This window comes from Schistocerca gregaria, chromosome X (assembly GCF_023897955.1).
Source record: "Schistocerca gregaria isolate iqSchGreg1 chromosome X, iqSchGreg1.2, whole genome shotgun sequence".
NCBI classification, from domain to species: domain Eukaryota; kingdom Metazoa; phylum Arthropoda; class Insecta; order Orthoptera; family Acrididae; genus Schistocerca; species Schistocerca gregaria.
The window spans coordinates 652,887,008-653,031,186 of record NC_064931.1 but is presented as its reverse complement, the minus strand read 5'-3'; the positions used below and the strand labels follow the sequence as shown (position 1 = coordinate 653,031,186).

Sequence of the window (144,179 nt, the reverse complement as noted above, 5' to 3'; positions counted from 1 at the left end):
CAGGGGAGTGTCGTAGGACTGTTGCTATTCGCAATAAACATAAATGACCTTGTGGATGACATCAGAAGTTCACTGTGGCTTTTTGTCGATGATGCTGTGCAATATCGAGAGATTGTAACAATGGAAAATTGTACTGAAATGCAGTAGGATCTGCAGCGAATTGACGCATGGTGCAGGGAATGGCAATTGAATCTCAATGTAGACAAGTGTAATGTGCTGCGAATACACAGAAAGAAAGATATCTTATCATTTAGCTACAATATAGCAGGCCAGCAACTGGAAGCAGTTAATTCCATAAATTATCTGGGGGTAGGCATTAGGAGTGATTTAAAATTGAATGATCATATAAAGTTGATCGTCGGTAAAGCAGATGCCAGACTGAGATTCATTGGAAGAATCCTAAGGAAATGCAATCCGAAAACAAAACAGCTTGAATACTGGTCAGCAGTGTGGGATCTGTACCAGATAGGGTTGATAGAAGAGGTAGAGAAGATCCAACAGAGAGCAACGCGCTTCATTACAGGATCATTTAGTATTCGCAAAAGCGTTATGGAGATGATAGGTAAACTTCAGTGGAAGACTCTGCCTGAGAGACGCTTAGTAGCTTGGTACAGGCTTTTGTTGAAGTTTTCAGAACATACTTTCACTGAGGAGTCAAGCAGTATATTGCTCCCTTCTACATATATCTCGCGAAGAGACCATGAGGTATAATCAGAGAGATTAGAGCCTACACAGAGGCATACTGACAATCCTTCTTTCCACAAACAATATGAGACTGGAATACAAGGGAGAACCGATAGAAGTACTCAAGGTACCATCCGCCACACACTGTCAGGTGGCTTGCAAGAGTATGGATGTAGATGTAGATGTAGAACTCCCAGTTGTGTGATTACCTGACATGTAATAAAATTATTACTGTGGTACAATTTGGCTTTAGGAAGGGCAAATCCACAGTCCATGCCATTGAATCTTTCCTAAGCAACCGTAAACAAATTGTTTGTATTGGTAAACAGAGAGCACAGCTAGCTGAAGTTAAGTGCGGTGTGCCACAAGGCTCAGTATTAAGACCTCTGCTATTTAGCCTAATGACAAACGATCTATCATCTTACATAAATATTCACTCCATTCTCTATGCAGATGATACCACTTTTTTCAATATCAGATCAGACATGGATATTCTCCAAACTGTGGCAAATGACACAATATCACAAGCATCAGTCTGGTTTTGAGCTAATGGGTTCCTGCTTAATGAGAGTAAAACTCAAAAGATTGTATTTAGTTTAAGAGATCTGCCAGTAGCAGACTTCATGGATAGTGTTAAGCTCTTAGGTATTGCTATAGATAGTAAATTGTAGTAAATTGACTTGGGAACTACATATTAAATACATTAGTGCAAGGCTGCCTACAGTGGTGTATTAGTTACGGAATTTAAAAAACCATGTACCTGCAGCCTATGTAAGGTCGGCCTACTTTGCTTTTTTTCAAAGCATTATATCTTATGGGCTTTTAATATAGGGCAATAGCTCACACCTTCAGGAAATTTTGGTACTTCAGAAGAAAGCAATTCGAATTATCACAAACAGTGATAAACTGGCCCACTGCAAACCACCCTTTATCAACTTAAAAATATAAACTGTTATAAACTTGTATATTTACACTATCCTACTGCATATAAAGAGCAACTTATCAGAATACCAGTGTAGAAGAGATGTACACTCTCACGGAATCAGAAATAGTAGGCATCTTGACATACCTTACTACAGATTATCCAAGTCACTGAACAGCTACAAAGTGGTTGGTATGAAGATGCTTAACAAACTGCCACTAAAATGGTTAGAAGCTACTTTTGATTTATTTAAAGACAAATTGTTCAGTTGGTTAGCTGCAAATCCTTGCTGCTCAATTCAGGAATTTTATGACTATAAAATATCATAGTGGTTTGGAAATTACAGCATAATTTCTTTAATTGAGTAATTTATGATGCAATATTTTCATATTATTTTATTTTAAATATTGTATTTTATGGAAAACCAATAGTTCTGATCTTCATGTATATATGCTGTATAACTTGTATATATGTAACTTGACTTTGTCAATTGCTGTAATAGCTAAACGACAATAAAATTTCATTCTACATGTACATTTACACTCCACAAGCCACCCAACAGTGTGTCACAGAGGGCACTTTATGTGCCACTGTCATTACCTCCCTTTCCTGTTCCAGTCACGTATGATTCGCGAGAAGAATGACTGCCAGAAAGTCTCTGTGCGCACTCGAATCTCTCTAATTTTACATTCGTGATCTCCTCGGGAGGTATAAGTAGGGAGAAGCAATATATTCGATACCTCATCCAGAAACGCACCCTATCGAAACTTGGACAGCAAGCTACACCGCTATGCAGAGCACCTCTCTTGCAGAGTCTACCACTTGAGTTTGCTAAACATCTCCGTAATGCTGTCACACTTACCAAATAACCCTGTGACGAAACGCGCTGCTCTTCTTTGGATCTTCTCTATCTCCTCCGTCAATTTGACCTGGTACGGATCCCACACTGATGAGCAATACTCAAGTATAGGTCGAACAAGTGTTTTGTAAGCAACCTCCTTTGTTGATGGACTACATTTTCTAAGGACTCTCCCAATGAATCTCAACCTTGTGCCCGCCTTACCAACAATTAATTTTATATGATCATTCCACTTCAAATCGTTCCACATGCATACTCCCAGATATTTTACAGAAGTAACTGCTACCAGTGTTTGTTCCGCTATCATATAATAATACAATAAAGGATCCTTCTTTCTATGTATTCGCAATATATTACATTTGTCATGTCAAGGGTCAGTTGCCACTCCCTGCTCCAAGTGCCTATCCACTGCAGATCTTCCTGCACTTTGCTGCAATTTTCTAATGCTGCAACTTCTCTGTATACTACAGCATCTTCTGCAAAAAGCCGCATGGAACTTCTGACACTATCTACTAGGTCATTTATATATATTGTGAAAAGCAATGCTCCCATAACATTCCCTTGTGTCACATCAGAGGTTACTTTAACGTCTGTAGACGTCTCTCCATTGATAACAACATGCTGTGTTCTGTTTGCTAAAAACTCTTCAATCCAGCCACACACCTGGTCTGATATTCCATAGGCTCTTACTTTGTTTATCAGGCAAAAGTGCAGAACTGTCAAGTCAAGGAAAATGGCATATACCTGGGAACCTATATCTAATATTTTCTGGGTCTCATGAACAAATAAAGCGAGTTGGGTTTCACACAATCACTGTTTCCGGAATCCATGTTGATTCCTACATAGTACATTCTGGGTTTCCAGAAACAACAACTTACGCGAGCAGAAAACATGTTCTAAAATTCTACAACAGATCGACATCAGAGATAAGGGTCTATAGTTTTGCACATCTGCTCGATGACCCTTCTTGAAGATTGGGACTACCTGTGCTCTTTTCCAATCATTTGGAACCTTCTGTTCCTCTAGAGACTTGTGGTACACGGCTGTTAGAAGGGGGCCAAGTTATTTCGCGTACTCTGTGTAGAATCAAATTGGTATCCCATCAGGTCCAGTGGACTTTCTTCTGTTGAGTGATTTCAGTTACTTTTGTATTCCTTGGACACTTATTTCGATGTCAGCCATTTCTTCATTTGTGCGAGGATTTAGAGAAGGAATTGCAGTGTGGTCCTCCTCTGTGAAACAGGTTCGGAAAAGGTGTTTAGTATTTCAGCTTTATGCGTCTCATCCTCTGTTTCAATGCCATCATCATCCCGAAGTGTCTGGATTTGCTGTTTCGAGCCACTTACTGATTTAACGTAAGACCAGAACTTCCTAGGATTTTCTGTCAAATCGGTACACAGAATTTTACGTTCAAATTCACTGAACGCTTCACACATAGCCCTCCTTACGCTAACTTTCACATCGTTTAGTTTCTGTTTGTCTGAGAGGTTTTGGCTGCATTTAAACTTGCAGTGAAGCTCTCTTTGCTTTTGCAGTAGTTTCCTAATTTTGTTGTTGAACCACGGTGGGTTTTTCCCGTCCCTCACAGTTTTACTCAGCACGTACCTGTCTAAAACGCATTTTACGATTGCCTTGAACTTTTTCCATAAACACTCAACATTGTTAGTGTCGGAACATAAATTTTTGTTTCAATCTGTTAGGTAGTCTGAAATCTGCCTTCTATTACTCTTGCTAAACAGATAAACCTTCCTCCCTTTTTTTATATTCCTATTTACCTCCATATTCAGGGATGCTGCAACGGCCTTATGGTCACTGATTCCCTGTTCTGTGCTCACAGAGTCAAAAAGTTCAGGTCTGTTTGTTATCAATAGGTCCAAGATGTTATCTCCATGAGTTGGTTCTCTGTTTAATTGCTTGAGGTAATTTTCAGATAGTGCACGCAGTATAGTGTCATATGTCCCTACCACCCATCCTAAACATCAATTCAATTCAATTCAATTCAATTCACTACTGAACTATTCAACTGCCAGTAATTTGCTGCTTGCAAAAGAACCATGAGGCCAAGATAAGAGAAATTAGTGCTTGTACAGAGGGATATGGAGGGTTATTTTTCTGTTGGTCAATTTGAGAGTGGAACAGGAAAGGAAACGACTAGTAGTAGTAGTACAAGATGCCCTCCACCATACTCGCTGTGGTGGCTTGTGAAGTATGTATGTAAATGTAGATACTCATTTGGTACCATGCTCACATGTGCACTAAGCCTGTGTACGAAAAGCAAAACTCATTACCTGTGAATGTATATAAAATGAAATGAGGCAAGTTAATTTGACTATGTGTTTTCATATCACTGTGTCTACTATTCAATGTCGTCTCAATAGTTTATTCTTACTATTATTAAGATTTATTTTTTAGGGTGCAAACTGAACTTCACCAGTTGCTCAAGGAGTTTGCAAACTACAAAATCATTCCCAGAACTGATGGTAGACCTCTGTTCTGGAACTTAATGAAGGGTCTAAACCAATGGTTCATACAGCCTCCTGTGATATTTTTTGCTAATAACTAAATCTCTGCTATTGGCTTGAGAACTGTAGGCCTGCATCAATAGATATAATTTGAGGAACAGTAAGTGGCTATTTGATTAGCAGAGTGTGTTTGGCTTTTTTATAGCTTGGTAGTGTGCCTCCACAGACTTGATGGTGAATTACATACAGTATTTTGAGAGGGTAGTGTATCAGTCACATTGATCAAAGAGACTGTTCATCCTCTCATATCAGAAAGATTTGGGCACCATAATCTAACTGCAGGAGAATCAGTGGTCAGTTCTCAGACTTTGTCTCATTTACAAATGATAATTAAAAGTAGATTGGAAACAGAACCGAACGGCAGCAATATTTTACATGATGAATGGGATATGCAACATGGACTGAAATCATGTGAACTAATGTATTGTAGATTAGAAAGTTACTTACTAGCAAATAGTTATTGTAAGCAAAGCCATATGGTGGCAGTATGGAAGTTTTTCTTATTAAAGACATAGCAGTTTAAAAAATGTCTTTCTTGAACACCGTGGCAAAGAAGGATCAATCAAAATGACAGGCTTTGTGGTCCACAGTAATGATCTGAAGTTACAGAAGTATAAAGTGACTGGGGTATATTGGCCACCAGAGGCTCATGTAGTGTTGTTTATGGATTGACTTAGTTGTATGGTTGGCCAGATTACTACATTAGGTGAGCTTAATGTAGGTGCAAATTCAAATTGTACAGTAAACTTGAAACTCAGTGATAAAGTAAACTTTAGGTAATCTTTTAAATGTAGTAAGTTCTGACACTAGAGTCACAGACACATTCTACACTTGAATAGATTATTTTATAATCAAAAAAGATGTTGTAGATAAGGTAAATTGCAGTAGCTTTAGGTTTTCATTATTCTGACCAATTCTGCATTTCTGTCAGGTAATAGAGTATGTAAATTCAGATGTGCCAAAAGTACCAAAAATTGTTTTGCAGGAATAAACTCAGAATACCTTAAACATTAACACTCTTAAATACAAACTAGCAAATGAGATAAAGGATTCTGTGTATCAGGTGAAAGGAAGTGATGACAAATGGAATGAGTTGAGTCATTACGAATATTGCTGTCCAATAAGAGAAATCAAGAAGGTAGTTAAACATAGCTGAAACAGAAGTAATCTTAGACTAAATTTCCCACCAAATCTGGTCAGACTCAGGCAAATTATACAAGATCTAAATCTGCTTTATGAAGCTACTATTCTGCTGGTTTTTAAGGAAAAATACAATTGGACAAATAAAAGTTTAAAAACTGAAATTGAAGTAGGTTAAGAGCAACAGAACAATCTAACAGCATAAGTTAAGCACCTTGGGAGCTGACTGACAAGTACTGTAAAGATCCCAAAAAGATGAATACAGAACCATTTAGCATAAGACATGACAATAACACTGTAAAATCCCAAATATTACATATAATATTTTTAATAACTATTTCATTTCTGTTGAAAAATCAACACACATTTTCAGTGCACAGACCGAGACCCCATGTCACTTCACTCAGTGTACCAAATTCGAATTTGTGGAAGTGAATGAGCAGGAAGTATGCAAGGCAATATGAATGCTAAAGAAAAAATGTTGACATGGACAGAATGGCATATACAGTGCTATTACTAAGGTGTGCTTAAAAGGAATCTATAAACCTCTAACTTAGATGATTAATTTCAGCATTAGAGAAAATATGTATTCAGCAGTTTTAAAAATGACAGCAGTGAAACCAGTATACAAAAAGAGATGTAAGGAAGATGTCTTAACTATAAACCAATATCACTAAATCCCACCTTTAGTGTTTCTGAAAAACTGAATGACTTGTTCAAGAGAAAGGGCTTCACAAATTGAGCATTGGTCCAGCTCTGGCTCTTATGCAAAACATATTCGGCTTGGAATTTTTTCATAAAGTTTTTGGATGTCCTCCTGAGTGATATCATGCCACATTCTGTCTAATTAGAGTGTTAGATCAGCAAAATGCCCATGATGCTCCAAAAGACCCCAGTTGAGGAACAATCTGACAACCTTTCTGGCCAAGGAAGCATTTGTAAAACTTGAAGAAAAGCAGTAGCAACTCTTTATGTGTGTGGGCACTCATTATTTTGCTGAAATGTAAGCCCAGGATTGCTTTCCATGAAGGGTAACAAAACGAGGTGTAGAATATCACCAACATACCACTGTGCTGTAAGGGTGCAGCAGATGACAACCACAGAGGTCCTGCTATGAAATGAAATGGTACCCCATATCATTACTCCTGGTTGTCGGACATTATGGTGGGTGAAAGTCAGGTCAGTATCACATTACCATCTCTTGCATCTCCATACACTTCTTTGCTGGTCAGTGGGGCTCAGTTTGAAGTGGTTCTCATATATGAATATAATTCTAATCCAGCCAATGAGATTACAGGCCAAAGATGTGTCTTGAGATGCCCTGGAGAGAGGTGGGAAACCAACATGACTGTCACCCACCATACAGCCCTACAAACAGGAGTGATGGTCAGTGGTGTCATTTCCTTCATAGTAGCACCTGGTTGTCATCCATAGCACCCTTACAGCACAGTAGATCAGTGATATTCTACATCTCATTTTGTTGCCCTTCATGAAAAGCCATGCTGGTCTTACATTTCAGCAAGAAAATGTCCGCCCACATACAGTGAGAGTTTCTACTTCTTGTCTCCTTATTTGCCAAATCCTACCTAGGACAGCAAGGTGCCAGATCTCTCCCAGTTAAGAATGCTTTGAGCATTGTGAGAAGGACCCTCCAATCACCTCTGGATTTTCATGATCTAATGTGTCAATGTCAGAATTTGGCGTGGTATTCCTCAGCAACTCTATCAACCAATGCAAAGACTAATAACTGCTTGCATAAAGGCCAGAGGTGGACCAACACATTACTGACTTAATCAACTGGTGAAGCTGTCTCTTCTGAACGAATCATCTAGTCTCTTCTGAAACTGAAACTGTAATCATTTTTTTTGTTTTGTACATGTACATCACATCTACCAATTTCTGCCCCATTTGCGTAAGTCCTTTATAATGTGTTGTGTTTTTATTTTTATTTTCCTTTTATTGCCTTAGAGTGTGTATTAAAAACTCATTAACCCCCATATAATAAGCTATTGAGGTGACACATCAGTCTTATTCTATGAGAGAGAATGCAAGGAGCTAGAGTCTTTTACTACTAGGATACAACATTAGTAATGACATACTTCAATAATCAGTTTCTCATGGTGAATGTCACCATATCTCAGTTACTTGCATTCAAAATGGGCAGTTCTCGCCAAAACAATGCAAAAAATGTGTACGTAACATCTCAGTAACAGAAAATTGGAATTGTAAATTTCTTTGTGTGTATATTGATGAAAATTTGCAATTGACAAGTCACATTAATTTTGTATATGGAAAATTCAGTAGTGGTTTATATCTCCTCAGCCAGCTTGCAAAGACAGCTACTAGCTAAACATTGAAAATAGAATATTTTGAAACAAACTACCCTTCTCAATTATGGGATTGGAATATGGGCTGTGAAGCTGACGTAGAAGAGTACTGCTGTTACAGAAAGGAGTGATAAGACTTATACATGGGATGAGCCATAGAGATTCATGTCATGAAATATCTATCGATATATATCTGTCTATATTCGAATTAGTTACATTTGTTATGAATCAATAAACAGAAGTTATTAAGTGCAGTGATGCACATGATCACAAAACCATCGCAAACTTTAACTACACTCCTGGAAATTGAAATAAGAACACCGTGAATTCATTGTCCCAAGAAGGGGAAACTTTATTGACACATTCCTGGGGTCAGATACATCACATGATCACACTGACAGAACCACAGGCACATAGACACAGGCAACAGAGCATGCACAATGTCGGCACTAGTACAGTGTATATCCACCTTTCGCAGCAATGCAAGCTGCTATTCTCCAATGGAGACGATCGTAGAGATGCTGGATGTAGTCCTGTGGAACGGCTTGCCATGCCATTTCCACCTGGTGCCTCATTTGGAACAGCGTTCGTGCTGGACGTGCAGACCGCATGAGACGACGCTTCATCCAGTCCCAAACATGCTCAATGGAGGACAGATCCGGAGATCTTGCTGGCCAGGGTAGTTGACTTACACCTTGTAGACCACGTTGGGTGGCACGGGATACATGCGGACGTGCATTGTCCTGTTGGAACAGCAAGTTCCCTTGCCGGTCTAGGAATGGTAGAACGATGGGTCCGATGACGGTTTGGATGTACCGTGCACTATTCAGTGTCCCCTCGATGATCATTAGAGGTTTACAGCCAGTGTAGGAGATCGCTCCCCACACCATGATGCCGGGTGTTGGCCCTGTGTGCCATTATTATTTCTATTATTTGCCCCATTCCCTTCACATTATCTTGTTTCATATGTGCATTGTTTGTGCACTTTACATGTTCCACATCATAATGGCTACCATACCATGCAATTGATCAATGGAACATGCAACCAACTAACTAACTAATAAACAGCTTGTCACTAGTCAGAGAACCAGCTGTCATACCAAAGAGACTCCACACGATACACTGCTGCTGGAAACCAGAGAGGTATTTTCCCCCATGGCAGTGGTGTTGTTAGTCACGTGCCTACAGGGCACCTGGCCCTGTAGTGGAGAAAATGGGATGAATTGAGAGGCACCAGGTTTTGTTGTGGTGGAGTGCTGCTTGTGACTATCCGTGATGATGTGCATTGTGGCTGGTTGCCCGGTAAGGGACAAGTGATGCATTTCAGGTTGTGACATATGCTGTGGAGAAATTGGCTGTAACTGGTGGATGAAACTAAGGTGCTAATATTGAAAGTGTTGCTGTAAATGGTGAGGTTGTCCAAAGGAAGATGTATCAGTGTCACTGGCATTGGGAACCAAGACTGTGGGATGTGGGGTCAGGATGGCTCTGGTCCATCAGCAGTCTGATCTGAAGAGGGGTGGAAATAATATAATCCTTGGTGCTGTGATGTGCAGGATCTCATTGACAGAGAGGGGTGACATGACTTTGGCTGATTCAGTCATGAGCAGCAATTGCACTATGCAAGAAAACTGGCACACTATAGATCCGTTGTCCAACTGAGTGTCATTGTGACAGGCATGACAAGGTGGTCATTTATTTATTTATTTATTTATTTAGCGTATGGCTCATAACATCACAGTAAAAATTACAGAAACAACACAATTAAAAATAAAATCACATATGTATAAACAGAGCAATAAATAACAGTTTTTATGTAAGGACACCGCCAATTGTAAATTTACACTCACAGAAGAACAATCACAAGCAGACGTCCAGCTTAGATAATAAATAGTCGATTGCCTCTTGGGTTGCCATTAGGAAATCCTGTGGGTCACCCTCGTATGCCCTTAGTGGGCATTCCTGCATGATGTGTTTGACCGTCTGTCTCTCAGCGCCACAGTCGCAAGCGGCCGAAGGAATTTTACCCCATCTGTGTAAGGAGTCGGCGCATCTCCCACAGTTGGTTCTGATGCGATTAAGAGTTGACCAAACTTTGCGAGGGCAATCAAATCCTTTTGGTTTACTAAAGATGCATGGCATACTGTGACAGTTTACTGCTGTTCTGCTCTCCCATTCCTCTTTCCATTGGTCATTTATTTTAAATTTGGTGTGGTGCAGAGTCTGTGCAGTCTGTAGTGGAGGATGCCTAGACCGGAGTCAGTTTCCTTGGATGTCGTGAGTATCTTCATGGATTTGTAATTGAGGGTTGGTCATGATTTTTTGAAATTCTCTAACCAGAGCGTGTTCACGGCGCCGGTTAGGAGGGGCTATGTTACTGATAACGGGCAGCCACACTGTAGGAGTTGGCCTAATTGTGCCTGATATAAAACGCATTGTTGCATTAAGTTGGCTATCTGATGGAGCTGTCTTGTGGGAGGAAAGTGTGAATGCCAGTGTTGAGTTAGGAAATGCCAAGTACATTTGGCAGTGAAGGTGGGATGTCAAGCATTACTTAGATACCGTCGGTGTCTGATAGTGTCCATATAGACTTTACTCCATTAATGGGGACTTTGAGGCATTAACTGTTAACAATAATGCCAAATCTGCTTGAGCCACATTGAGCCACTCTATATGGACCAGTAAAGGGGGTTGGAGAGTGGGCGTGATGGTCTCATTATGGAGCATGACATGGGAACACATAACTAATACCTCGTGAATGAACATGGAAGACTTGGAATGCGGTGTGGGAGGGAGAATGTTCAGGTGAGTTGTATTCTGGCACACAAGTGCAACTAGTGTTGGGAGGTTGGAGTCATTGGGGAGGGAGGGGGGGATTTGAGTGCCAAAATTGGTAGTGAGGGATAAAGGTTCATGACAGAGGAGTGTGCAAAGTAGATGTAAAGGTCCTCTTTGTAGGCGGTGCATACTTCCAGCAACACCCATGGAAGGGCTACAGTCCACGATTCATCAGGGCACATCAAAACGACCTTGAGGGCCCAGTGCAAGTATTCAACCAGCCTATTGCTTTGCTGTGATGTGATATCCATGGATACCACATAAGTTATACAGTTCTGTGAATAAGGTGGACTCGAATTGATATCCCTCATCACTTTTAATAGAAACTTGGCATCCAAAATGAGAGATCCAGATACTGACAAACTCTTTGGCAATTGTTTCTGAGTGATGTCTCTGAGGCATGTGGCTTCCACCCATTGTGTAACTCTGTCTATGATGAAGAGGATATATTGGAACCGTTCTGACTCTAAGAGGGGCCCAATGAGATCTCAGTGGACATGCTGGAAAAGACCATGTGTAATCTCAAATTTTTCTAGTGCAGGATGGGCATGGCAGTTGATTCTACTGATTTTTCAAGGCTGCACAGGTGAGAGCCCAGGTCTTTCAATCTTTTTTTATGGAGGCCAGATGAACCATTCTGTTATGAGTTTGACCGCTGGCTGAATCCTGGGGTATGAAAAATTGTGCAGGTGGTCAAACAAAGTTTTCCAGAAAGGGCCAGGTATAACTGGGTGGATTTTGTGCTGAAAAATGTCACACAGCACACATTTACTGGAGCCCAGAAAGCAATGGTGTTCAAAGCATAGTCCACTGTTCAGGTTAGGGTTGATGGTCTGCTGCTCATAGGATCCTGCATTGGCATGTTGGTCACAGTCTATTCATGATGTGGTCATGGATATTATAGACAGGTAGTCAATGATGACATTTTCCTCACCATTAAAGCTTCTGACATCTATAGTAAATTGGGCAATACAGTCCAGGTGGCGGAAGCACCTAGGGGGCAGAATTAGGTTTTTGATGGCATCTGTGGGGTACTTTGATCTTTGTACACTGAGAGGGATCAGCTTTCAACACTGCTCTGAAAGTAGTGTAAGGCTTTGTACACTGCTAGGAGTTCACAGTCAAAGGCAGATCATTTACACTGGGAATTAGAAAGTTACTGTGAGAAAAAGCACAGAGGTTGCATAACACGACCAAGCTCCTTTTGTAGAAAGGCCCCAACAGCATTTTCACTTGCACATATGATGACTGAAAGGTGGGCTTTATGAGAGGGGCGTGGTAGAGTAGTAGCTTTGGACAAAGTTATCCTTGAGGCTAACAAATGCTTGTTGCATATATGGATTCCACCCAAGCTACAACTTGTCAGTTTTATTGTTGTTTAACAGTATCTTGGTTAGAGGGAAGTGGAGTCAAAAGTTTTACCATTCCTAAAAGATGGAGTAATTTGTGACAGTCCATTGGTGGCAGTAGCTGTCATCTTAGATCCACTTTTTCAGGAGTGGGGCAGATATCATTGGTGTCAATGAGGTGGCTGATGAAGGTTACCTCACTTTGTCGCAACTGACACTTGGCACCATTAAAGATAACTCCATTCTGTGCTAGTGTGTTGAAAACTAGTTTGAGGTGGTGCTCGTGCTCTTTTGGTATGGCAGAGAAAGTGATACCATGCATAACAGAATTACTGTTTGAACAGAATGCCATCAATAAAATACTATCAAGTTTGCACTGCATTTTTCAGTCCATATGGCATGAACAGAAATTCAAATAGGCTGAATGACATAATGACAGTGGTCTTTTGAATGTCTGTTCACTCATAGGAATTTGTAAGAATGCTACCTTACAGTTTATCACACTGAAAATTGATGTGCTAATGAATGTACATTCCCAAAGTCAGGAACCAGGAAGCTGTCAGTTATGGTGCATGAGTTTAAAGCTATGTAATTACTACACAAATGTCAATTACCATCTTTCTTTATGATGAGTATAATGGTGATGCCTGTGCACTATAAGAAGGATTGATGATCCCTGCTTTTAATCATTCATCTATGGCAGCTTTTGCTGCATGTAGTTTACACGGAAGTAGGTGGCATGCTTGGTGTCAAACAGGCAGATTTGGAGTGGAGTGGTGACAATTCAGTGTCCAGCTCCATTACAGATAGCACTGTATGCAAGAAGCATAGGGATATGCCAGGATGGTGTGCTGGTTATGCCATCAGTTTCATGCACAGAATCTGATAGTGGAACTTCACTAACCTTATGTATAAAATCCAGTAAGCTTCTGGAGTTGGTCTGCAAGATGCACCATTGCTCTGTCAGGAGAGAGAGCAGCATCAATGCCTCATAGGTTGAGCTTGACATAGGTGAGGTTGTGTGACATCAGTGTAAATTGGCAGGATCACACCATGCATCATGCAGTGCAGTGGTGGCTGTAGCAATATTCTGGCAAAGGTCTTTTTTGCCATACAATGGAGCATAGGAGAGGTGTATGTTAGAATACTGAGTCTAGAGTGATTGACTCTCACTGATAATGGTGACGCAGTGGGTGAGGTGTTCATGAGGATTGATGGAGAGAGGGATACCAGAGATTGGCACAGAACCTGCGCTAGATGATGGGAGTGTGTTGCTGATAAAACTGATGATGGGTCAACTGCTGTCTTGCCAAAGTAAAACACAATGAGCCAGGTCTGGTAGTAGCCAGCAGTGTTGTAAGAAGTCTGCACCAAGGATGGGTTCTGCAGTACTGGCAGTGAGGATAGTCCATGATAGAAGGTTGTCAGAAACCAAATTGGCATCAATGATGATTCAGCCACACACAGTGATTGTAGTGTCATTTGCTACCTGAAGTTGAATTTTTGATATGACAGCAAGAGGGGGCATGCCTTCTGGGTAACTGAACTGATTCCATAATGAGATTTTCACTCTGCAGTGGAGTGTGCGCTAGTATGAAACTTCCTGGCAAGTTAAAAGTGTGTGCCGGACCAATACTCGAACTTGGATCTTTGCCTTTCACGGGCAAGTGCTCTACCAACTGAGCTACCCGAGCACAACTCATGCCCCGTCCTCACAGCTTTACTTCTGCCAGTACCTTGTCTCCTACCTTCCAAACTAAACAGAAGCTCTCCTGCGAACCTTGCAGAACAAGCACTCCCAAAAGAAAGTATATTGTGGAGACATTGCTTAGCCACAGCCTAGGGGATGTTCCCAGAATGAGATTTTCACTCTGCAGCAGAGTGTGCGCTGATATGAAACTTCCTGGCAGATTAAAACTGTGTGCCAGACTGAGGCTCAAACTCGGGACCTTTGACTTTCGCCTTAACAGAAGCTCATTCTGGAAACATCCCCAAGGCTGTGGTTAAGCCATGTCTCCGCAATATCCTTTCTTTCAGGAGTGCTAGTTCTGCAAGGTTCATAGGACAGCTTCTGTTAAGTTTGGAAGGTAGGAGACAAGGTACTGGCAGAAGTAAAGCTGTGAGGACGGGGCATGCTTGGTTAGCTCAGTTGGTAGAGCACTTGCCCGTGAAAGGCAAGGGTCCCGAGTTCGAATCTCGGTCCAGCACACAGTTGAAGGTGTGTACACTGTCCGCAAACCATAATTTCATAGCAATGGGTTCCTGTTCATGTAAAATAGTCATGAATTGCACCTGTGACAGCAGTTTCTTGACCAAGAAAGTCCACAGAGTCTCGACAGGCATTTAGATTCACATCCACCAGCATTCAGAAGTGGCACCATAGCTGTGAAGGAGTGCTGTTACTAATGGCTTCCTCATAAATAACCTGTTTTGTTCCAACTTCCTCATGTTATACTTGTCCACTGCAGGTAGTGTGAAAAATAAGTCACTAATCAAGACTGCCTGTTCACTGAGGTGTTTGAGGAGGATAATGAAGTTAGCATGGTCATCTGTTATTCAATATGCAGCCATGATACAGTCATTGATGGTGAACCATATGGTGGGTTGATGGTCATTGAACAACAGAAGCTCAAATGTTGAATGAAAAATAAACGAGTAGTCATAAGGTTTTAGGCACAGTGTAAGCTGGAATGTGAGTGGAGACAGTGTATCAAAATGTGGTGTGGTTGACACAGCAGGAGCTTTGTTAGCTAAAAGTTCACTTAGCTGTATCATCTGTTACTACATGAGCAGTGAAATTCTAGACATGTGCAATGCAGTAGGCAGGGCCCACACAGGTGAAAAAAAAAAAATAGATTGGGACATTGCACAGTCTGTTGTGCAAAAACACTGGAAAAGTCATGGGTACAGTAGGAGTACCATGCACACTCGACAAAATGTCTGTCTGACAACACTGTACAGGTAGGAGTGCAGACACATGCAGCATAGTAGGCACAACATGCTCAAGTAGGGAAAACCGATTGGAACATTGCACATTCTGGGGCTCAGAAAATGCCAAAAACATGAAGGGTGTGGTAGATACACCAAGAAACTTGATGAAGTTTTTGTCCAATGTCATTTGTCAGGTAGAAGGTAAACATTGTTCACTGTTAGTAGATAGCACTGTTGCATCACTCCTTGATTTTTGGCACAGTCTGATGAGATGGACTTGGTTGCATGGTGTAGTAGCATGGCACGTAACACAGAGTAGCAAGAAATTCAATGTCTCACAAGTCCGAGAATGACTGCATTGTTACTGTGTAATTACTGGCTTGGTTGTATGATGACAAAATGCCTACTGTGATTACACTGTTAGTAGTGTTCCTATATTGTCAGAACAACAAATCAGCAATGCCCTAAAAATGATCTAAGTGACAATTTGTGAGCTGCTAATATGAAAATAAAATATACCAACTTCAAGCTCTCACTGATTTGCATGATTAGTAGAACTTGCAGCACTATGCCATTTAAACTTCAGGCAACTGCAGTGGTATTTGCCTGGTGTGTGAGTAAATTAGTATAGCAGCAGATGCACACAACCTACAATGCAGAGCATCATACTCAATGCACTTGGCTAAAACATGGCAGAATGTATCCACAGGTAACAGCAGCTTATGACAACTTGTGAACAACAGGAGGCCATTATGTAGGGGAGAATCAAACTGTCTCTGTCCAGGTGGTGGCAGCCAACAAGTTGGGCTAGAATTCTGGTTTGCAGAATAGTTGCTCCGCATTTTTGGTGCAGTCAGGGTTTGCAGTACAGTGATTTGTAGCAGTTTACGAATGCATGCTTTTGAGGCGATATCTGTTAATAAAACTTTCTCGGGTTCCAAGCCATGTCAAGTGGTTTACTGCCCATGAGATCTCCTCTGCCATTGTCAAGTGGATAACTGTCGTGTGGTTGTCATTGCTGTGCTTATATAGCCACGCCATCAATCGTGACGTCATTGGTGTTGGTCCCGCATCATATGTGGTAACGTTTTGGTCGCATGACCACCGGACCCACTTCAATTCCCTCAACACTGGATCCCACACTGTACTCAGCTGCAATCCACTGTCTCTATTGAAGGTGTTGTCAGAAATTCTAATTTCTATGGCCTCGTTTATCACGCTATCCCAGAAGCCATTAGTTCATTTAATAAAAGATGACTTATCGATTGCAATTTGGTGTGTGTTTTCCAGAGCATGTTCTGCTACAGAAGACTTTTCATGATAGCACAGATGTTAATACCTTTTGTGTTATATGCGGCGCTGTTCAATAGTGTGAACAGTCTGGCCGACACAAAACTGACCAAATCCACACATTCTGGCCTTCTGAGACCTACATCATCTTTTACAGATTTCATTAGTTGCCAGATCTTTGCAGAGGCCTGAAGATTGTGTCTATTTTATGCCTCTTCAGGAGCTGTCTAATCTTCCCTGTTGTTGAACCACAAAACGGTAAGAATGCAACCTGCCTGGTGTCTTCTTCAGAGGTCTTCTTCCTTTGAGGCTTGGATGACACTGCTTATGAGATCTGTTTGTTGTTGTAACCACTTTCCTTAAAAACTTTGGATAAGTGGCTCAATTCTCTCAGCAAGTTTTCAGCATCTGAGTCAGTTTCAGGTCAGTGCACTAAGGTCCTCGGAATTGACTGTTTCTGTGCTGGGTGATGGAAGCTAGTGGCGTGCAGATACTGATCCATGTGGATGGGCTTGCTGTAAACACTATGACCTAGAGACCCATTGGATTTATGACAGACAAGCACATCCAACAATGGCAGGGAACCCTCCTTCTTTAATTCCATTGTGAAGTTGATCTGGTAATGGATGCTGTTGAGGTGCTCCAGGAACTCTTCTAACTTTTCTTGTCCATGTGGCCAAATGACAAAGATATCATTGACGTAGTGATATGGTTCAAATGGCTCTGAGAACTATGGGACTTAACTTCTGAGGTCATCAGTCCCCTAGAACTTAGAACTACTTAAACCTAACTAACCTAAGGACATCGCACACATCCATGCCTGAGGCAGGATTTGAACCTGCAACCGTAGTGGTCGTGTGGTTCCAGACTGTAGCGCCTAGAACCGCTCTGGCCACCCCGGCCGGTGGCATAGTGATAAAAACAGCTCGGCTTTGCAGGAGACATGTCCAAGGCAATGTCTTCGAAATGCTCCATAAAGAGTTTGGCTACTACTGGAGCTAATGGACTTCACATCACCACACCATCAGTTTGGTTAAAATATTCTCCATCATGTAAGAAATATGATGATGTCAGAGTGTGTTTAAATAAATCCATGATGGTGTTGTCAAAGAGCTGGGACAGCGAGTCAATAGACTCTGTGATGGGGACACATGTGAATAAAGAAAGCACATTGAAGCTAACCATAATATCCCCTTCAGCAAGTCGCAGACCTTTAATCTGATTGATGAAGTCCACCCTATTCTTTATATGGTGTCCAACGTGTGTAGAGAGGAGGCTGGCCAGATGTTTAGCAAGTTTATAGGTAAACGATCTGATGGTACTCACTATCAGCCTCAACTGTGTATCCTTCTTATGTACCTTCGGCGGGGAGGAGGTTTTTGATAGTATTCTCTTCCAGCAATGATTGTTTGAGAAGCTCTGAAGTGTTCCTCACTATTCTGGATGTTGGGTCCAGATGTATTTTTTGGTATGTGTCTTTCTCCAACATACCTCTGATTTTTGCATCATAGTGGGCTCGTTCCATAAAGACGGCAGCATTGCCCTTGTCAGCTGGTATGACGACGGTGAGAGGATCATTCTGGAGAGCACTGAGGCCATTGCATTCAACTCCAGTCATGTTTGAAGCTGGTGGTTTGGATTTTAAAAGGATATGGCTCATTCCTCTTTGAATTTCCTCAGCCAGATCACTTGGAACCTTACAAACAGCTTGTTCAATACCACTCAATATATCAGCGAAGGGGATGCTTTGTGGCACAGGAAGAAAGTTAAGTCCCTTCTTAAGTACTGAGATGGCACCTGCATTGATGTGTCTTGCTGTCATGTTGTTCACAGTACGTTCTGTAACTTTATGTTCTGCTCCATTTTGTTGCAGCGAAAGCCTACTGAATTTCCCTTTCTGCTTCTCTGTTGCTCTCTGTCTCTATGATGTTTGCTGTGCAACTGTTGCTGCGTGGATCTGGTCCCAATCCAAAGATAAAAGTGACCTTGTCAGTTGCAGGTGAATGGCTAAAATCTCATGACCGTTTGCATGTAGCTGTTTTCTGGTGAAATGTATCCTCTCCCACAGCAGGGAGAAGGTAGCACGGCAAAAAATTCTTCTGGCTGCCGTGGTGTCGATGTGATGGTTAACAATGGCAAAATGTGGAACTGTCTTCTCATCATGACAGTGTAGTATGAAGGCGAGCGAGCTTAGTAAATTAGCCTTCTTCACACACAGCTTTCCCAGGCATTTGATGCTGCACCATGTCTCCTCCCCATAAAGGTACATTATGCATGAATGCATGCTTTCAAGGCGATATCCATTAACAAAACATTCTCAGGTTTCAAGTTGTGTCAAGTGGTTTACTGCCCATGAGCTTTTGGCAGAGATCTCCTCTGCCAATGTCAAGTGGATGACTGTCTTGTGGTTATCAGTGACATGCTTATATAGCCACACTGTCACTCCTTACGTTGCTTGTGATGTCACTGGTGCTCAGTCCCATTCTTGGACGTGCTTGTCCATCCTAAACACAATGGGTCTCTTGGTCATAACATTTACTGCAAGCCCATCCACACAGATTGGTATCTGCACGCCACCAGCTTCCATCACCCAGCACAGAAACAGTCAGGTCTGAGGACCTTAGTACATCGAGCTGAAACCGTCACAGAAGCTGAAAACTTGCTGCGAGAATTGAGCCACTTATGCAAAGTTTTTAAGTTTTATGTCAACCAGACTGTTTGCACTATTGAACAGCGCTGCATAGAACATGAAAGGTGTTACCACCTGCGCTATCCCGAAAAGTCAGCTGTAGCAGAACATGCTCTGGAAAACAGACGCCAAATTGCATTCGATGGGATGTCTATTATTAAATGGACTAATGGCTTCTGTGATAGCATGATAAGCGAGGCCATAGAGATTAGAATTTCTGACAACACCTTCAATAGAGATGGTGGATTGCAGCAGTGTAGAGTGTGGGATCGGGTGTTGAGGGAGTTGAAGCAGGCCCGGCAGTCGCGCGGCCAAAACATTACCATATATGGTGCGAGACCGAGCACCAGTGACATCATGAGCGACAGCAAGGCTATATAAGTATGGCAATGACAACCACACGACAGTTATGCACTTGACAATGGCAGAGGAGATTGCTGCCCAAAGCTTGTGGGCAGTAAACCACTTGACGTGGCTTGAAGCCCAAGAATGTTTTATTAATTTGTAGCAGTGATTTGAATACAAGTGTGATAGTGTCCATCTTCTTGCTGGGAGTTAGCTACAACTGAAAATCAAAACATTTTTTTCATGTTCAATGTGAGGACAAAGACGACACTAGCACTTCCATTAATAAGTTGTAGAAGCTTTGTTTGTAATTGAATGATGATTTGCAGTAGCACAAGGAAAATGTTTTGCCTGAAAGAATTGTGAATGCTTGAATTTTATGCATGTTAAGCAAACAACATAAAAATTTGAAAGACCTGTAGGACACAATTTTGTCCAGAAATCAAAGTGTGAATTTTTTAATTGAAAAATGGTGCTTGATAGAATTGTGTGATCAAAATATAGTCAAATCATTCATGTTTGCTGTACACAGTGGTTTTAACAAGAAAATTCAGTGAAATAAAAGTGATGATAGTGAAAGTTGAAAAATAATATTGAATGTGCCAAATGGAAATTTCCTTGTCATAAATGTCAGTAAATAGGTCATTGGGCAGCAGAGTGTCCAATGTAAAAGACAGGTAATAGCATTTTCATCAACCAGTCTGAAAATAATATTGAATTTTTGTCATTTTTTTGGTGCCTGAGTCAATAACTGTGATGAAGTTGACTACTGATACTGAGACACTGGCACAACAAATCATGTCACTGCAAGTAAAAAGTATTTTGTATCATTTACAAAATTCACTGTTTCTAAAAATTAAAATGCAGTTTAATAATACCAGAAAAAATGCTGACTTGAGAGATGTGCTTTATGTTCTTGAAGAAAGTGTTTACTTGTTCTCTCTAAAATCAGCTGCCCAAAAATTTTTTGCATGAAGCTTGATAACAAATGTGTCAAAAATGAAGACAGTGGTTCACGAAGCAATGATGTCTGGTCATGTCAGTCGCGATCTCTATTTTCTTGGCATATGCATTGTTAAACCAGCTCACCCAGTTCAAGAGCAGATATTGTCAGATATGTTGCAAGTTTATCATTACAGATTCAGTTATAAACACAAATAAAATGTGAAAAGCATCTTGAATGAAGCTAAGACAAACAGCCATGTTATCGAATTGTTTGAGTGTGAAAAGGAAAAGAGTTCAGCAACAAGAAAGTTTAAGAATTGCTGGCAAACAGAGGCAAAGACCATTGCCTTAGATCACAATACACACCACAGTCAAACAGTGTTGCAAAAAGAGAAAATTGTGCTATTGTGGAATGTGTGCATTCAATGTTGAACTCCAGTAAATTGTCAAAATAACTGTGGACAGAGTCATGTTACATAGCTTTTGAATAATGATGGGAAGTCCTCTACTGAAAACAAACTTCTTATTAACTGTGGTATGGATGAGTGGATGACTAATAGGCAACCTGGATCATCTGAGAATGTTTGGAACAGAATGTTATGTGCACTTGAACAAGAATTTTTGTACAAAGTTTGACAACAAGGCTGTACATTGACATATGGTTTGGTATGTGATGACAGAGATGACTTTAGGGTCTTGATGCCATGTCAGAGGAAGATTGTACTAAGTCACAAAGTAAGGTTAAGGCTGAAGTTTTATGCAGTCTTTGCACCAGTGTTACTGAATTTGAAGTTGCTCATTCAACAAGGGCAACCTGATCAAACTTCTGATGAGGGAAAAGAAACAGAAAATGTCAGCCATGCCAAGAGGACAAAAGGTACAAGTAAAGAGGAAGAAGAGTTGGATACATCAAGTTCCTAAGGAAGCCCATTATTAAGTGAGAAACAAAGAAGCAAAGATGAAAGCAAGAAACCAGTATAGATGACTAGTGGAGATTATGTTTACATTGGTAGAACTCCTATCACTAGGCACAAGGATCCAAGCTCTGATAGTGGAGCTTTGCAGTGTTGCAATAAAAATCAATAGCTGTAGGCTATTAATGAAGAATTGAAGTCCCTGAATATTAATTGAGTATTAGTTGAGCATCAAAGTGGTACACAGATTTTGCAGAATTGATAGGTCCTAGGTATGAAAATTTCAGAAAATGCAAATATTCTCTTCAACAGCTGACTTTTGGCCAAAAAGACATGTACAAAGGCAGGGAACTGACTATGAAGAAAAATTACTCCTATTGCATGTTATGGAAATATTCAAATCCTGTTATCCTGTTGTCATTGGCTGCAATAGAGAAAATAATATTCAACTAGTTTGACATCAAACAGATTTTTTAAATGCAATACATGTAATACATGTAAAAACTTGAAAGTTTTGAAGGTAATAGTGGATGTGTATATTTAATGAAGAAAAGTCTGTATGGTATAAAACAAGCACTGAATTGTTGGAACAAACATTTCACATACTTCATGAGAAAGCTTGATTTAAAAACAATGATGCTGATCTATGTCTCTTCTACTGTCAGAGCAAGAAGAATTGCTTATGTGTCACAACCTATCATGATAATGGTTTAGTCGTGGCAGCAGCAGAGTAGCTATTGAAGAGTTCTTAGAAATGTTGAAGCTGGAGTTTCATGCAACTGGAAGGTCTCTCAACAATATTTTGGGTATGAAGATACAGTAAAATGAAGATGGGTCAATAGCAGTGAGCCAAGAAGACTACACAAAGGGAATTCTGGAAAAATTTGGAGTTATTGAGTGTAATGGAATTTCTAACTAATTTCACATGAAGAAAGTAACATCAAAGAGAAGGCCACAGCCAAACTTCCTTATCATGAGGAGGTGAGTTGTCTGATGGATTTGACTTCAGTCTCACATCTGGACATTGGTTTCACTGTGCACTAATCAGCTAGTGCCATGGAAGATATGACATTTCACTGGAATCAAGTGAAATGAGTTTTTTGATACTTGAAGAATACAATGAATTATAGAATTATCTACAAGAACAAAGAAAGTTTAAAGGTCTACTGTTATGCTGATTATTCTGGTGACAAGGAAACAATCCATTCAATTATAGGTGTCATCACAGCTCTCAGTAATGGAGCTGTATCATGGACCAGTCAATTACAAAACACAATGGCAACATCTACAAGGAAGCAAAAATAATATGAGCAAGTGAAGGAGCAAAAGGGCTGGTCTGGCTAAAACGTTTCCTGTATAAATTGCCAGGAACTCCCAAAAAAAGTGACACCACCTACATTGAAAATGCAAGTACACAGTGATATTGTCTAAAAATCCAACATCCAACATATAATTAAAAACTGAAGCACATAAAAGGGTGTTTCACATACATCAGGAGAAGATTCTTAAATAGAGGCCTTGCATTGGCATCTATTGACAGGATAAACAGTTAAGCTCATCTACTAATCAAGTCATTGGAAAGGGCCTGACCCAAGATCCTGCATGAAAGAATTGGAGTGCAGAAGATTAAATCCATGTGAAGTTCAGTACTTGCTTTTATATTTTTCTTTGGGGAAGTGTTAACACTGAAAAGAAAAATCTATAATCAATTGCCATATCTGCATATTATGACTTTTCATATATTTGTTATGCAAGTCCAGTGGAAGCTTTTGACTAGTCAAACAGAAGATGTTTGGTACTATGAGTGTTGTGAGTATCTCATGAACCATGCTTAATGAATCTTTTGTAGCTTCTTTGATGTAAATCTTAACAGCTGCTAACCTTAACTTTCTGACACCTGTCAAAAGCTGCAAACATATTTCCCACTCTCCTTTCAGAATTATAAAAACATATATTTTCCTAAATCTTCTGAATACATTTTAATACCTCACAATGAACAAAAATTTCGTGTGGCATAAATTCCCATAACTATGGTCCAGGCACTTAACCAGGGTTCATACGCGCAGTTTTGAATTGTATTATTACATAGACTTGTACAGTTGTTGTCTGCTTTCCTTTTGTGCTACACTTGAAAGCCCAACAAGTGCTGCAGTCCATTAAACTGCAAAACTACTATATCAGCATACTTGGAAAGCATCAGATGGGTGTTAAACTTTCTACAGGAGTGGACCTAATTTGGATTTTGTTGTTAACATTTGTTAAACAAATGAAGAAATTTAAATTAAGTTGTAAACTATTCTTATTTCTGGTTATTTAGCAATAATCTGTCACAGATACTTTTAATAAATTTGCATTATATGATATTTCATAATAAATTTAATCTTGGTCCATAATTTCCATCTACAAGGTGTTCATATCCTATTATTTAACATTAATAAAAAGGTATTTGAATACCTAAAATTAAAATAGCTCTTTTTAACACAAACTGCAGGTGGCACTGCAATTAAATAGTGAACAATAAACATAAAAAGAAAATATGAGAGACCCCATATCGACCCAGATACAATGGTATTATGTTTAAGGTAAAATTGTGAAAAAATAGCTTAATCAGAGGGAAGCATCCAAAATTATAGATTTTGTTGTGGTCAAATATGAGAATGAAGTCTGTCTGGGTAGATGCATCAGACTCTGCAAAACTGGAGCATAAATGAGATGCATGGCAAGAAGTGAGGGACTGTGGATTTGGCTTACTGAAAAGGATCTTCTCAAATATAATGAATCTGATGTAATCTGCAATATTCAACCCCCAGTTTAAAGTGTCCAGCAAAGCAGAATTGTGGTCTGAAAAAAGAACTTGAAGTCATATGGAGCATATAAATAATTGTGTCAGCTATTTTCTAATATATTGTTATTTAAATTTCAAACATTGCAAAATAAATTTGTAAAATAATGTTTGTCTTTCATTTCCTATTCAAATAAATGGACATAAGTACTACAACTGTAAGCAACTGTAATACATGTAATGTGGACCATAATTAGGAACACTGGCACCCAACTATGGTCCACTTTTTGATAACTAAATCTGCTTTGATACTACTTGAAGAAATTTAAATGTCATATATACATGCACTGCAGACAAAATGAAAAAAAAAAAATAATAATTATGGAAATTGGACCACAGTTATGAGAAATTACAGTATATATTTAATTAAAATATCTGTAAACTACTCAGATCACTACTCAGATATTCATTATTTAATTGTGAAGTAACTGATGCTGAAATGAAGCCCATCTAGTAAATCTACTATGAAATAAATTGCGCTCTGAATGATTTGTAATCTGAGTAAACTATAACTTTATGACCCTGTGAATAATTATTGAATCTATGGCAAGCTCAGTGTATTGACATAAATAGTTTTGCTGTGACTGTGTAGATTTGCAATCTGCTACTAGCAAATGCAATAGCTATATCTGTGTTAAACATTAGCATCTATCAACTTTTCCTGGAGCAAATGGGTTTCCATGCCCGTACCAGTGCTGTCTGTCACTAAAAAAAATTGAACAGATGAATAAGGGCTCTATAAAATCTTATTTTGATAAACTTGTTTCTTGATTTCATTAAGTGAAACTTGACAAATTTCATCCCATACCAGTACCATAATAGTGTTTTACTTTAACAAATTAATTAAACTTGGAGCATTTAATGTATGAGCACAAATAACTTTTCTATAAAATCCTGAATCCAGGTGTGAGGCAAAATCCCATTTTCAATTAGGCTGTGACCCAGAACTTTATGCTTTTTCTCAGAAAAATTACATTTTTCAAGTAGTAAAAACACCCCCATTTCCCTCAGTTTCTCACAAACTTCACTTACCAGGCCAGAATGTACCCCCTAGTTTCTCCCTGTGATCAAGGAATCGACATAAACAGTTAATCTAGGAGTCAGATTATGCCCAGAAAATAGGTCTAAAGAATGACTGAGTTCAGCAAGAGATGCATCAATCCCAAATTCTACCACACAGTAATGGTCACATTCACCCTCATACAAAACTGCAGTATATTTTCTGGAAAAAATGTTCAAGAGGAATATGATGAAACATGGAAGTAAGATCTAAACTAGCCATAAATTTAACAGGTTCAAATTCATGTAACAGTATATCAATGCTCTTGAGAATGACCATTTTCCCTATGCAAAAATTTATTAAGATAGCTGGTATCAACTATAAGTGTCACACCCCTGTCTTTCTTAGAGAGAGGACAATAGGGTTGTTGCACTCACTATTTCTTCATTTTATTCTCAGCTTTCCATTTTCTGCAGTTCTGGCTACACTGCCATTCTTTTCGATACAAGAGCCCCACATGGTCTTATAAGAAAAATCATTGAGGCTTCAGGTCTAACATTTTGCATACAAAGTTTCTAACGCTCCCTGGATTTTCTATCAACTGCATCATATTCCCAAAGGAGTTGTCTCAGTTTAATTTTCTGCCCTGAGTTTAAACTATTTGCCTCTTCTCTCTCATCCTCAATTATATGATTTTATTGTTCATCAAATTATTCATCAATAATATGATTTTAAATCATCCAGATAGCCTATTTTATTTGTACAAGTCACCCCCTGCCAATCTGGTTTTCACTGTTTGTACAATTTTGAATAATCACTTTTTTAACTATTAATTCCTTTCTACACTAATCAAAGACTTATCAATACTGTTCATTCCCAAGATTATATCTTCACTTATGCCTTGCATGACTAAACATTCGCTTGAAAATTTCATGTTCTCAATATTAACTACAACAGTACCGGTGATTTCATTATTTTGATATATCTCGCAGTGCTACCTCTTATTTTTATCACTACTACTGTCATTTCAACAAATTGTTCACTAATTCTATTCTTTAATTTTTCAGATATTCCTGAAAGAGAACTACTGGTATCAACATAGCAGTTACCTTCTCAACCATCCATCTTAACATAAATATGAGGACTTCCTAGCTCTTCATACTCTTTCCCTGCAACATCTACACATAAAAGACCATTTTCAATTTCTTTAAAACCAATAAGTTAAGCATTTTCACCTCAAAACTTCCCTCTTCCATTGTAAGATACGAACAATGACAAAAGGTTCCTAACACTTTCACTAACCACTGCAACAGACTGATCATCACATACAAACACTTTTCCATTTTTCGTATGTATCTTTTAAATTTTTTCACCATACTGGATATATATTTCACTAATTTCCTGTTGTCTCACACAGAATTTATTAGTATTATTATAATTACACCAAATTTTTCTCAAAAACGTTTAACCTTTCCATTAAACCCATATCATTAACAAACTTAATATTACATTCTCTACTCTATGGCTCACAAATTATTTATTAACATCATCAGGCAAAAACTGATCTTCAATGTACTTTTCTATCAGTGATTTGTCTCTTCTCACAAACACCACTACTGCACTTCAACCCGTTATTCTCTAAGACTACATATATCATGCCATTTGTCTCCTCATTGTAATCAGTTTTATCTGTACTGGTAACAACACTATTCCTGCCAAAATTAAAATCAGTATGATCTCCATTACTTGCTGACACGATTGCTTCCTTCCCTGTCTCCTTGGTACATGATTACCAGAGCCACCTACCCCAACATCAATATCAACTGAATTACATTCTCCTTCCACTTCTTCATTATTCATTAATTTATTACCGCCAAATTCATCATAAATATTACTTAATATTGTCCCTTGCCACAGAATTTTACTTTTATTTATTTCATCTTCGAGCACTTTGCATGCTATTGATGTTAATAGTTTGTACAAACTGAGTGATACATAATGATAAACATAATAATAATAATAATAATAATAATAATAAAGGAAACAATTAAGGTAGTGGTTGCTTCTGGCAGCAGTGCAGTGAACAGGTTTACTCTTAAGGTGTGTACAGCTACTGTAAGTCATGCTTACAGGGTAGTCAATTTTTATTTATTTTATTTTATTGTTTTGTTTTGTAATATGTGTTTTGACAGTGAAATGAGTACCTCAGTTTGTAGCTTTCTTGGTTTTTCTTTCGTGTGGACTAGGCAACTAAGTATAAATAATGATTGGACTGTCACTACACCCAGTTCTTTGAAAAGTGGCCTACAAGATCCATTAGCGTCCAAAACACCAGTGGCACATCTGATAGCTTTTCTTTGCCACATAAAAACTCTTTTTGCCCCAGTGAAACTGCCCAAAGTGGTACACATTATATTATGAGGCTCTGAAAAATGCAGAATAAAACTGAGCATCTTTTTTTTCACTCACATATACTCTAAGTTTATATAACAGATACTGATAACTTAGTGCATGTAGAATCTGTTGTGAGCTTCCAATTTAATTTGGGATCCAAGTGTACAACCAGACGTTAAATAGACATACAATCATTATTGGTATTTCATAAATCGAATATTACATTTTTGGTTTTATTCCGGTTTACAGTTAATTCATTGTCTTTAAACCAGATAATAGAAATTCTTATGAAAGTGTTATCATCAACCCACAGAACAGATTTACATGGCATGATACTAAGTATGTCCTAATACAGATTATAAACCATAAGGGTCCCTGTATGGCATCTTGAGGCGCCCTTTTCAAAACATCTAAAAATCCAGAGCACATAAGATTAATGTGTAGCTTCTGTTTCCTATTAGCAAGATACAATTGTATAAGAGTGAGTTCTATGTATATATTGAAGCTGTAGCATCTCAGTTTATCTATTAGAATCTGAGAGTCACAGAGCTAAATGCCATCAGAATTTTTATTATCCCATAACATACAAAGTCAAATCACAGATCTGATGTAATGGGGACTTGTCAACATTACATTTACATTACAATTACAATTCGTATATACAGTATTACAAAAACAATATATCAACACTCCAGTTTACATGTATTACAAAGTAATATATAACAATAGCATTTACATAGTGAACATACACTCCTGGAAATAGAAATAAGAACACCGTGAATTCATTGTCCCAGGAAGGGGAAACTTTATTGACACATTCCTGGGGTCAGATACATCACATGATCACACTGGCAGAACCACAGGCACATAGACACAGGCAACAGAGCATGCACAATGTCGGCACTAGTACAGTGTATATCCACCTTTCGCAGCAATGCAGGCTGCTATTCTCCCATGGAGACGATCGTAGAGATGCTGGATGTAGTCCAGTGGAACGGCTTGCCATGCCATTTCCACCTGGCGCCTCAGTTGGACCAGCGTTCGTGCTGGACGTGCAGACCGCGTGAGACGATGCTTCATCCAGTCCCAAACATGCTCAATAGGGGACAGATCCAGAGATCTTGCTGGCCAGGGTGGTTGACTTACACCTTCTAGAGCATGTTGGGTGGCACGGGATACATGCGGACGTGCATTGTCCTGTTGGAACAGCAAGTTCCCTTGCCGGTCTAGGAATGGTAGAACGATGGGTTCGATGACGGTTTGGATGTACCGTGCACTATTCAGTGTCCCCTCGACGATCACCAGAGGTGTACGGCCAGTGTAGGAGATCGCTCCCCACACCATGATGCCGGGTGTTGGCCCTGTGTGCCCTGGTCGTATGCAGTCCTGATTGTGGCGCTCACCTGCACGGCGCCAAACACACATACGACCATCATTGGCACCATGGCAGGAGCGACTCTCATCGCTGAAGACGACACGTCTCCATTCATCCCTCCATTCACGCCTGTTGCGACACCACTGGAGACGGGCTGCACGATGTTGGGGCGTGAGCGGAAGACGGCCTAACGGTGTGCGGAACCGTAGCCCAGCTTCATGGAGACGGTTGCGAATGGTCCTTGCTGATACCCCAGGAGCAACAGTGTCCCTAATTTGCTGGGAAGTGGCGGTGCGGTCCCCTACGGCACTGCGTAGGATCCTACGGTCTTGGCGTGCATCCGTGCGTCGCTGCGGTCTGGTCCCAGGTCGACGGGCACGTGCACCTTCCGCCGACCACTGGCGACAACATCGATGTACTGTGGAGACCTCACGCCCCACGTGTTGAGCAATTCGGCGGTACGTCCACCCGGCCTCCCGCATGCCCACTATACGCCCTCGCTCAAAGTCCGTCAACTGCACATACGGTTCACGTCCACGCTGTCGCGGCATGCTACCAGTGTTAAAGACTGCGATGGAGCTCCGTATGCCACAGCAAACTGGCTGACACTGACGGTGGCGGTGCACAAATGCTGCGCAGCTAGCGCCATTCGACGGCCAACACCGCGGTTCCTGGTGTGTCCGCTGTGCCGTGCGTGTGATCATTGCTTGTACAGCCCTCTCGCAGTGTCCGGAGCAAGTATGGTGGGTCTGACACACCGGTTTCAATGTGTTCTTTTTTCCATTTCCAGGAGTGTATATTTACAATCATTTATTTGATACAAAACTGCTAACCTTAATTTACGGGTGACGTTTCCTTGCTCAGTCTTCCACATCATCATTCATAAATTCTTATACTGAGTAATACCATTTCTACACTAATAACATGTGAAGCTTTGATTTCAGTTGCCCTAGCTCCATGCCTTGTTCAGGTCAATCAGTAGCATATAAATCGACAATTTTGCTTTAAAGGCACAGAGTATTATCAAAACAACATTTTCAACAGCTTTCAGCATAGATGAATTTTCCCTGAAGCCATACCCAGTTTTTGTCAATTTTTCATTGCAGGTGAAATGCCTGTAAATTTGTTATACTTGCAATGTTCTACTATTTTCAAAAGTATTGGTTCAAGAGAAATAGAACAGTAGTTATCAATAAATGACTTGCCTCCTTTTTTATAGAGAGGGACAACTTCTGGTATCATTCAGCAGGCTGGATAAGAACAGCTCATGTAAGTCCAGTTTATTAGTATACAGAGTGGTTGACATCTAATTCGTCATTGAGTGTCGAGTCTGCAGTGTCTCTAAGGAGCATGAGCACACAGTTGTCCAAAGTGACAATCAACATGTCGTCAAAGTGGTTAGGTGGTACATTGCAGCGCAAGTTGAAAGTTGTGGAGCAAGTCTCTCCAGTAGATGAAACATCGTCAAAACCTGCACATGGGGTTGGGAAACCCGCGAACTGCAGTGACGAATCATCAGAAGGAGAAGACCTTACCATGGGATGAGCTAACTCATTATTGTGCTTGACAATGGAAAATTCGTCCAGATGGTCCAACTGTGACAGCAGAGGGGAGACACAGCCCATGAAAGCAGGCTTGAGCCCGTGTAGCATAACGGTCTGTGGGCGATCTTTAACCGTAATGCTGAACGTCGTCTTGCCCCTCCGGAGTACTTTAAAGGGGCCGAAGTATGGGGGTTGCAGGGGTTGTCTAACAGAATCATCCCTGAGCATAACGTGGGAGCATGTGTGAAGTACGGTTGGCCCGTAAGTGTCCGATGGGGAATGACTGACCGGCGGGTGTAGCTGTGTGTGTCTAAAGTGGGTGTGCATTCTACTAATAAAGTCTGGGGAGGTGGGAAAATCCTTGGGTGCTTGAGGCAGAACAAGTTCCCCAGGTAGAACCGGTTTCTCGCTGAAAACGAATTCGGAGATGGTCTGCTGTAAGTCAGGTTTAAAGGTTGAACGGAGACCGAGTAACACCCAAGCAAGCACCTCAGACGAGAGGCAGTCATGGCATCTGAGTGCTGTTTTAAGGGTGCGGTGCCATTGTTCCACTAAACCATTGCTTTGCAGGTGGTAGGCTGTTGTACAAATTGTTTTAACAATGCAAAGGTTATGTAGAATCGTGAAAAGTGCAGACTCGAACTGTCGTCCCTGGTCAGTGGTAATGGTGGATGGGCAACCGAACCTAGCGATCCATGATGAGGCGAATCCCTTGGCCATGGTTTCAGCAGTGATGTTGGGTAAAGGAACAGCTTCCACCCAATGAGACATACGGTCGATTGTGGAGAGGATATATTTGTGGCCCTCTGATGGTAGCTGAGGGTTGATAAGGTCGATATGTACATGATGAAAACGTCCCTGTGGAATGTTGAACTTGCCAAGGGGGTGAGAGATGTGGCGTCCAACTTTGTTGCAATGGCAGGAAATGCAGCTGCGTGTCCAGGTTTGACAGTCCTGCTTAACATTTTTCCAAACAAAACGCTCAGTGATGAGGCACGTGGTGGCGTGGACACCAGGGTGGGTGAGGTTAAGCAAGACGTCGAAGGCTTGTTGGCTCAATGTGGGAGGGAGTAACGACCGCAGAGTGCTGGTAGAAGAGTCGCACTACACTTCATCCAAAACGCCAGGGAACTTGGCTTTGGTAAACACAAGCGATGTCTGAGAATCTGTGAGGAGAGCTTGAGATTCTGTCAGGGGCCTGGAGAGCGACGAGTTAGGATAAATCGATGATGTGTGAGACAGTATTGACTCACGAAAGAAATCGGTGGGGATGTTTTCCGTGCCTTTGGTGTAGCGTACATCAATAGTAAATTGACAGACCAGGTTGAAGTGGCGGAAACGCTGAAGGGGTGGGTCCTCAGGAGGGTTGCAGAAGGTGTCCGTCAGTGGTCTGTGGTCAGTAAGGATGAAGAAAGAACGGCCCTCTATGTCAGGGCGAAAGTATTTGACGGCTTCATCGACCACCAGAAGTTCTCTATCAAAAGCGGAATATTTCTTCTGTGCTGTAAACAGTTTTTTAGAGAAGAAATGAAGGGGTGAAACTATGTCACCTTTTTCGTTGCTGTAATACTGCCCCGGCCGCGATGTCGCTGGGATCTGTAGTGATGAACAGCTCAGCAGAAAGATCAGGGTGGGCAAGTATGATGGTGTGAGCTAGCGCTGTTTTTAGAGCCCTGAAAGCCTCTAGCATAGGTTCAGTCCAACGGACTGGCTTATGCCCAAAGTCTGTTTGCCGGACAGCGAGTCCATCAGCGGGGCCTACACGGTGACGGAAGAAGGTAGATGTTGGCGGTAGTAATTTATAATACCCAGGAAACGTTGGAGTTCTTTGTACGTAGCCCAGGGTGGCAATGACATGATAGACTGCACGCGGGGTTTGGGAGGCTGTATTCCGTCTGCGGAGATGATGTAACCCAAAAATGTCACAGAATTCTGGCGCAATTGGAATTTATCTTTGTTGACCTTGACACCATTGGCGTTCAAGGTCTGGAGGACCTGGGATAAATGATCTTCATGGTCCTCAGTCGACTGGCTGAAAATGTGGATGTCATCCAGGTATGCAAAGCAGAACTCGAATTCTTGTAAGATTGAATCAATGAATCGTTGCCACAGCTGTGCTGCATTCTTTAAGCCAAATGGCATGAAGTTGTATTGGAACAAACCGAGTGGCATAATGATAGCAGTCTTTAGAATGTCTTCCGGCACTACGGGAATCTGGTGATAGGCATGTTAACAGTGAATCACACTGAAGATTGTGGCACCCAATAACGTATGGGTGAAATTGTTTATGTTCGGCAGTGGGCAATTGTCTATGATGGTATGAGCGTTTAAGCATCTGTAATCACCACACATTTGAAAAGTACCGTCCTGTTTGGTGACGAGGTGAATCGTTGAAGACCAATTGCTGTCCGATGGCTGTAGAATGCCTGCCTCTAGAAGTTCATTAATTTGCTGCCGGGCTGCACACAACTTAATGGGGCTGAGGTGTCTAACCTTGTGCCTAATAGGAGGGCCAGCAGTGGTAATTATCTTGTGTGTTATTCCGTCATTGATGGAAGAGACTGAGAACTGCACACGAGGCTGAGTAACGTCCTGGTGTGAAGTTTTGGGCCAAGTGGGGTACGATCACGTGTAACCGTTACTGCGAGTGGGAAATGGCAGCATGAAAGTCACATGCTTATTTCATGAATGCAGCGTGCGCTTGTTTAGAGAGGTTGGCTGCGCCTGCAGCACGGAGCAGATCGGCGTGTGCAGCAACTGTCTTTGTTAGTTTTGCCTTGGGTAATGTTTACCCACATGTGGAGCAGCTGCCTGCGTGATGGGCGTGTTCACATTGCACACGTGACTGTCATTAGAAGCACTGTAGAAACACATGGCACTGCACGTAGCGGGCGTGTGACGGGCACAGAGGTCACTGAACGCGAATTGCAACCATATCGGCAGCATATTGGCGAGGCATTCATCTTCATGGACAACAATCCGTGCCCCCATTGCACATCTTGTGAATGACTTCCTCCAGGATAACGGCATCGCTCGACTAGAATGGCCAGTATGTTCTCCAGATATGAACCCTATCAAACAGGCCTGGGATAGATTGAAAAGGGCTGTTTATGGACGACGTGACCCACCAACCACTCTGAGGGATCTATGCCTAATTGTCATTGGGGAGTGGGAAAATCCTGACCAACAGTGCCTTGAAGAACTTGTGGATAGTATGCCATGACGAATACACATTCTTGCATCAATGCAAGAAGACATGCTACTCGATATTACAGGTACCAGTGTGTACAGCAATCTGGACCACCACCTCTCAAGGTCTCTCTGTATGGTGGTACAAGGTGCAGTGTGTGGTTTTCATGAGCAATAAAAAGGGTGGAAATGATGTTTATGTTGATCTCTATTCCAATTTTCTGTACTGGTTCCAGAACTCTCGGAACCGAGATGATGCAAAACTTTTTTTGATGTGTCTACTATCAATGCCAATGCCACTAAAGCAGAGTTACTAAACATGGTTTTCTGAAATTCCTTCACCAAATAAGATGAATTAAATATTCCAGATTTTGAATTAAGATCAGCTGCCAACATGAGTAACTTAGAAGTAGGTATCCTCAGAGTGGTGAATCAGCATAAATCAATTGATAAAAGCAAGTCTTCCAGTCCAGATTGCATACCAGTTAGGTTCCTTTCAGAATATGCTAATTCAATAGCGTCATACTTAACTTTCATATGCAACTGCTATCTCGACGAAAGAGCCGCACCCAAGTGCTGGAATGTTGCACAGGTCACAGCAATATTCAAGAAAAACCACAGGAGTTATCCACTAAATTACAGGCCCAAATCACTAACATCGATATATTGCAGTATTTTGGAGCATATATTATGTTTGAACTTTACCTCGAAGATAATGGTCTATTGACACACAGTCAACACGGATTTAGAAAACATCATTCTTGTTAAACACAGCTGACTATTTACTCTCACGAAGTATTCTGTGCTATTGAGAAGGGATTTCAAATTGATTCCATGATTCTAGATTTCCAAAAGGTTTTTGAAACTGTACCTCACAAGCAGCTTTCAATCAGTTTGCGTGCTTATAGAATATTGTCTCAGTTATGCGACTGGATTTGTGATTTCCTGTCAGTGAGGTCACAGTTTGTAAAAATTTACTGAAAATCATAAACAAAACCTTAAAAGCACTGGATAATAAGGAAATCAGTACTGGTATCTTTTTAGATTTATCCAAAGCCTTTGACGTAATTGACCATACCATACTCCTTAAGAAGTTAGCAAATAAAGGTATAAGAGGAACTGCAAACAAATGGTTAGAATCTTGTCTGTCAAACAGACTTCAACAAGTTGAAATTAATTTTGAAAAAACGAATAAAACCACTCATCAATCTACTGTCCACTCCTCTGACACAATGCCTATTAGATATGGTGTGCCACAAGGCTCAATCCTGGGACTGATACTGTTTCTGCTATACATTGATGATATAAGCACAAAGCTTGCTACAGGACATACCACACTATTTGCCAATGACACGAGTATACTAATAACAGGTACTGATACAGAGGACACCAAACCAAAAAATTTAACTGTTTATGTCGTCACTCAGCAAATGGTTCAATGAGAACAAACTGATTATAAATATACAGAAAACAACATACATCAACTTCAGACTCTCATCCCAAAAACAAGAAATGCCTGATGTGCTTCTGAATAACCAAGAGCTTATGTGTGTGGACTCTGTCAAGTTTCTTGGCATATGGCTTGAAGAAAATCTTAAGTGGGAGACTCACACAAATTATATCTCAAAAAAGCTATCAACTGTGTGTTACATTTTAAGGATACTCAAAAAATCAGTCACAAAATCTGTTCTCATACAGGTATATTATGCTTACTTTCATTCTACATTACAGTATAGAATCATATTTGGGGGGAACTCACCTGGAGGTAGATATATTTTCAAAATGCAAAAAAAAAAAAAGGCAATATGCATATGTAATCTAAGACATAACAAATCATGCACACAACATTTCAAAACAAATGGCATTATGACACTGCCCTCTGCTTAAATTTATAATATTGTCTCATTTGTCAAGTCATACCTGTTAAACAATGACTGCACACTAAAATTCAATGGAGATATTCATAACTATGCAACAAAGCAGGAATCTGACCTACATATGATTCAGTCTAGAACTACCTGCTACCAAAAAAGTGTTTTAAATGTTGGGATACAAATGTATAATAATTTACCAAATGAAATCAAAGCAACAAAGAACCCAAGAGCCTTCACACATAAGTTAAAAAAAATATCTCCTAGACCATTGCTTTTATGCAGTTGGTTGTTTTTTTGAAAGGGGTTAAAATTGTAAACAATTTTATGACAAATGTTCAATTCGGTCTGAAAATTATATACTGTGCATGTCTATGAAATATACTGGATTATTATATACTGTACATGTCTATGAAATACACTGGACTACTCTACTATTACATTTGTAGTGGCTGTTTGTATTTTACCATACAACATTTGTATTTACTGTTTTGTTCAACATAGCTAACTTCCTCATTACAAAATAATGTAAAATTAATTTATTAAAAATTGCTTGCAAATATGTCCTCTTGACCTGTCCAATATCATATGTACGACCTTACAATTCTATGATTTGTATTAACTGTTTTGTTTAAGATAGATAATTTCCTTGCAACAAAATAATGTAAAAATCAATTTGTAAAAATTACTTGTAATTAGCTCTCTTGACCTGTTCAATATCACATGTAGAGCTGTACAATACTATGATTGCCTGGATCAATAAAAATACAATACAATACAATACAATACAATACAAATGATTTCTAACGTTCCCAAAGTTAGTGTTATAGGCCATATTAGGTTATTTGCAAATGATGCTGTAGTTTATCGTCTAGTAACGTCATCAGAAAATCAAAACAAATTGCAAAACAATTTAGAAAAGATATTGGATGGTGTGAAAGTTGGCAATTGACCTTAAATAATGAAAAGTGTGAGGCTACCCACATAACTGCTAAAATGAATCTGTTAAATTCTGGTTACATGATAAATTAGTCAAACCTAAAGGACGTAAATTCAACTAAGTACTTATGAATTACAATTACGAACAACTTCATTTGGAAAGAACACATAGAAATTATCATGGGTAGGCGAACCAAAATCTGCGTTTTTTTGGCAGAACAATTAGAAGATGCAATAGATCTAATAGAGAGACTGCCTACACTACGCTTGTCTGTCCTCTTTTGGAGTACTGCTGCATGGTGTGAGATCCTTGCCAGATACGATTAATGGAGTACACCGGGAAAGTTCAAAGAAGAACGGCACATTTTGTATTACCGAGGATTGGGGGAGAGAGTATCATGGACATGATTTGGGGTGAACATCATTAAAACATACACGTTTTTCGTTGCGGTGGAATCTTCTCGCGAAATTTCTATCATCAACTTTCTCCTCCGAATGCAAAAATATTTTGTTGACGCTGTCATACATAGGAAGAAACCATCATCATAATAAAATAAGGGTAATTAGAGCTTGCACGAAAAGATACAGGAGTTCGTTTTTTTCCACACGCTGTTTGAGAGACGAATAATAGAGCATTACTGTGAAGGTGGTTTGATGAACCCTTTGTCAGGCAATAAAGTGTGATTTGCAGAGTATCCTTGTAGATGCAGTTCTACGTGGAAGCAGACAGGAGCATCTTTTTCTCTCTGTAGTTGATGCTGTGTCCCGTGACAAGATAGTGTTCAGCCACAGCAGACTTTTCTGGCTGATAAAATCTGGTGTGACATCTATGTTCAACGCATCTATCCTAAAGAGAGTGACACGGCTGGCCAATGTATGACTTACCACACTGGCGCGGAATGTTATGCATCCCTGGTCTCCTTAGACCTAGGTTGTCTTTCACAGAACCCACGATATTTTGCACTCACACTGGTGGGCAGAAAACACATTTTAGTTGAAGTTTCTGAAACAGCCTGCCAATCTTAAACGACATGCCACCAGCATAAGGTAGAAAAACTATCCCTGTGGAGATCTCCATTTCTTCTGGCTGTTCTTGACATTTAGTGGGTGCAGTTTGAAATGGATTATGTATCTGTTTATCAGAGTATCCGTTTTGTACATGCACAGACTGAAGATGGCTAAACTCTACTGATAAGCTCCCTGCATCTGAGATAACTCTAGGCCTATGAGTGAGAGTTCATAATACACCACTGCACTTAGATGGGTGATGGCAGCTCGTAGATATAGGTAAGTGTGAGGTGGTTTACTAAAGACACTGTGACCCAAGGTACTATCTTGTTTTCTGCGGACCAAAACATCTAAGAACGGGAGGTCTCCATTTTTCTCCTCTTCCATGAGCAAAGCAAATGCTTGGATGGAGGGAGTTATGGTGTTCACGAAATGCAGGAAGCATTGCTGCTCCCTGTGGCCAAGTTACGAAAGTATCGTCCACATATCTCCAGAAACATTTAGATTTCAATATCGTTGACTGAACTGCTTTTTCCTCAATGTCTTCCATGTTCCTAAAAGTTGAAATGAATCCACCAGAGGTACTCATGTGAACAAAGGGACCACATTGAAACTCATTAACATGTCAAGTGGTTTGAGACACAAAGTTTTCAGTAGTTGCATAAGATCTTCTGAGTTTCGAATTTGATGTTCACATTTACCTTCCAAAGGGCTCAGAAGAAAAGCCATATGTTTACCTAGGTAATATGTTGGGTCTTCTATATTTCTCATATTGGTATGAGGCTGAACTCCTTCCTTATGGATCTTAGGCAGCCCATAAAGTCATGCTGGAACTGGCGTTTGCACCCTTAACCTCTTCTTAATATGTTCAGGAAACTGGCTGGATTTGAGGAGTGTGGATGTCTTCCATTGCACTGCATCAGTTGGATCCTTCTGGAGACAATGATATGCTCAGTCCTGCAGTAAATCCATAATCTCGCCTAAGTAAGATATTGTAAGCAAAAGAACAGTAGTGTTTATTTTGTCATCAGGTAAACTCAGTATTTCTGTGTCCTCTTTTAAGGACCGGAGAGCTTGCCTTTCTTCAGTGCTGATATTCTGCTTGGGTGCAGGAATACTGGTTGTGGCCCTGCAAGCATTTCCCCTTGTTTCTTCAGCTGTCTCACTGGGATGTTTCAAGACACCTTGCTCAATGGCACTGATAAAATTCTCGATAGGCAAGGTCTTTGGAGTGGGCGCAAAATTTAGTCCCTTTTCCAACACCACTATTGCAGTTTCACTCAGTTGTTTATATGTGAAATTAAACACAGTACGTTTACATGGTTTATGTTATTGCGATGATTGTAGTGTAAGGCAATGGAACCTGGAAGTTTGAGCCACGGCCAGTCAGGAAGCAACCACATAGCACTGTCCACCCACTCCCAGCAATCCACTGATAGACACAACGAGATATTCAGATATAGTGAAAGCAAGCTCCTGGAGACTCAAATTCTCACCTAATATTCTTGCTATCACCAATACCATGCTGGCTAGTTGTTTGATCCTCTCAGCAGCCACAGTCTATATAATGAGTGAACTTGGTGAATGTTGGGATGGCTTGCTGGTCCTGACATCTCAATAAAAATGCGAGAGAGCACATCAGTGTGTTGCTTTTGTTGCAGAGTTTGTCAAACTCATGTATTCTGTTGACCTTCTTCTCCCCATAGAGGTACCGAGTGCTGTTTGAAACTTTCCCGACATAATAGCTGTTTTGCTGGTTCATGGGTATCACGTCAGTTCATACTGTGGAAGCTGCACAATATTTCAACGAAACAGCTGTTCGTCATCTTCAGGTGCCTACTGACATTTTACTGCAGTGGCTCGCCAATAAATATACTGACTTGCAAGAAAAATGCACGCACCAAGGGATGGGGCTATAATGTCATTTTAGATGAATCATAGAGCATGGCGACATCAGGTGCCCCCTGCCGGAGAAAGAACACCTACAAGAAATGGAGAACTCCAGGAGGATGGTTTTCCTACCCTTTATTGGTGGCGTATCCTTTAAGGTCGGCAGGCTGTTCAAGAAACATCAAATAAAATGTGTCTTTTTCCCTCCTGCACGAGTGTAACCTATGCTGCCTTCCGTTGAGGACAATCGAGGTCTAAGGAGACGAGGGATATATAAAATCTTGTGCCAGTGAGGAAAAAAATGTCAGATGTGTTGCACTGTTAAAGATAGATGCATTGAACATAGACGTCACACAAGATTGGATCAGCCGGAAAAGTCTTCTGTGGCTGAACACTGTCTTAACACGGGACACACAATGAGCTACAGAGAGCCTTTTGCCTGCTTCCATGCACTGGGACTCCATCATTAAAGGAGCAGTCGAAATTTATACAAGTAACGACCTGATTAATACAAATACGGGATTTCAAATCAGCAACGCATGAGAACTAGCAATGGCGGTACTAAAGCATTGTTGGCCACAGACAAACGAATCTGAATCAACACGGATGGAGAATTGGACTCTGCACACTTAAACCGGGTACTGAGACTGCGTGTGCGTGTGCTGTGTCATGATTTATGGCCATGCTTTTCTTGCATCGCACATGCATTACCATGCTCTATGATTCATCTACAATGACCGTTACAGCTCCACCCCTTGGCATGTGCGCTTTTATAGCGAGTCAGCGTATTTATTGGCGAGCTGCTGCAGCAACATGTCAGTAAGCTCCTGAAGATGATGAGCAGCTGCCTCATTGAAATAGTATGCAGCTTCCACAAAATTACCTGTCACGATGCCCATAAACCAATGAAGCAGGTATTACATTGGGAAAGTCTCAAACAGTACATATAATCATCTTCCCAAGAAAAAAAGTGCAAAGAGAGTTATTCAGAACTTCTTCCTCTTGATTTTATAAAATTTCTTGCACACTCAACAAATGTGGTATATTTGTAGCAAAATTATGGTAAAACTTTTAAACATAATGAGTACACGAATGAAATTTCATCAACGCAATCATATTGGCTCATCCATTCACGACAACAGCTGTTACATTCACTAATGTTTCTTTCGAAATAATTCTGGAAATTGGCAACAGGAGGCAACAGCAGTCAATGAGGAGGTCGAGAGACATTTGTATGTTGTTCCCACTCGAAATGAGTCCAGTTTACTAGCAATAGGTGGATCAAGCATCAAGAAAACCATGTTCCAACTTATACTCTGGCACGGTATTTTTAACACAAATTTGCGACCTGAGATATGATCAAGCTTAGTCGCCCAAGTGTCATTACTCACCTTTTCTGCCTTCTGGGTGGAGTCCTTCAAACCTAGTAACCACTTCAAACTAGCATGATCTGACACTACCTCGAACTTTCTACCACACAGGTACACCAAGCTAAGCATCTCTCTGTCTCTCCATTATAGGATTATGCTTTTCCACTTCATTCAACTGCCTCAATACAAAAGCAATAGGATATTCTTGACCATGGACCTCTTCGCTTAAAACATACCCAAGAGCATGAATCAACACATCACATGATAATATGAACTCTTTCTGGAAGGTTGTAAGTACAAACACTGGACTTGATGTTAACAACTTTTTCAACTCGAAAAACACTTCTTGGCATTCCTCTGACCACATAAACTTATTATCTTGCTTCAACAACTGTGTAAGTGGTCATGCTGTATCTGCAAATCTCCTCAAAAACTTGCTATAAATGATTTGTGAGTTTCCAGAAAGATTTAACCCCTTGGCTGTTCCCAGTAACAGAAAATCTTGCACTGTTTGTATTAATCTAGGATCAGTCCTCACGCCATCCTTACTAATGATATGGCCGAAATAGTTGACTTCTTCCAGTGAAAAGTGACATTTTTCTGTCACTAGTGCCAAATGAGCTGCTCCTAACTTCTTGAGCACTTCCCTCAATCATAGCCTATGCTCCTGTGTATCCCTTGAAAAGACAATTATGTTACTGAGATATGACATTGATGTGGTTTTAATCCTTTCAGCATCCCATCCAATAACAACTGGAATAGACCGGTGTGTTTTTTAATCCACGCCGTCCTTCTGCATACGTAGCATCCCTGAGGTTCTTAAAATTCGATTTTCAGTCTATGCTCTGGAGCAGCTTCTAATTGATGGTATCCACTCATCAGGTCTATTGTTGAGTATTGGCATTGACCTAGTTTATCTATTGTTTCTGTGATGTTTGGAATCAGGTAGGCCTCTGCCATAGTCCTACTATTCAAATGATAGTAATAGCAACAAAAGTGATACTTCTTTGATCCATCCATACAATTCTTGGGTAGTATTACAATTTCCATCAGCCAACTGTTGATTTATAAATTCCCCCAAAACTGGATGCAGTGACAGCGGTATTCTGTACAGTGTCCAATACATTGGGGCTTCAGTCTCTGTTGAAATCCTGTGCTGTGCTGTTGGTGTAGGAGGCAACGGCCTTTGAGGAAAAAATGGATTTTGTTACTCCATTAGCACATCCTCCACCTGCGGTGTCTATTCCTTTCAAATGCTTGAATTTTTCACGAAATTCAGTCTTAGAAGCAGCCTATGTCCTCCTACAGCCTATATCTTGTGTGCAGCAATCTTCCTCATCTAAAAATCTCCAATGTGGGCAACAATGTTCCTTTCAATAATTCAACCTCCTTGGCACCATAACTATCTATATTGATGGGTACTATCTTGCCTCCATCCCTCACTTGTATGTGTACAATACTATGTTTCACCAAACAACACGCTGTGTGCAACACCTCACTATCTTCTAGCAGTTCCACTATACATGTTAACTGGTAAATAAGGTTCCATATTCACTCATAGTGACTTTACAATGCCACTCAATACACAATTATGCAAATCAAACCTTAATGTCATTGTTCATGGTTTAACTGGACTGCCTCGTATACAAGACACTCCTCACTATGTAAGAACCAAATTTATTTTTTAAATTATGCATAAGGTTCCCAAAATATTAAAATTTCGTCGCCATTTAGCTTCAGTACACTTCAACACAGCAGCAAACAACATACGATTTTTTCTCTGCGTAATATTTATAAAAAGTAAATTATATTTGAGAAGAGCATGAAAAATCTGCTCACGTTCAACTTTTGTTTACACAGGAAACTCCAGATTAGAATATCATCTATGTAAGCAAAATATAGATTGCTACTTACCATTAAGAAGACACATTAAGTTGCAGTCAGGCACAAGTAAAAGGCACACTTTTGGCCAGAGCCTTCATCAGAAACAAAACTCACACACATTCATTCACACAAGCAAGCACTGAGCTGCTGAAATCTCAGAAATTGTACTGCATTAAGATCCTGAGGGTGCTATTATTACAATTCTTTTACACCACTTTTCTGGTTCTCATTTGTTTCAAGCACTGTCTCTGTTTGAATACTAAGTCCCAGTTTTACCACTTCTCTGTTCATTGTATGCGCAACACACTACCAAGAAAAATACCTACACTTCCTTTTAATTTTGTTTTCTGCAAATATGCACCAAAGCATGTTACTAGCAAATTTGATTTTACAGAGACCTATCCACATTCCAACTTCAATGTTTGTCTAAAGCCTGCCAAAGCCACAATCCTCACTGAAACCTACTACATTACAGTCCACATTAAAGTACAGTAATAAACTGTACCACAGATATTTTCAATAAAAAGTTCTGTTTTGAATTCAGATTTTCTTCTGCTTATTCTCCTGGCAGTTTTCAAATGCAAATTGAAGTTTTCCAACATTCCACTACAGGTAAACATAGATGGTGACGTTGTGTCCACACAATTTTCCTGTGCAACAAGAACATTTCTTTCTGTCTCAGTAATACAGTTTGAAGTATACTTTCCACTACAGTTAAGCTCATAATGGTGGATTGGGTGTCAACATAAGTTTCAATTACAATATGAATACTACTGTTTGTCTCAACTGAATTTAAAATTTTCAAAAACCATGAACATTAATAAAGAGTTACTTTAAAGTTTTCTTTATGCTTAACTTGGCTCTTCCTTCAGAGTGTAATATGACTATGTTCCATTTGAGCTTTTTTCTATGTGCTCATTGTATTTCTATGAACATCTACAGTCCTCTGAATATATAGCCATCAAATATGTGTGTGGGCGGCGAGAGAGAGAGAGAGAGAGAGAGAGAGAGAGAGAGAGAGAGAGAGAGAGAGAGAGAGAGAGAGAGAGAGGGGGGGGGGGGGGGGGGGGGGGTGTTTCAAATGGCTCTGAGCACTATGGGACTTAACTTCTGAGGTCATCAATCCCCTTAGAACTGCTTAGACCCAACTAACCTAAGGACATCACAGACATCCATGGCTGAGGCAGGATTCAAACCTGCGACCGTAACGGTCACGCAGTTCCAGACTGTAGCACCTAGAACCGCTGGCCCTCTCACCAGCAGTGAGTGAGTGAGATCAAATAAAGCCAAGTTCCCCAAATAAAGGTTTTATTTATTCCTTGATAAATGCAAAACAATATTAACCTAAGGATTTTTTTGCCTTTTTTTAAACAAATATTATACTTTTCAAAATTAACACTAAACTACTGCATTCTCCCATGCCTTTGTGTCCTGGTTGTTTTTGCACAAGGAAGGAGACAAATAATATCAGACTTCTCCACTATTGACTCATCTTGGACAAAAGGGGATACAAATCTAGATCCTTTTTCTGCAGATAGGAAACATACACTTCCTCTTTCTCATCCGTATTCACAACTTACCCAACATATTTGAAAGTCTTCTGAGTGGCAAAATGAAGTAAAACAAAATCACCAGACCTCACTTCTTCATCATCTGTCAACATTCGTAAGGTTTGGGCTTCATCATTGCCACACAACAGCGCTCATCCTCAGATTCCAGCATAGTGGATGAAGGGGTTTCAAATTAACTGTCTGTATCATCTACCTCCAGCACTGTCCAGTTTAATTTGAATACACTCCACTGCCCTTGTTTTACCTCTGTTGATATTTAACTTGTAACCTCTTTTCAAGACACTATCCATTCTCAGGGTTTAGGTCTATATGCAGACAAGGAACAATAATTCCCATATACCTGGGTTAAAAAATACACTTTATCCATGTTAAAGGAAAGTAGATTTTTCTCTCAGAACTATAAAACTTATCAATCCTTTGAATGGTTTATGTTTTGTATACTGGCGTAGAACTTCCCAGTACTTTACAGAAAAAAAAAAAAAAAAAAAAAAAAAATTGGATAGACCTTTGATGTGCAGCAATACATAGGCTGCATATTTTCGTATTACAAAAGTATACACTCAAATTCCAATAAACACAGCACAATTTCTGGAGCATTGAAATCGAGATTGCCATGCCCTTTTGTAAGCGAATCATTGCTCATGTCACGTGATCTCGCCAGCTGATGACTGCAGATATTCAGGGCATAGGATACATTACGTAGTGCCAATAACAAGATCACTTAAGTAGCGTGAACACACAGAGAGGAAAGGTTTATGGTTTACATTGACATACATAGTGCAGCTACAAGAAAAGCTAAGCTTTCGCATGTAAAATTTGTCTTGAAGATTAGTAAGCTACAAAAGAAGCTAAGCTTTCACATGTAATATTGGTCTGTTTTGTGTGTATTACAATTTAAGGCACATCACACAAATGTGCCCGTAAAATGTAAAATAATGGCAAATTTCTGGACTTGAAATTGTTCTAAGTGGCTGGTCCTCAAAGTGTTAAGTTTTAAACAAGAGTGACACGTAACATAATTCATCTTGGGTAAAAGTAAATTTATTTAGAAAGTCACGCTTTTCAACCCATCATTTGCAATATTTTCCTGAGACCTGTTAGAAATAGATTCGTTGCAAGACCGCGCCCGAAAACGGGCATTATTTTGCGTGCGCAGTTGCGATGATGTTGGAAGCCCCTATGTATAAAGCATTAAGAGACCTTAAATTACATCATAAAAGGAACAGGACATCAAGTTACTCAGACAGCATCGGAATTTCGTAACTTATACTAAAATGCATAATTTGTGCAACTTGGTTTGTCCAGATTCACAATGAAGTACGCCCCACCTGACATTAAGCTTTCAGTGTGGTTTTCTGTATGTAAATGTTCTTGGTGTACTAGTACTGCACTATCACATGTTGGCTCATTATTATTGGAAATGCCATAGATGCCAGAAGATTACAATCCAGCGAACAATTTGAACTAGCCACTACTGTGGAATTCATTTCAAATACACTCCTGGAAATGGAAAAAAGAGCACATTGAAACCGGTGTGTCAGACCCACCATACTTGCTCCGGACACTGCGAGAGGGCTGTACAAGCAATGATCACACGCACGGCACAGCGGACACACCAGGAACCGCGGTGTTGGCCGTCGATTGGCACTAGATGCGCAGCATTTGTGCACCGCCGCCGTCAGTGTCAGCCAGTTTGCCGTGGCATACGGAGCTCCATCGCAGTCTTTAACACTGGTAGCATGCCGCGACAGCGTGGACGAGAACCGTATGTACAGCTGACGGACTATGAGCGAGGGCGTATAGTGGGCATGCGGGAGGCCGGGTGGACGTACCGCCGAATTGCTCAACACGTGGGGCGTGAGGTCTCCACAGTACATTTATGTTGTCGCCAGTGGTCGGCGGAAGGTGCACATGCCCGTCGACCTGGGACCGGACCGCAGCGACGCACGGATGCACGCCTAGACCGTAGGATTCTACGCAGTGCCGTAGGGGACCGCACCGCCACTTCCCAGCAAATCAGGGACACTGTTGCTCCTGGGGTATCGGCGAGGACCATTCGCAACCGTCTCCATGAAGCTGGGCTACGGTCCCGCACACCGTTAGGCCGTCTTCTGCTCACGCCCCAACATCGTGCAGCCCGCCTCCAGTGGTGTCGCGACAGGTATGAATGGAGGGAGGAATGGAGACGTGTCGTCGTCAGCGATGAGAGTCGCTTCTGCCTTGGTGCCAATGATGGTCGTATGCGTGTTTGGCGCCGTGCAGTTGAGCGCCACAATCAGGACTGCATACGACCGAGGCACACAGGGCCAACACCCGGCATCATGGTGTGGGGAGCGATCTCCTATACAGGCCGTAAACCTCTGGTGATCGTCGAGGGGACACTGAATAGTGCACGGTACATCCAAACCGTCATTGAACCCATCGTTCTACCATTCCTAGACCGGCAAGGGAACTTGCTGTTCCAACAGGACAATGCACGTCCGCATGTATCCCGTACCACCCAACGTGCTCTAGAAGGTGTAAGTCAACTACCCTGGCCAGCAAGATCTCCGGATCTGTCCCCCATTGAGCATGTTTGGGACTGGATGAAGCGTTGTCTCACGCCATCTGCACGCTCAGCACGAATGCTGGTCCAACTGAGGTGCCAGTTGGAAATGGCATGGCAAGCCGTTCCACAGGACTACATCCAGCATCTCTACGATCGTCTCCATGGGAGAATAGCAGCCTGCATTGCTGCAAAAGGTGGATATACACTGTACTAGTGCCGACATTGTGCATGCTCTGTTGCCTGTGTCTATGTGCCTGTGGTTCTGTCAGTGTGATCATGTGATGTATCTGACCCCAGGAATGTGTCAATAAAGTTTCCCCTTCCTGGGACAATGAATTCACGGTGTTCTTTCCAGGAGTGTAAATTGACCATGTCTGGGGACAAAAAAAGTCAAATCTCTTTAGCAAACTGCAAAAATTACTTCATTGTTCTGCAAGGTGATTAATGCTTGACTGCCAGAAATATGGAAATAAAATAAAATCAGGAAACTGGAACTAGTAATGTATTTTTGCCTCCCTAATTATGTGAATGTATTTCAATTCACTTCATAGTTCCCGGCCACAGAAATCAATTTTCTTTTCATATAATGTGGGAGCCATAAACAAAAAGGAAACAGAGAAATCACTAAAGGTAAATACGGGTCACATGGAGACTACCCCCCACAACCACTACAACTTGGCGCACGCGCGAATCTGGCAGCTAGAACGTGACAAATTTTTTTTTTTTCTCGTTAGCATCTGGCTGCTTGCTGTTACTGCCGATACAGCTAACAGCCACACTTCAAGTAGCCGGAAGCGGGAGAAGGTACTGCTCATACGCGACTCAACAGTGTATGCACAAGATCCTGCTGGCAACTGCTCAAACTAACCTAATGTAAACATTTCTGACGTCATGCCCGTAGAAAGCAGTTTATTGTTAGGAAGTATTGCACAGTCTTCATCATAAGGCCTTTGGCATATTTTGCTGTTGGCGGATACTTATGTGTGCACGGTGTTTTGTTGTTGTAAATGGCTCATTTCCTTTGCAACTGAAGTTTTATTTATTTTTCTCTTGTTTATGTTTGACTGCTGCAGTATTATTCTGCTGAAGCAGATGCTCTTTGTCAGAGCATCAGTTCCTACCAGTCAAAATTACAAGAATTTAACTGAAAACTGAAAACTAAAAACTAAAACAATGAAAAATTCCTGGGTTTTTCCTGGTTGCTCCATGGCATATACACCCTGATTCTGCCATTCTCTTCAATGGACCTCTAAATACCTTTCCATCTGACAAAATTACAATGCCATCAACAAACACAAAAGCTTTTATTTCTTCTCTCTGAACTCTAATTCCCTTTCCAGAGTTCTCCTTTGTTTCCTTCACAGCTTGCTAAATGTACAGAATAAATGAATGACACTATAGCACAACACTGTGACACTGCGTTCTCAATTACCGTTTTTCCTTTGATGTCCAGTTCATAACTATGGTCTGGTTTCCGCACAAGTTGTACTTTATCCTTTTTATCTACAGAATTTCAACTACTTAATAACAGTTTCTTAAATATTATCAAATCATTAGCAATAGTGGAGCTTCTTATGTACGTTGTACTGTGATCTGTAAAAGCATCATCCAAAATGGCACTCTGTATTCCCTAATCCACCAGCAAAAGGAAATACAAGAGTTAATATGATTTGCAGTGGTGAATACACTGGTGTAGCTTTTAGGTGCTCTCGCAACAGTGTTGCGCACAAATGTCTGGCTTCTTCCATCTTTCATACTTCAGATAGATAATGTACAAACTTTAGACCAATGAACACAATCAGAAAACTGTTTACATTTACAGATACATGACATACATCAGTTTGAATTAGTTGATAACTACTTATACATTTCAACACTTATTTTGAAGAGGAAAAAAGGTGGACATGAAAAAACACTTGCAGTGAAGCAGTTTACAAAGAAAGCACTTCCTGGAAAATATACTTAAGCGCACTACTGCTCATACAAGGGTTCCTGTCAAAATCACCCTCCCCTTCCTTCTCCATCTGTCCCTTCACCATCCCTTCTTGTTAAACTAGTACCATTTATTTTGAAGAATGAACACATATGTCTTTTTCTGTTACTTGAAGACCTAGGGAGGGAGGGAAGGAAGGAAGGAAGGAAGGAAGGAAGGAAGGAAGGAAGGAAGGCAGGCAGTGTGAAGTCCCATTGGTCTTAAGACACAATGAGCAATCACATGATGTTACATTGGCCACATGGAAACTAACATACTTTCAGCACCATTGAGCTAGTTCACATACTGCCATACATATAGGGCACCACCTCAACTTCACTTTCTCTAATCACCGAGCACAAAGATCTCCGCACCTAACACCATTCTGTTTTCATTTCTAGGACAGGATGAAGATGTAAGTGTAGAAAAGAAACTGCTAATATGCATAAACACTGTAGCCAATGTAAACAAAATATGAAAATACACCAAAACAAGTAATGCAGCACCTTTTTCCAAGAGTACAACAGTCAACTGAATTGGAATTCTTGTGAACTTATTGCAGTTGCCAAAAACAGTGCTGATATGGCCAGAGAAAAAGTAAAAACCCAACTACAAAAAAATATAGATTTACATCTCTCCTTAGCACAGTATATAATACTATCTTCATGTTGGTTGAGAACAGACTTGAAAAAGCTGAAAACACCAAGGGCGATTACAAGCCAGGGACAAAGTGAGTGGGTGGAGTTTTAGCTGATAGTGGACAAATGTATTTGCTACCAAAAAATGTATGAAACTTGCTATGAATACATAATTAACTTCTATTTCTGTTCATCATCTTTAAATACATGATAGCACACACCACAACAGTCCATGTAAGACTATTTAGGCAAGTTTAAGATACACTTAAAAATTTGTTCGTCTGACAAAACTGAATCTGTAAGGATCCGTAGTTGTAGTGCTGTAAAAAGCAGACACATCAGAGATCTGAAGTGAATTCTGGTTTGCAATAATATGATTCATTATCTCCATTTTCATTTACCCATTAACTGCCATAAACCCCGTCTGGGGAATTGTCTTTGAAACAAATTTTGTATTTATTATATTGCACTTTTGTCTAGAAAGGCCATTGTGTGTAGAAAATGAAAGCTAATATTTCTAATTTTCACAACAGAACAAGTAACTTACACCAATACCTACACCGTTCCAGCAGAAACTGAATAGGGCTTATGTGGTTTGGTAGCAGCACTAAAAGGAAAGTCTGCAGTTGAACAATTTGAAGAATTTTTTGATGAACAAGTACTGCACTTTATTGCCAGTTAAATTGTCTGATATGCAATACAAAAGATTAATTGCAGCTATGAGTTATCAAATAAACGCAAAAAAATGTTCTTAGGTATACTGCTCTTCACTGAATAGCATGCTCTCCCACTGGAGTGGTTGTTTTGTAACGAAAATAAGGACTTTGATATAAGGTGCATACAGCAATGTATGAGCCACAACAGATGCCCAGAAATCAAGCAGCACCTTCACTTCAGTGATCATCCACTTCAATGACAAAACACATCTGAACAGAAGCCCAGCTGAAGAAAGGGATGAACTTTTCAAAACTTGTGACTTGATGGATTGTTGAATAGGAATTGAATGAACTTTCATGTTTAATTTTTTTCTGACAGCCTGAGCATTGATCAGCAAATGGTTCAATATTACAAAATTATCTAAAACAATTTATTTGTGGGAAACCAGAATCTCAAAGTTGTTAACAACACATATGGTGACAAAATATGAAAGTGGGTAATTTACTGTGTCACAAATGGCATTTCAGAGCAAATATTTTGACAATACTCCAATTTCATCTCCACAGTTTATTCAGTCATTAGACAGTGAGTAAACCATTAAAAATCCAAAAATATTCAACATTTTATGACAGGATAGTAACTAGGAATGAAAGTATGTCTCACTTGAAGTGCCTCAAGAAAATAGCCAAATTCTCAACAAGCTCTTTTAGAATCTAGAGAAATGTTGGAACTGTGCTACCCTCTTGACTGGATACGCAATTTATATACTGTTAGTGTAAGAACTAGACCACAAGTGCAGCTGATGGGTTAAGCTACATGTAGGGTAGTGCTTGTATAGCTCTCAAATGTGGTTGTTATGACTGTGGTTGTCACGCGCATAAAATGCAGTTGTATTAATATGCAGCTTTAACACACAGATTGTCACATGCATAGTGGTGGGTGTTTTACCACCAGGCCAGTGTGCACATGATGTCATACATGGGATGCTGTGGCCACTGATGGCTCTAAGGCAGTCAAAATGCTGCAATAGGAACAATTTTTTGTATGATGATCTGCAATATCTGCTCTAAGTTAATACAGACACAATAGTTAATTTACACAAAGGACTGACACAGCACATCTCCATATTGTGTCTGGAGTTTTAAGTACAGATGTAGTAAATAAAAACAATTTTATCTTCCAACAGGCGAGTAGTACTCAGGTTACTGCACAGACCCTGTAATATGGTTCCTGTAGAAGACTGCAGTCTTTTGAATTTACATAAATTGAAAATTGGTGTTGTATTTAAGAATCTCAGATTAAAAAGCAATCACATTGCAAACCCAAGTTATGAATAAGCAATTTCCAAAGGCCTGAGGGGGTGGGGGGGGGGGGGAGAGAATCTGGGAGTGTGTCACTGACAATGATGGAATCAACTGACAAATAGTTCCAAAGAATGCTTAGACAACAGAAAAAAGCTGTCCATTTACAATTTTTGTAAATGTAAGTCAATTTGGAATTTTCAGACTTTCTTGTATGTTGATATTGCCACAATAAGTCATTCCCAAACACGATTCAATGTCAGATTGAATGTATCTGGAAACAAAGTTAAATTTTAAAAAAATTGATAACAGCAGCTATTACAGAAAGCCTGTGTGTCCAAAGCATTTTGCATGCCTAAAGTTAGCAGCTGCTTGTAATTTGATGTTACTTTATTTTATTCAAAGTATTAATTACTTCGCATACATCAGTTATAAATATTATAAATTATAGTCTGCAGCATACATTAGTTTGTCCCCTAAACACACACTGAAGGCAAAATAGCCAAGTGTTTGAATACAATTCCAATCTAATTTCTATCACTATAGAGCACAGGTAGATAAGAAAGGATGTAATTACATAATGCTGCTACAAAGAAAACTCATCTAATACACAACATACTTACGGGGACAAAAGCTATCCTTTGCGCATATACAAAAGACTTATTTTAGTTCTTCAAATGGTTTATCACTCCCACTGTATTTCACCTTTATTAGCTAATGTACTGGATATAAGTGACACTGTTTTATTTTTCAATGAAATCCATGAAATACTTTCATGCCAATGATTTCCTCCTTGTTTGCTATAAATATTCATTAAAGGTATTTCATGTAATGCAGCTCTTCTACTCTCACCAAACAAACAATGCAGCTCAAATGAAATGACTCAAGTATTTTATTGTGTCTTTTGGTGTTGCTATTTCCTGTGAATAGGAAGCAAGGCCTCCATGTATGACAGCCTACTGGACCCATTCTGCATGAGAGAGCCTATTGTCCTTGCACTCACCAAATGTGTGGAACTGCAATGTCAAAAGTTTGCTTAAATTTTACAGCCATTTTTGCACACCTTAAAAGACATGTTCTCATTTTTCAGAACAATGAAGTAATGTCCACCTGAGTACTGCCATTTCAAATACTCCACATTGAAGTTAGAAAACTTATTGCAAGAAATATAAATCTTTCAGATCAGAGAAAACACCTGGCTTCATAACGTATTCTGAGTCTAAGGGCCGTAAGCTATGCTTACAGAAGTGGTACACAGCACAAAATTCTTACTTGTAGCCAGATAGGAAACACAGCATTTTCAAAATTTTTACCAGTTGCAGTTAATCACAACACACAGTCGGATTTATTCCATTTAAAAAGGCTATTTAGAAAATACGGCAACTTCCCAAGAGTTTTAAAACACCCAATGTGTTTATGGTCATTAGCGCCCTGACTAATTTAGGAATGTACCGCGAGGCACAAGGTTAAAACAGCAACTAAAAGGGTCAACACTATAAAAGACGTATTAACAGGCATAGGATTAAAAAACTACAGCATAATCAAACGTCCTTAGACAGGTGTGTCAAGTTGATAAAACGAAGAACGCGAGCAGCAGCTCCTGGGTCATCCGCTAAAATGGCATCCAGAGTACATGGCAGGCCAAGATCAAGACGCAGCGTAGTAAAATCCGGACAGGACGTTAAAATGTGGCGGACTGTCAGCAATTGCCCACAAGGACAGAACGGCACAGGCCCTGCCGTCAGCAGATGGCGATGGCTGAACTGGCAGTGTCCAATTCGTAGCCGGGCCAAAACGACCTCCTCCCGCCGAGAAGGACGTGAGGAGGACGTCCAAGCTACGAGAAGAGGTTTCAAGGCCCGAAGCTTGTTGTCCCTAAGTGCAGCCCAATCGGCATGCCACAGCGATAAAATGACCGTGCTACAATCTGATGAAGGGACACAACAAGAATCCGTCCGAGGCTGGAGGACCGCAGCCTTGGCTGCGGCATCTGCAGCTTCGTTCCCAGGGATACCCACATGGCCAGGAACCCACATAAAGCTAACTGGAGACCCGTCGTCCACCAGCTGCTGAAGAGAGCTTTGGATCCGGTGCACGAAAGGGTGAACCGGATACGGATCACTGAGGCTCTGGATGGTGCTCAGAGAATCAGAGCAGATGACATAAGCAGAATGTCGGTGGCAGCAGACATAAAGAACAGCCTGGTAGAGGGCAAAGAGCTCAGCTGTGAAGACCGAACAATGGCCATGTAGCCGGTATTTGAAACTTTGTGCCCCGACAATAAAAGAACACCCGACCCCGTCGTTGGTCTTAGAGCCATCTGTATAAATGAAAGTCATATTAATGAACTTCGAACAAAGTTCGACAAAACGGGAGTGGTATACTGAACCGGGGGTAACCTCCTTTGGGAGCGAGCGGAGGTCAATGTGAACCCGAACCTGAGCCTGGAGCCAAGGTGGTGTGTGGCTCTCGCCCACTCTAAAGGTTGCAGAGAGTGAAAAATCAAGGAGTTGAAGGAGGCGACAAAAGCGAACTCCAGGGGGTAGCAGGGCAGAGACATACAACCCATATTGACGGTCGAGAGTCGTCAAAAAAGGAACGATACGATGGGTGGTCGGGCATTGACAGTAGCAGACAGGCGTAACGACAAAGCAGTGTATCGCGCTGATAGGTGAGTGGCAATTAACCGGCTTCAGCATGAAGACTCTCCACGGGACTAGTATAAAACGCTCCGATCACAAGCCGTAAACCCCGATGTTGTATGGAGTTAGGGCGGCGTAAGATGGGCAGCCGTACTGAATAAGTATACAAAGCACCCATAATCCAGCCTGGAGCGGACGATCGACCGATATAGGCGAAGTAGGACGGTTCGATCCGCTCCCCACGACGTGCCACTGAGAACACGGAGGACATTTAGAGAACGGGTACAACGGGCAGCCAAATATGACATGTGGAGACCAACTATGTTTCCTGTCAAATGTAAGAGCTAAAAATTTTGTTGTCTTCACGAATGGGAGAGCAACGGGGCAGAGTCATAAGGACGGTGGGAGAAACTCTTTGTAGCACCAGAAGTTAATACAGACTGTTTTCTTGGAAGAAAAACGGAAGCCGTTGGCGACACTCCAGGAGTAAAGACGGTCAAGAGAACGCTGAAGACAGCGCTCCAGGAAACATGTACGCTGCGCGCTGCAATAGATGGCAAAATCGTCCACGAAAAGGGAGCCCAATACATCATCTGGGAGGCAATCCATTATTGGATTGATCGCTATGGCGAAGAGAGCAATGCTCAAAACGGAGCCCTGTGGCACCCCATTTTCTTGGCGAAAGGTGTCTGACAGGACAGAACCCACACGTACCCTGAACTGTCGATCCATTAAAAAGGAACGAATAAAAAGAGGGAGGCGACCGCGAAAGCCCCATGTATGCATGGTGCGGAGAATGTCCGCCCTCCAACAGGTGTCGTAAGCCTTCTCTAAATCAAAGAACACAGCCGTGGTCGGGCGCTTCTGCAAGAAGTTATTCATAATGAAGGTCGACAAGGTAACCAGATGGTCAACAGCAGAGAGGCGCTTACGAAATCCACATTGTACATTGGTAAGTAGGTGTCGAGATTCGAGCAGCCAAACCAAACGAGAGTTAACCATTCGCTCCATCACCTTACAGACACAGCTGGTAAGCGAGATGGGTCGATAACTGGAAGGCAAGTGCTTGTCCTTCCCCGGCTTAGGAATCTATACAACAATAGACTCACGCCAGCATGCGGGAACATGTCCCTCAATCCAGATGCGATTGTAAGTACGAAGAAGGAAACCTTTACCCGCAGGAGAAAGGTTCTTCAGCATCTGAATATGAATAGAATCAGGCCCCGGAGCAGAGGACCATGACCGGGCAAGTGCATTTTCGAGTTCCCGCATGGTGAATGGGGCATTGTAGTTTTCACAATTCGAGGAGTGGAAATTAGGTGGCCGAGCCTCCTCTGCCTGTTTTCAGGGGAGGGAGGCAGGGGGGTAATGAGTAGTGTGAGAGGTGTCAAAGGAAAGTAGGGGCGCCAGTATTGAGGCAGATAAGATTGAGCTGGCTGAAAACGTCTGTTAACAGGGAGCCCCTCGGACAGGATGCTGGAGAGCCCCAAAGAGGATGGTGAGCATTGAAGTCTCCAGTTAACAATAATGGTGCAGGGAGCTGAGCAATAATTTGCAGCGTGTCTGCCCTGGTAACGGCAGACGACGATGGAGTGTAAACGGTACAAATGGAAAATGTGAAAGTGGGGAGAGTAATGCGGACGGCAACTGCCTGCAGGCCGGTGTGCAATGTGGTGGGATCATAGCAGATATCATCCCGGACCAGCAACATAACCCCTCCATGAGCCGGAATACCTGCCACAGGGGGTAAGTCAAAACGCACAGAGGTGTAGTGTGCCAAGGCAATTTGATCGCATGGGCGTAGCTTCGTTTCCTGGAGGGCTACGACGAGTGGACGGTGCAAGCGGAGCAGCAATTTCAAGTCCTCTCGGTTGGAGCGAATGCTGCGAATATTCCAGTGAATAAGTGCCATCGTGAGAAGAAGAAGGTGCAAGAAGGGGTCATCTCTAAGGCCGCTGAGGGCCCGTCTTCGAGCGAGCACTGCCGCCGCTAGCAGGAGGCGGACAGTCATCGTCCATTTGTTCTATAGGTTCATCGGCCATCTTGTGGAGATGGCCGGAGGGGGAGCTTCCTCCGATGGTGAACGGCCAGATGTTCGGCTACCAGCGGTGCGGCCACGCGAAACGGATGACGGCCTGGGGCGGCAACTGCTGGGGGGCACAGGAGGAGAAATGCGCTGTGGCAGGGAAGGAGAACTGTGCTTCCTATGAGCCTTCTTGGAAGGTCGTTTTGTGGAAGGATTGGTCGATGGCTGAGGGTTCGAGGTATGTAGAAGGTCTGCACGAGACGGTTCTTTCTTGGAGGCCCGTGCTTCTGACTTCTGTGTCTTCGTCCTGGCAGAAGCTGATAAAGGGGCGACGGGAGGAAGAGGAGACGTCGACCGGGCGATCTTAGCACTGGCCGAAAGGACGACCGTAGTGCTGAAGGTCAGATCGCATGTCTGCGTCGCCACCTCCCTGGTAGTCCGAGGAGAAGTGAGGCGAGGCGAGGCGAGGTGAGGTGAGGTGAGGTGAGGTGAGGTGAGGACAGTACTGTACTGTACTTCCCCGCTGGGAGCAACGTGGGCTTCCTACTAGCGAATAGCTTGTGAGCAGCCGAGGTAGAGACTTTCTCTTTGACCCGAATTTGTTGGATACAGCTTTCTTCCTTGTAGACGGGACAGTCGCGGGAGGACGCTGCATGGTCACCGCGACAGTCCACACAACGAGGAGACGGAGGTGGACAGTCACCCTCATGGGCATCCCTGCCACAAGTCACACATGTAGCCGCATTGGAACAAGAATAGCGAGTGTGATTGAAACGCTGACACTGGTAGCAGTGCGTAGGTGTCGGGACATAGGGGCGAACAGAAATAACCTCGTAGCCCGCCTTGATGTGCGACGGCAGCTGAACACTGTAAAGGTCAAGAAGTGTCCGGGTCGATACAAGGTCATTATTGACCTTTTTCATTACCCTATGGACAGCCGTCACGCCCTGCTCAGCGAGGAAAGACTGAATCTCCTCGTCAGTCAATCCGTCGAGTGATCTAGTATAGACCACACCACAGGACGAATTCAAAGTGTGGTGAGCCTCCACCCGGACAGGGAACGTGTACAGGAGTGTGGCCCAAAGCAGTTTTTGTGCCTGAAAGGCGTTCTTAGTTTCTAGTAACAAGGTACCATTATGCAACCTGGTACAAGACTTGACAGATCCGGCTATGGCGTCTATGCCCTTCTGGATAACGAAAGGGTTGACAGAGGAAAAATCCTTTCCATCCTCAGATCAAGAAACTACGAGGAACTGTGGGGCAGGCGGTAGTACTTTTGTCACTGGTGGCTGGTCAAGTTTCCGTTTGTGGGCAGAAGTCGAGAGAGAAGAAGAAGAAGAAGAAGAAGAAGAAGAAGAAGAAGAAGAAGAGAAATCCATTGCGGAGGAATCCCCCACGATTGCCAGCGTCTCCGATGGCACGCTCCTTCCTTGTGGGGACCCTCTCAGAGGACACTCGCACCTTAGGTGATTGTTCACACCTCAGGTCACACCTCCCGAGAAACGGACGGAGGGACCAATCGGCATGGTCAGAAGGTGTCAGCTCAGGCAATCACCCCTCCCTGGGCCTGGTCTTTACCAGGGGGTATGTGCGTGCCTTACTTGTCTACCCAGGGAGGGGAATTACACCCACCCAATGTATGATAAGAAGATGAAGTGTATTGTCTGCAGTTTACTTGAAATCAAACTCTAAATATAGACCTTCCCCAATAATTTCACTATCTGCAACTTTTGAAAATTTATGTGCCCCCTACCAAAATTTTCTCCCTCGCCCTTCTCTAAAATTACTATAAGCATCTTTTTCTTTACAGTGATTTATGTATATTCCATCTAAAATTGATGCTAATTAACAATTTGCTTTGATGCAATTCCATGAACACCCAATTACAGCTGGAACAGTATGAAGTACACTGATCTGGAATAGACATTTTTAAAAAATATAACCCTTTACCAGTGAATGTTAGATTTGAGGAAACAAAATATTTCAAGATATCTTCTCCAACTTCAAATGGCATGGGATTATTTTGTGTATTGCATCAGCTGAAACATTTTTAGGAGTTGCGGTATATACTGGCTTCGTTTTACTGTAAGTTGGCTGCAAAGTTTCATCCGATACCCACTACATTATCCACTCTTGAAACAAGTATTTTCAAGAACTTTGCAAATGAACTTCCACCAATCCAGGAACATCAAGAACATTCGCAGTACCCCTTGCACCATCATCTGTCTCATCTTCATCTGTCAAAGCATCAGCATCCAGAGGAACAACAACCACTTCAACATTTTTACTGTTTACACTCAGTCCTTCAAAATTATCATTATAAATAATGTCTAAAGCTTCATTCATCGTAACATCTTTGAACAATATGCCATAGTTTGCTTTCATTTTCTCTGTTTTAGTCTGCTACACTGTATGAAATGAACTTCACTCACTAACTCCACTACTAGGACTGAATGTTATTGTGTGTGCCTTTTATTGCAGCTGTGTCAGCAGATACTGTTTTTATCCAGTGATCTAAAAAGAGATTGTCTAAGTTTTCTAGACAACAAAGTAGGCCAATAATGGCAAATTATTTACTCACAGTATTATTATGTAATTCTTTTTCTGCACAACCAGTCAATAGCTAACAAGTAGTAATCAATAAACAGAGACGATATAAAAAGTAACTTCCTGCATTTTCTGCAATTGTGGTCTCTTAAAACATGAGAAAAATCCCATTGTTTGTATGTAATCAAAAAATTACAATAATTACTGCTAAAAATGTAGGTTTATAGCACAATAACTGGAAATCAATATATGTTGTCCAATTATTTGTAACAAATTAAAAGACAAGAGACGGAAAATAAATCACTGGGAGATAATGAGCAAAAGAAAGTAAACTTCTGGTACACTGAACCTCACTATCATCTAATTATTTTAATGTTTGTTTGGAAAGCTTGACCCACAAGTAGTACACAGTAATGACATTTCTTAATATCAAACACTGAACACACTTCACAAACTGCAAATTCATTTTTGTGATAATCTGTTCAACAGTAAAAGTCAGTATACTGGTTGCACACACACGTTTTTATTAATTTTATTCAAAAAATACATTTTTTTCCAAATACTGTACCAGTTCCAAGTCAACTATATGAAAGTAGCTGGCTGGTAAAACTGACTGCTGTAACTACCAGTCCGAAGTTACACACACACACACACACACACACACACACACACAATCTCAGTAAAAACACAATTTTTATCAAACCAAGGAACATCAGTACAGCCTTCAAAATCTTGCTGTAAATACTAAAAAGTTAGTGCTGCAAAATTTGTTGCAGGCTGTTAGAAAAATGTGTCTCTTCACAAGTAATAACTTATGCAAATTCGTGAAAATCCTGCACTGGGAGACTGTCACAAACATTCCTTTGACTTCATGCAATGTGAGCGCGCATTTTTGCTGATATTTCTGTGTTGCAGTCAGGGCACACAGAAAGGGAGGGGCCACATTCCACACATGCAATCACATGGCCACATGGAAGAAACACCAGTCCACGTTCTCTTTCAGCACAGATTTTACAGAAATGTATGTGAGATTCCTTGGACGAACCAATAATGGCATTTTCTTCTACTTGTTTTCTGCAACAAAGAATTACATACACACACCATTAGTGCTACTTGCACTTCTACATTTAAATCAAGTCAGACCTTAATATAGGACAGCCTTTAACCATACACTTAAATTTTAGAGTTGCGCGGGCGCGCCCACCCACACACACACACACACACACACACACACACACACACACACACACACACACACACACACAGAGAGAGAGAGAGAGAGAGAGAGAGAGAGAGAGAGAGAGAGAGAGAGAGAGAAGTGTATTTAGCTACCTGTTGTGGATGGTAAGGCTTTAGAATTTTGAAGGCACTTTGGAACAGACACACAGACAAACCAAAAATCTCACGAGCAACAACAATAAATTAGAAAAAATGTGACAACCGTCATCTGTTCCGATTTACTTTCTTCCATTCAAAGTCACTGACTACATAAACAATGACATTGTACTGTTATCTCTATGTACATTCTTACCACCATAACCGGAATTTGACAGGTTTCCACTTGTGAGGACTTATGCAAGCATTCACTCAGTCATTTGGATGATCAACAGTTCTTAGTAACATTAGTTCTGCTTGGAAACTCAACAACATTCAGTGGCAAACTTCCTCCAGGAATTACCCAAATACAGACTTTTAGAACAAGCTCTACGGTACAATTTCAGGAACTTGAAGGCATCATTTCGCTATTTTAACTATTTTCTTGAAACTAGTAATTACGTTTCAGTTGTGGAAATGGGAAAGAGCTTATCAGCACAAAAATTTCTACTTCCAATCACTTAAGATGAACTTACAGCTATTGTATCTTTGTTTCCCTGTTATCTTGTAACTGCACTTTTCTTCATTTCCCTCCCTTCAGTCTCTTAAACAGGTTTTTCAATTTTAATGGTTCTCTATTTTTATCATTATTGTATTATGTCCGCCCATGGTAGCGGAGTGGTCAGCGCGACGGAATGTCATACCTAATGACCCGGGTTCGATTCCCAGCTGGGTCGGAGATTTTCTCCGCTCAGGGACTGGGTGTTATGTTATCCTTACCATCATCATTTCATCCCCATCAACACGCAAGTCACCGAAGTGGCATTAACTCTAAAGACCTGCACCAGGTGAATGGCCTACCCGACGGGAGGCCCTAGCCACATGGCATTTCCATTGTATAGTTGTTTCATTTAACTTCCAGTGTACCAACAGGGCATAAACTATTTCATACCTTTTAATTTTGCTCATAGCTGCTAATCTGATGAGCCAAATCCATTAACCACATAAGGGTTGGTCAAAATAAAACTGACCCAAAAATTGTTGGCACTTCATGGCAAATCAAACATCAAAGAGAATAAGAAAACTACACAAAACCAACATGGACTTAAATAACATTGCACAAATGAATGATAGCTTTCAGAAGTCAGACAAAATCATCATACCAGTTAGCTGTACAAGAAGAAACGAAAAGTTTGACACTTCACAATGTTCTGAGCATAAGTCAAAGCTTCGAGGATAATCTGTATTTTGAGTTTGACTGATGCTTTCTATATGAAGAGATACTGGGATGTTGGGATCGTCAGTTTCTCTGTTTCTTCAGATGAGGGCTGTTGACACCTGATTGGTTGGTTGGTTAGTTGGTTGAGGAACAAGGGACTAAACAGTAAGGTCACAGTTCATTCAGTATTAGTGACATACATAAAGCACATGTTATGACGATGGAAGTACAAAAGACTGATAAGACCTTGCCGTAGAAAGCCTCCCATCGGGTAGACCGTTCACCTGGTGCAAGTCTTTCGAGTTGACACCACTTCGCCAACTTGCGTATCGATGGGGATGAAATGACAATAAGGACAACACAACACCCAGTCCCTAAGCGGAGAAAATCTCCGACCTTGCTGGGAATCGAACCCGGACTGTTAGGTATGACATTCTGCCATGCTGACCACTCAGTTACCAGAGGCTGACACCTCTGAAATAGAAAATAGGGTATGGTAGAAACAGAGACAAACTACATCTTAAATCAATTAAAACAGTAATACAGTTAGGGTTAGAGATCCCCAAAATCAACCATCCAGCATGGGACACCCCGATCACTCTGCCCCTGCCCCTTCCAGCCAAATGTTCAGCCACTTCATTCCCCAAGGTACCAACATGACTTGGGACACACAGAAAGACAACCAAGCAGTCATTATGACAAAGTTCAATGAGAAGGTCACGAGGTCATGAACAGCAGATACCACACAGTGAGAAGAGCGTCAGTCAGTTGCCTGAAGACTGCTCATCGAGTCACTACATATTAAAATGTGATCAAGGGAGGCCCATTAAAGAAAGTGGAGCATCTGTTAATGGATCAGCCAGCTCCACAGAAGAAACACTAAATGTTCCTGACAATGTAGGTCCCCAACGTGGGATGTAAAAGCATATCCTTTCTTCTCCACAGTTTCAGAGCCATAAGTGACATAGTTGGTAGCACCCTAAAATCCATGAAGAACTAAATGTAACAGATGCCGACAGGTCATGGGACAACAGATTTTAGGACCTTGAAGAAGATTGTTCCCAATTCATGGCTTGGGCACCAACCAAGAAAATTGTGCAAGAAAACATGGGGATCACAATCTATGTAGGAGAGGCAAAGATTTTTGCAGCAAGTTGCAAGGTGCCTTCCAACTGGTAATGCCACCCAAGAGCAGATATCAGGCAGTCTATGTCCCTTATATGTAAGAAGAGTGGGATATGTCGGATGATCAGGGAGTTGGTGAATGGCAGTTGCATAGGAGACCAAGAGTTAGTATCACTGGAACTGATGAGGAAAGATCCTCACTTCATCAAGAAGTCTACAGGAGTCATCTGGAAGGCACTAGGGGCCAGATGAACTCCATGATGATAGACTTAGTTTAACAATTCCAATACCGAAGGTGCCACTGAGCCACAAATCTGGAATCTATAGAAGAGTTGGGCCTGGTACATACTGAGAAGAGTAACACGATTTGCACCATAACAGGTGTGGGTAAGAAATCTGTGCATTAAGCTTCTATATGCAACTAGTCTACTTGTTGAAAATGGCACAGCCAAGTCAACTTTTTATCACAAAAAGGAGGTCCAAAAAATTGAAATGTGCAACAGCTCTTCCTAGTGTTGGGTACACCCAAATAGATTTCTGGGTCAGGAATGACCCTGGTATGATGGCAGAAATGCTGCATGAGCTGCATTTTTACAGGAGAGAATTAGAAACTACAAGGAAGGGCCTGCACAGAGGCCTATCAGATGGTGCCTTGAAATAAAAATTGATAGGGAGCCACAAAATCCCCAATTACGAAAAGTAAGTTAAATGTCATGGCAACACAATGTGTCCTATACCACATGTACATCAAGAAAGACTGCCCTGAGGTGCTGGCATTTAGGATAGTTGGCTATGGATTGTCCCTTCCAGAAACCACACTTACAGGGGGACAAAAGTCGCCTAGACTAGAGAAATCAGCATTATCTGCAGGCAACCATATGGGAGACTCCTTTAAGCCAAATATGGCTTAAGACTGAACAGATATCTTTGTATACTAATCAACTGCTGGATTATCTGATTACAAATTTAATCAGGGCCTGGGAGCATATCAGGAGATAAGGCAAGAGGCTGAAGCAGTTCCCTGTCAGTGAAAAGTTCATTATATGATTAAGCATAGTGGGCTGAAATACAAGGGGAGGTTTTCAATCTGTTGTTTCTGCAATAGAAAGGTAGTCAGGTAAGGAGAAGATGCTGATGCAAAATGTGATCACAAGGTGTTCAGTAAGAACTGATACATCAGTAAGAATACCATCCTGAAGGACAAGGCCCAGAACAATCTTATACTGAGCTTAGCCCACACCTGAGATGAAGAGGGAGGAGACATAGCACTCCCAGCATTCTTTCTTACTATGTTTAAATAGATGGCTAGCCTTAGCATGCTGTCAGTTAAAAGTGGTGAACTGATGTGCAAAGGACGTCACTTTAAAGACTGCATGGCTCTTTGGCAATCCTAAACAGCTACTGCAATGTCATTTATCCAACATGGCACTGGCTGGTTGTGGAGGGGATCTATAGGAAGGGGAATAGCAGTTTCGGCAGCATGGTTGATCACATCGGAGATATCTTGCACAACCTCATCAATGCAATTAGAGAACTGCCAACTGGTTCTTCAAAGCACGATGCGATAGCTGGCTTGAAGACGACAAGGAAGTAACAGGATCAACAGAAATTCATCACTTTCATGAAGATTGTGATGTAGTGACAAATGCAGTGACAAATGCAGTGAAGTCATAAGAGTGTGGGCAAGAGATTATTAGATCAACAGCTGAAAAGGTTCCACAGTACTGAAGTTACAGTACTCTTGAATGATCACATTACCAGTGCCTAGGTTAGGTGTGAAGGGACTGGGAGAACCGGTCATGCCCCAGGATCACTGCCTCTCCCTGATGGGGTGGAACCATATCAATGAGCATTGGTTCAGAATACAATGGCGCATAGTGATGTGGTGTCTCCAGGGTCATTGGAGTCACTGTCCCAATTCTTCTTCTTCTTCTTCTTCTTCTTCAGCCTATTGTAGCTGGATTCTTCTGAGGACCTATTCATGATGAGCATGTGAAGGCAGCAACTGGCTGTTCTTTAGCAACTGGCTTTCAGTAGGCCACTGATATGTGGGTTTCTGGGGAGAGGACTCCTGAGAGGGAGCCCTGTCATCAGTATACACCAGAGGAGGATGCTGGAAGTGGTCCTCAAAGCTGGCACAGTCCACAGTGCATTTTTCCTAATGACTCAATTTCTCCAGATTTTTTTGCAGCTTGCAGAAATTTTAAATATGTCATCTTATTAATTAATTGTGCAATAAAGCTGCTATGTGGTGATAATTTATTTCACTGGACTTGGTATGGGCCTTGCCCATCATCAGCAGTATCTTGTGTGATGTTCTTTAGGGTATCGCAATGACAAGATTTTGTAATAGTCATGTAGTAATACGATTACACAATTTATATATCCATATATGTAATCAGCATAAGATTTTTTTATGAAATATATACAGCTGTAAAAAATTCCTCATGCTGATTATGTAATCTGTACATGTAAATAAAATATTAAATGAACATTGTGAAATATTATCATTTGGATACACTAGAGAGTATTACATTTAAGATACCGCTGATGATTGGCAATGCCCTAGACTTGTCTGGTGAAATAAAATACTACCATGAAGCAGCCTTTGTAAATATGTCATCCTAATTAATTGTTCAGCAAAGTCTCCAAATTTATCTTCAATATGTTTCACAAAAAATAATGTCTGTCACAGTTCAAGTACATAATAAGTACTGGATAATTTTTTTTGCTCCTAGATGTCTGGCTTGTCCCTTTTCCCATAATGTAGCCAGGTAGAGAAAGCACTGGGGTTGTAACTGTAAGCATTGAAATTTTGTCTCCAGTCAAAAGGGACTGCAAGATCAAAATGGCCATTGTTCTGGTGTAATTTAATATTATTCATATGCACAACGTCTACCCTGATGTCACCTACTCCAGTCATCTGAAGGGTGCCATCCAACCACAGCAAAGGCCATATGGCATGATGGCTGTTGCCTAGAGTGCTGATGCCCCAGGATGATGGACATCTAATCTTTCGCATGCATGGGCGCTAGCAGCTCAGGCATAGGCAATGCGATCCTTGTGAGGTTGGGGCTCAACTGAAGGGTATGCAATGACCCCACTATGTCAGATTGGCTACCACGCTGGCTTTGAAATGCAAGTAAGAGCCTATGCAGGTACTATTCACACATGATCTTTAACAATGCACACAGTAGGTGCTGTTTAAGCTGTTCTTTCCCAGTTGGTCTACACAACAGAAAACTTTGGAAAATGAAGATCAAACCCAGAAGGGGACCACCAAAGTACTTCATGAAGAATATTCCAAGAAAGGAAGGTAGAAGCTAGGGAATAGCCAGGTTGACATCAAAGGCTGCCACCATGAGAAAGAGAGCAGTAGACAGAATGATAATCTGAGATGAGAGATTGCAGTATAGGAAAAAGTGGGTGCTGCAATAGCTTGGGGCCCATGCTCACTGTGCATGTGTTTATGGAAGAGTGAGCTTCCTGAGGTGTCAACATGTCTTAGTATGAATTTTCACAACACTTAAAACTGTATGGCAGAAAATCACAATCAGTACATTGGACAGCCACAGCATAATATTAAGCTTAGTATCTGGGGTACAATTTCTGGATTACCTTTATTTTTGATACCACATATTTAGCAATTCCAGAATCTTAATGTACACTGATAAGCCAAAACTAACTACTGCCCACCATGATGTTGCATGCCACCTGGTGGCACTGTGGGCATGTGACATAACAAAAGTATGTAAGCACAGCATACACAGACAAGGGATCACTCTAGTGAAGGTATGGGCTGCAAATGGAAAAATCCATGGAGATAAGCGACTTTGAAAACAAGGGAAATTTTAATTATGCAGAGCATGTGAAGGAGTGTCTTGAAAATGACAAAGGTGGTCGAACGTTCATGTGCTACCATGAGCATATACCGAAAAATGGTAGAAGAGCAGTGAAACTACCACCAAGCACTAAATGGTTGGACAATCATGTCTCTTCACAGAATGTGGGGCTCTGAGGCTTGTCTGCTCTGTAATGTAAGATAGATAGTGACCTGTGGCATCTTTGCCGAAAGGGCACAATGTTGGTGCACGCACAAGTGTTTTGGAGCACAGCATCTATCGTGCATTGTCACAGAGCTCACAGCACCGCTACATGTTCACATGTTTACTCAATGACACTGTCAATTATGATTGCAATGGGCACGAGATTTGACCGTCAATCAATGGAAATCTGTTTGCTCTTTGGGTGAATCACATTTTTGCTACTCTAGGTTGATGGTCGTCTCCACAAATGCTGTGATGACAATGACGACTGTGTGTTTAAGGGATTAAACAATGGGGTCACCAGTCCCTCCTTACGAGAGAACAAACTATGTAAACAAGCCAAGGAGTTTAAAAGGGCATGACAGTAGTTGCACAACAACAGGCAAAAGAAGAGAGATAAATGAGGCAACATCTTGTACAAGGGGAGCTAAAAGCCCAAGGTAAGAGGGGAGGGGGGGGGGGGGGGGAGAAGAAAGGAATCTGGAGTTGCTTTGTGGGTACTTACCATGGAGTGGAGGGGGGGAGGGGTAGCAGGGCTCTCGCCCTCACAACTGCCCCTAACACTGGAAATGGAAGTGTGTTACAGGTTACAGTAAAATCCATTCTCCCTCAGGAAATGCAACACTTTGGTAGTGGCTGTCACGTCATCCACAAGCACCTGAGGTAGGCAAGCTGAAAGCATGCTGCAGATTGGCCAGCAGGGCACACTCAGCACGAACATACACTATCATCAGACTACCACAGCTGCAGTGAGGATGATCATCCAGACACAGCAGGAACTTGTGGACGTGTCGTGTGGCTAACCCACAATCAGCACAGTGCCATCTTTCTGAAAGGCCTGGAAAGATGAATGCCACACCTTAGTGGACCATTTAATGGCTCAACTTTTTTGGATCGTAGCAGCCTGCCATTCCAATTTATGAAGCCTCAAAATATTGTGTCGCATTTTTAACTTTAAGTCTGGACCCAGTATCCTGATAAGTTGATTTCCTGTAGTTGCATCTTTAGGTAGACGGTTGGCGAGTTCATTTCCTGGAATACTTATGTGGCTCAGTGTGCAGATGGAGAGTTGTAGAGGTTAGCCAGTAGCTCCCAGATGTTTGTGACCAAAAGAGTTTTGGGATTGCACAGGGTTATACCTTTTAAGCAACTAATGGAATCACTACAGATCATAAAGTTCATCGTGGCCTGGGATTTGACGTACCACAAAGCCTGAAAGATGGCAACAAACTGTGCAGTGTATACACTGCAGGTGCTTGGCAGAGTGTGTTGCTCATGTCCCCATGCACGTGCAAAAGTGTAACCGACCGTGCTGTTTACTTTTGATCCTTCTTTGTAGATGCATACCGAATTCGAATAATTGTGGAGGATAGAAAGAAACAGGCGTCATAAGGGTAGGCTCAGCATCCTCCTTCGGGCCACGAAACAGGTCCATCTGTATCACAGGACATGGGGAATGTCAAGAGGGCTCCAGGAACACAAGACTAACGAAGGCTGTTGGAGGTCCTTCAGTAGAATAGAGAGTCGGATCCCAGTGGAACAAAGTTGAGTGACATGGGTGGGTAGGCACCTGACAGACTGAGTTGTAGACTAACCTGCTGTGGTGGGACACCGGCTTCTGCCAGGAGGCTGTCAACAGGGCTTGTATGGAATGCACCCGTTGCCAACCAAATGGCAGTGTGGTGAACAGATCCCAGCAGGCTCTGTAAGGACAGTGCTGCCAACCCATTCACAGTCCAAGGGGGATAAAAATCACTGCTCAGAAGAACTGTGAAGTCCACATCCCACAAGCAGTGACTAAGAAGACAGAGCATTCAGCTTCTTCATGAAAGTGACAGTGAGCCGGTGGACATGGGGCACCGAAGTTAGCTTGTGGTAAAATAAAATACCTAAAAATTGTCAAGTGTCAATGACTTCAAGTAACTGCTCACCAAGATCAATTTCTAGGTGTGGGTGCACAGTCCTGAGTCATCAAAAATGACCAACTCTCGATTTTGCAGGGGAAAATTGATATCTGTGGTTCAGGGACCAGTCATGGACACTCTAGACAGCCCCCCCCCCTCCCCCCCAGCCCCCTTTTACCCTGCTACCTCTGCGAAGTCAGTTTTGTACTGTGATGTACAAAAATGAAGATGGGAGACCTTATGCACATTGGGGAGGGGGCGGAGTAGGAGAGAGAGGAAGAGAGAGTGCATCAACAGGAACTTTTACTCCTGTTATTATTATATCTCACACTTACATGTTCTACCCTAGTATCTAGTAATGCTGGGGTGCAGGCCTTCCAGCTGGATACAATTTTGGCAGCATGCATGTTGCTGACTTACAACAGTCACTCAATCAGGGAAAGGGGACCTATGGCTAACATGGAATCTAAACCACATGTCATATCTGCTGAATCTTCACATCACAGAGGTGAAAGCTACTTAACAAGACAAACTGGAAAATTCATGGTCCAACCAAGATTTGGTCGCACAGGCATGCACTTTACTGCTAAAGTTCCATGTTCGACAGATGACCATTTTTTGTTCAACACTTTTCCTGTTTTTGCACAAATAATTAAGACGACAGTATTGACTTACGTATTTCAGATTAAATTCACTTAATGTAAATATCTTGACATCAGCTGTGTTAGATGGAGATATGCTACCTATCAGCAACATGTGCAGATTTGCCTCATACCAGGACTCTTCACCTGAATTTCCCAGTTTTCATGTGCAGTCACCCTTAACCATTTTTTCTATCTGTGCATACCTCACACTGACCCAAACTTCCATATATCACACTGTCTACACCACTATACCATAGGTCCTACATTCATTACTTAATGTTCACAGCTTTTACTCTGCATTACCACACCAGTGAGATCAAGACAATGGGTAATAGCAAATTTATTTTCAATTGATTTCAGAAAATTGTCGACCACCATTAACGTCTGTTCATCCAAACATGCAAGTAAATAATGTATGTCAAGGTGGGCACAAGATGATAATATCATGGGTCTTGAATCCTCAGTCTCCTCCTCACTGGTGAATGGAATACAGAGTAAAGGTGTGAGCTTTGAGTGATTAATGTATGGGCTACAATATAGAGATGTTGACAGTGTGACACATGGAAGTTTGGATCAGTCCAGGAAGTGTGTACAGATAGCCGAAGTTGTTAAAGTAATAAGTTGTGACCAGCATGAAATTCGGGTTCAAGTCTCTGGCACAAATTTTCACCCATCAGCAATAGGTAGTATATCTATACCTAATACAGCTGATTCTAAGTTATTTGCATTCAGCAAATTTATTTCCAATGGCTGTCAATCGCCAATGTCTGTTCATCCAGACATGCGAGTAAATATTTACTTACTTGTTAATTATTTACTTGTTTATTACTGAAACCGATAAAGGCGAAGGTCCCGAGTTCGAGTCTCGGTCGGGCACACAGTTTTAATCTGCCAGGAAGTTTCATATCAGCGCACACTCCGCTGCAGAGTGAAAATCTCATTCTGGAAACATCCCCCAGGCTGTGGCTAAGCCATGTCTCCGCAGTATCCTTTCTTTCAGGAGTGCTAGTTCTGCAAGGTTCGCAGAAGAGCTTCTGTAAAGTTTGGAAGGTAGGAGACGGATACTGGCAGAAGTAAAGCTGTGAGTACCGGACGTGAGTCGTGCTTCGGTAGCTCAGATGGTAGAGCACTTGCCCGCGAAAGGCAAAGGTCCCGAGTTAGAGTCTCGGTCGGGCACACAGTTTTAATCTGCCAGGAAGTTTCATATCAGCGCACACTCCGCTGCAGAGTGAAAATCTCATTCTTGTTTATTACTTCTTGACAGCTACAACCTATTGCCTAGGAAGATAAAATAAAGCCATACAACTACCAGTCCAGTGTATAATAAAAAGTGTGTGTAATTATTACTACCTGGCACAGTCAGAAACTACAAAGAAAAAACCTAACATCAAAACGAAGAAAGAGGAAAAAGAAAACTACTTTCTACCACTATAAAACTATTACTAAGCAATTACTAAATTACTTGTATTACTGGTGGTACTACTACTTTTAGAAGCGATATATGTACACTTTTTGTTCATTCATTAGGTACATCTGAACTGTAGATATATCCTACTGAATGAACACAATGAAGTGTGCAAATTTTACTCACAGAAGCAGTAGTACCAACGACAATAAGAACCCTGGCTCCTAACTTGCAATAAAAATAAAGTAAATCATAAAAATTGAGATATTCTATAAATAACACTTCACTGACACTATGCACTGACACACTGCCTACTATGCATCTCTAGCCACCTACCTCACAACTATCACAACACATTTCCTGCTATATTATTTTCCTATAAGAAGGAAAAACTTGGTAAATGCTAGTTAATAACTACAGATTTTAAAACTGATATCTGACAAGAGTTTCTCAAAATGGGCTGTACTTCTGCATTGACTTTAATGGCACAGGAGAGTGGGAAGCCACAGATTTCACTTTTTAAGACCCTGAGGTATTGACAGCAAATGTATGATCAGGCTTAGTTCAAATGTTAGAAGAAAACTGGACATAGTTTCACATGCCTTCCCACAGCTGTACCATTTTTCAGTCATTACAGTGAAATAAAAAGTTATCATCAATTTCCTATGTTTTTCATTGTGTTTTCATTTCTATATTTCTCCCTACAGCTACCATGAAGGAACACTTTGAAATAAGCATTTCATTTGTTCATTGGGGATCAGCAGTAATTAAAAGTCTTATAGGATCTGCCTCAAAAACTGTGAAACTGCCCAAATCAGAAACACTGTTTCTTTACAAAGAAAACGTTTTTAATGCAAGAAATTGATAATGCTACAAAAATGACCATGAACAAATCAGTTTTGACTGTATTCAAAAAGTCGGCTTGCAGAGTACGGATGTAGATGAAAATTTTATCTACCAACAGGACAGTTGCATAAGGCATGATAAAATGTGCATCACGTAAACACAAATGGCTTAAGCCACACCATGGTCTCACAATTTAAGTATTCTGAAAATCTGAAGGACATCTGAGAATCTAGCACTAAGAACAATTAAAATGTAAATAAAAGTAATCCGAATTAGTAACTTCCAGAAGTCTGGAACAAAGCATTGTAAGTTGCAACACCTAAAATAGTACAATTAGGGTGTGCTTCCACAGAACACACTCACCGTATAAATATGCCTCATTTACAAAGGCATTAGTCTGACAATGTTCCTTATAGTCTTGAGAGAATATTTTTTTGTAAATAAGAAATTCAAATTTTCAGTGTCCCCTATGTGTCACCATAATTCATCCCTACACAGGCATAAACATCAAATTACCTTCATTTCAGAATACTCTTTAAATACACTCCTGGAAATGGAAAAAAGAATACATTGACACCGGTGTGTCAGACCCTCCATACTTGCTCTGGACACTGCGAGAGGACTGTACAAGCAATGATCACACGCACGGCACAGCGGACACACCAGGAACCGCGGTGTTGGCCGTCGAATGGCACTAGCTGCGCAGCATTTGTGAACCGCTGCCGTCAGTGTCAGCCAGTTTGCCGTGGCATACGGAGCTCCATCGCAGTCTTTAACACTGGTAGCATGCCGCGACAGCGTGGACGTGAACCGTATGTGTAGTGGACGGACTTTGAGCGAGGGCGTATAGTGGGCATGCGGGAGGCTGGGTAGACGTACAGCCGAATTGCTCAACACGTGGGGTGTGAGGTCTCCACAGTACATCGATGTTGTCGCCAGTGGTCGGCGGAAGGTGCACGTGCCCGTCGACCTGGGACCGGACCGAAGTGACGCACGGATGCACGCCAAGACCGTAGGATCCTACGCAGTGCCGTAGGGGACCACACCACCACTTCCCAGCAAATTAGGGACACTGTTGCTCCTGGGGTATCGGCGAGGACCATTCGCAACCGTCTCCATGGAGCTGGGCTACGGTCCCGCACACCGTTAGGCCGTCTTCCGCTCACACCCCAACATTGTGCAGCCCGCCACCAGTGGTGTCGCGACAGGCATGAATGGAGGGACGAATGGAGACGTGTCGTCTTCAGCAGTGAGAGTCGCTTCTGCCTTGGTGCCAATGATGGTTGTATGCATGTTTGGCGCCGTGCAGGTGAGCGCCACAATCAGGACTGCATACAACTGAGGCACACAGGGCCAACACCCGGCATCATGGTGTGGGGAGCGATCTCCTACACTGGCCGTACACCTCTGGTGATCATCGAGTGGACAATGAATAGTGCACGGTACATCCAAACCGTCATCGAACCCATCGTTCTACCATTCCTAGACCGGCAAGGGAACTTGCTGTTCCAACAGGACAATGCACGTCCGCATGTATCCCGTGCCACCCAACGTGCTCTAGAAGGTGTAAGTCAACTACCCTGGCCAGCAAGATCTCCGGATCTGTCCCCCATTGAGCATGTTTGGGACTGGATGAAGCGTCGTCTCACACGGTCTGCACGTCCAGCACGAACGCTGGTCCAACTGAGGCGCCAGGTGGAAATGGCATGGCAAGCCGTTCCACAGGACTACATCCAGCATCTCTACGATCGTCTCCATGGGAGAATAGCAGCCTGCATTGTTGCGAAAGGTGGATATACACTGTACTAGTGCCGAAATTGTGCATGCTCTGTTGCCTGTGTCTATGTGCCTGTGGTTCTGTCAGTGTGATCATGTGATGTATCTGACCCCAGGAATGTGTCAATAAAGTTTCCCCTTCCTGGGACAATGAATTCACGGTGTTCTTATTTCAATTTCCAGGAGTGTATAAGTTTCCAGACAGTGTCACTTCATATCAGCATGTTGTTGTTGTTGTCTTCAGTCCTGAGACTGGTTTGATGCAGCTCTCCATGCTACTCTATCCTGTGCAAGCTGCTTCATCTCCCAGTACCTACTGCAACCTACATCCTTCTGAATCTGCTTGGTGTACTCATCTCTCGGTCTCCCTCTACGATTTTTACCCTCCACGCTGCCCTCCAATGCTAAATTTGTGATCCCTTGATGCCTCAAAACATGTCCTACCAACCGATCCCTTCTTCTAGTCAAGTTGTGCCACAAACTTCTCTTCTCCCCAATCCTATTCAATACCTCCTCATTAGTTACGTGATCTATCCACCTTATCTTCAGTATTCTTCTGTAGCACCACATTTCGAAAGCTTCTATTCTCTTCTTGTCCAAACTAGTTATCGTCCATGTTTCACTTCCATACATGGCTACACTCCAAACAAATACTTTCAGAAAGGACTTCCTGATACATAAATCTATATTCGATGTTAACAAATTTCTCTTCTTCAGAAACGCTTTCCTTGCCATTGCCAGTCTACATTTTATATCCTCTCTACTTCGACCATCATCAGTTATTTTACTTCCTAAATAGCAAAACTCCTTTACTACTTTAAGTGTCTCATTTCCTAATCTAATTCCCTCAGCATCACCCGATTTAATTTGACTACATTCCATTATCCTCGTTTTGCTTTTGTTAATGTTCATCTTATATCCTCCTTTCAAGACACTGTCCACTCCGTTCAACTGCTCTTCCAAGTCCTTTGCCGTCTCTGACAGAATTACAATGTCATCGGCGAACCTCAAAGTTTTTACTTCGTCTCCATGAATTTTAATACCTACTCCAAATTTTTCTTTTGTTTCCTTTACTGCTTGCTCAATATACAGATTGAATAACATCGGGGAGAGGCTACAACCCTGTCTCACTCCTTTCCCAACCACTGCTTCCCTTTCATGCCCCTCGACTCTTATTACTGCCATCTGGTTTCTGTACAAATTATAAATAGCCTTTCGCTCCCTGTATTTTACCCCTGCCACCTTTAGAATTTGAAAAAGAGTATTCCAGTCAACATTGTCAAAAGCTTTCTCTAAGTCTACAAATGCTAGAAACGTAGGTTTGCCTTTTCTTAATCTTTCTTCTAAGATAAGTCGTAAGGTCAGTATTGCCTCACGTGTTCCAACATTTCTACGGAATCCAAACTGATCTTCCCCGAGGTCTGCATCTACCAGTTTTTCCATTCGTCTGTAAAGAATTCGCGTTAGTATTTTGCAGCCGTGGCTTATTAAACTGATAGTTCGGTAATTTTCACATCTGTCAGCACCTGCTTTCTTTGGGATTGGAATTATTATATTCTTCTTGAAGTCTGAGGGTATTTCGCCTGTCTCATACATCTTGCTCACCAGCTGGTAGAGTTTTGTCATTACTGGCTCTCCCAAGGCCGTCAGTAGTTCTAGTGGAATGTTGTCTACTCCGGGGGCCTTGTTTCGACTCAGGTCTTTCAGTGCTCTGTCAAACTCTTCACGCAGTATCGTATCTCCCATTTCGTCTTCATCTACATCCTCTTCTATTTCCATAATATTGTCCTCAAGTACATCGCCCTTGTATAAACCTTCTATATACTCCTTCCACCTTTCTGCCTTCCCTTCTTTGCTTAGAACTGGGCTGCCATCTGAGCTCTTGATATTCATACACGTGGTTCTCTTCTCTCCAAAGGTCTCTTTAATTTTCCTGTAGGCAGTATCTATCTTACCCCTAGTGAGATAAGCTTCTACATCCTTACATTTGTCCTCTAGCCATCCCTGTTTAGCCATTTTGCACTTCCTGTCGATCTCATTTTTGAGACGTTTGTATTCCTTTTTGCCTGCTTCATTTACTGCATTTTTATATTTTCTCCTTTCATCAATTAAATTCAGTATCTCTGCTGTTACCCAAGGATTTCTATAAGCCCTCGTCTTTTTACCTACTTGATCCTCTGCTACCTTCACTATTTCACATCTCAAAGCTACCCGTTCTTCTTCTGCTGTATTTCTGTCCCCCATTCTTGTCAATTGTTCCCTAATGCTCTCCCTGAAACTCTGTACTACCTCTGGTTTAGTCAGTTTATCCAGGTCCCATCTCCTTAATTTCCCACATTTTTGCAGTTTCTTCAGTTTTAATCTACAGGTCATAACCAATAAATTGTGGTCAGAGTCCACATCTGCCCCTGGAAATGTCTTACAACTTAAAACCTGGTTCCTAAATCTCTGTCTTACCATTATATAATCTATCTGATACCTTTTAGTATCTCCAGGGTTCTTCCACGTATACAACCTTCTTTCGTGATTCTTAAACCAAGTGTTAGCTATGATTAAGTTGTGCTCTGTGCAAAATTCTACTAGGCGGCTTCCTCTTTCATTTCTTATCCCCAATCCATATTCACCTACTATGTTTCCTTCTCTCCCTTTTCCTACACTCGAATTCCAGTCACCCATTACTATTAAATTTTCGTCTCCCTTCACTAGTCAGATATCAGCATGAGAAGTAGGAAACATTAAATGTCTAAATAATTGCGCATCTAAAGTTTTATTTTATGTTATTTTTAAATTTCAATTTTTTTGCATATTTTCATGTGTAAAATATGTACTACAGCTGGTGCACTTGCACATTCTTGTTAACACAGTCTCTTAAACTAACCCCAAAGCCGAAATATCTGTGTCGAAATATATTTCACACTTAGTGTAAATGAAGATGTATCAGACAGAGGTGGATAAACAAGGCTGCAATTAGATAACACTACAAGAAAGAAACCCAATTTAATATACATCCTTACTTATGATGACAATACTAGTAATGTAGATATAAAAGTACTTTTTACTCAAGAAAATGAGTGAGTATGTCACTGTTAGTCACACTTTAACTATTAATCTGCAAAGAAGGAGAGCCATATGGTACAATCAAGACATTTCCATTCCAAAGCCGTATACCAATCAGATTGGATTCGATTGGATTGTTTGGGAGAAGAGACCAAAGAGCGAAGTCACTGGTCTCATCAGATTAGGGAAGGATGTGGAAGGATGTCGGCCTTGCCCTTTCAAAGGAACCACCCCGGCACGTGCCTGGAGCGATTTAGGGAAATCACAGAAAACCTAAATCCGGATGGCTGGATGCAGGATTAAACCGTTGTCCTCCTGGATGCGAGTCCAGTGTGCTAACCACTGCACCACCTCACCCGGTATACCAACCAGACAATATCGCCGTGAGCACTTAAGTGATCAACGCACCAATGCACCAGGTTGGAAATACCTATTTTGTAAAATATTGTGTCCTGCTACATACACTACTGGCCATTAAAATTGCAACACCAAGAAGAAATACAGATGATAAACGGGTATTCATGGAACAAATATATTATACTAGAACTGACATGTGATTACATTTTCATGCAATTTGGGTGCATAGATCCTGAGAAACCAGTACCCAGAACAACCACCTCTGGCTGTAATAACGGTCCTGATTTGCCTGGGCATTGAGTCAAACAAGAGCTTGGATGGCGTGTACAGGTACAGCTGCCCATGCAGCTTCAACACGATACCACAGTTCATCAAGAGTAGTGACTGGCGTATTGTGACGAGCCAGTTGAACGGCCACCATTGACCAGATGTTTTCAACTGGTGAGAGATCTGAAGAATATGCTGGCCAGGGCAGCAGTCGAACATTTTCTGTATCCAGAAAGGCCCGTACAGGACTTGCAACATGCGGTCATGCATTATCCTGCTGAAATGTAGGGTTTCGCAGGGATCAAATGAAGGGTAGAGGCACGGGTCATAACACATCTGAAATGTAACATCCCCTGTACAAAGTACCGTCAATGGGAACAAGAGGTCACCGTGACGTGTAATCAATGGTACCCCATACCACGATGCCAGCTGATACGTCAGTATGGCGATGACGAATACACACTCACAATATGCGTTCACCATGATGTCGCCAAACATGGATGCGACGATCGTGATGCTGTAAACAGAACCAGGATTCATCCGAAAAAATGATGTTTTGCCATTCGTGCACCCAGGTTCGTCATTGAATACACCATCGCAGGCACTACTGTCTATGATGCAGCGTCAAGGGTAACCGCAGCCATGGTCTCCGAGCTGATAGTCCATACTGCTACAAACACTGTCTAACTGTTCGTGCAGATGGTGGTTGTCTCGCAAACGTGCCCATCTGTTGACTCATGGATCGAAACGTGGCTGCACGATCCGTTACAGCAATGCGGAGAAGATGCCTGTCATCTCGACTGCTAGTGATAGGAGGCTATTGGGATCCATCACGGTATTCCGTATTACCCTCCTGAACCCACCGATTCCATATTCTGCTAACAGTCATTGGATATCGACCAACGCGAGCAGTAATGTCGCGAGACAATAAACCGCAATCACGATAGGCTACAATCCGACCTTTACTGAAGTCGGAAACGTGATGGTACGCATTTCTCCTCCTCACACGAGGCGTCACAACAACGTTTCACCATGCAACGCCGGTCAACTGCTGTTTGTGTATGAGAAATTGGTTGGAAACTTTCCTTATGTCAGCATGTTGTAATTGTCACCACTGGCGCCAACCTATTGTGAATGCTCTGAAAAAATTATCTGCATATCACAGCATCTTTTTCCTGACGGTTAAATTTCGCGTCTGTAGCACATCATCTTCGTAGTGTAGAAATTTTAATGGCCAGTAGTGTATATGAAGAGGTCCGTATCTGCCTGCTGCACATCCTCGTCTGACAGAAATATCCAACCTTTCAAGGACTTTAAGGGACCAAAGGTGTGACAACTGCATGGGAAGAAATCTGGACTTTAGGGCAGGTGCTCGACTGTCTCCCACTTGAGCTAGCAAAATTTCCACTTTGCAACATTTGTGATATAGGGTGCTATGAGGTGGCAGCATCAGCAGGTACACAATACCACAATGGTGCTTTTTGACACACACATTCTTCATTCTTTATGGATGCCTAACCGATGTGGGTTGCACATTGGGCCTGTTTGGACACATTTGGTAATATTGTGACCATAGTTCAAGTTTCTACACTTACTGCATGCATGTCTGAAGGACACCTCAAACGGTAACTTTTTGATTGCCCTTATACTGACACCTGTTATACATCGGCTTTCATAAATTTTCTGAGATGAAATGCAATTTTGCGCTTTATTTTCTCAGCCATCAATGTAGTATTCTCAATCTCAATTTCCTCTTTGTAGCCAACTAGTTTGATGAGGTTTTTCCACTTCAAATGACTAAGCACACTTATGTATTACACAAGTTATTAATTATTTTTAGTCATTTCAGGATAGCTCTAAGTTGAAAACCAGTTTGTAACACATACTTGTGGAATAATACACAGTTACATTAGCTCTTCAAACTTAAACATTCCACAGTTGTCACGAATTCTAGGAACAGATCATCAGTGATGTAATCAAACAATAATCTCTCAGCCTAATTGTCGTTGTTGTTGTTGTTGTTGTTGTTGTTGTTGTCTTCAGTCCAGAGACTGGTTTGATGCAGCTCTCCATGCTACTCTATCCTGTGCAAGCTTCTTCATCTCCCAGTACTTACTGCAGCCTACATCCTTTTGAATCTGCTTAGTGTATTCACCTATTGGTCTCCCTCTACGATTTTTACCCTCCACGCTCCCCTCCAATACCAAATTGGTGATCCCTTGATGCCTCAGAATATGCCCTACCAACTGATCCCTCCTCCTAGGCAAGTTGCGCCACAACTTTCTCTTCTCCCCAATTCTATTCAATACGTCCTCATTAGTTATGTGATCTAACCATCTAATCTTCCGCATTCTTCTGTAGCACCACATTTTGAAAGCTTCTATTCTCTAATTGTCCCAACTATTTATTGTCCATGTTTCACTTCCATATATTGCTACACTCCATACAAATACTTTTAGAAACAACTTCCTGACACTTCAGAAACGCTTTCCTTGCCATTGCCAGTCTACATTTTATATCTTCTCTACTTTGACCATCATCAGTTATTTTGATCCCCAAATAGCAAAACTCCTTTACTACTTTAAGTGTTTCATTTCCTAATCTAATTCCCTCAGCATCACTTAATTCGACTATCCTTGTTTTGCTTTTGTTGATGTTCATCTTATATCCTCCTTTCAAGACACTATCCATTCCATTCAACTGCCCTTCCAAGTCCTTTGCTGTCTCTGACAGAATTACAAAGTCGTCGGTGAATCTCAAAGTTTTTATTTCTTCTCCATGGATTTTAATACCTACTCCAAATTTTTCTTTTGTTTCCTTTACTGCTTGCTCAATATACTGATTGAATAACATCAGGGAGAGACTGCAACCCTGTCTCACTCCCTTCCCAACCACTGCTTCCCTTTTATACCCCTCGACTCTTGTAACTGCCATCTGGTTTCTGTATAAATTGTAAATAGCCTTTCACTCTCTGTATTTTACCCCTGCCACCTTTAGAATTTGAAAGAGTATTCCAGTCAACATTGTCAAAAGCTTTCTCTAAGTCTACAAATGCTAGAAACGTAGGTTTACCTTTCCTTAATCTTTTTTCTAAGATAAGTCTTAAGGTCAGTATTGCCTCACGTGTTCCAGTATTTCTACGGAATCCAAACTGGTCTTCCCCAAGGTTGGCTTCTACTAGTTTTTCCATTCGTCTGTAAAGAATTCGTGTTAGTATTTTGCAGCTATCAGTTTAATAATTTACACATCTGTCAACACCTGCTTTCTTTGGGATTGGAATTATTATATTCTTCTTGAAGTCTGAGGGTATTTCACCTGTCTCATACATCTTGCTCACCAGATGGTAGAGATTTGTTAGGTCTGGGTCTGCCAAGGCTGTCACAAGTTGTAATGGAATCTGGTCTACTCCCGGGGCCTTGTTTCGACTCAGGTCTTTCAGTGCTCTGTCAAACTCTTCACACAGTATCATATCTCCCATTTCACCTTCATCTACCTCTTCTTCAATTTCCATAATATTGTCCTCAAGTGCATCGCCCTTGTATAGACCCTCTATATACTCCTTCCACCTTTCTGCTTTCCCTTCTTTGCTTCTTTTCCATCTGAGCTCTTTATGTTCATACAAATGGTTCTCTTATCTCCAAAGGTCTCTTTAATTTTCCTGTAGGCAGTATCTATCTTAACTCTAATGATACATGCTTCTACATCCTTATATTTGTCCTCTAGCCAGCCCTGCTTAGCCATATTTCACTTCCTGTCAATCTCATTTTTGACACATTTGTATTCCTTTTTTCCTGCTTCATTTACTGCATTTTTATATTTTCTCCTTTCATCAATTAAATTCAGTATATCTGCTGTTACCCAAGGATTTCTATAAGCCCTCGTCTTTTTACCTACTTGATCCTCTGCTACCTTCACTATTTCACATCTCAAAGCTACCCGTTCTTCTTCTGCTGTATTTCTGTCCCCCATTCTTGTCAATTGTTCCCTAATGCTCTCCCTGAAACTCTGTACTACCTCTGGTTTAGTCAGTTTATCCAGGTCCCATCTCCTCAATTTCCCACCTTTTTGCAGTTTCTTCAGTTTTAATCTACAGGTCATAACCAATAGATTGTGGTCAGAGTCCACATCTGCCCCTGGAAATGTCTTACAATTTAAAACCTGGTTCCTGAATCTCTGTCTTACCATTATATAACCTATCTGATACCTTTTAGTATCTCCAGGGCTCTTCCATGTATACAACCTTCTTTCATGATTCTTAAGCCTAGTGTTAGGTATGATTAAGTTGTGCTCTGTGCAAAATTCTACTAGGTGGCTTCCTCTCATTTCTTAGCCCCAATCCATATTCACCTACTACGTTTCCTTCTCTCCCTTTTCCTACTACCGAATTCCAGTCACCCATGACTATTAAATTTTCGTCTCCCTTCACTATCTGAATAATTTCTTTTATCTCATCATACGTTTCATCAATCTCTTCGTCATCTGCAGAGCTAGTTGGCATATAAACCTGTACTACTGCGGTAGGCGTGGGCTTCGCATCTATCGTGGCCTAATTATTTTACACAGTATGTTACATTTGTTTACCATGTGGGATAACTGTTAGTCCTTGCACCAATTTATGATCCTTAGCATCTTCGTGCATTTCGATAAAATAATGTGGTGTTGCTAGTTCTTCAGATACAGCACCAATATCCATTACCAACCTCTTAATTTCCAGCCTTATACAAGTAATGGCATGTTACACTTTCTTGAGATACATCCAGAACTAATTTAACACTGTTCATTGATAGTTATCAAGAGGATTTTAATTACACGAAAGGTCTTCAATCCAGCTGGAAAAGTGCTTCAATATTTCACACACTCTTAATCCATTCATGAAGTGACACTGCAAAACTGTAATGTCTTTACAAAATCATGCCTTCCATTACTATAAACCATGTTAGCCAAGTTGCAACATGTTGCTCTGTCTTACTACAGACTCATGGCAGAAAAGTAATTTCAAAAAGCAAGTGCTCTGAGCCAGTATCTAATTGGCATCCTGTCAGGTCTTGTGGCTTGACTCTATTTAGTAGTTTAAGTTTATTTTCAATCAGTCAATTAGTTCTGTCATTTCAGTATTCATACCGAGTTGCTGCTTTAGTGACACGATTTTCAGAGCAACCTTTTTAAAAGAACCATTCAGGATATGACCTTGTGTCATTCTGTTTCAGTGCCAGCAGGATTGACAGCGGTTTGTCTAGATGACAAAGCCATAACTAACTTAACTGCCAAAAGCTCCCAAGCAGTTTCATTTTACATCATGTAAGTAAGCACATGAAATTCATTGAAATCTTCCACTGCTCTCCTTGCATGCATTTTCCCACCTTCTGCTTTGATTTTTAACAAAGCTATTGCTTTTATTCTGTAGAAGCTTCCTCTGCTTTTTTTTTTTAAAAAAAATGGTTTCTCTAATATTGCTTTTAAACACTCCCATGACTCCCTCACAATAATGACCGACACATACCATGTGTTGGTGGTTGCACATACTCTTAACACTATGCCGTCCAGTGACACCACAGTGGTGTCATATGCACAGTATCGCTCAGTGGCTGGCAACAATACAGTGGTGTCATGAGCATAGTACCGTGCAGTTGCCGGCGACAGCACTTTAGTATCTTTCAGATTCTGTTGGTGTTTTGTTTAGGTAACAATAAGTTACACACATCAACAAGTATGTGCCCTTTCATCATGGCAAATTAAAGAGACTATAGGACTATTTATGAAGAATGCGTGGACATCTTGTCTGACTTCAGTAGACTTCGCCGACTGGGAGGAAGACACTGAATATCAAAAAATTTAAAGTGAAGCAGAATCGTCTGAAGATAGTGAAATACATCCAAGAAGAATTCTGCGAATACTACAGTTGCCAACTGATTCGGATGAATCAGAGGAAGATGACAGTGCACAGTGGTCAGACTGATCTACTGAGGACCAATAATAAACTTTAAATATCACCTGGTTGAAACATATTTCCCAAAGATACACAGAGCATCGAGGATATCATAGAATTGTGTATTGGAAATTATCTATTTGATTATATTAGCAACGAAACCAACAAGTACTACAGTCAAAATTGCAACAGAAGGAAATTGGATTTAAAAAATTCCAAGTTTGTCAATGTTACGGGACCCAAAATTAGAAAATCTGAAAGATGCTGTGTTTGGTGCTGTTTACAAAAATAGCTTAACTGCACAGTGTATTCTGAATGTGGCCCCTGAGACACTACCTGTGGTGGAACATGCTGTTTCTCAATTTCGACTTGTGGTAGAAAATGTTGGACACAACATTAAACACATCTTGCACATGTCATGTTGTTGCTGTCTTCAGTCCAGAGACTGGTTTGATGCAGCTCTCCGTGCTACTCTATCCTGTGCAAACTTCGTCTCCCAGTACCTACTAAAACCTACATCATTCTGAATCTGCTTAGTGTATTCACCTCTGTGTCCCTCTGTGCGATTTTTATCCCGCACACTGCCCTTAAATACTAAACTGGTGTCATGAAAGTTAAAAAATAGTTTCTTTTTTTGTAGTTTTTGCCTCAGGACAACTGAAAACTGGTTTTCCCATCCAACCTTGCTGTGGTGAATGGGCTTATCAAACAAACAGTGCCCCAACAGTTGAATGCCAAACTTGTGCAGTCATGCATACTTCACAGTACAAATGGTTTAATGTGCAACTCACACTATAGTTGGTCTATTGAGATTCCCCCGTCATTTGTAGCAAATTTTTATTTCCATAATATTTCCCCCCCTTCTTTGATAATGTTCCATACAAATTCTACGGTATTTTAAAAAAAAAGGAGAATTTTACAGGGTCTCTCCCCTATGTTGACCGGCACATTTTCCCTTGTGCTTCTGCATACGTTAGCAATATGTACATGGAGACAGGCCCAACAAATACTGCTCATCATATGTTTCATGTGACACTTAGTGTCGATTGTAAATGTCTATTTCTCATTGCAAACAAAATAATTTTTAAAGAGGACTTCTATGTGCCCCTTTGATTGAGTGGCCCCAGATTAGTCCGTTTTATTTACCTGTATTAACAGAGACAGTAAAACACTAAGAAGGATCAGTACTCTAGCAGTGACAGCATCACAATGGCCCATGCTGATTGCTACCATCCTGCAGCAGCACTGCTTAGTTACTGCTGGTGTACTTTTTATTCTTAATGTTTTACTGTCTGTTAATACCCATTTACCATGATTTCCATATTGAATGTTAATTACATTCATGACTGTAATGATTTTTTTACACCTCTACTATGGAACCTATGAAGTCTTCGTACAGCTGTCTCATTCAACACTTTGACCAGAAGAAGCACTGTGTGAGCTATATTGTAAAAATGGTTTCCCTTCACAAGAAAGCCCAGTGTCTTGCGTGACTAACAGAAACCAGATCACTGATTATTGTCTAGCGAAAATTCATGTCTCATTATGGAAAGAAAGCACTTTATGTCAAGTCAATCGGAAAATGGAAACTTTTTTAGTGACAGGGTCAGTTCAGAAATAGACACACAATGGTAGACTATCTGTTTCGGAGGAGACTGCAATCAGTTCAAACCACATTCACAAGTTTGCCACAAATGTATTAGATAAGCTCCGCAGGAGCTTCAAGTGTCAAAGAGTATAGTGCATAATGTGGTTTGCAAATGATTAATTTTATGTGTATCAGATCCAAATTGCACAGGCATTACAACCAGATGATTGTCCAAAATGTGAACAATTTTCAATGGACATGCTGAATTGTTTGAATGAGGACAACAATTTCTTGAAATTGTCTGTTTTTCTGATGAGGCAACATTTCATGTTTGTGACTAAGTTAACTGCCATAGTGTCCAGATCTAGGGATCAGAAAATCCTCATGTCTAACAGGAACACATTCAGGACAGTCCTAAAGTTAGTGTGGTGTGGTGTGGATTAGTGTGAGATCAACTATTTTTTCTTCCTTGAAACCACTGTGATATGTTTACCTAGACATGTTTGTGAATTAAACAGCAATTCCTAATATTGTGAAATTGCAACAAGTCAGAGATACCAACGGCACAATCACATCACACATGTTGCAGAATGTGTGACAAGAGTCTGAATACTGACTTGATATTTCGCAAGTTAACAGAGTTGCACATGATGAACTGATTTAAATGTTGAAGAGTATTACCTGTGTTAAATGTTTAAGGTTCAAAACTTAATGACTAGAGGCATATGCTATATAAGATATGTTTCAATTACTATATGCAATAATGAGTTACATTGTTTTGTTATCAGGGTAAACATTTATGACAACAATTTCAAGATGTATGCGGGCAGCCAGAACAAAGATACTTTTAACAAATTTAAAATAAACAGGAAGATAACACCAATAAGGAGAGCAAATTTTAAGCAGTAAGATCACTGACCATTTTTTGAAATATAACAATACACACCACAAAAAACTTAGTAAAATATAATGAGATTACATACTCAGATATTAAGTTAAATTCTTAAAAGCACCACAGCAACTCTAAGATTAAGGATACGACAATGACAAATTCAGCCTTCTCATAATCCTGTGTACTAAATCCCAAGATGTTAATCTCGCAAAAAATAATAACAGTGTATATAATATTCTGGACAGAAACCTAATATTATTGAAACACAGGGCTGTAATCCTTATAATCTGCAAAAATAAAGTGACTATTCTTTGGCTTACAATGAAAAGTTGCTTTCTTTGGGATAAATTTGGAAAAAGAAATTATTCATACCTAGCAATGTAATCCATTCTCTGAAAAGCACTAATCCCACAGACATTAATAAATTTAGATTTACTTGAACTATATGAAAACATGAATACCAATGCAGTGGACACTACGCTTAAATAAAAAATAACATTTTCCCTAAAAATATCTTCATTAACTATTTACATCTTTAATTACTATGTTCATTCTAAGGAATCAAGATGTTCAGAATAATCACCGATTTTATCTATTTTGCAATCACTGCTTCCAGCAGCAAATTGTATCAACCCTAGTAATGTATATGTTATAATTTTGCTATTTGCTGTGAATACAGTTTTTCAGCAACACAGTCCAAAATAATTGTAAGGATAACCAATAATATATACACTGAAGCACCAAAGAAACTGGTATAGGCATGCATATTATAATACACAGATATGTAAACAGGCAGAATACAGTGCTGCAGTTGGCAATGCCTATACAAGACAACAAGTGTCTAGCACACGTTTAATCAGTTACTGTTGTTACAATCACAGGTTATCAAGATTTAAGTGAGTTTGAACATGGTGTTATAGTCTGCACACGAGCAATGGGACACAGCATCTCTAAGATAGTGTTGAAGTGAGGATTTTCCCACATTACCATTTCACAAGCGTACCATGAATATCAAGAATCTGGTAAAACATCAAATATCTGACACTGTTGTGGCTGGAAAACGATTCTGCAAGAACGGGACCAACGATGATTGAAGAGAACCCAGTATTCCACCAATAAACTGGAGTCTGCCACCTCCTTTACCCTCAACTGAGCCTACGTGATCATTCCACTTTATATCTGTATGGAGTGTTACAAGTTTACATTTTATAACATTTAAAGCAAGTTGACAAGTTGCAGCACTTTGAAATCTTTTAAGATCTGACTGTAGACCTATCAGCTTCTTTCAGACAGTACTTCATTACAGATAACTACATCATCTGCAAGAAGTCTGATGTTACTATTCATATTGTCAGCAAAGTCATTAATATACAACAGCAAGGGTCCCAACACATTTCCCTGGGGTACACCCGAAGTTACTTCTACATCTGACAATGACTATATCCAAGGTAACATGCTGCATTCTCCCTATCAAAAAGTCCTCAATCCAGTCCCAAATTTCACTTGATGCCTCATACGATTGCAGTTTTGACAATGAGCATGGCTGTGGTACCAAGTCAAATGCTCTTTTTAAATCAATAAATATTACATTTACCCGACTGCATTCATCGAAAGCTTTCAGTATGTCATGTGAGAAAAGTGCGAGTTTGGCTTCACATGATCAATGTATTCTGAACACACACTGGTTGGCATCAAGGTGGTCATTTCGCTCAAGACACCTCATTATGTTTGAGCTCAGAACATCATCTAAGATTCTACAACAAATTTACATTAAGGATACAGGACAGTAGTTTTTTAGATCACTTTTGCTATCCTTATTGTAGATGGGTGTGACCTATGCTCTCTTCCAACTACTGGGCACCATTGTGTGTTCGAGGAATTTACAATACATTATATTTGGTAGATGGGAGAACTCTGCCACAAATTCAGTATATCTGACTCACCGAGATATGGCACTGATTTTTTTTTATTTAGTTTACTGAATATATATTTTTTTCTGCTTGTCTTAGTTGTCCTTTGCACTCTGGTAATCATTGTTGCCACAACTGCATCATGGTCACTGATACCAGTTTTGATGTGAACAATATATTGGACTTTATATTGGAATCAGTGAGCTCCAACATCAGCGAACAATCTACATTAATCAGCAGAGAAATGTTCAAATGATTTCTAGACATGTACAGGACTACGACATTCACGGACCAAGAAGTGTTATTTTCTGACAATGAAGAGGTTGCGAGTCCTACCGACGCAAGCCACGATGAAAGCGACTCACAGAAAAAACAAAAAATAGAAATAACACCTATTTCTTCAGATTCTAATGAAGGAGATGGAGATGAGTGGACCAGAAACCTATATGCAGTGAAAGTCAAGGCCGTGGCTATAGCAGAACTTCATCCAATGTGGTCATTTAAAACCGTTACAAAAACCTTCAACGAGATTATTGGAAAGCAAAATTCTGCTGTCAAAGTGGAAATTCCAAATCACAGTAGGGGGGACGTGAAATGATAAACTGGAAGTAATCAATTTGTATGTTTACGACCAGTTTATCGAGGCGAGAGACCAGAGAGCAGGCCTCGTAACAACATGGATGCTCCAACAGTAGGCAATGGCTGCTGCTTTTCAGTTCCTGGAAGGAAATTTTTGACTCCAAAGTGTCAGAATCTTGGGTTCATCACTTCAAATTGATGCAAGGGATATCTCAATGGCATGAAACAAAACATGTCTGTGAGAAAGACAAGAGAGCTTTTGGCGAGCTTCTGGAAATCGCTACAAAATATCAGCAGCAAACAAGCAATATAATCATGAGATTCAACCCTGACTATATCAAATACAGATCAAACAGGATGTGAATATAAAATAAGCAGCTGGCGCACTTTGTCCCACAAAGGTGAAAAAGTCACCGACATTGCTGTGGGACAAAAAAACTAAATTGATGCACTCATATACGGCGCAATATGCAATCACATTGTCTGGAAAACTGCTGCCTAAAGTATTTGTTTGCCTGCAAGAAGTGACTGGAATGTTCGGCCCCTCGAGTCTGAAAAGACGTCAACTGATGTATGTAGAAATACCAAAATGTTCACCTCATGTCGACAAAGTCCAGAAACTGCACAAACAAACGGACGGAGAGTTTCTGGATGAAGTAATTCAACCATACATGGAAAATAATCAGTTCCTCTACATCGTTGACTCCTGAGTGGGCAAATCTCCACAGACTTGCATTAAATGAAATTCAATGGTGAAGATGGCCTAGCAACTTTTACTCCATCAGTGATACCACCGCGAATTACGCAGTTTTGTCAGCCATGCAATGTATATTTTTATCACCAAGTAAAGAATTACATTCACCGCTTCCAAAATGCTCCGTACCTGTTGCAACACAATGTAGAAATTACATCCAGGGAGGACATGGTAAAAATCTATTCGCTGGTACATGATCAACTGCTGGCTCCGATATATAAAAATATGATAAGGGACGTGAATAAAAGCATTCTTTTCAATTTTCGGATAGCTTGCTTGGATTTTCAGATGTACCTACAATTTCATTGTTAATATTGTTACAGATATGACTGGCGTGCCGTGAAGCTGGATCCATCGCAAAAAGAAGTATTTTGTAACATCAATGCAGTGACGTTTCCTGCGGACTTGAAAAAATACAGACGCGATTGCGACAAAAATGAACGTGCATTTGTACAATGTTCGTGGTGTCTAAAGTACAAATGTTTTGATTGTTTTTATAAAAAAGTATCATTCGTCGGAAAGTACTCGTCAAAACAGGAAATATCGATGAAGTTTCCATTAAATGAAACATTTTTAATCCACCATTCGTTGGTATTTTTTTTAATATATTCCCTGCCTCAACAGAACAAAATTAAAAATACAATGAAAAAACTGAAAAATAATAAAATATTTCAAGAAATTACATTACAGTTAATTTCCTGTTAAAATAAAATAAAATACAAAACATTGAAACAAAATTTGACATTCAATGTGTAATTTTGATTTATAGAGGCTTGTAATTCTTTTTAATCAATTCCTTGTGAAATTTTCATGATTAATTATAAATTAAAACAGGCATTCGGGGGGAAAAAGGTAGCATAGATGGGTCTCTAACACCAGGGTCACCTGGACTGGAGTATCGCTCACTTGCCACTCTACTACTTGCTTACTTGCCACAATAATGAAACTTTTCTGTATATAAAGAGCTGCCCAAACTTTAACTAGCAATATTTCAAAAACATGGCTGTCGTGGCACCTATTTTAGGGTGCGATAGGTGCCTACCCACACTACAAGCAGGCGAAGTGGGAGCTCATAACTATGCCCCTCCCAGAAGGTTCAACTACCGAGGTTAGTTGAACTACCCAAGTCAAGTCTACCAGTGTATTATTACAAGCAGCAGTTGAGATTAGGACAGATCCAGCATGATTGTGTTAATACGATTTGCAATCAGCAACAAGTGATAGGTTCAAATGTTTCACCTTACATGCATTCCCATCAACCTGTGCAACCTTGGGGAGGTGGGGAGAACCCTAATCCTAGCAAGCAGGTTTACATTGGGATTATTCTGTAAACATTACTAAAGTAGTAGTTGTGAACTGCTATGACCAAGTTAGGCTTTCAGGTGCCAACTGTTTGGAACTGAATGGGAGTAAAATAATTATTAATGGGGCAGATGAACACAACAGGGCAGACCCTTCACCTGCTAGCCTCTGTTACAGGGGAAACAGTTTAACATTAAACAGCCACATTTCTACTGGTCAGAGGCCATAAGCAATCATTCCAGTAAGAAATCTGACCTACTTGAATGAAATGCTGGTTCCTAACCTTACACCAGCTAATAGACATGCAAAAGGGATGTTTTTCAGCACATTAAATGCTTTCACACATACAGCAATATCGTGAGCAGCAGCAGCAGCACACGATCAAGGCCATAAGTATCACAGCCACAGACACCGTGTTTGTTTTGATTGATCTGCAAAGCCTTTGTCTATCTTCGGTGGAGGGAATCTTGTCAGTGCAATCCTCCAGTACATTAGACGTTGCTGAACTGGATAGCTGTTTGTACATGAGGTGGGCAGATAAAATTGTGATTTTGAAGACAAGGAACCTAGAATGCAGAGGGAATGTGGAACTTCTGAGCTTCCCTTCATAATATAAGCGGAAAATTGTTAATCTTGGTCATAACAATGCATGTGAAGTCTTCTGTTGCAGAATGGTCAGGGATTAAGACCACAGATCTAGGTCTTCCCAAAGAGAGGAAGTAATTAATGCCATCTGTAATTTTGGGTTTTCCTGGGTGAGCAGCAGCTCCACTGCAGAAGTATGAACTGGTCTGCTGCGTATTTACACACCACTGTGACACGAAGTTGTTGATCAGTACATGCCTGGAAGCAATGTATCGGCACACAAAGTATGCTATTCATCACTAAAAATACCCTCCAATTCTAGCACTGTTATTTGCAGTATGGAAGCACTATCCATGACACTGAGTCCATGCCAAGTATCTAGCAAACTATAGGCAAGCCATCAGCCAATGCTGGTCTGGCCAGCCATCTACAGCAGACCAGTTCACAGTTATAAATCTGCACTTGGGAACTTAGAATGACATGACAGACGAGTCATCCCCAGGCTCCACAGCCTCAATGAACTCTTGTCTTGGAGGGTAGGAATTCACAGCCATCCATCAATATCAGGGCAAGCTGCTTCTAACCCAGTAGCAGTGGACACGGATGAAAATTAAATGGACTAGCACTACTCACTAACGGTCACACAGTGCTAACTCATGCATCCACTGCCGAGTGGAGTAAACAGTGTCAGCAAAGCAGGATTTGAACATCAAACAGCCATCCCACTGCTGCGATCATCTGACATCAACAGCATCGCCCGTACCACAGTTTTACTATCCACTCCTCGGCACCATCTCTTTCACAACAGCCACTCTACCACCTCTACATCGCAGCAGCCCCACTCCTAACAGGTTGGTATAATACTAGAAGTATCTCAACTATGCTTTTACAACACTGTAGAAAGGCATATTCCTACATGTATTCCACGAGTGGAAAGGCTGGGTGTCACCTTCTTAGGTTTCTGTATCACTTCACTTTTTAGATTCCTGCAGCTTATCTACCAGGTGGCTTCAAACGTGTATATTTACTCCCACACAGACAGCAGGATGTACTCATTTCTGTCACATACTTTATATGATACTGCGTTGCCAGTAACAGCTGTGGCAGCATTGAAATATGGTCATATCTGAGCAGTGATGTGGAAACATGATATAAAGCTCCACAAACACTGCAAATGGTACCACTAAGCAAGGTACTGGTTTTAATATTTTTTCCTGTGTAACCCAGGCAACACCTAAAACCAAGGGCACACTGCTTCTGAAGGCTTTTTATCACCATTAGTGAACTGAAAAGGCTTCCTTAGGGGCCTTCCTGTTTAAAAGGCATTTCTTGGTGCAGTCTTTCTGATTTAGCCTCGATACCCACACATTGCTGCTGGCATTGAGATCTTTCTAAAAGCAACCAATGAATAAGGTACCTGAATTTCCATCTTTCCACGGCCAACCAAAGGCATAAAAATTAATTATCACGATAATATGAGAGGAACACCCATTAAATTTGTGTTTACTATGACTTGTCCTCTTGTATCATTTGCTGGAACAAAGGGCTTTGACAAAGCATCACAAGTGGATTCAATTGTGTGCTGTTGCCTTCAACTCTCCCCATGGTGTTGCTGCTTATGTTGCTTCTCTGTCCACTGACCACCTCCAGATTAACCTGTTTTGCTCTTCTGAAATGGCCCTGGGACTTTCAATTCAGGGCTTGTGATTTTACTGCCGTCTGATTTTTGCACAGCATATGTCCAACCCACTTCCATTTGCTTGCCGTTATTAGTAAATCCAAAGGCTTCTTATTTGTGATTCTCCAGCTCTGCACTGGATATTACATTCAGCCAAAATACTCTCAAGACTCTTGGTAAGCACCAGTTTATAAAAGTCTATTTTCTTGATAAATGATTTTTGTCATCATCTGGGTTTTGTACCCATACAGCAGCACTGATTTTGCATTGCCATTAACGTTCGAAGTTTTGTTCACAGGGAAATCTCATTGTTTTCCCAGATGGGATGCACTTGGATGAAGGGTGCATTTGCTTCAGACATTCTCCTTGGCTCCTCCAATTTTGGTCACAATGCTTCCAGGATACTTAAAAGTCTAACATCCTCTACAATACTTCCATTTATTTGGAACTTTCCATCAGACACATTTAGCTGTAGATTTGGTCTTTCTCACATTTACAGTTAAACTAACCCTCTGGGGCAATCTGGCAGAAGGATTGGGGTTTGCCAAATGCCTAGAGAACATTAGCCACTATCAGATGTAGTGCCAAAATGAAGTATGGAGGAGGTGGTGTGATGGTATGGGTGTGTTTTTCCACAGTTAGGATGTGGCCCCCTTATTGTGCTTAAGAAAATGCTAACTGTTGAAGGATATGAACTCATTTTACAGCACTATGTTATGCATACAGTACAAGAACAGTTTGGAGACAAGTGATTGTATCAGCATGACAGTGAGCTTTGTCATAAAGCAGCATCTGTAAGGCAATGGTTTGTGGACACGAAAATTCCTGAAATGATCTGGCCCACCAAGAGTCCTGACCAGTGAACACCTTTGGGACGAGTTAAAATGTTGACTTCACTCTAGGTCCCAGCTTCCATCATCACTATGTTTGTTAGTTTCAGCTCCTTGAGGAAGAATGGGCTGCCATTCCACCACAGACATTCACACAACCTATTGACATTGCACACAGCAAAGTTCAATATAGAACGTCTTCACCCTTTGCCTTTATGACTGCTTGAAGTCCATTAATAAGTCTCCAGATACTTTCGATCAAACAATGTTTACAGAACCAAAGCCCTGTAATTAGTCTTTGACACTCCAGCTTATCCTTCTCTTGTCCTCATTTGTCTCATCACTTTCTCCATCATACTTGATACGAAAAATGGCAGCACAACAGAACCCTGTTTTATCCCTGACTTCATGCTACTAGTTTTCAGTTTTCCTTTGTGTATTACTTTGCAGCCGTATCCATTACACATTTCCTGCTTTATTTTCAGAATCTTACCACTTATACCATGACATGGTTCTCCACATGCTGCTTCTTGAAACAAGCAACTGTCAAACTCTGAACACTAAATAAATTCCATAAACTGTTCAATAATGATTCAAAGTACATTAATGTAGTCTACACAGGCTTGGTTCTTAAAAAACCAGTTGGTTCTCTTTGCAGGTGGGTTTCAAGGTAGTTCATTTTATTTCAGAAGATCCATGACAACACTTTACAAGGTAAGAATAAAAACATGATCACCCTACACTTTTTGCCACTTGTCAAGTTTCCCGTCTTTGTTAAGATTTACCATGATGCCCATATTCCATTCTTTGGGCACTACTATTTCGCACTCTTTTCGAACAGACTGTATAACAGATTTTCATTGAAATGATTTTTGAACACTGCCCAGCAAAGCCACACTTTGTTTAATGGCAGCTAACCACACCCCAGTTAGGCATTGCACTCTTGATTTTTCCAGGTATTTATTATTCATCTCGTGGACTACATTTTTCCACTCCGGACAATTGGAAAATTGGGATTAACATTCTGAATGTAGTGCTAGAGGGGTACAAGTAAAGTAATTTGACTATGGTGGTGGTGGTGGTGGTGGGGGGGGGGGGGGGGGGGGTTACAAGTTTGGGCATATAAATTAACTTCAGTGTGGAAGATGTTTCTTATGTGCTGAATATCTTTATTCCATTTCCTTGGCACTGTATCATCTTTATTTAAAAATGTTGCTCAATTAAATTTTGAGCAACAATTCAATACAGAGAGGCACTGGTGCAAACCACAAAGTTAAGAATGAGTGTTACGGAATGTCAGATGTCTTTCACAGGCAGCACAACTAACCACCAATGCTTTTCTACAGTCCATGAAAGGAATTTTATGAACTACTTAGAAGTTTTGGGACTCATTCAACAGATGAGTTAAGTGTCCAAGTATACACTGATCAGGCAGAGCATTATGCCACCTACCTAAGAGCTGGTATGTCCACGTTTGACACACAACAGCAGCAAATAATTAAGTAACACAAATGCTACTTAATTCCCATAAATTCCAGGGAGGGGGTGCGCCATGAGCTCTGACGCCATGTTCTATCACATTCAAGATGTTTGCTTGGGTTCAGATCTGGTGAGTTGGGGGGCCAGCACATCAATTTGAACTCACCACTTCATTACATTCCTGGCCTTTTGACATTTCACATTATATTGTCAAAAAAATGTTACCGCTCCAGGAAACATGACTGTCATTGAGGGGTGTACATGGTCCTCAACCAGTTCATGATATTCCTTGGCTGTCATGGTGCCTTGCACTAGTTCCACTGGGCCCATAGATACCCCTGTGAACGTCCCCCAGAGCATAATGGAGTCGCTGCCAGCTTGTCTGTCTCTCAGTACAGGTGTCAAGGAGCTGTTCCCCTGGAAGGAAACAAATGCCCTCCCATTGGCATGATGAAGGTATCAGGATTCATCAGACCATGCAATGCTCTGTCACTGTGCCATGTCTAGTGCCGATGTTCACATTCCCATTTCGGTCTTGGTAGCCGACGTTGGCACATGCATGGATCACTGACTGTGGAGGCCCATTGTTAGGAGGGTTCGGTGCACTGTGTGTTCACACACTTCTACCTAGCCCACCAATAAAGTCTAAGTTCTGCAACAGTTCACTGCCTGTCTTGTTTTACCAGTCTGCCCATCCTATGATGTCCAACATCTGTAATTCGGGGTGGTCACCCAACCCCACGACATCTGGACGTGGTTTCACCTTGGTTCTGCCATGTGTTTAAGACATTCACCACAGCATTCTTCTAATACCTGGCAAGTTGTGCAGTTTCCGAAATGTTCATGCCAAGTCTCTGGGCCATCACAATCTGCCCTCAGTCCTTACACTGATAGATTACACGCTTTCTCCATTCTATACGTGGACAGCACACACACTGATACTACATGCACCGGGCATGTGTCAATGTTCTGGCTGATCGGTTATAGTTACCTCAGCACAATTCGCCTGTGCACATAACTACTTGCTTAAACAACTGTCTGCAAGATATGGATTCCATCTATAAAACTCAATGCATTCACTTGCTGTTTCACTAGTTAGCCTGCTGCAGTGTATTAAACAATTGTATACATTAAATAAGCACTAGCTGGAGAAGTGTACATTACAAATAAATGAAATATTGTGCAAACATTTCTAAAATATGGAAGGGGCACTGGCATCATTATACATTGTGATTACTTCAAAACCAACAGTTACTCAGCTAGAATAAAGTAATAAAGCATTTCAAGACAACTGGCACCTCAGGAAATTAAAATTAATGTCAAAATATTAATTCAATTTTCTAAGATGATGCAATGAAGGGGTGGACAGGGAATCAGCTCAAGCAAGGCTGGAGAAAGTATAACACAAATGCTTACAACACAAGCTTTATTTGGAGGAAAGAAAAAAAGAAACAATCCTGTAAACTTAACAGACATTGATTCACTCCAACTGTCATCACTGTTAAATACAAACTAAAAGAGTAAACAGTTGCTAAATGTAACATCGAGTTAATATCTTTTTTCAGGTCTAGAACAGTTCACTATTTTACTCTTCCTGAAACTGATTATAAACATAATATGGAATAGGGTGTCCTCAACTGTCTCCATTTCCAGGGATTTTTCATTTTTGTAATCCAGATTCAAGATTACAAGAAAAATCTTTAATTCAACTTGTGTTGTACAAAGTACTACAGTATTTATAAAATAAACTTGTTTAAACAGGCATTAAGCCTATGCTAATGAGTACCTGTTGGCTGAAATATCAGACATCTGCCTCCCAAGGTTAGCTTGGCCCTGAAACAAATTAAAAATGAGAATCCAAGCATTATCACAGAATTTAGTCACACTCATACACCACACACACTCCTTTCAACTGAGTAATGCAAATGATATTTAAGTTAAACATTTCTCCAGTAAATGGTGAGTGAGTTAGTGAGAGTGTGTCCTGGCTCCCATCAGTGAGTATCAATAAAAAGTACCCACCTGTTTCCACACCAGTGAGAAAATACAGAGTACCTGTCTACCAGAACTGAAATGTTTGCAATAATGCTCTGTTGCTCAACCCCTGTTCAACTGTATCTGCTGTCTTGTGGACCATGGCCAAATTTCCTCCAATATGCCAAACTGAAGCTTCATTTTGCTAGAATAGCATAGTAACAAGTTATCTTGTTTAACTAATGCTTTTCAATATGGACTACGCAGATGTTTAAGTACTAGGAAAGAAATGTAAAACATGCTTTCGTTTCCAGAAAACACCTAGCACAATATTTGTGGTTTCACAGAGTACACTGGAGAAAAGAGAAGCAGTTTTAAGAGTATCAAACACTCAGATGGCAAACCAGAAGAAAATTAAGAACAGAAAGCTCAATGGAAGAAAGAATATATATAAAGTTGAGTAAACAAGGGAAATGAACATGAAGACAATATAACTGAAAGGCAAGAGGAAACTGTAAAAGATTAGATTGGGGGATATGACACTGCAAGAAGAATTTTCCACAGCACCAGGAGCCCAAATTGAAAACAAGGCCCCTGGAGTCTATGACACACACTCAGAATTATTGAGACCCTTTGGAGATTCAACCATGACAAAACTATTCCACTTAGTGTGTAAGATGAGGATGGGTCTGGAAGTAACTGCTGTTCTAGAATGGTGCTAGTGTTTCTGTACAGAGTGCCACTGTTGTAACATCTGCACACTGATTCAGTATGCTCCCAGCTGTGAAAGTATCAACCTCTTTCTTTCAAGTAATCATGTGTTATAATCTTCTAACATGAGCACTATAATAAAAAATCCTGCAAAAATCCAAGTGCGAGCATTAATAAGAATTCTTTTGGAACCGAACGTTTCAACAGCACACTTTCATTGTCAAATGTGTACTGTGTATGGTCCGAACGTCATAAGTGGAGGCGATGTGCAGCAATGGTTCTGATTTTCTGTAAGTAGCAGAACAAGCATTCATGATGAAGAGAGGAGTGTAAGGCCTTCTGTTTTAACTAATGATCCCATCACGAACACTCACAAAACAGTCCATGAAAATTGAAGATTAATCATCTCTCTTTTCATCTCTTCACTCAAATGAAGTTGTTTGCATTACAGCACTCCGGTGATAATGACAAACTTCAAAATGCCATGAAAGATTGGTTATAGTTCCAGGCAGAAGCATTTTACGAAGAAGGAATCTGAATTAGTGAAACATTATGACAAATGCTTTAAATTAAATGGTGACTATGCTGAAAGATGGGAAAAACCTGTTCGTTTCAAGAAGTATATGATAAAAAAAAATGTCTAGACAAGTTTTTTTAATTACAGCCAAATGGAGGTTACTTTCCAGACCACTCTTGTATGTTAGAAAGGAGCAATACCACTAGACTCCAAGCAGAATGTAAGAACTCTTTCACAACTTTTATCAAAACCAGATTGTAGCTGTAGGAATTTAAGGACATGGAAGGGAAGTAGTAGTTCAGAAGAGATTGAGACAGTGTTGTAGGCTATCCATTCAACCTGCACATCAAGCAAACTATGAAGGAAACTAAGCAGGAGTTTGGAAATGGAATTAAAGTTCAGGGAGAATAACTAAGGACTTTGAGGTTTGCCAATGACAATGTAATTCTATCAGAGACTGCAAAGGACTTAAGAGCAGTTGAAGGGAATGGCCTGTGTCTTGAAAAAGAGGGTATACAATATCAACAAAAGCCAAACAAGGCTAATGGAATGCAGCCTAATTAAATCTGCTGATGCTCAGCAAATTATATTAGAGAATCAAACAGTAAAGGTAATACACAAATTTTATTTGGGAAGCAAAATACCTGGTGATGGTTCAGGTACAGAGAATATAAAATTTAGATTTGCATCAGCAAGAAATGCATATCTGAAAAAAAAAAAATAGAAATTTGTTAATATCAAATATAGATTGTGTTAGGAAGCTTTGCTTAAAGGTATCTGAAGTGTAGTCGTGGAGGGAAGTAAAAGAGGGAGGATAAACAACTCTGACAAGATAAGAAGAGAAACTTCTGAAATGTTATGCCACAGAAGAATGCTGATGATTTAGATGGTTAGGCCTTATTACTAATGAGGTGATGCTGAATCTAATTTGGGAAAAGAAACACATTTAAGCCGCAACTTGCAAAGAAAAAGGAACCAGCTGGTAGGACACATTGTGAGGCATCAATGTAGCATCAATTTGGTAATGAAGGGAAATGCGAGAGAGGGAGAGTCTATAGTTGTAGATGCGGACCAAGGAACAGTTACAATAAGCAAGTTCAAATGGATGTCAGTTGCAGTAGTTATGCAGGGACGAAGATGCCTGCAACCAACAGACTATCATGGAAAGCTGTATGAAACCAGTCTTCAGAATTAATACCACCACCACCACCACCACCACCACCACCACCACCACCACCACCAACTCCCTGTAGGCACTCGACAACCATTAGACCATGACAGTTACATAGCTCAAAGAGTTACCCTTTCCACAACAGATTCTGGCAGCTGGGATCTGGTGCAACTTATATTGCATAGTACTTTCAAGATTCTTACTCTAGTACAGAAATAAAATTAGGCAGCTTTCCAACTACCTGAAAGACCATTTGCAGGGCACATTTGAAACCTGTGATTCATAGGACAGCACCCCCATTCCTCCCCCAGTGTGTTTAACATAAAATACTGACTGAGTAAGCTATATTATTTCACAGTTCTGCACACTTACATCATTTGCTTTCTTTAGTTAGTAATAGTCATGCAATCAATGCACAGGTTGATTTAACCTAATTTGCAAGGCAATCCTATTTGTAGGTGGCATGCTATAGCCTTCAAGCTGAACTAGTTCACATAGCCAATTTTAGAAGGGCCTAAAGTCTACAGTTAAATTCAAAATGTTGTGATTCACTTCTGACAATGTTTTATATATAAGAGAGAAGAAAATATGAATAAGATAAAACTACCAGTTTGTACTCAAATATTCAGACACAAATTTAGTTCATATGTGGCCTACACTTTAATTGCACTACCTTCAAGATTTGGCAGTTCTCATACTTAAGTGGATCCACTGCATATGGTAATCATATCCTATTGAGGGGGGGGGGGGGGGGTGTTAGTGTTTAACGTCCCGTCGACAACGAGGTCATTAGAGACGGAGCGTAAGCTCGGGTTAGGAAGGAAATCGGCCGTGCCCTTTCAAAGGAGCCATCCCGGCATTTGCCTGAAACGATTTAGGGAAATCACTGAAAACCTAAATCAGGATGGCCGGAGACGGGATTGAACCGTCGTCCTCCCGAATGCAAGTCCAGTGTGCTAACCACTGCGCCACCTCGCTCGGTCATATCCTATTGAAATGGTTCAAATTGTGTGTGTATGGGGTATACTGGTTGCACCATCTTACTGAATTTCAATTACAGAATTAAAATATGAGTATTACTGCACTGAGGCAGGTGTGCTCTAACTCTCTAGTGATGGAACAGATGTAGGTACATGTCTTTTGAGACACTTTCATAAATAATTAGTTCATAAATAATTATTTCATAAATAATTATTTCATAAATAATTATTTCATAAATAATTATTTCATAAATAATTATTTCATAAATAATTATTTCATAAATAATTACACTAGTTTTACTTTTCATCATTCCATTAAAATTATAAAAAATCACTGGATTTAATGGAATAAAAAAGAAGAATACTGCTAAAGCTACAATTACATACAACACGTTACACTTTTTCCATTATAAATATAATGTTTAACAATTTGTCTCAGTTTTAAAAATTCAGACGCAAACTTGTCACTTCTCATTCCTTACACAGAAAATGCTGTTAGTTCTACACAAATCAGTTATTCAGAGGGGACTGACTAATTCATTTACAAAGTTTTCTTACCTCAGCTGTAGTTAGTTTTGCTTTGTTCTGCTGAATGTGATCCACAAATGACTTTCCTTTTGCCATTACAAGATAGCCACACCGCGGGAACCAAACTGCATGCTGAATCCATGGGTCATCATGCTCTTCCCAGTACCTCAAACCCTTTCCGCAGTGGAAGCAAACAGTCTGATCACCTTTACCTGTACAAATTTGGCGCCATTTACCATTATTAGATTATATTTCATAGAAATTTTGTTGTTTCCAGATTTCTGTTCCTTTTTTCCCCAACCAAAACAGGTGCAAGTAACTGAACTCAACATAGACATATACACTATGCCTCTAGTGTAAGCTTTAAAAAATATCAACTGAAAATACATTTTACATGCCCTACAATAAAATGGATATTCAAACAAAACAGAACCAGCTATAATTACTAGGTGTACATGGAAAATGACTGACTACCATGATAACTATGTTGTCAGGAAACAACAGACATGACTCATCTACTAGAATTTAAGTGCGAGAACAGAATCATACGTAAAAGAACATGAGAACACACTACACCGACTAAATTATGCCCCACAACTAGGTGGTGGTGGTGGTGGTGGTGGTGGTTGTTAGTGTTTAACGTCCCGTCGACAACGAAGTCATTAGAGACGGGGCCCAAGCTCGGGTTAGGGAAGGATTGGGAAGGAAATCACCATGCCCTTTCAAAGGCACCATCCCGGCTTTTGCCTGAAACGATTTAGGGAAATCACCCCACAACTAGGGACCAGAAAAATTCACATTTGCGATAAATGTGAATTCTCGCACAGACTGCAAAATTACCTAATAAATATTATTTTGAAGGAAATTTTATCCAGGTTAACTATTTGATCAGCACTAATTACTGATATTTTTATTTTATGCCTATAAATATCTACGAAGTAATCCATTTTTGGGTACTCGTATTTTTCAATATCTGGCAATGGCCAATTTGGAAAGAGAATATGTGTAACAGAGTGTTTGAAAAGGGAAGGCACAATTGTGCATAAAAGCTTCAGTGCCCTGACGAGTTATGCAGTGGTACCAGGTCGACAAACAGGCAGGTGACATAATGGTATTCACAAGACATATGTCCCATGTGGAAACACATGGGAATGTGAGACAGTTTTGAAGAACAAAGACATACACAAACAAGACTGTCGACAAGGCACCTGATGCGGACAACAGAACCTATAGAAATCTACAAGGACATGCTGGAAAGTAATGCCTCTGAATTTAAGTTAACTCTTATAGCTTTTTAAATAAAACAAATGTTATTAATGTTCTACATCTTTATTCTTCACATCTACCTACACTCCTGGAAATTGAAATAAGAACACCGTGAATTCATTGTCCCAGGAAGGGGAAACTTTATTGACACATTCCTGGGGTTAGATACATCACATGATCACACTGACAGAACCACAGGCACATAGACACAGGCAACAGAGCATGCACAATGTCGGCACTAGTACAGTGTATATCCACCTTTCGCAGCAATGCAGGCTGCTATTCTCCCATGGAGACGATCGTAGAGATGCTGAATGTAGTCCTGTGGAACGGCTTGCCATGCCATTTCCACCTGGCGCCTCAGTTGGACCAGCGTTCGTGCTGGACGTGCAGACCGCGTGAGACGACGCTTCATCCAGTCCCAAACATGCTCAATGGGGGACAGATCCGGAGATCTTGCTGGCCAGGGTAGTTGACTTACACCTTCTAGAGCACGTTGGGTGGCACGGGATACATGCGGACGTGCATTGTCCTGTTGGAACAGCAAGTTCCCTTGCCAGTCTAGGAATGGTAGAACGATGGGTTCGATGACGGTTTGGATGTACCGTGCACTATTCAGTGTCCCCTCGACGATCACCAGAGGTGTACGGCCAGTGTAGGAGATCGCTCCCCACACCATGATGCCGGGTGTTGGCCCTGTGTGCCTCGGTCGTATGCAGTCCTGATTGTGGCGCTCACCTGCAAGGCGCCAAACACGCATACGACTATCATTGGCACCAAGGCAGAAGCGACTCTCATAGCTGAAGACGACACGTCTCCATTCGTCCCTCCATTCACGCCTGTCGCGACACCACTGGAGGTGGGCTGCACGATGTTGGGGTGTGAGCGGAAGACGGCCTAATGGTGTGCGGGACCGTAGCCCAGCTCCATGGAGACGGTTGCGAATGGTCCTCGCCGATACCCCAGGAGCAACAGTGTCCCTAATTTGCTGGGAAGTGGCGGTGCAGTCCCCTACAGCACTGCGTAGGATCCTACGGTCTTGGCGTGCATCCGTGCGTCGCTGCGGTCCGGTCCCAGGTCGACCAGCACCTGCACCTTCCGCCGACCACTGGCGACATCATCGATGTACTGTGGAGACCTCACGCCCCACGTGTTGAGCAATTCGGCAATACGTCCACCCAGCCTCCCGCATGCCCACTATATGCCCTCGCTCAAAGTCCGTCAACTGCACATACGGTTCACGTCCACGCTGTCGCGGCATGCTACTAGTGTTAAAGACTGCGATGGAGCTCCGTATGCCACGGCAAACTGGCTGACACTGACAGCGGCGGTGCACAAATGCTGCGCAGCTACCGCCATTCGACGGCCAACACTGCGGTTCCTGGTGTGTCCGCTGTGCCGTGCGTATGATCATTGCTTGTACAGCCCTCTCGCAGTGTCCAGAGCAAGTATGGTGGGTCTGACACACCGGTGTCAATGTGTTCTTTTTTCCATTTCCAGGAGTGTATTTGCAGCCCCCTGTCAACAGAGGGTTCCGAATTGTGGCATGCAACATGGCCATATGTTACTGAACTACGTCAGTGGGGGAGAAAAGCATACTGTAATCAAATTTTAAGAGTTTGTTCACATATGGAGCACCCTCACCTTCAGCACAATGCTAGACCATAAACGAATGTTGAGACATTTGCAACAACCTGACACCTTGCATTCACTGTCTCGATCATCCTCCATACAGTCCTGGTTTGCCTCTATCTTTCTTCCATCTGTCTACAAAACTTTATGAACACCTAGGACTTCACTTTGTGATGAAGTGGTGCTAGCAGAGGTGAAATTATGGCTCCATCAACAAAGACAAAGATTCTATAGTGACAGTATCAACAAACTGGTCTCTTGTTGGGTGAAAGATGTTCCTTACCAGGGTGACTATGCAGAGAAATAAATATGCAGACATGAAAAATGAAGATGCATAATGTTAACATTTGTTTTCTTTATAAAGATTTAAGTTTTATAGCAGAAAAAGTTCACAAGCATTTCTTTTAAGCATTTCCTCTTAAATATATTTACTGGTTTGCTGTTAGTTGCTACGTATGTTATGAAACTTTAAAGGTTGTCATTGGCGATCATCTATTCCATGGGCACTGTTGGGCACATAAGCTCAATGTGGTTAGCAAATGCTGGGTAAAAATTACGTCTGATTAAAATGAAGCTGTGAGTGGTTAAGTCTGCTTTTTTAACCACCAGGAAGTGTAAATATAAATACATTCAGTACTTACAGTATTCAAACAAAAGGACACCAATCTTAAGCAGGTGTGTGCGCACTCACGCGGGAGGGGGGGGGGGGGGGGGGCAGCAGCTTTAGCACAGATATTTTATCCCGGAAATGCCATTTTCAACTGTGCGAAAAAACCTCTAATTGAGACACTTCTGTGTTTCCCAAAAGTAACAAGATATACGTGGTCTAGTGGATATGAGAATTTTCAAAAAACTTGACAAGCAGCTAAGGGAAAAGTCGAAGTAATAACTGTTTTTAATGTCATTCAGATTAAGATGAACATCAAAGGGGTAGCAGGGGGGGGGGGGAGGAGGAGGAGGAGGAGGAGGAGGAGGAGGAGGAGGAGGAAGTAGTAGTTGGTGGGGGGCAGGAATGTGGGGGGGGGGGGGGAGGGGGGAAGGCAGATAGCACCTGGCAGTTTCTAACTTAGAGCCCCTTCACTGAAACCAAAGTACAGTCTGAGACTTGTGCCGTCCACACAAAGTGGATCAGCCACCAAGGACACACCATGAAGTTTTGAGTGTTATTCCTCTTTAATCTCTTTTATAGATATGTGTTGGTTACAGGCATAGTATGACACCTTCATATGAGAAAAATTAAATCCCAAACATTGAAGAAGATATTGCTGCAGAAATAAAAACAGGTGAAATACCAAGCTTCACTTTGTCAGGTAGCACTGAAATAGAAAATGGACAAACCCATTCAGATTGTTTTTCTTTATTCTTTTCTTTTAGGCTCAGAAAAGAACTGGAGTTACTCACATACAAGTCAAAACTATGGAACAAGAACAGAGTGGAGTTAAATGACATGTCAGTCCCAATGGAGGGATTAGGATACAGCTAAAACCAGGCAGGTGGAAAATGGCCAAAAACACCATATAGAAATTGAGGTCCAAAACTAAAAATTAAATGGCCTTTGCCGTATAGCTTTGGCAGATAAAAAGTAAAACATGGTCAAAAGCCCACGTGTCATTCACTAAAACAGCTGATAAATCAAATTGCAAACCCAAGATGGAATGTAAACTGTTAAAAAAGCGACATTCTAGCAGGAAGTAGAGGACAGTTAAAATTTGGGTGCAATGTGTACAAAGTGGTGGGGGAGCGTCATTTAGCAAATGACGATGGCTAAAAAGACAGTGCCCAATATGCAGACGAGTTAAAATAATCTCATTCCAGCAGGAGGGCCGAGAGGAGGTCGTCCAAGGTGCTGGGAGAGGCTCATTACGCGAAAGCTTATTCCCATGAAGGGAGGACCATTGGCGCTGCCAAAGAGACACCACCATCTGACAAACGTCAACATAGAGATCAAATATAGGTACTCGTGGGCTGAGGTACGAGGACTGCAGCCTTGGTAGCGGCGTCAACAGCCTCGTTTCCTGGCATGCCGACATCACCAAGGGACCCACAGAAACATGACACTGGCTCCATGAAGAGTGAGCAAGTGAATTTTCCTGGACCCGCTGCACTAAGGAATGAGCAATGTACAGTGCAAATAGACTTTGGAGGGCACTGAGTGACTGAGCAGAGGACACAATTGGAATGGCTGTGATGCCGGATGTACTCCATGGCCTGATACAAGGCAAAGAGCTCAGCTGTAAATACTTAGGAGTAAGCCGCAAGCTGATATTGAAAGACGTAGGTGCCAATGACGAAGGCACACCCGACCCCACAGTCAGTGCTAGAGCCATCAGTATATACGAAGGTCCTATCGCGAAGTTCCATGCGAAGATCATGAAACTGGAGGCGATAAACTGAGGCTGGAGAAGTGTCCTTAGAAAGCAAATGAAGGCCAAGGTTAACATGGGCCACTTCACGAAGCCAAGGTGGTGAAGGGTTCACACCAACTGGGAAAGTTGCAGGTAGTGTGAAGTTTAAGCTGCCGTAGAAAGTGCTGAAAGCAGACTCCAGGAGGTAACAGAAGAGGGATGAGCCCCATACTGACGATCAAAGGAATCATCAAAGAAGGGGGCATAGAAGGGGTGGCCACACATGGCAGACGAACAGCATGCATACCTGCTGAGGAGGAAGTCACGGTGGTAGGACAGTGGTAGTTCAGCAGCTACAGCATACAAGCTCTCAAGCTGGCTGGTGTAAAAGGTGCCCATGGCCCTACGGATGTCATGAAGTACAATTGAGGACACGTAAGAGATTGAAGGACCGTGTACAGCGGGCTGCCAGGTAAGACCCATGGGAGCACCAAGAGTTTCCTAAGTTTCCTATCAAGCATGAGCCCCAGAAATTTCGTAATTTCAACAACTGGAAGTGCATAAGGCCCAAGATGTGGAGATGGTGGGAGAAATCTGGGGTGGGTGAGGTGGGGTGTGGTGGGGGGGGGGGGGGGGGGGAGGGAGGGAGCAAAAACCATTGTCGATGCTCCAGGAGTAAAGATGATCAAGACAGCGCTGAAGACACCACTCAGACAGGTCTGTGGAGAACTGCAATAGATGGCAAAATTGTCTACAAAAAAACAGAGCCAAAGATGTTCAGCAGGAGACAGGCCATTATAGGGTTAATGGTGATGAGGGTAGCACTCAGGACGGAACCCTAAGCACACCATTTTCCTGGATAAATGGTGCTCGACAAGGCAGAAACACACACACACACACACACACACACACACAACTTGGAAACCCAGTCTTGTAAAAATGCCCACAGAAGCCCCACATGTAAGGAGTACAGAGGGTACCCAATATGCTATTTCTGCAGAAAACCAGTCACAACATGGCTGGACAAAGTAGAGACAATCAACTGCAGAGTGCCGCACTCTAAATCGACACTGTGCATTCATTAGTAAATGGCGAGACTCGAGCCACCACACCAGCCGGGCATGAATCATACGTTCCATCACCTTGCAAACGCAGCTGGTAAGAGAGAGAAGGCAGTAGCTAGAAGGAAGTTTTTTGTCCTTACTGGGACAAAGTATGGGTATGACTGTGGCTTTACACTAGCATCCGGGAAAGGTGCCCTCAGCCCAGATGCGGTTGTACATGTGAAGCAGAAAGTGCTTGCCCACAGGAGAAAGGTGCTGCAACATTGGAATATGGATGGCATCTTGCCCTGAGGCGGAGGATCAGGACGAACAAAGTGTGACCGAGCTCCCTCGTGGTTAAGGCAGCACTGTAGCACTCACGATTCTGAGAAGAGAAGGGTATCGCCCAAGCCGCCTCCATTTGTTTCCGATGAATGAAGGCAGCTTGAAACTTCTGCACAATTGTGGCCCAAGGTGTTGGAGATAGCAATAGGGTCCATGATGACATCATCAGTTACTGTCAGGCCGGAAATTGGGGAATGGATCGTGGTTCAGAGAGCCGTTGGAGGTTGGCCCACAAGGCAAAGGAATGTGTGGAACTGTTAAAAGAACACTAACATTTTGCATGCATCTTTTTAGAATGAATGCAGTTTTCCAGCAAAGGGTGTTGGTTAAAAATGTGGAGAGCACGTCTCCGTGCACGAATTGCATCATGGCATGCCTTGTCCACCTAGGGACTGGGAGACAATGTGGTAAAGAGGAAGTGCAAGGAATGTAACATTCTGCAGCTGTAAGGATAATGTTAGTGACAGTCCACCTGGTCATCACAACTGGGGAAATCTTGTTCTTCGAAGGTCGCCAGGCAGAAGTAAAGCTGCCAGTCTTAGTAAGCTGCGATTTCGGTGTGCATGCAGATGGGGTAGGAGTCAGCATACAGAGAGCACATGAGAAATGGTCGCTCGAGTAGTTGTCAGAAAGAACGGACCACTCGAGATGATGGGCAAGCTGGGCAGTACAAAAGGATAGGTCCACATGTGAATAAGTGTGCGAGGAGTCTGAAAGGAAAGTGGGTGCCGGAACCCCAAAGGGGATGACGTGCATTAAAGTCACCAAGTAGCAAAAGTGGGTGAGGTATCTGCCCAGTAACTTTAAGGAAGTCTGCCCCTGTGACAGCAAATGATGTAGGGACGTAGTACAGAGGGAAAAAGTTAAGTAGGGAAGGAAAAGGCGAACTGCCACAGCTTTAAGATTGGTAGTCAGCAAAATGGCTTGACTATGTCATCTCATATGAGCAGCATGAAGACTCCACGAGAGGGAATGCCGATCTCAGGGGAAATGTCAAAACGAATCGGTAAGAAATGTGAAAGCTCAAAGTGGTCGTGATGGCGCAATTTTGTTTCCTGAAGGCACATTACAAAGGGATGCTGCAACACTAAAAGCAGCCGTAAATCCTCTTTGTGGAACCGAAGGCCACTAACATTCCATTGGAGTAGAGTCATAATGAAGAGACGTGGGGGTGTCACCTCGGCGGTTGCTGAGTGACAGCTGGGGAAGAGGCACTACTACAGGACACAGAAGCAGAAGGATCCTGCTCCATGGGGTCCACAGAAGCATCTGCTTGCTTGTGCGGTCGGTCTGTGGAGCCCAGCGCCAAAAAACGGTTAGTGTACACCTGCGACACAGAGGCAGGCCAGGCTAAGATATCACATGCCAACGTCATCCAAGAGGATCTCTGAGGTGGCGAAGTAAAAGACCGTTTGTCTTTGGAGCACTTCTTTGAGCCTTTCCGGCAGATGAAGACACTTGTGTTGTTTGCCTGGAGGGACAGAAAAAGTCTTCACGGGAGTACTACTCCTCTCCTTTCTGGCCTACCAGTTGTGTAGCTGGTGGTTTCACCCCTTGAGGCAGGAGTTTGACAGCTTGTTGCGCAGCTGGACAGATGGGGGAATGGTGATGCTACCTTGACACTGAGTGATTTTGCGACCTCAGAGCTGAATTGGAGGTCATATGTCTGCGTGACCATGTCCATTATGGAGAGAAGGATAACAAGAACAGAACTATAGGTACCAGACGGGAGAACACAGGGTTTGAGACTAGCCAGTGACTTACGAGCAACTGGATAAAGCACCTTTTCCTTTACCGAGATCTCGTTAACAGGACAGTCCTAAGAGGCAGCAGCATGGCTTCCATTGCAGTTGATACAGTGGGGCAAAGGAGGTGGACAATTGCCCTCGTACGCGTTTCCTACCACAGGTGACAGTTGGCTGGGTGTCGACAAGACTTTCTAGTGTGGTTAAAAAGATGACACTAGTAGCAGCACATAGGGTTCAGAAAGTATGGCCAGATGGTGATAATTTCATAGCCTGCTCTATCGAAGGTGAGAAAGAGTACGAATGGGCACTAAGGAGGAATCTACCTTTTTCATTACACTATGAACAGCAATGACACCCTGATCAGAGAGGTGAGATTGTATTTCAGTCTCAGGTAAGCTGTAGAGCATCCTGGTGTAAAATACACCACGGGACGAGTTCAAAGTTCTGTGGGCATTGACACAAATAGGGTAACCATAGAGAAGCGAGGCAGCAAACAGTTGTTGCACTTGAGAATCAGAAATGGCCTTCAAAAGCAAAGTGGCATTCTGTAAACGAGAGCAAGATTTCACAGGGCCAGCAACTGCATCTACACCTTTCTGAATAATAAATTGATTTACCGTGGTGAAGGACTGACCATCTTCAGTACGTGAAACCATGAGGAACCATGGTGCAGCAGGAAGGGACTTTGAATCATTAGCTTTGTTGCACTTACGTTTTGTAGAAGTTGAGAGGGAAGATGATTGACTCATTGTGAGGAAATCCCCCATAACTACCAGTGTCTCCGATGGCCTGCTCCTTCCAACTGGAGGCCCCATTCACAAGGGGCCCATGCACCTTAGGTAATTGTTTACACCTCCTGAACACCTGATGGAGGCACCTATCAGCAATTTAGGAAGGTTACAGCTCAGGTAGTCACCCCTCCCTGGGCCTGGTCTGCACCAGGGGGTAAAAAGAGAGAGAGAGAGAGAGAGAGAGAGAGAGAGAGAGAGAGAGGATCCTCAAATGCTCAAGTGTAGGAATGAGAGGAGAAGGGAAACAAAGAAAGGGAAAGGGCACAAAAAACAAAGGTGAGGCTGCTCATATGTCAGTGACAGAATGCTGAACATTCTGAAGTGAAGAACACCCCAGACATGTTCCCCAAGGGAGGGAGGAAAAAAAATAGCAAGATGATAGACATGCAGCACGGAAGGGAAAAAATGCTGCAAAGGCTGGGGCCCCAATGTAGCCAAGCACAAACGTGCCAAAGAGTGGCGAGCTGCCTGGGGGAGACCCACTCAGGTGTGCAGGGCAGTAAGACAGACTTTACAACTTACCAAGAGAAAATAACTGTGTGCCACTTTAAGACACTTGCTGAATGGGTATTTCCACTGACAAGAGTTGAAGTTATGTTCATTCTTCAGGACTTTATCGGACGAAATGAGTTGACCATTCATTCTGAATATGGCAATCGTTCTGCAAAATGGTTCAGAAATTTCTGTTTGCATGATTCACTGATGTTTAAATCTGAAGGTCTTTAACCAAATGGTAAAAGAACTACAGGTGATCCGTTTATCATTTATGATTTTTTTACAATAAACTAGGAGAAATATTGTATTGGAAGAAGTGGACTTCAAAGAGATGAATGAACATATGGTCTTCGGACAAGACATTTTTGGCACATCCTTTATTTAAGTGACATATTATTCAAATTAAGTTCAAGGTTTCATGGTATCAATACTTTCAGGCTACTTCAGTCACTTCTGTGCTACTGCAAAAGGAGAGGCCTTTACTTGTCTTGTTGGATGGTCACCTTAGTCATTTAGATAGCACAGTAATTAAAAAAGAATGAGAAAGTTGCTGTCATAAAACTGCTATGACAACTGGCCAGCTGTAACTTCTAGTATAGCATAACTTTAACACATTCAAAGACTGTTTGAATATCGAGTTAATTCAATGGCAAAGAAGTAATCTGAGAACACTTTATAAACGGGAATTTGTGGAGCTTTTCTGCAAAGCATGGACAAATACCTTGAAGCCTAAAAAATTTTTTGGCTTAAAGGACACAGGAGCCTCCCTCCCCTGTATCTGTAAATTTGTATGTGCCACTTGGAATTTAATTAGTTATAGGATTATGGAGACATGTGCAAAGCTATGGGGAAAGGGGTTCTACCAAATATGTTGTTAGTTGCAAGGATGAGTACGTGAAGGTCCAACACCAAATTTCATGGTGGCAGCAATTTCTCAAAAAATAATTAAAACCTTTTTACTACCCCATATGCTTGTCACATTCACAATAATGTTGCAACTGAACAATGCCATAAATGATCAAATTTAGTGCTCAAATCATGCTAAGAACTTCCAACACTGAGCATTTAGTTTCTGCAGTAAAATGGAGGTCATGCATAAGTGATATTACAACAGCAAATTATATCACTCAAAAATAGAGGGCATTTATAGTTTCTTCATTTTTTTTCTAAAAATGTGGCTATATACCATCTCTACTAAGTCACGAATTAATTGGGCATTTGCTAGAGGTTATTTCCCTTCATCTTTGGAAATGACAGCTGTTACACCTCTACCCAAAAATGTGACCATCACATGCTTTTAATTACTGCCCAACTTATCTCATACCCACTCTTTCAAAATTAGTATAATACTGCATGCAGCTCTAAATTTGCCAACATGTAAACATCATTCCAACCGGCTATCAATATGCTATCAGGCCCAATATGTCGGTGAAAATCAGAAACAGTACATTCATACCACCCTCATCTGAAGAGAGATTATCTGTTACTGCTATGTTGTGGAACTTGGTAACACATTTGACTGTCAGCCAGATATAGGCTCACAACTCTAATCAACTCAACAATGAGATAAAATGTTCTGTATGAATTTATCAGTGGGTATGCCACGACATTCCACATTCAGTCCTTTACTCGTCATAATATGCATGAATGACTTGACTTACAATTAGCACACGCATGAATGACTTGACTTACAATTAGCACACGCGCACACACACACACACACACACACACACACACACACACACACACACACACACACACACACTATGGAGTTAATGAACATAAAAGCAAATCAGTAATCTTCTTCAAATAGTTAGCACATAGGAATCTATGAATTGCCAGTTAATGATAAGTGTAAATATTTCCTGTAGTTTAAATGATGCCAATGACTAATTCTGTTAAACTTTTTGGGATTCATGAGAAAGTCAAATATTTTATTTGTATGAAGTCTGCACATATAATGTATTCACTGAGTAAATGTCCTTTGTTTGTGGTAAGCTTTGCACAATGGATATTATGCCTCACTCTCCAACCATTTAATATATGGAGATTATGTACACCACCACCATACTTATGTGATATCAGTGCATTTCAGACCACCACTTAGAAATTGGAAATGTCAAGTTTCATTCTTGTTTATGAGTATTTAATAGTTTTGAAACACTAAGGTGTATCAAGTATGACCAATTTAAATTAGCACTGCTACAACCTTTTCAGCAATACAGAATCCAGTAAATGCTGCCTAATGTTTATTGCCTGGACAAACATGCAAGAAATGAATCTTGGCCATTGGCTTCACCTGATGGAATCTCATTGGTTGAAAATTTTTTACTGCAATGAAGAATCCAAATATTTCCATCAACTTACCAACCAACCAATATAAATTCTTTTGATGCTTAGCAACTGATCATTGTTAAATGAGCACCTTTTCATTTTGTGAAGGATGGTTGAAGTAACCTGCCTTTGCTTTGAAGGCTTCCTAACTGGCATGCAATACACTATTCATCTTATGAGAAACTAGATAACACATTCTATGTTTCAGGAGTACATTTGGAACAAATTTCATTTTCTGGTATTTCAGCTAAACTAGATAACCATTGCCAAGAGGTGTCAACTGAGACTGTGATGCTATGCTTGTTTATTTCTAGACACCAAAACTGTTTACGAAACAAGTCATGTAACATGCAGGAAGCATTGTTCACAAACAAAGCACTAGCTAGAAAATTAACCACAATGATCACTGATCAGATGGTTGGTCAGTAAAATTTAGTACAGCGAGAACACAAGAGATGGGAAGCTTTACCCTGAAATCCTAACCAACTATGATATGTTAATTTTCTCATAGCTCTTACACATCATCTTGGAAATTATTGATGTGTGTCTGAATCACCTGGATTTGTAACTTTCACTTAGTGTTGTTTGTGCACACATTATCTCTCATTGATTAATCCTGTAAACGTCTCATCTCTCAGAATGAACACACGCAGCATTACGTTCTGATCACTCCACGACACTCATTCATAAATTTTATGAGTAAGGACGGGCAAATAGATTGAACCACCCTTATTCTGCCATTACAAACCTGCAATAACTCAATTAAAAAAGAATTTACTGAGTCAGGCAACTTAATGCAATGATATGTAGCAGTGTTTTGGGGACAGGTAAAGATGATATAGTAAACTGAACAACAATCTGAAGACCTGTTAGTGTCCCGTGTTTGTGCTGAGATTTTTCACAATTTTCAGAAATTTTATGCACTTTGTCTTCATGTCTTTTAGGTGTTTTAACTATATTAACATAGTGTCACAGACAAGGCCCAGAAATCTCTCATTCAAAAAGATTTGAAATAGTGCCACCACTACGCTGCAGTTTGTTAACAGCAACACATATCTCATTAAAATGTAGTACTTTCACATTAAAAACCTAAAACCAGTTTTCAACCTATTCCTCCAGACTTCTGCTGATTAACTGCAGCTGCCCTGTTACATTTGTATAGCTGCAAAACATCACAAAATCATCCCTGAAGAGTTGCTGTTGATGGCTATTGTAAATAATTTTATACTTTTCAGTCTTTGGTGGTAGATATGCCCAAATAGGGCAGTGTGACAAGATATTTACCTCTAGTGGAACATACTCCCCATGGAAGAACTGACTAACAATTCAAAGCTGTCCTCTAAGGATATATTTGTACCACAGGTCAAGGCCAATAAAGCTCCAAGCAATCTTGACCCAGTGGTCTTGCTGCACAGTACATCTGCTAACAGTTTATCCTGAAAATGTTGTAACCATTGCAAAGTGATAACTGCAAATAGGAGTTTGTCAAACAAATCCTCAGCTGTACACATGTAAGATTGCCTGTATTAAAAATTCACTGTATCCTTCTACTGCGTGTTTACCTCTCCAGAGCCCGAGCTCAAAAAAGAAAAGAGAATTATTTATTAAACTTATTCATGACAGAAACTTCACACTATACTAAAGCAAGCCTTTGAAACAGTAATTTTTTTTTTAAGTGATATTAGCAAGGGTAAGCCACTCAATAATAGGATAATTTTCTTCTGTCAAATGATTTACAAAAATATGAAAATTCTGACAGAACGCAATTACTATTTGTTACACAACTCATGACATATAGGTGTATAGTTAATCAAGTTCCAGACTAACAATACTGTAACTTTCCATTACATCAAAGTATTCTTAATATTCCATGAAGATTTAGGATTGTAACCGAGTAAAAACACTGGCATCCTGCCACAAAATTTCAACTGGTAACCAATCTGTCTCTTTAGTAGAGTTACACAACTGCTTTCTGTTATTTTAGTTGTGAAAAATTTGTGCGTAGACACCAGAAATATTTAGGAAGATTGGCTAAAAGACCACCTTCTGCCCAAACACTGCACTTTGTAATTTGATCACCATACAGGTAGGAAACAGAGATCAGAAGGCAGTTACAGCCGGAGTGACTAGTGACTCCATGCAGCTGAGAAGATATTTTAAATAATTATATGTAAGCAAAAATTCATAATGGCCAATGAACAACACACATGTTGCTTGCTCACAGCCCTTCCCGTACAAAATGGCACTTCTAGGTATTTTTTAACACTATTTTCACCAAATTTTACATCCATTAAAAATAACAGGCAAATGACTAGGAACATTATTTATAACTTTAAAATTACAGTCTGCAATAATTTTTTTCACATCATTCCTAATAAAAGGTGCAAAAAAAAAATTAATGCTCTGTATCAGGGGGCAACGAGAAACAGAGTCAGCACTGTAAAGTATGATAACTGCTGATTAACTACATACATTCTTTCCTCTAAAAACACTGACATGCTGAGTGTAAAGAAATGACAACATTTGCAGTAAATCCCGGACAGTGTACTGCATATTGTGGTAGTAATATTAGTTGACACTGAATTACTCAAACACTGGTTCCAATTTTCTGCACATTTATGTAAAGTGCACATGGAAGTGTGTATAGTCTGCTGCACATATTTACTTGCCTGTATAAAAAAAGCCAGCTTCACTTAGTGTTTCAGGTTTTTGTTTCATGGAAATAGGCCAGTTCTCATAAGTTTTCAGTCTTGAATCAATTGTGACAAACTCTGGCCACAAGGGCTTGGAACTATAAGCAATTCCAAGCTTCTCCATAGTTTCTGACAAACCACCTGGAAAAAATAACTAGTCTGAGTAAAAAGAATACAAGGAAGGTCCCACATGTGAACATCCTCAACCAAGCCCTACACATTCCAACTGATCATTAAATAGCACCATGTAAAGCAGTTTAGTGTGATGGATAGCTGCTAACTACCTACACAGACAAGTAAAGACATTACAAAAAGGACATGTCAAGAATAACCTAATAATGTTTTATTAATAATAAAACATCTTCCTTCAATTTATGCATTTTACAAGTTTTTTTCCATCAATAGCTACAGACAATTAGCAATCACTTAAGTTTTCTGTGGCCTGAATCACAATATGTAAATTACACTCTGTGTCCTCTGTCTGAATCCAATGTTTAATTCCAAGTCTGCCTTAATTGGTTGGTGAGCTGTGTAGTATCCGATAATGTGAACTGCCTAATAACCACTGTGGTACTGGTGCACAAACTGGCCTTCAAATTCCTGAATTCTTTCCTCCTTGACTGGATTTTATTGCAATTTAATTAAACTAAAAAGGTAAAAACATTTCCAAACTGACTGAGGCAGGCAGTTAACTTGCTAAAATTATGTGTAAGATAGGTTCGAACATTTTCATGAGAAGACTAAGCACTTATCTTACTAGGCAGTTACAATTCACTACACAAAAAGTAGTCTTTTTGTTTTGAAATCTAAGTCTAAAATTTCTACTACTGATAATATTGTATCGTACTGATAATACTTTATGGCTAGTAATGCAGATGATACAGAATCAGTTTCCTACCTAACTGACTGACTACAAAGTGTCAGACTGACCTTTTAACCTAGTGCTGCTGACACACATTTATTTTAGTTAAGAACAAATATGGTTTACGGCCTACAGTTGATCTGCACAGGTCTCATGGAGACAACATAGAAAGGGAAGTAACAAATGGCCAATTTGGATTGGATTCCCTGAAAATTCAGCCCTCAGCACCCATACAAATACAATTAGCAAGGGTTTTATTTTGAAGTATGTAAGAAAATGAAAGATTTGTTTTAATTCCATTGTGCACTTCCATGGCATTTTAATTTAAACTTATGATCTTAACCATCAATCCCGACACAAATAATGATACAAATGTTAACATTTATATGAGCTGCTCAACATTAAAAGCTGAACAGCCAAGATTTCTACTTTCCATTTATTAGTTTATGTCCAATTTTTCAGAGTACTTGTCACTACATTTTTCTATCAAATCAAGTGCTACAAAAATAAACTTCATTCTATTAAAATTTGGCAGTGTAGATACAAGGCCACTAAGTGCAGCTGTGTATAAATAAAACCCTAGACAAATTTCCACAATAAATTATGCCAGATGAGATACAAATAGCCATTTGAAGACTTACTGATTTAAGAAACTACAGCTTCTGTCTCCTGATTATGTGGCTGCAAATAAGACATGCATGACCTGGGTTAAAGTTTGGAAAGAGGAAGTTATCCACAGACTGCCTTATAAATGTAAACTGGGACTTCATTTATAAATATTACAGATAAATGACATGTTTAAATCTTTTAAATAATTTCTTTTAAGACCTATATTGAGTAATGGTACTCTTGCTCATGACTGTAAAGTTAAAAAAGCTTAAATGGTACACTGATGACCTTGCTGGTATCAGGGAAAACTTCTTTCACTGTACAGAATGTATAAAAATAATAGCAAATCTGGCACAGAAAAAAATATGTATATAAAAGCCAAACTTAAACTTATCAAAGCAAGTTGCCTATGAAGATTACATAGAAGGAGCTCCAAACAAATGCAAGGCTGCTTGAGATATTATTACATAAGAATTAACTTCTATCCAAACTCTAGACATTCTGATTAAGCCAGAACAGCTCAGTCAATGCTTTACTACTGCAGTACATGATTTAAGATAAAAAATTATCCAGTCAAATATCAGCAACTGAGACACTTGCTGATCAGCTTCCTGCAAGGCATGATATACATTATGATCTTTTTACGCTCACAAATTTTGTAAATTTCATTTCAAAATTTTCAGACTAACAAAAGCATTTACTGCTACTGACTACTTAACATGATGAAAAAGGACAATACACTTTATTAACAAACTGCTTTCTTTTATTATGAATAAAAGCCTACAATTTTGGGTTTTCTCTGACCAGACAAAAATTTCGAAGTTATACCTATATGCAAAAAGGAGGGAAGTATTTCCCTGAGTACTTCACACCAGTGTCTACTGCTGCAACTTATTCCAAAATATCCGAAGCAGTTTTCACATACAACTTAGTAACTACTTTGGGAAGAAAGGGGAGGGGGAGGGGGGGGAAACACAACACCACTTCCACAGTCCTTTAAGTTGTTAATCAGACACCAAATGTACTTGAAAATAACAGTCTATTGAACTGTGCTATTTAAGTGCTTCTTAGCGAAATTACAGTATCGTGGAATAAACATAACACTAGAGGTAACGGATTCTTATCTAAACAGGATTTTTTTAATTTTTTTGTGGTTCTAGGGCGCACAACTACAATGGTCATTAGTGCCCTGACTAATTTAGGAATGTACCGCGAGGCACAAGGTTAAAACAGCAACTAAAAGGGACAACACTATAAAAGACGTATTAACAGGCATAGGATTAAAAAAAACTACAGCATAATCAAACGTCCTTAGACAGGTGTGTCAAGTTGATAAAACGAAGAACGCGAGCAGCAGCTCCTGGGTCATCCGCTAAAATGGCATCCAGAGTACATGGCAGGCCAAGATCAAGACGCAGCGTAGTAAAATCCGGACAGGACGTTAAAATGTGGCGGACCGTCAGCAATTGCCCACATGGACAGAATGGCGCCGGCACTGCCGTCAGCAGATGGCGATGGCTGAACTGGCAGTGTCCAATTCGTAGCCGGGCCAAAACGACCTCCTCCCGCCGAGAAGGACGTGAGGACGACGTCACAGCTACGGGAAGAGGTTTCAAGGCCCGAAGCTTGTTGTCCCTAAGTGCAGCCCAACCGGCATGCCACAGCGATAAAATGACCGTGCTACAATCTGATGAAGGGACACAACAAGAAGCCGTCCGAGGCTGGAGGACCGCAGCCTTGGCTGCGGCATCTGCAGCTTCGTTCCCAGGGATACCGACATGGCCAGGAACCCACATAAAGCTAACTGGAGACCCGTCGTCCACCAGCTGAGCGTTGGATCCGGTGCACCAAAGGGTGAACCGGATACGGATCACTGAGGCTCTGGATGGCGCTCAGAGAATCAGAGCAGATGACATAAGCAGAATGTCGGTGGCAAAGACATAAAGAACAGCCTGGTAGAGGGCAAAGAGCTCAGCTGTGAAGACCGAACAATGGCCATGTAGCCGGTATTTAAAACTTTGTGCCCCGACAATAAAAGAACACCCGACCCCGTCGTTGGTCTTAAAGCCATCTGTATAAATGAAGGTCATATTAATGAACTTCGAACGAAGTTCGACAAAACGAGAGTGGTATACTGAACCGGGGGTAACCTCCTTTGGGAGCGAGCGGAGGTCAAGGTGAACGCGAACCTGAGCCTGGAGCCAAGGTGGCGTGTGGCTCTCGCCCACTCTAAAGGTTGCAGAGAGCGAAAAATCAAGGTGTTGAAGGAGACGACGAAAGCGAACTCCAGGGGGTAGCAGGGCAGAGACATACAACCCATATTGACGGTCAAGAGTGTCATCAAAAAAGGAATGATACGATGGGTGGTCGGGCATTGACAGTAGCCAACAGACGTAACGACAAGGCAGCATATTGCACCAGTAGGTGAGTGGCAATTCACCGGCTTCAGCATTAAGACTCTCGACGGGACTAGTATAAAACGCTCTGATCACAAGCCGTAAACCCCGATGTTGTATGGAGTTGAGGCGGCGTAAGATGGATGGCCGTGCAGAGGAGTATATACAAAGCACCCATAATCCAGCTTGGAGCGGGCGATCGACCGATATAGGCGAAGTAGGACAGTTCGATCCGCTCCCCACGACGTGCCACTGAGAACACGGAGGACATTTAGAGAACGGGTACAACGGGCAGCCAAATGTGACACATGTGGAGACCAACTAAGTTTTCTGTCAAATGTAAGGCCTAAAAATTTTGTTGTCTCCACGAATGGGGAGCAACGGGGGCCGAGTCGTAAGGCCGGTGGGAGAAACTCTTTGTAGCGCCAGAAGTTAATACAGACCGTTTTCTCGGCAGAAAAACGGAAGCCATTGGCGACACTCCAGGAGTAAAGACGGTCAAGAGAACGCTGAAGAGAGCGCTCCAGGAAACATGTACGCTGTGCGCTGCAATAGATGGTAAAATCGTCCACGAAAAGGGAGCCTGATACATCATCTGGGAGGCAATCCATTATTGGATTGATCGCTATGGCAAAGAGAGCGATGCTCAAAACGGAGCCCTGTGGCACCCCATTTTCCTGGCGAAAGGTGTGACAGGACAGAACCCACACGTACCCTGAACTGTCGATCCATTAAAAAGGAACGAATAAAAAGAGGGAGGCGACCGCGAAAGCCCCATGTATGCATGGTGCGGAGAATGTCCGCCCTCCAACAGGTGTCTTAAGCCTTCTCCAAATCAAAGAACACAGCAGCGGTCGGGCGCTTCCGCAAGAAGTTATGCATAATGAAGGTCGACAGGGTAACCAGATGGTCAACAGCAGAGCGGCGCCTACGAAATCCACATTGTACATTGGTAAGTAGGCGTCGAGATTCGAGCACGCAAACCAACCGAGAGTTAACCATTCGTTCCATCACCTTACAGACACAGCTGGTAAGCGAGATGGGTCAATAACTGGAAGGCAAGTGCTTGTCCTTCCCCGGCTTAGGAATCGGTACAACAATAGACTCGCGCCAGCATGCGGGAACATGTTCCTCAATCCAGATGCGATTGTAAGTACGAAGAAGGAAACCTTTACAAGCAGGAGAAAGGTTCTTCAGCATCTGAATATGAATAGAATCAGGTCCCGGAGTGGAGGACCGTGACCGGGCAAGTGCATTTTCGAGTTCCCGCATGGTGAATGGGGCATTGTAGTTTTCACAATTCGAGGAGTGGAAATTAGGTGTCCGAGCCTCCTCTGCATGCTTTCGAGGGAGAAAGGCAGGGGGGTAATGAGTGGAGCTCGAAACCTCTGCGAAAAAGCTGCTGAAGGCATTGGAGACATCCTCAGTGGCCACAAGGACGTCATTCGCGACCGTCAAGCCAGAAACTGGTGAGTGGACCTTAGTGCCAGATAGCCGGCGCAGGCTACCCCAGACAACAGAAGGAGTAAAACTGTTGAAGGTGCTTGTGAAAGCAGCCCAGCTGGCTTTCTTGCTTTCTTTAAAAATACGACGACACTGCGCACGTAATCGTTTATAATTGATACAATTCGCCACTGTAGGGTGGCATTTAAAGGTGCGTAAAGCACGTCGACGAGCACGTAAGGCGTCTCTACATGCTGCGGTCCACCAGGGGACCGGTACGCGGCGTGGAGAAGAAGTTGTGTGAGGGATGGAATATTCAGCAGCAGTGAGAATGACTTCCGTGAGGTGTGCGGCCTGACTATCGCAGCTTGAAAAGGTTTGATCCTGAAAGGTCGCCCTGGAAGTGAAGAGCCCCCAGTCTGCTTTGGAGAAGTTCCAACTAGTTGAGCAGGGAGAGGGGGTATGATTCAGGAGATGGATAACACACGGGAAGTGGTCGCTCGAATATGTATCAGAAAGAGCATACCACTCAAACCGGCGTGCAAGTTGGGTAGTACAGGCAGAGAGGTCCAAATGGGAATAGGTGTGAGAGGTGTCTGAAAGGAAAGTAGGGGCGCCAGTATTAAGGCAGACTAGATTGAGCTGGTTGAAAACGTCTGCTACCAGGGAGCCCCTCGGACAGGATGCTGGAGAGCCCCAAAGAGGATGGTGAGCATTGAAGTCTCCAGTTAACAAAAATGGTGCAGGGAGCTGAGCAATAATTTGCAGCATGTCTGCCCTGGTAACGACAGACGACGATGGAGTGTAAACGGTACAAATGGAAAATGTAAAATTGGGGAGAGTAATGCGGACGGCAACTGCCTGCAGGCCGGTGTGCAATGTGGTGGGATCATAGTAGATATCATCCCGGACCAGCAACATAACCCCTTCATGAGCCGGAATACCTGCCACAGGGGTAAGTCAAAACGCTCAGAGGTGTAGTGTGCCAAGGCAATTTGATCGCATGGGCGTAGCTTCGTTTCCTGGAGGGCTACGACGAGAGGACGGTGCGAGTGGAGAGGCGAGGACAGTACTGTACTTCCCCGCTGGGAGCAACGTGGGCTTCCTGCTAGCGAATAGCTTGCGAGCAGCCGAGGTGGAGACTTTCTCTTAGACCCGAATTTCTTAGATACAGCGTTCTTCCTTGTAGACGGGACAGTCGCGGGAGGACGTTGGATGGTCACCGCAACAGTTCACACAACGAGAAGACGGAGGTGGACAGTCACCCTCATGGGCATCCCTGCCACAAGTCACACATGTAGCCGCATTGGAACAAGAATGGTGAGTGTGATTGAAATGCTGACACTGGTAGCAGCGCGTAGATGTCGGGACATAGGGGCGAACAGAGATAACCTCGTAGCCCGCCTTGATGCGTGACGGCAGCTGAACACTGTAAAGGTCAAGAAAAGTGTCCGGGTCGATACAAGGTCATTGTTGACCTTTTTCATGACCCTATGGACAGCCGTCACACCCTGCTCAGCGAGGAAAGACTGAATCTCCTCATCAGTCAATCCGTCGAGTGATCTAGTATAGACCACTCCACGAGACGAATTCAAAGTGCGGTGAGCCTCCACCCGGACAGGGAACGTGTACAGGAGTGTGGCCCGAAGCAGTTTTTGTGCCTGAAAGGCGCTCTCAGTTTCTAGTAACAAGGTACCATTACGCAACCTGGTACAAGACTTGACAGATCCGGCTATGGCATCTACGCCCTTCTGGATAACGAAAGGGTTGACAGAGGAAAAATCCTTTCCGTCCTCAGATCAAGAAACTACGAGGAACTGTGGGGCAGGCGGTAGTACTTTTGTCACTGGTGGCTGGTCAAGTTTCCGTTTGTGGGCAGAAGTCGAGAGAGAAGAAGAAGAAGAGAAATCCATTGCGGAGGAATCCCCCATGATTGCCAGCGTCTCCGATGGCGCGCTCCTTCCTTGTGGGGACCCTCTCAGAGGGCACTCCCGCCTTAGGTGATTGTTCACACCTCAGGTCACACCTCCCGAGAAACGGACGGAGGGACCAATCGGCATGGTCGGAAGGTGTCAGCTCAGGCAATCACCCCTCCCTGGGCCTGTCCTTTACCAGGGGGTACGTGCGTGCCTTACTTGTCTACCCAGGGCGGGGAATTACGCGTTACCCCGTCACCGGCTACGCGTGCGAAGGCCTTCAGGCACGCACAGGAAGGAAGGAAGGAAGGAAGAAGAGGAAAAAGAAAGGAGAGAGGGAAAGAAAGGACATACTGTCTCAAACGCCGAAGCGGAGACCAGAGAAGGAGAAGGAGGCAAGGAGAAGAAGGCAAGGAGAACTATTAAGTAAGACAGCAAGATGGAAAAGAACAAAGAAAGGAACCAACCAAAGGAAGGAAGAAACCAGAAGAAGTGAAAAACCAAAATGAACGCAAATATAGGTCGTGAAACCGTCCGTCTCCGGACGCAGGCGCTAACTACCCTCTTGAGGGGGAGGGACTCCTTTTAGTCGCCTCTTATGACAGGCAGGAATACCTCGGGCCTATTCTAACCCCCGAACCCGCAGGGGGAATCTAAACAGGAGAATGTGTGTCAATTAGAAACAGCCATTCTTCCTTGAGGAATGTCACTTCTCGTGTGCCGCAGGGCTCTGCCCTTCAACCATTCTTCATTGCTGCAATCAATGATTTACCACATTATCTTTTGCTTCAGTCAGTTATCTCCTATGCGGACAATACAACTTTAACAACAACATATCTACATATGTCAAGGTTACACCAGAAACCACAGGACAATCTCTCCTTAACACTTAACTGGTTCTAATCTAACAAATTACTGTGTCATCGCGATACAACTCAGGGATTTGCAGCTGGGACAAGCTAAAGATGTAAAATCAAATTCTGTGAAGCTGCTCAGAAAACTTACCGATTCCAAGCTAAATTGGGAACCTCACATTAACCATGTCCACACAAAGATACCACAGGAGTCTTCTCTTACAGAAATTAGCTGATCTGGTGAGAAATATCTTAGGATAGCTTACTTTGAACTACTTCAGTTTCATACCTGATGGGCTGTTGCTATGGGGTCACCCTTTTCATGTCAGGCATGCACAACTGATTCAGAAAAAGGCACTACAAATACAGTGTAAGGTTGGTTCAAGGGAATGTTGCCATCCTTTATTCACTACAATCAAAATATTGACAGTGAAAAATATTTATCTATGCATCACTATATACAATAAAAACAACACACAGAGTTTAGCACTAGAGAGAATATACATGGTCATTACACCAGAAACAAAACTAGTCCTGGCTTTCCTGGGCATAGATTGACAAAAATGAGCTACTTCCAAACAGAGAACTACTCTAAAATTTTTAATGAATTGCCACTTTCTGCAGTCAATATATCTCCCAAAAATTTTAAAAGTAAGCTGTATGACTAGTTAATACGCAATGCATTTTATAGTTTAAGAGAATTCTTGGCTATTTGGGTAGAAATCTGTTTTAAGATTATGACTGCAACTCAGCACAATATGTTAATGTAGGATTAATTTGTAAACATACTGTGAACATACATTAATACAATTATTGCTATTTTATCATATCATCACGGTAAAGCCTACTCCATTACATGTGGTAAAAGGCAATAAAGAATCTAAATCAGAACTAGCCATTTACAGTGCACCATGGAAGAGAGATGGTAATGAAACTATTCCCTGCAGTCCACTACAGTTGTCGCTGTCCATAAATTGCACCCATTAATGCAGTACCTCTCCGGATAAAGACAATAAATGTTTTTATAACTTAATATTGTTAACCACTCTTTTTCACTCACCACTATGTTTTGTTATTTCGAACACAGTGAACCCAAGATTAAAAAATTTCCTCTTCCTATCAACTCTGATTAAGTGACTTCAATGTATTTACATTAAGAAACTGTCTCAATCTACATATGAAACACTAAGGAAAAACATGTGAAATGCTATGCATACTAAGTATCTTCTTGGAATCAATGAAACTAACTTCTGTTGTGTGCAAAAGCTGTCCCCATGGATTTCCAGTAGAACTAATTTCTCTGTTAATGGAATGGCATCCTCTATTGCTGCACTTTCGGAGAAACTGATTACACATAGTCCATCAAAATAGTTATCTCTGATCAAGGTATTAATTTTCAATGTACCTGTCTTACAAAACTGCCTTATTTCATCATTCACATTACCAATAAAGTTAAAAGCTGTTAAGAGTATACAAAATAGTTTAGCTAAATTTAGCTAAATTTCAAACAATGTAAATTTCCATTTACACAGCAATTACAGAAAGCTATTAAAATGCTTCATTTAAAATTCCTTATTCGTATAATGGCGCCATGGGTATCCCCACAAATTTATCCAGGACCCTACAACTGCCATTTTCAGCATGTTACACGTGAAATGGAATGATCACAGTCTCAGTGTAGGTAAAGCAGGTGGTAGATTTCAGTTTATTAGTGGAATACTAGGGAACTGCAATCAGACTACGAAGGACATTGCTTACAAATGACTCATGCACCCAGTTCTAGAATATTGCTCAAGTGTGTGGGACCCATACCAAATAGGACTAACGGGGGATATAGAATGTATACAGAGAAGGGCAGCACAAATGGTCACAGGTTTGTTTGACCCATTGGAGAGTCAGATATACTGAAGAGAATGAATTCAAAGATTCTTCAAGATAGACATACTTGGGATGGTTTATGTCTAACAGCAAAGTACCATGAACCGACTTTAAAGGATTACTCTAGGAATATATTACAACCCCCTACATATCACTCACATATGGATCGTGAATATAAGATCAGAATAATTACTGCAGGCACAGCGTCTTTAAACAATCCTTCTTCCTGCACTCCATACGTGAACAGAATGGGAAGAAACCCCAGCAACTGGTAGAATGAGACATACCCTCTGCCATACACTTCCCAATGATTTGCATAGTATAGCTGTAGATGGCTAATGCCATAGAACTGTCTCACATCAGCCACATAATGACAACTGGTAAATGAGAGGTTTAAAGGAATCATGGGAAATCACTTATAGAAGTGTATGAGAAGTCTGTAATTAACGAAAACTCTGTACTCCAGATTCCAAGAGGGTAAAGGCGGCGGGGGCGGGGGAGTAAGTGTCCCTTGTTGCCACCTCTCTCTGCAGACTAGGAATGACACTGTTGGAAGAAAGCAATGTTTTTAATTTTTATCAAACCATGACCTCAACTATATTCCCTGTAGTGAAATTATTCTTCTGACCAAAACAAAAGTTTAGCATGGTCTATGGACAATTTCACAGTTCACTAAATTTAAGGAAAACTGAATCTTAAAATTCTGAATTACAGGTTTGTCTATTCTTGGCACGTGAGTCACAGAAAGTACCTGTAATCTTAATTTAGTTTAATATCCTTAACTGATGCTATTTGTGTGCAACACGTCAAAAACAATTTTGGATTTGAGAGGATAACTTTTCGATTCTGCGACTGTATAAATCACGAGGTTTTGAGGTGAAGAACTTGTTATGCCGTTTTTGGAGCACATTATCATCTGGAAAGGAAGTTCCTTGAAGGTTGTTTGCTAAGAGTGGAAAATGTGAAAATCTGAGGACACAAGACGAGTTGAATAAGGTGGGTGGCGAATGGCTTCCCAAACCTGACTCCAATATCATTACGTTTGTCAGTCTAGCTGAATGCTGGCAGGCATTATCTTTGATTAGCATCACTTCACACAGTCTTCTTTGTCACTGCCTTAGGACTGTGTGTCCTGACAAATGTCAACTGTGATGATTACACCTCAGCAAGCAATTCCTAGTACACCACACTGTCACACTGTTCCACCAGATGCGTAACATTATCTTTTGTGGATGTGTGCAAGTCTTTGTACAGGGAGTTGTTGCTTTGTTTGGGTTCAACCATTCCTTTCTTTTCCTTATGTTAGCATGGAGACACCATTTCTGGTCATCAGTAATAATGCAGGATGGTCAACATTGTTCCAAGCCAATTTATGACAAGCAAGCAGAGATGCAAATATGACCACTTGTTGGTTTTTGTGATTTTGGCCCATCGTTGATCATTGTAGATTCATGTGTTCAAACTATTTTCATCAAATGCAGAACGTCTTCTTGAACTTTGGGAGTCACTAATTTCAAAACTATCCTCCTCAAAATGAATAAACAATTCTTTTGCTGTGCTCTGTCCAAATGTACTATCCTCATTCCTGGTGCATGTGTTTGTGGAGGGCTCTGCTGTCAGCCTTCTATTGAATTAACAGAAGGATGTTCGAAATGTTCCGATTTCATCACTTGACACTCCATTTTCTAGCATCCACAGCTCCACCCACTACCTCCAAATGACAAAATGACAACATGTAAACTCAAATAGCAACAGTGAACTATCGTATGAACAAAAAGTGACAGTAAATAAACCTATAGCAACTGGAATACGAACACGCAAAACAAAAATTCTATGATCAAATCGTTTATGGGTTTGCTGCAGGGTGACATTGTCGACCACTGCCGATATCACACCCTGCTATTCTCTTAGAACAACTGCAAGGAGGAAGCAATGTGCAAGGGAGTTTAATACATCGGTCCACAGAGGAGAAACAAGGAAAATACCACATATAGAACAAGTAAACCCAAAGTCAACACACAACCAAAGACAACCAACATCAGAAATATCAATCAAAAAACAGAGAGACGGAATTAGGGCTACCTCACCTGTTGATTAATAGTCACTATCTATATTTCTGATGGTTTTCTTTGGTTGTGTGTTGGCTTTGGGGTTACTTGTTCTGTGTGTCGTATTTTCCTTGTTTCTCCTCTATGAACTGAGGTATTTATTTCCTGTGCACATTGCTTCCTCCTTGCAGTTGTTCCTCGAGAATGGCAGGGTGTGCTCCTACTGAAATATCGACGGTGGTCGACAACATCACACGGCAGCAAACCCATAAATTATTTGAACATTCAATTTGCCGGGAAAAGTTAAGGTCTCACAAAAACACTATGAACTTATGCACTAACCTAATACCATACAGGAAAGAACAATCTCTTAACTACAGTACTCACAACATCTGTTTAGAGGTAAGTTTCAATGGTGTCATTTTACACTTACGTTTCACAATTATCCTTTTTTAATTACTAAGCATAACTCTTGTGTACTGAAACAATAATTTTTATCTATTCCCAGAAAATATAAATCTTAGTGCAAATATGCATGCCTGTTAAATCATCAGACCTATCCTCAAAGCCTTAGCACACTGAAAAATTCTAATACTGCACTGAATCAGTAGTTACAACTACGAAATAACAGGATGTAAGTAATGACAATACAAAAATTAATCCATATCACACAAATTTTAGAACTTTGGTTCACACTTTTCTGTAGCTCGAATTAATTTCTTACTACCACATGAAAAAACAAAACTAATATCCCACCCCCATTCTTATGAAATGATTAGGCTATGAACAACCATAATATTTCAGTGACAACAAAAATGAATCAGTAGTTCTGGCCACAATTGATCCCTGCACAAACATCAATAACTGCTTACCCATCAGCTCTCCAGGTGCAGGAGCATCCATTCCAAATATTCCACAGGTATCACAAGCGCGATTTTTCTGAGGCCGAAATGGTAATGTTGATTCATCTATTGGTACATTACCAACATCAAACCCAGATACGAAAGGACATGTGGGAGACCATTTCTTATGTTCCTGGAATGGATCATCACCCCTAACCCAATGTCCAATTTCAGCGTGACAAAAAGCACACTTCACACCATCACTGCCCCAGTAATACACAAATCCAGCAGCAGCTAGTTTTTCTTTGTCCATAAAGGAAACTGACCAGTTGCGGAATGTTTTGAGGCGTTCTACTTCTGATTTATAGATGGACCAATCTATTTTCTGACCAGGTACTGCAATGGGCGAATTGACAGCAGCATCACCAGTGCTTGTATTTGCTGTGTTTGTAGCATCTGTTCTGTCCTCTTGAGAGTTCACAAAAGTACTGGTAGCACCATCCACAGAATCTTTTTCATCTGGAGACTCATCATTAGGTGTTTGTGAGGTTGAGGCACTGACACCTTCAACACAGCCATCATTTGATGCAGACTGACCTCCATGAGCCATCTGAGTGTCCGGTACAAACACCAAAATTGGTGCAGCTGCAAGATGCCTGGAGGAGGAAAAGAATAACAGTCACTGAACAAATGCAACTAATTTTCTTGTAACAGTAATTTAAGATTGCAATTCAAATTTAATTATTACAAATTCAATTGCTACTATAACAACAAAAGGAGTGGCTGGTCAGCAATGTTATAGGATAATTAAGTTTTAAATATGTTTCATGTACAGAATCAGTGGATGTATATTAACATTATCTTTTGAACAAAAATTAACAGAAACATACAGCACAACAAAAGGAGCGATTTCTGAAGCAACGATAAACTGTTAACCTTCTCTAATAAAGAATGAAAATTGGCATACAGGTAATTTTTTATTGTTCAGGGCTCAAAATAAGCCAATGTGCACTTGGTATGTCTGCCAGATGGTCTTATCCGAAATGTACAGGTAGTCTTTGGTAGCTCTCCAGTATGCAGGGTGCAGTCATCTGCAAGTTGTGGCTCACGTCAGCACTAATGACAGCTATTGCATGTCTTCAGAGGCCATTCTTAGTTCATACTGTCAAGCTGGCAAAGGCTACTGCTGGCCTCTCACATCGGATGCAAGCAGAGCTTGAGATTTGCAGCATTGTTCCCAAGAGTTGATTGTGGCCTTTGATTTGGAGCAGAGTTGAGAGTCTCAACCAAAAGCTCCATCAACGGTCTTTGCTACAGATTCCTGGACTTGCATTATCGGATGGGGAATTTTAGAACTCCCCTCGACAGGTCAGGGGTGCACTACACAAAGGAATCAGCTAATTGAGTAGTATAGTACCTGTGGAGTGCACATTTTTTTTAAGTTAAAGTGGTAGTTTGACTAACACTTGGCAGCTGAAATACAGATAGTGAATTCGGACTGCGTTTTGACTAAAGAGACTGACGGTCAAAATTTTATCAGTAAACTGTAAGTATTCATAACAAAGTTTCCAAATTTACTGCTCTTCACAAAAGCTCATGCATTACAATTATTCTTGGGACTAAACTGGCTGAAACGTGAAGCAGAATATCTCTGAGATATTTAGCGAGACATGGAACATATATCGGGGATGTATTAGGTGCCACATGAATGAGGAGTGGGGGAGGGTCTTCACTGCAGTTGACAAAAATATTCTCTCTATTGAGGCCAAAGTTGAATGTAACAGTGAAGTTATCTGGCCACATAACAGGCCTAAGTGAAAAAAGTTAACTGTTGGAAGTTTTTACCAGTCATCCGATTCCACTATCACAGTTCCAGAGTCATTCAAAAGTTAATGGCCAGCAGCACATCAATACCCAATCACGCAACACTAGTTGGAGGCGACTTTAATCTGTCGAGTATAGACTGGGACATCGGTGGACTCCCTGTAGGGGTTACAACAGGCAGTCTTGTAAAGCAATTTTGAACACTTTTCCAAAAACTGTTTTGAGCAGTTATTTCAGTAGACCACACGCAATGGAAATATCTTAGACCTCGTACCTACAACAGGCCGAACTTTAAACTTCCTGGCAGATTAAAACTGTGTGCCCAACAGACTCGAACTCGGGACCTTTGCCTTTCGCGGGCAAGTGCTCTACCATTTGAGCTACCGAAGCACAACTCTCGCCCAGTACTCACAGCTTTATTTCTGCCAGTATCTCGTCTCCTACCTTCCAAACTTTACAGAAGCTCTCCTGCAAACTTTGCAGAACTAGCGCTCCTGAAAGAAAGGATACTGCGGAGACATGGCTTAGCCACAGCCTGGGGGATGTTTCCAGAGAGAGATTTTCACTCTGCAGTGGAGTGTGCACTGATAGGAGACGAGATACTGGCAGGAGTAAAGCTGTGAGTACCGGGCGTGAGTCGTGTTTCGGTAGCTCAGATGGTAGAGCACTTGCCCACGAAAGGCAAAGGTCCCGAGTTCGAGTCTCTGTCGGGCACACAGTTTTAATCTGCCAGGAAGTTTCGTATCAGCGCACACTCCGTTGCAGAGTGAAAATCTCATTCAGGCCAAACTTGTTGAGACCATCAGTACAGAGATGGGGGACTGGTGATCATGAGGTCATCACAGTTACAAAAGTTGATAAATCAGTCAAGAATGCTACGAGAGTGTTTCTGCTAAAAAGAGCACAGAAAGAATTGCTAGCATCTCTATCAGACAGCAAACTGACATCACTTAGTTCCAGTGAGATGGACAGAAGAATTATGGGCAAAGTTTTAAGCACATTATAAATTGTGGTATGGAGGACTATGTGCCTTGTAAGTGGATCCACCATGGTTTACCAATGGAATTCAGAACATTCTAAGGAAGCAAAGGCTGTTGTACTCTTAGTTCAAAAGAGACTGTGCAAATGACGACAGGCAAAGGTTAGTAGAGATTTATACGCCTTGTGAAAAGATCTATGTGCAAAGCATACAGCAACTAACAGTCATACCTCAACAAAAGATTTGGTTGAGTACCCGAGAATATTCTGGTCCTATATAAAATTGCTAAGTGGGTCTAAGGTTTCCATCTAGTCGTTTGTTGACCAGTCTGATGTGGGAGTAAAAAATAGCACAACGAAAGCCAAAGTTTCAAATTTATCATTTAAGGAATCATTCAGACAGAAAAATCAAACAAACATACTATCGTTTGACTATCTATCAGAGTCTGATATGGATGACATAAGCATCCTTGGAGTAGATAAACTGGAAGACTTTAAAACAAGTATGTCACCAGGTGTCTATAGAATCCCAATTCAGTATTACACACAGACCTCTACAGCACTGTCCCCCTTATGTAGCTTGCATTTATTGTAAATATCTCAACCAGTTCAAAGTCACAAGCAACTCGACAAAAGCCTATGTGATTCCTGTAAATAAGAAGGACAAAACAATGGACCCACAAAATTACAGACCAATATCCCTAAAATGGTTTGCTGTAGAATCTTAACATTCTCAGTTCAAATTCAATGAATTTTCTTGAGAACAAAAGATTATGTTCATGAACCAGCATGGTTTTAAAAAGCATTGCTTGCACAAAACTCTGCTCGCCCTTTTCTCACATGCTGTACTGTGAACTGTGGATGAAGGGTAACAGTCAGATTCCATATTACTATATTTCCGACAAGCATTTGACATGGTACCTCAATGTCGACTTAAAAGGTACAAGCAAATAGTATAGATTCTCAGATATGTGAATGACTCTAGGATTTCTCAAGTAATAACAACCAGTACATTGTCCTTGACAGCGAGTTGTTCAGAGGCAAGAGTACCTGCAGGAGTGACCCAAGGAAGTGTGATAGGACCACTTACTTTCTATATACATAAATGATCTGTCAGACAGGGTGGGAAGGCTTTGACACTGCAGTGTACAGGAAGGAGTCTTAGTTTAGTAACTGTAGGAGGATACAAGATGACAGACTAAATTTCTAGTTGGTGTCAGAAATGGGAAAATTTAAGTAATGTGGATATGGATGTGTAGGAAAAACAAACCCGTACACTTCAGATACAGTATTAATAGTGTCATACTTGACACAGTCACATCACAAATATTTGGGTGTAATGTTGCAAAGTGATATGAAATTGAAGGAGCATGTGAGGACTGTGATAGGAAAGGTGAATGGTTGACTTCAGTTGATTGGGAGAATTTTGTGAAACAGTTATCTTTAAAGAAGACCACATAAGGGACACTAGTGTGACCTTTTCTCGAGTACTGCACAAGTGTTGGGATGCACACCTGGTCAGTTTAAAGGAAGAATGCAAAACAATTTAGAGGTGGGCTGCTATACATGTTACCAGCTGGTTTAAACAACAAGATAGTATTTTGGTTGGTTGGTTAGTTGTGTGATCCATCAATCAAATGGTACGGTAGCCTTTATGATGTGGAACATGTCAAGTGCACAAGAAATGCACATATGAAACAAGATTTTTTAACACGCACATGCACACGCACACATTTTACCCCTTTCTGTGCCAAAGATAGGTTGAGTAAAGGATAGTGTAAGTCTTTCTTTTTCTGGTATTATACTCATGAATGTCACTGTTGTTTTTAAATTGGTCCATGTTGTTGAGAACAAATTTCATTAGTGAATAAATGTACTGTGAGACTGTTGTGAGAATTCCCAATCTTTTAAAAAGATGCCTACAAGATATGCGACTATGAACTCCACACATTATTCTAACCACTTTCTTTTGAGCAGTGAATACTTTGTCTAAATGTTGAGTTACCCCAAAATATTATTCTGTATGGCATCAGAGAGTGAAAGTATGCAAAGTAAATTAGCTTACTAATTTCTATATCCTCAAAATTGGTAATTATTCTGATTGCAAAAGTTGCTGGACCTAGTCACTTTAGAAGATCCAAAATATGAATATTTCAATTAAGATTCTCATCTAAGTGTACACCCAAAAACTTAGTACGCTTCACCCTGTCTACTGACTTCTGTTGATGTGTTATATTTATTGAAATAGCTGTACTTTTCACAGCAGAAAATTGGATGTACTGGTTTTTTTTTTTTTTTTTTTTTTTTTTTTTTTCAAAGTTTAGAGTAAGCCAATTTGCAGAACACCAATTGATGACTTTTCCAAAGACCTTATTTGTATCATTTTCAATAGGAGTTTCTTTTACGAGATTAATAATTATGCTTGTATCATCAGCAAACAGTGTCAGTTCAGCTTCCTGTTTCAGATAGGAAGAGAGGTCGTTCACGTATATCAAGAACAGAAGATGACCCATGATTGATCCCTGTGGAACACCTAATGTAATTTCACCCCAGTTAGATGAAGTGGCAAACTTATTTCAATCACTTGACCCATATATGGAATCTTTTTGCTTCCTATTCTGTAGGTACAACTTAAACCACTCATATGCTATTCCATTTATACCATAAAACTGTAATTTCTGTAACAATCTCATAATTCACACAATCAAATGCTTTGGACAAGTCACAGAAAATTCCTATTGGTGACATTTTACTATTTAAGGACTATTATATGGACAGTGAACTTGTATATACCTGTCTCAGTGGAACAGCATTTTTGAAATCCGAACTGTGATTTACTAAGTATCCCACTACTGTTGAGATGGCTAACTGCTCGAGTACATTACTTTCGCTAAGATTTTTGAAAAGGATACTGACCGATAATTATTGACATCTGTGGTGTTCCCCTTTTTGTAGAGCAGCCTGACAATGGCATATTTTAACCTGTCCAGGGAAATACCAATACCCCGAGTTAGTGATGCATTACGTACAGGACTCCTAACATCAGCTGTAATTGTTCCACATTGTTTTAACATCTTATTAGAGATATCTACACCAACAGAACATTTATTTTTCAAAGATTTAATAATTTTATTTGTTTCACAAGAGGTCGTTAGGTGAAAATTGACAATTTTTTCAAAACTGATTCTTCCATGTACTGCCTGGCTTTTTCTTTTATACTGTTCTGATCAATTTTTTTTCCTCTTACACTTAAGAAATGGTTGTTAACTACATTAGCTACTTGTGTACTGTTGGTTAGGATGGTATCATTCTGATTAATAGTAATACTACCTTCCCCAGAGGTTACTTTTCCTGTCTACCTTCTAACGACATTCCATATTGATTTGATTTTATTGCTGGAGTTGTTAATTTCTTCTTTAACATACATGTTTCTTGATTTCCTTAAAACTTTTCTCAGTATCTTACAATAATTTTTATAGTGTAAAACTACTTCTGGAACTTTACTAGTTCTTGCTGTCTCAAAGTTTCCTTTTTCTTTCTGGAAACACTTTAATACCTGTAGAAATCCAAGGTTTCTTTGAAAAGAGTGTTGTGTTACATTTAGTAATTTTCTTTGGGAAACAATGTTCAAAAAGGGGTATAAATTTATCAAGAAATATGTTGCATTTATTATTAGCATTTGGCTCATTATATACATCTCCCCAATTAACATTTCTTAAGCTTTCTTTGAAGTACTCTACAGATACTGGGTTGAGCCACCTCACACTTTTACTTACTGGTTTCCAAACTGTACACCCTGTTAGGGGAAAGCATGTGTGTTTTCATCCTCTTTCTGTACAAATGAATTATCTATTAGCGTGCTATTGTCTTGAGTTATATGTGTAGGGAAACTGATCACTGATTCTAAGTTATATGTTGTTAATAACACTTCTAGTTCGCTTTTCCTCTCACGATTTAGAAAGTTTATATTGAAATCAGCACAGATTAATAACTTCTTTTTGTCTGACAGACAGCATAATAGGGAGTCAAACTTTTTTTATGAATAGATCCCAGTCTCTTAATGGGGACCTGTACACTATTGCTAATAACAATACTACATTACTTAGCTGAAGTTCACACGCACAAACCTCAAAGTGCTGATCAACACAAAATTTGCTTATTTCTACAGTTTCGTATTTATAACCCTGTTTTATGAAAATGGAAACTACTCCTTTCTCCATCCCAGATCTACAAGTGTAAGATGCTAAATTATACCCACTTATACTGAGACTATCTATGCCCACAGTTACATGGTGTTCAGACAGAGACAGACAGACAGACAGACAGACAGTATATCAATCTCCTCATTTTTTAGATCTAAACACACTAATAGCTCATCTACTTGATTTTTTATTCCCCTGATATTTTGATGAAGTACGTTGATACCGTCCTTAGATTTACCCCTATTTACTGTACATGAAGTTTCTTTTATTCTATTTATCTTTATTGTCGTCTGTCTGGACTTTGGCTTTCACCTAAAAAAAACCTGTATGCCTGGACCCATTAACCACAGGGATAATCCCTTGTGTGACTGTGGACCCCCTTAAAGTTTCTGCTAATAGAGAAGGTAATTTATTTTTTTATTTATTTTTCCCCATCCTATTCAGGTGCAGGCCATGTGTAGTGTATCCCCACCTACCAACAGTATTTACTGAAACAGCACTTGTGAGATTTTGCCAGTGTCTGGAGCATCCTGTTCAGCTCAGTGTCAACACACCTCACAGCAGTGTTTACCCAGTGATGATCATGGTGCTTAAAGACCTCAACAAACCCCACATTTGTGTGCTCAGTTTCTGCTCATGAATTCAAATGGGTATCACTGGAGGGAAGGTGTTCTTTTTGTGAAACACTATTGAGAAAATTCAGAGAACTAGCGCTTTAAGCTGACTGCAGAACGATTCTACTGCCACCAACATACATTTCATGTAATGACCCTGAAGATACGAGACAAAACATTAGGGAAGCATATATTGTTTGTTTTGTTTTAGGACACAAAAAAGATTTGGGTCACACATGCCCATGTCAGAACTGCAGAAAATGAGGACAAATATAGGAGTTAAAACAACTACACATGAAGCCCAGTCAACAGGATGAAAGACAGCTAAAAACAGGAAATCAGCCATTTCCATAAAATAGAGGTCCTTTGCCATATTGCTATGACAGATAGAAAGTAAAATGTGGTCAACAGCCCACATGGCATTCATTAAATGGCCGATAACTCAGATGACGAACAAATGAGAATGTAAGTGGTTAAAAAAGGCCCATAAGGAAATGGTGAACAGTCAAAGGTTGAGGACAATGAGAAAGTAGTGGGGCAGCAACAATTAACAAGTGGTGATGCCTAAAAAGTCAATGCCCAATACACAACTTAGCTATGGAAGCATATGGACAGCACCTTCCCTCACTTTTTGTGAGTGGAACAGGAAAGGAAATGATTAGAGGTAGTATGGGGTACCTTCCACCAAGCTCCATGGTGGCTGCAGAATAAGTATGTATGTACTAAAGATTTCACACTTTGAATGATTGTCTGCAGTCTCTGATTGGATAGAACTTTGTAACCTTGCACTTTAAGAATTTTAGCACTAAGTATTCACAAAACAGTTAAGAGATTTTTTGTTATCTTCAATTCTTAGTTTAATCATATCTCCATTGTTTCTCAAATACTGTACTCACATTCATGCGTACATGTGCAGAGGAAAAGTGGAATGGAGTGATTTTTTATACATATACTAAACATCAGTGAGTGTATATCAATGAAAGGGAAAAATGTAGCTTAAGGCAACCACATAGATGGTCATTTTGCCATATTTTGCACTGAACTTTCATTGTGAACTGTAAAACTAACTTGTTCCACACCATAGCAAAAAGTTACAATTATGATTCACTGAATATACAAATAACTATTATTTAGCTGCGAGGATTACAGGAACCATCTGCAACCTGTGAGCATCCAAATGTCCAAGCCATACATCCACACCACCAAGTTATTAGGGCCTACCTGTAAATAATAATCTTCATGGATTGCTTTACAGGGACCAAACAAGTGGGCAGCTCAACAAGCTGCACTGCAGGGTAAAAAAGTTTTAGACCAGTTCCCTTGCATATTTTCATAATATGCATCAAGGTACTCAGATTTGTCCATTATGTAACACACATTTTCTGAATTTACTTCATAGTTTTTATGATGGGAAGTGCATTAGAAACGGCACAAACATAAGCATTAGGCTGTACTACGTGTCAGACTTTTAGCAAAACCTTTTTTGGGAATTATCACCTTTAAAGCTAACCAAGATCTCAGGCTATACTACTGATCACAAGTCACCACAACAAAGATTTCAGAGGAAGTCCAAGCATTTTAGACAACCTCTCAACTTAGGATATTATTGGTGACAGACTCACTGTAACATGACTATGTTCACAGGAGATTTGAGGGCTCCATATGAACTGGTCAATGTTGATCCCCGGTCAGAAGAACAAGTTCTGAGCAGCAATTTTTACATGCACTGGTCTGTACAGAGCATTTACTGACCAATTCTTTTGCTCTTTGTAGGTTTCTGTAAGACAAGTAAGGTCTTAACATGACTATTGCCACATGCAAGTACATTTTCAATTGCTTACCAGTACTCATAATTAACAAGTTTCTGGAAACAATGCTGAAGTTGGTTGGTTTATTTGGGGAGAGGACAACAGCGTTGCCATCGGTCCCATCGGATTAAGGAAGGAAATCAGCCATTTCCTTTCAGAGGAACCATCCCGGCATTTGCCTGAAGCAGTTTAGGAAAAATCATGGAAAACCTAAACCGGGATCGCCAGATGCAGGTTTGAACTGTCGTCCTCCCGAATGAAAGTCCAGTGTGCTAACCACTGCGCCACTCTGATCAGTGGAAATAGTGCCATAAGATGAATAAAGCCATTTGTCAGCTGATGAAAAGAAACACATGGAGATGACTATTTCAACAGAAATTGTTATTACTGGAAATGAAAGGAACTCAAATTATTTAAAGGATGTCTACAGAGAAAAAAATTCTGAAAACTAACACTATACTTTAATTGCTTGAATTCACAAGACAGACAGACAAGAGAAAAAAATTCTGCATACACTATTAGCCTTTTAGCCACATTGTACCCAACATTAACTCAAAGTGTCAACAACCTCTCAGAAAAAGTTACATTTTAATTGGCCAAAACAATCTGGCTGTAAAAGTGGATGCAGCACAATACACCCCTTATACATTGTGAGTAAAATTACAGAAAATGCCAGTAAGAACAAGTTACCACATTGTCTGGGTCAGAACTGTGAGGAGGGAGAAAACAAAATGCATGCATAGTGAGCTGTGTTGCTGCTCTCATTTTTGAAAAATCTTTAACTGAATAAAGACATTAAACTGCCATTTTCTACATGACCTTGTTCTGCCCTCCCAGGAAAGTTTAACAGGTAGCTGAGTATTAGTAATGTATGGTCCACTGATCTCCACAAGACTCGTTCATATATCATTGTGCCCAAGCAAGTGTTCTTCAGTGATAAAAACTTATTCAGTTTTACAGTTACTGATTAAGTCATTAACTAACAAATTGGTCGAAGTTTTTCACAGCCCTTTTGTCTGTTCAGTCTAGAGGCATGGCTCAAAGGGTCAGTTTGACCTATGACTTTGTACATATTGTTACTTTCTAGCAAGAAGGATTGTCAGCATTGGAAGTTACACCACAGCATCATCATTTGAACATTCAACCACTATCATGACATGAAACATTTGAATATCTGCATCATAGGGGACACCCACAATCAACAAAACTGATGTGATAGCTACCTATAAATTATGCCTTGTAGGTACTTTGATGCCAATGCAACAGATCTGTGTGCTGCCTTCTGGGGAGCAACCAAGCTGTGTTAACCCAAATAGTATGCAAATGGTAGGAGGAGGAGGAGGAGGAGATTAGTGTTTAATGTCCCATCAACAATGAGGTCATTAGGGACAGAGCACCAGATCAGATTAGATTAGGGAAGGATGGGGAGGGAAAGCAGCCATGGTGCCCCTTCAATGGAACTATCCAGCATTTGCTATAAGCAATCTAGTGAAATCAGAAAAACCTAAATCAGAATGGCCGGAAAGTTTAAATGGAAACCATTATTAGTAAGCATCTCCCTCCACTAACAGTCTTGTTGATAGTGTGGAGGTGGATATATACTAATGCATATCTCCAGCACATAGCACCCAAGATTCATTAGGGAGGTCTGTTAGTCATGCTATGGAGCAGTATCATGGATGAGTATATGACACCTGTCTTTAGTAACGACAGTAATTTGAGGGCTGTACAATAGAGTGCATAATCCAACCTATTTTCCAACCCAACAGGCAACATTCTGGTGATGGGTTCATCTTTTGAGAGGATCCTGAACACTTGCCATCTGCCTGAAGAATACCTTTCTCCACAAGTCCAGAATCAACTGAATGGAATTTTCTGCCAAGATGAACCAGACTGAACATGCTTGGGACTAGCTGAAAATGTGTCAGAGAAATCCTCTGCACACTGGATGACCTCAGAATGGTTCCCACTACAGAGTAGGGCAGGATTGAGCAACAGCTTTGCCACATTGTTGACTGCCTACTAAGGAGGATCCCAGCAACTTATAACACACAGAGAGAACACACTATCAAACGGTACCACATCAGATGGTTCTGATTTCACAAATGTAAACATTTCAACAAACAGTATCTATCTTCTAGATTGATCGATCTACTTCCTCCTCCTCCTCCTCCTCCTCTCCCCCCACCCTACCCCCCCCCCCCCAAAAAAAAAAAGGAGAAAGAAAGAAGAGAGAGAGAGAGAGAGAGAGAGAGAGAGAGAGAGAGAGAGAGAGAGAGAGAGAGAGAGTGTATTCCTGCATTGGCAGCTCCAAGTCTAAGCCTACACAATTTCACAAACATGCAACTTTCTTTGAGCTGCCTATCTTGCCCAACTCTGGTATAACAATAACAGTCTCTTTGAATCACAGACATTAATATGCTGAGCACTCACCTTTTCCCTATCATTCTTTCACTACAACTATACAGCTTTATATTTGTTCCGTGAGCTCACAATTCTCTTTACATTATGAGCAGACTTAATCTGTAATCACGTACTTTAGACACTCCACATATCTTCAGCTTTATACCTCCACACTAATTTTGCCCACATCATATTACATACACAGTGATTTGTCATTTACATCTCATTATCAGGAATCTTTTAATGAATGAACTCACAAACCCAACTTCAATTTCTCCGACTGCCCTCTTGCCAATATTTGTTGATTTGAGCAGATAAGGTACATGGGCAACTCCTTTGGTTTGAGTGGGGTATCTGAGGAACTCAATAGCAGATTATGATCCCTTCAGCCTTATAATATGCCAATAGACATTCTGCGACTGATATGGATAGTTGGGTCAACAGCTGTGATGCTGTCAAGAATCATGGCAAACAGTGTAATGAGACTACTAAGAAAAGGCAATTTAGAACATACACAGCTGTAGGTAGATTGGTGGGCAGAGCAAGTGGGTGAACAAAGGTTCTTCCAGAATATGGCAGGGGTGAAAAACATTTCAGGACTATTTCCTTCATCCCCTTGCATCACCACTACAAGAGATCATGAAAAGTCATTCCATGTATTATGGGCGACTGACAATGTACATACACTTAAAGTATATGGAGGTACAATTTGGGTTTTTTAAAAAAAGTGAGATGTAGATGCTTTGATTGTATTAGTTAGGATATGTGGCAACAATTCATCACGGTGTGATCTATGCCATGCTTTAAGGATGTTTTGGACTGTTGGGTTTGTTCTGCAGATGCAGTTCTCTTGACGTAGCAAACTGGCTTTGTGAGAGGTAAGTATGACCAATACAGATGTGACAGACTACTATACCTTCTCTTCAAGAGAGGTGAAGTGACAGTGTTTCTTGGTGGAGGCTTTTATCATTAAAATTTTCGTTGGATTTTGCTCTCCTACTCTTCCAGCTTTTGTATGATTCTGCATCTGTGAGGTGCCTGTTAAGACAGCTTCAGAGATTAGTACTGCCAACAGGTCGACTGTGGCAGAGGTTTCGCTGGCCAATAATAGCACAATCACCATCCAGGACGCTCAAAGAAACACGAGAGTTTTTTGTACCGTTCATGTCATTTAAATGTTGGAGAATGTCAAAGGTCAAAGGATGGGTAATTTTGAAGCGTCTTCAAATGACAGATTTACAACCACTTCCAGTATGTACTTACATCCACATCTCTCTGACAAGGAATTTTACAGGGACACCAAATTTAACCACATGGTATGCATTCATCTAACACTTCATGCACAAGTTAGTTTTAGCACAGAGACATGACCTCCTAGGCTTTCCACACTAATTGTTACTTTTCATGTAAGTATTACTGTTCAAATGCTGGATATAGTCCGTGCAGGAATTCTGTGAACACGGCAGTGTTAATTTCTCCTCTACCCCCCCCCCCCCCCCCCCCCAACTATTTCTTAATGCAAATTCTTTTTATACTTCTCTAGCGTTTCTGAATTTTTGTAACTAATTTCATTGCAGTTCTCTTACTATTATGTTTTATGCTCAGTTTGTCCAATATTTTTGTGCAATTTACTTGCCCTGCTCAGCAGCAGCAGCAAATAATTTTTCTATCATTTCTCGTACACAACTAAGTTTGTTCTGTCTCGATGTAAGCAAGTTTAACTTTCACTTCTGTTAAGTTGTGTAATTTTAATCATTCAAAGTCAACATCACTTGAAAACCATGTGACAACATATACACAAAGTCTTTATTATTGTGGTGCACCAACATTGGTTAGGTAGGAAGTTGCCAATCTGAATATATAGGAAAAGCCAAGAAACGTGAAATCCAAAATAAAGGTGGTGTTCACAGACTAATCTGCAGTACAGCTTCATTTTATGTTTGATTCCTTGTCTATACCATTACCACCACTGAAACTGCAAGGTAAATTCAGAACTGTATTACATAAACAGAAAATTGAGTATTTTACTACAATGATATTGATGCATACATTTCATTCACTGCTATGTTAATTTTAAAGCCAGTATCACTACTAAAAATGGACAGTACTTTAACTTCCTATCAGTTTTATAAATCATTTAAAACTGATAACTACCTCATTTATGGAATGAACTTACCATACCTGTAAGAAATCAGTCCACTAACTGCCTAAATGTTTTTTAGGGTCACAGTAAGAAATCTTGATCAATAGCTGGAGAGGACTATGTAAGCCAATACTTTCTAATAATGGTGGTGAATTCTTATAGTCATACTTAATATAAACAGGATATGATTTTTTTCCATTTTTTTTGTTGACAAAACTTGCATCTTATTTCATACCTCAACAGTAGAAGATACATTTGAACTACTTATTTATATTTGAAATTTACTTTAGCTTCCAATTCAAACAGTGGCCTTTGATCATGAATGTCCTACACTGCATTAACATTATATTTGATGAAACTGACCAAACTAGAACATCTTTAGGAGCTTACTCCTAATCTTGCTCAAATGAAAAGGGTGATCGGTGGTTGAACACCTCAACTGGCCTACATTTACCTCGCATGATGTAGTGTAAGATTTTAAATAGTAAATAGAGCTCTCTCGTTAGCTGAAATAATTTGGCTTCGTTGATACATTACGAATTAACGACTTTATTGCCGTTGGCCTCCTCACCGCATAGCAGCATTACAAGACCAAGTAGCCGACGTGATATCGGAATCAATAACAATTAGAAGACGTATTATAAAGTTTTGTGTGCACAGAACTGGCCAATATGGAGTGCAAGAAACTAGATTTCAATAAATAACTTACACCTACTGTCAAATGGGGGTTACCAATCCACATTCTCAGGCAAGCGTTAAACAAATCGAGGCCAACTACTTATATGACTGAACAATTGAAAGTAACAAAAAGATTAATTGCAAACACAAAGTACACATAATTTACGAATGTTCCTTTAAACTTGTTTTCAGAAGATCAATTTGACAGCAGGCAAAAATTTGCTGCTGCGGCAACACCACCATTGCGAAGAAAGTGCAGGCATGTCATGGCAATTAACTTAATCGCCCTACACAAACATTTTCAATGTACTGGGCTTACCCTTGCACCTCTACCACATCCGCAAACCTTCACTTAAATAACAAGCATCGCCTTGGTTTACTACTCAAGCAGGTTCCCACCAGTCTACCAAAGAGAAACGCTTACACTGTCCCCAACACAGATTTTATACAGCATAAATTTTCACTTTGAAATTGGCCTTTTATTATTCCCACATAATCATTGCCATAGACGACAAGCGAGGAACAGACAGATTACTATCACAACAATTTTTCCGAACAGTCTTTGTTTTATCGCTAGGGCTGAATTTGTGATATTGACAAGAATGTTATGTGCGTTACTGGGTGCCATTCACAGACCATAGTTCTCATTCATTCATTCATTCATTTCATTCATTCATACATTTTATTTGTACGACGGGTTTTGATTATGTTAGGCTTGTACAGAGCATATGAGACATGTCAATGTGATGAAGTGATAGCGTGTGATTTACGAGATGATTAGATTAGTCATATACCATGGATCTTACGGAGAGTGATCGCTGGGATGCGAAAAGAAATCAGGGATGTACATTTAAGTGCGCAACACAATTAAATGACATTAACTTAACGTATTACGATGCTAATTATAATTAGGCTGTACACTAAGTTATTACATTAAATTTAAGAGTTTCTTTGACGAAACCCTTCAATCGAGTAGAAGACTCAGCCTAACAAAATTTGGACGTAGTAATAACTGAAACTTAGATGGCACAATTTTTAAAATCCATTTCTAGACTATTTAAGTCTATGCTGACACAAAATAGCTATAATATGGCTTTACCAGAGCTTACGTTACATCATAAAGGTTTCCGTAATTAAAAATTAACATTAGGCATATATATATAATTAAGCAAAGATATATTACATCTACATAGTGAGGCCTACGAGGGCACTAAAATTTAATATGTCAGACATGCTTCGGCATAAAATTCTTACACACTATTAAACTTCTGTAGTTGAATTATCTTAAGCACCTTAACAAAATAAAAACACTATTCTAACATTAGGTGTTTTATATTGGATTTAAAGTTTGCCTGTGATTTACTTACTTTTATTTCTTGTGCGATGCTGTTCAAAGCTTTATAGCCATACACTTGACACTATCTGTACACGACGTTGTCTTACTAATTATTGTCTGCAACTGACTTTTTGTTCTATGTTATGACCATGATTTATTTACTTGTGCTTAACTTGTCAAAATTTTTGTCATGTGAAGCAATTTATTTCAGATTTGCAGCGAGAAGGAAGTGGTAAAATTGTGTGCTGCGTGATGAGTGGTCTGCAGTGTTCAAGTTTCCCTGTAAAGAATATTAGCATTATGGCTTCTTTTTTGTATTTTGAAAA

At 41.0% G+C, this 144,179-nt stretch overlaps 1 protein-coding gene across 1 annotated transcript; it reads right to left on the bottom strand.

Moving 5' to 3' along the window:
* Nucleotides 1-59,466: 59,466 nt before the first annotated feature.
* On the bottom strand, nt 59,467-142,966 carry LOC126298787 (baculoviral IAP repeat-containing protein 7-like). The gene is made up of 6 exons (XM_049990248.1): nt 142,837-142,966; nt 127,898-128,523; nt 114,996-115,160; nt 100,358-100,539; nt 96,233-96,279; nt 59,467-60,037 (listed from the first exon to the last, which is right to left on the bottom strand). Exons 2-6 carry the CDS (start codon nt 128,475-128,477, stop codon nt 59,833-59,835), a joined length of 1,179 nt encoding a protein of 392 aa, XP_049846205.1. The 5' UTR covers nt 128,478-128,523; nt 142,837-142,966; the 3' UTR covers nt 59,467-59,832.
* Between the last annotated feature and the right edge of the window lie 1,213 nt (nt 142,967-144,179).

Coding starts and splice junctions, on each gene's coding strand:
- LOC126298787 (XM_049990248.1), bottom strand. CDS start 128,477: ATGGCTCATGGAGGTCAGTCTGCATCAAATGATGGCTGTGTTGAAGGT. Junction 115,161..127,897: donor TGCACCTGGAGAGCTGATGG/GTAAGCAGTTAT, acceptor TATTTTTTCCAG/GTGGTTTGTCAGAAACTATG. Junction 96,280..100,357: donor CAAAACTAACTACAGCTGAG/GTAAGAAAACTT, acceptor AATTTGTTTCAG/GGCCAAGCTAACCTTGGGAG.